We start from the raw sequence: 144,179 nt of genomic DNA, 5'->3' as shown, positions 1-144,179 counted from the left end.
TTTGCTTAACCATTATGCTATCTACCCCTGCCCAAGCAGTTCAATAAAGGGAGGGAGGAAGGAAGGAGTTGGGTGGTTGGTTGTGGCGCAAAGCACAATGACCAACCCGCACAAGGATCCGGGTTTGAGTACCAGCTCCCCACCTGCAGGGGAGTAGTTTCACAAGTGGTGAAGCAGGTCTGCAGGTGTCTTTCTCTTCCCCTCCTCTCTCCATTTCTCTGTCCTATCCAACAACAACGTCAACAACAAGAGTAAAACAACAAGGGGAACAAAAGGGAGTAAATAAGTATTTTTTAAAAAAAGAAAGAAAGCGGGGGAGTCGGGCTGTAGCGCAGCGGGTTAAGCGCAGGTGGCGCAAAGCACAAGGACCGACATAAGGATCCCGGTTCGAGCCCCGACTCCCCACCTGCAGGGGAGTCGTTTCACAGGCGGTGAAGCAGGTCTGCAGGTGTCTATTTTTCTCTCCTCTTCTCTGTCTTCCCCTCTTCTCTCCATTTCTCTCTGTCCTATCCAACAATGACAACAACAATAATAACTACAACAATAAAAAACAACAACAAGGGCAACAAAAGGGAATAAATAAATAAAAATAAATATTAAAAAAAAAAAGAAAGGGCCACTGGGAGCGGTGGATTTGTAGTGCTGTCAGTGAGCCCCACCAATAATGCTGGTGGCAATAAAAAATTATTTAAAGGTTTATTATATTTACGAATGAGAGAGAACCAGAGACTCACTTAGGCACATTTGATGTTGGAAATTGAACTCTGGACCACATATTTGACAGTTTAGTGCTTTACCCACTGTACCACATCCTAGATTGTGGCTTCATTTATTTATTTATTTATTTTTCATTTATTTATTTTTATATTGCCACCAGGATTATCTCTGGGGCTCGGTGCTGCACAACAAATCTGCAGCTCCTGGTGGCTGCTTTTCCCATGTTTCCCCCTCCCCCTTATTTGATAGGACAGAAAGAAATTGAGGGGAGAGAGAGACAAATAGGGAGAGAGAGAAAGACAGATACCTACAGACCTTCTTCACGACTTGTGAAGCATCCCCCATACAGGTTGTAAGAGGGAGGCGCTTGAACCTGGGTCCTTGCACATGGTAATGTATGTGCTTAACCAGTTACATCATCACTCGGCCTCCATGCCTAGACTACTATTTTATTTTATTTATTTGCCTCCAGGGTTATTGCTGGGGTTCTGTGCATCATGAATCACACTGCTCCTGGACGCTATTTTTTTCCCTTTTGTTGCCCTTGTTTTTTTATCATTGTTGTGGTTATTATTATTATTATTAATTTTTATATTTATTTTATTTATTTATTCCCTTTTGTTGCCCTTGTTGTTTTTTTATTGTTTGTAGTTATTATTGTTGTTGTCGTTGTTGGATAGGACAGAGAGAAATGGAGAGAGGAGGGGAAGACAGAGAGGAGGAGAGAAAGATAGACACCTGCAGACCTGCTTCACCGCCTGTGAAGTGACTCCCCTGCAGGTGGGGAGCCGGGGTTCGAACCGGGATCCTTATGCCGGTCCTTGTGCTTTGCGCCACCTGCGCTTAACCCGCTGCGCTACAGCCCGACTCCCTGTTGTGGTTATTATTATTATTGATGCCATTGTTGAATAGAACAGAGAGAAATGGAGAAGGGGTGAGAGAGACACCTGCAGACCTGCTTCACCACTTGTGAAGTGACCCCCCCCCCCCCGCAGGTGGGGAACCGGGGGCTCAGACTGGGATCCTTACAGCAGTCCATTCTCTTCATGCCATGTGTGTTTAACCCACTGCGCTAATGCCCGACCCCCAAGACCACTATTTTAAAGACTCGTTTATTTGTTTTATTACTTTTTAAAACATTTTCTTTCTTATTTAAAAATATATTTAATTACTTACTGTTGGATAATAATAGAGAGGAATTCGGGGGGGATGGGTAGAGGGGGAAAGAGGCAGAGAGACACCTGTATCCCTGCTTTACCACACATGAACCTTTCCCCTGCCGGTGGAGACTACAGGTTTGAACCTGGGCCCTTACATACTGTCATTTGTGTGGTTAACTAGGTGCGCCAGCCACTGCCTGGCTCCAAGCCTTGTTTATATTTTATGAGAGAAAGACAGAGACACCAGAGCACAGCTCAGCTCTGTGTGGTGCTGCTAGGGGTTGAATCTGGTCCTTCAGGCATCCAAGTTCTGTGCTGTCGCACCTTGAGATAGCTCTCTGGCCCTATTATTTAGTCTGTGAGAGAAGGAACCAAAGCATTGTGCCACATGCAGTGGCAGGGATCAAATTTGGGACCTCTTGTATGCAAGTCCTTTCTTCCAGATTGCTCTTTTTAAAGAACAGATTTATATGACATAGAGAAAGCATTTCTTTTTTTTTCCCTTTTTGTTGCCCTTGTTTATCATTGTTGTTATTGCTGTTGTTTTTGGATAGGACAGAGAGAAATGGAGAGAGGAGGGGAAGACGGGGAGAGAAAGATGGACACCTGCAGACCTGCTTCACCGCTTGTGAAGGGACCCCCCTGCAGGTGGGGATCCGGGGGCTGGTGTTTGCACTTCACTTCATGGGTGCGCTTAACCCGCTGCGCTGCTGTCTGGCCTGCAGAGAAAGCATTTCATGTGAGAGATGGAGAGAAACTGAAGTAATGGATTGAATCAGGAGCCAGAGGATGCAAGTCCTTTGCTCTGCCAACTGAACAGTTTCCCCAGGCCACGAGATTTTTCTTTTTTTCTTGCCTTCAGGACCTTGCACCTATGTAATTCTATTTCTTTTTTTTTTTTTTTTTTTAAAGAATTGTAGTACTGATGCTTTTTTTTTTTTTTTTTTGCCTCCAGGGTTTATTGCTGGGGCTCGGTGCCTGCACTATGAATCCACTGCTTCTGGAGGCTATTATTTCCCTCTTTTATTGTCCTTGTTGTTTTATCATGGTTGTGGTTATTAGTATTGTTGTTACTGATGTCGTTGTTGTTGGATAGGACAGAGAGAAATGGAGGGGGGGGGAAGACAGAATGGGAGAGAAAGACAGACACCTGCAGATCTGCTTCACCGCCTGTGAAGCGAACCCCCTCAGGTAGGGAGCCCGGGGTTCGAACCAGGACCCCTACACTGGTCCTTGAGCCTCATGCCATGTGCACTTAACCTGCTGTTACACGCCCGACTCCCCTGAGGCTTCTTTAAAAACTTTTTTTTAAATTATCTTTATGGGGAGTTGGGAGGTAGCACAGCGGGTTAAGCCCAGGTGGCGCAAAGCACAAGGACTGGCTTAAGGATCCCGGTTCGAGCCCCCAGCTCCTGACCTGCAGGGGAGTCGCTTCACAGGCGGTGAAGCAGGTCTGCAGGTGTCTGTCTTTCTCTCCCCCTCTCTGTCTTCCCCATCTCTCTCCATTTTTCTCTGTCCTCTCCAACAATGACGACATCAAGAACAACAATAATAACTACAACAATAAAACAACAAGGGCAACAAGAGGGAATAAATAAGTAAATAAATATCTAAAAAGTTATCTTTATTTATTTATTGGATAGAGACAGCCAGAAATTAAGAGGGGTGGTAGGGAGAGAGACAGAGAGACACCTGCAGCACTGTTTCACCACTCGTGAAGCTTTCCCTTAGTAGGTGGGGACCAGGGGCTTGAACCTGGGTCCTTGTGCACTATAATGTATACGCTTAACCTGGGGCGTCACAGCCCACCCCCTCCAATTTTTTATCAGTTGGGATGAAACATTTTGTGTTTTTAATGTGGAACCCTTGTTGGAGGGACTTGCTAATCTCTGTGTGGTTCCAATTTTTAGTTTATGTGCTGCTGAAGCAAACATAAATGAAACATTTTAATTTGATGGTAGCACAGAGCACTCATAGTTCCAAGAAACTCACCCCAGATTAGAAATTCTCAGAACTAAGCGGATTTGAGATAGCCTGGTGAACATGAGCAGTTATTTTCTTAACCATACAAAGAGATAAGCACACAGACTTAATTTGCTTTGCTGGAACATTCCTCAGGCATCAGGTTGAGCTCTTAATGACCTCTCGGCATGGGAACCACACTTTATTCTTTTGAACGAATTTTGTAAAGGCTGCAGTCTTTACTGTGTGTGGCTGCTGAAGTGTCTGTTTTGTTAGCTGAGTGGTCAGCTGGTGTCTAGAGAGAGTTCTTCAAATGCTTAATGTCCTCCCCCTCCCCCCAGATTGCAGGTGTATTTATTCATGTGTGTGTGTCGGGGCATGCTTTCCCAACCAAGCAATTGGCAAAGCCTGTCTTTGCCTTCGTTTTCTGCTTGCACAGAGCTGAGTTCAGCCAGAAATGAAATCTAGGGCCTTCTCAGTCCTTGCCTGAGTGTGTAACAGCCCTGGGCAGGCTTTTTGCCTTCCACATCTCCAGGAATATGTAAGAACTTTTCAAAACTTTTACTTCTCAGATCACATCATTCGCCAGCCTTTCTTCCCAAGCTTTTTGGCTAGCCTGTTGTCCCCAGTTGTGCTCTATTGTCCTCGCAGAGGCAACTAATACTGTTGGGCTATAGGTGTTTTTGTTTGTTGTTGGTTTTGGTGCCTGGGATCAAATCTAGGGCCTCACTATGCAAAAGCATGTACTCTGCCACTGAGCTCTAGCTGTGTGTGTGCGCGCGTGTGTGTGTTTCATTTATTTTTTTAAAAGTATTTATTTACTCATGAGAAAGATAGGTTAGAGAAAGAACCAGACATCACTCTGGTACATGTGCTGCTGGGGATTGAACTCAGGACCTCACACTTAAGAGCCCAGTGCTTTATCCACTGTGCCACCTCCCAGACCACTTAATTATTTATTTATTTGTTTTTTACAAACATCCCCCAGGTAGCTGCCTCAGCACTGGTAGACTTCCAAAAGCCGGTGAGTTAGTCCTCTGCTATCCACCCATCAGATAAATGATAATGAAGGTGGTTGTTGGAGAATGAGGACTCGCCCCTCTGCTCCCTGCGGTAGTGGGACTTGGACCAGCAATGGAGATTGTTTTCTTTCTTTCTTTTTTTAAATTTTTTTTTTTTTTACTATCTTTATTTATTAGAGACAGCCAGAAATCAAGAGGAAGGGGGAGACAGCCGAGAGAAAGAGACAGAGAGACACTTGCAGCACTGCTTCACCACTTGCAAAGCTCCCTCTGAAGGTGGGGACGGGGGCTTGAACCTGGGTCCTTGAGCATTGTAACATGTGCACTCAACCAGGTGCGCCACCACCCGGCCCCGGAGATTATTTTCTTAAGGTAGAATTGAGCTGTGGAGCAAGGGTTGGGGGTTGAGCAGGATAAGCTGAAATACTACAAAGCTGTTTTCTTTTTAACTTTTTTTTATCATTATTTATTTATTAGGTAGAGACAGCCAGAAATTAAGAGGAAGAGAGACAGAGAGACACCTGCAGCACTGCTTTACCACTCGTGAAGCTTTCCCCCTGCAGGTGGGAACTGGGGACTCGAACCTGGGTCCTTGCGCATTGTAACGTGTGCTCAACCAGGTGCGCCACCACCCGGCCCCCTCAACATTGTTTTCTTAGTGAGATTCAGCTGATTTTTCTTGGAGCATTTTCCTGGTTGATAATATGTTTGATTGGTTTCCAAAGGACTGAGGAAATTGGTTCTAGTAGTTCCCCCCCACCAAGACTAATGCTGGGGCTTGGTACCTGCACAACAAATCTACTAATTCCTGTGGCCATTTTTAGTTTCCTACCCCTCCCCCCTCTTTTCTGGGTAGAGGCAGAGAGAAATTAAGAAGGGGGAAATCAAGAGGAAGAGAGAGACACCTGCAGAACTGCTTTGCCACTAGTGAAGCTTCCCCCCCGCAGGTGGTGACCAGGAGCTTGAACCCAGTCCCTTGCTGTACTAGATACGTCACTGCCCAGCCCCAGTTCCAGTAGCTTTGGACATGTTTATTTCACCTCTTTTCTGTTGGGATCTACTTTTGTTGTTTCTTACTCTGCCTGTGTTTCTTTGATCCCATAGATCCTGACTCTGGGTCTGACTCGGACTCTGACCAGGAGAATGCTGCTTCTGGCAGTAACGCCTCTGGAAGCGAGAGCGATCAAGATGAAAGAGGTGATTCAGGAAAACCAAGTAACAAGGAACTGTTTGGAGATGACAGTGAGGATGAAGGAGTGTCTCATCACAGTGGGAGTGACAATCACTCTGAAAGATCAGACAACAGATCAGAGGTATCTGAGCGTTCTGACCACGAAGACAATGACCCCTCGGACGTAGACCAGCACAGCGGGTCTGAAGCCCATAATGATGACGAAGATGAAGGACACAGGTCAGATGTGGGGAGCCATCACTCAGAAGCAGAAGGTTCTGAAAAAGCACATTCCGATGATGAAAAATGGGACCGGGAAGATAAAAGCGACCAATCAGATGATGAAAAGATGCAAAATTCAGATGATGACGAGAGGGCCGAAGGCTCTGACGACGACGAGAAGATGCAGAACACAGACGACGAGGAGAGGCCTCAGCTCTCAGATGACGAGAGACAGCCACTGTCTGAAGAGGAGAAGGCCAATTCTGATGACGAGCAGCCAGCAGCTTCTGATAATGACGACGAGAAGCAGAATTCCGAGGATGAAGAAGACCGGCCACCGATGTCTGATGAGGAGAAGATGCACAATTCCGATGACGAAAGGCCCCAGGCCTCCGATGAAGAGCCCAGGCATTCAGATGACGAAGAGGAGCAGGACCATAAATTAGGTGATCCATTGAATCCACTGAAGCCAAGTGGGCTAGTGCGGGCAGTGGACAGACACAGCAGTGCCACTTGTGCCCTTTTGTTGTTTTCTTTAAAAATTAGTTTATTTCTGGGGGTTGGGCGATAGTGCACTGGGTTAAGCACAAGGACCAGCGTAAGGATCCCGGGTTTGAGCCCCCCCGTCTCCCCACCTGCAGGGGAGTTGCTTCACAAGTGGTGAAGCAGGTCTGCAGGTATCTGGCTTTCTCTCCCCCTCTCTGTCCTCCCCTCCTCTCTCCATTTCTCTCTGTCCTATCTAACAACGGCAACATCAATAACAACAATAACTTCAACAACAATGAAAAACAATAAGGGCAACAAAAGGGAAAATAAATAAATATAAACAATTTTTTTTTAAAGTTAGAGATCTTTTTTGTATTAAAAAATAATCTTGATCAGTTGGAAGTCTTGAAGTAACTGTATTGCTTCTTTAGGTGATTATCATTACCTACTTATCCTGTTGTCTTAGCTTAAATTTAAGGGGATAGATGTATCTTTTGCCCTGTTAGAAATACGTAGTTCACAGGATTGAATTTAAAACCAGACTCAACATTATTAGAGAGGAAGTCAGAATATTTCCAGAGATATAAGTCTGTATTAACTATGGGGCTGTGGTAAGTATTCAGTAACTAGTTCAGAATGGAGTTGTTTGCACTATTATCACGATCTTCTAAAGTTCATATACAACTTCCAAATACTAGCCAAGTAATTAATATAAGACTAGGGCCATGGTAGGGAACCATACATTGTTCATCCTATTTAAATCTTAGTTAGTTCTATAGTGGCTCTGTTGATTTTCTTGATGTCTTTAGGTAAACACTCATACCATCTGTAGTGATATGATTATTTCTTCCATTTTGGTATTTTTACATCTTCTATAATGAGTCAAATAAATGTGATTTTGTTTCAGTGTACTTTTTTAAGTTTCTGCCTGCAGAAATCAGTGTCCTTTTTTATTAAGTTTATCTTAATTATTATTTTTTAACCACAACTCTGACTTTTGTTGGTACTAGGAATTGAACCTGTAATCTCAATGCCTCAAGCATGGAAGTCTTTTATTCTTTTTGTGTAACCATATTTTATCTCCCTGGCCAAGCTTTGATTTTTTAAAATTCATTTATTTGTATTTATTTATTTAAACCAGAGCACTGTTCATCTCTGGCTTATGGTGGTGCAGGGGGATTGAACCTGGGACTTTTTTTTTTTTCTGCCTCCAGGGTTATTGCTGGGGTTTGGTGCCTGTGCTACAAATCCACTGTTCTGGAGGCTATTTTCTCTATTTTGTTGCCCTTGTTATTGTTGCCATTGCTGTTGTTGTTGGATAGGACAGAGAGAAATCGAGAGAGGAGGGGAAAACAGGGGGAGAGAAAAATAGACACTTGCTGACCTGCTTCACTGCCTGTGAAGTGACCCCCTGCAGGTGGGGAGCCAGGGTCTCGAACCAGGATTCTTACACTGGTCCTTGTGCTTTGCGCCATGTGCACTTAACCTGTTGCGCTACTGCCTGGCCCCTCAACCTGGGACTTTGAAGCCTCAGGCATGAAAGTCTCTTCATAACCATTATGCTATCTACCCTTGCCCCTTTTATGTATTTTTAAATGTCATCATATCTATGCAGTTATCCAGAATCTAGCCTTTCTTATTTTTAGCATATATAAATATATACTAACAATGCATTTGCCATTCATCCAAATTGTTACATATTTCAAGAGTTCATTTCTTGTTTATTGCTGAGTAGCTTTCCTTTGTATGGATGTTTACCTGCTGATTTATCTTCAGCATTACTTTTAAAATACAAAATTCAAAGTTCTGATGTGATGGTGATTGTGCATATTTTATTCAACTCTTATAGAGTCTGTGAGAGGCAGTGACAGTGAAGATGAAGTTCTACGAATGAAACGCAAAAATGCAATTGCATCTGACTCAGAAGCGGATAGTGACACCGAGATGCCCAAAGGTATGCCAGTCACATGCACGTGCAACTTGTGTGCATGCGCGCATTTCTGCCCCTCTTGGTGCATTTAACCAGAGCACTGTCCCACGATAGGAGCTTAATCCAGATTGTAAGACCCACAGGCGAGAGTGTGGATACACTTACTTAACACACACAAGAAGGCTTTCAAGATTCGAGAAGCTTTGCTCCTGTTTGCTTCATTTGAAAAATAAAACTGCTTCCTCTTTTGTCCTTTGAGTGGCTCTATTTAGGGGACTGAGCCTCTGGTTGGGGTGGAGGTGACAATGTCTCTATCATTGTGACAGTTCTAGGGCAGCTTGTTCTTAAGTTAGCAGTTTGACAGCTACCTGATTTTTTAAAGCTCTTTAGGTTAGGTGAAGAGTTCTTAAAAACTTAGCATAAGATAAGGTAGTTTTTTTTTTTTTTTTTGTCAGGAAAAATGATCTATCTGGAAAATTAATTTCTCTGTGTGATTGTTACAACTGAAAAATCACTATGCCTTGTGTATTGCACCGAAGTAAAAGACTCTGGGGTGGGGGAGAGGGGTCGGGTCCTGGAACATGATGGCAGAGGAGGACCTAGTGGGGGTTGAATTGCTATGTGGAAAATGAGAAATGTTCTGCATGTACAGATTACTGTATTTTACTGTTAGTACAGTAAAATGTTAATACAGTAAAATGGTTAATTAATGTTAACCATTAACCCCCCAATAAAGAAATAAAAAAAAACAAGGAAGAAAAATCAGCATGCAGTGAAGATGTGTGAAAGTTAAAGCAAGTGGGAGGTGACTCAGTGGGTAGAGTGCATACCTTTCACGCATGAGGTCCTGGGATTGATTCTTGGTACCACATAAGAACATCCAGGACAGACCAGTAAAATAACACGGATGGTGGGCTGCTGCATTGGTATTTCTCTCAAAGTAGTTAAAGCAGACAAAATCTTGATAGTTTGCTATAGATAGCCATTACTATATTGAGTAGTAATTAGGCACTAAATATTAATTAACATGTAAATCATTGTCGGTAACATTGTGACTAAACATAGAGGGTCAACTGGAGAGAAAAAGATCTGAATGAAATGGCAAACTCTGGGATTTCTTTTTTCTTTCTTTTTTTTTTAATTTTTTTTATTTTTAATTATCTTTTTCTGTTGGATAGAGATAGCCAGAAATTGATTGGGTTGGGGGACATAGGGAGGGAGAGTGAGACAGACACCTGCAGCACTGTTTCACCACTCGTGAAGCTTTCCCCTGGCAAATGGGGACCAGGGCCTTGGACCTGGGTCCTTGTGCAGTGTGACATGTGCTCGACCAGGTGTGCCAACACCTGGCCCCTACCAAACCCTGGGATTTACTTAAAGATCTTTGGATCTGTAACTAGTAGTTATATAAATAGACTTTGGAATGAGATGGTTCCAGTTACAGTCTTTGTGGCTCCACTTCCCAACTATACATTTTTTATCAAATTAGTCACATCTCAATTTTCTGGGTTTTTTAAAAAATATTTATTTCCCTTTTGTTGCCCTTGTTTTATTGTTGTAGTTATTGATGTCATCATTGTTGGATAGGACAGAGAGAAATGGAGAGAGGAGAGGAAGACAGGGGGAGAGAAAGATAGACACCTGCAGACCTGCTTCACTGCTTGTGAAGCGACTCCCCTGCAGGTGGGGAGCCAGGGGCTCGAACCAGGATCTTTACGCCTGTCCTTGCTCTCTGTGCCGTGTGTGCTTAACCCGCTGCGGTACCACCCGACTCCCTATCTCAATTTTCCGACCTGTTAAAGGGAGATGCTGCTGTTTACTGTTCATACTCATAGCTGTGAAAATTCATTATGTTCACTCTTTCATCTTACTTGGAGTTATTTATTGACAATCTGCTATGGCCTTATACTGTTTTGGGAACTGGGGAGGTTGAAATGATCAAACCCCCAGTAAAGATCTCTCCTTTTTGGAATTCACATTCTGATAGAATTAGGCAGGCCAGAGAGACTGATAAACACAACAAGTAAATTAAATATACAGTGTTTCAGATGTGACAGGGACCAAGAAAGTAAATCAAGGACCATGAGAATGTGCCGATCTTGCTTTTGATACTTTTATCACGCAAACTTTACTTTGACCTGCCTTGCTGCTTATTATTATTACTAATACTTTTTTTTTTCTTTTTGAACAATTTAAGAGTTACTGGAAAATTAAAGAGAATGAACAGACTTCCCATGTACCTGCTGTCCTCACAGCTGCTAGCCTCCTCCATTACTAACGCTCGTCAGCAGAAGGGTACAGTGATAAACCCACATTGACACCTCATAATTACCCCATGTCACAGTGTACATTAGGCTTTACTCATCATGGTGTTGTACATTCCGCAGATTTGGACAAATGTATAGTGACACGTCTATCATTATGGTGTCACATATGTAGTTTCACTGCCTTAAAAATCCTCTGTGCTCTGCCTTTTCATACATGTGCCCTCACATCCCAAGCCTTGACAGCTTCTTACTTATTTGTACTTAACATTTTATTTTATTATTATTATTTTTTTACTATCTCCATAGTTTATCTTTTTCCGAAGTACAATGCAGTTGGTATCATACAGGAAGTTTGGCTTGATAGGATGAGCCATGCAGTGTGTAATTTCAAAACTTGGACTGTGTACAGGTTTGCCCTGGGTGGAATAGGAAGACATTTGGGCTCTAGGGGCAATGAAGAAAAGTAGAACAAGGATGCAAAAAAAAGTAGGAGAGGTCCCGGTGGTAGCACACTAGGTTAGTGCACATAGTACAAAGTGCAGGATTGAGGTTTGAGCCCTGGCTCCCCACCTGCAGGGGAGTCGCTTCACAAGTGGTGAAGCAGGTTTTTCCTCCTCTGTCTTCCCCTCCTCTCTCAATATCTCTCTGTCCTACCCAGTAAAAATGGGGGAAAGAAGTGGCTGCCAGAAGCGGTGGCTTGGTAGTGCAGGCACCAAGCCCCAGCGATAACCCTGGAGGCAAATAAATATATGTATAAAAAAAAGAAATGCTGTCACAGATATTAATCTGTACATTTTTCTCTCTCCATTAAAGATAATACTGGAACCATGGATCTATTTGGAGGTGCAGATGACATTTCTTCAGGAAGTGATGGAGAAGATAAACCTCCAACTCCAGGACAGCCTGTTGTGAGTAAACTGAGCAGTGGGAACTAGGGGCTAGAAAAGAGGTTTCAGGCAGGACGGGGGAAATAGCTCAACTTGTTAAGAGCTCAGTACTCGTATGCCTGAGGCTGAAGGTCCCAGTGGAACACATGCCTTGCAATGTGTGGGCATCTAGGTTGGAGCCCTGGCACCACATGGGAGCACCGTCAACAGCGCCAAAGATACTCTATGGAAAATGAGGCAGTGCTATTGTACCTGTCTCCTCTCTCAAGATAACGGCTTGGAAGATGGCACAGCGGACAAAGCATTGGATCCTCGAGCATGAGGTCCCAGTTTGACCTCTGGCATTGCTACTGTTGTGCTGTCTCCCTGGCCTCCCTCCCCACACCCCTCCTTTTCTTTTTTTTTTTTTTTTTTCTTTTCACAGGGGTTTTCACAGGGCCTGGGTACCTGCAATGCAGTCCGCCATTCCTGCCCGCCATTTGTTTACTTGTTTTTCCTAATAGAAACTAGGAACAGAGACACAGAGAGGGAGAGAAAGAGAGACGCCGGCAACACTGCTCCACTGCTTGAACTTAGGGGGACATGTGCTCTCTACTGGCTGTACCACTGGCATTAGTATTGTTACTTATTGCTATTGTTGGTGCAGTATAGAGAAATGAAAGTGTGCTGTGCTACTGGCTCGTTGTCAGTCCAGCCACTCATTCTTTATTTTTTGAGGGAAGAAGAGGGAGAGAGACACTAGAGCACTGTTCTCTTTTCCGTGGAGTTCACTTGGTGCTGTCTGTGTTGCCCCCGTGTGATAGAAGGTCCCTTCATAGCTGCTCTGGCACTGTAAGGTATGTGCTCTGCTGGGTGAGCTGTCTCCTGGCCAGTTGCTCTTGTTCATGCCAAAAAAAGTTTGTATTAACAGTCTCCTCTCATTTTAAGAGGTAAAATGAATTCATATGGAATAGTCATTAATTTCATACTTGTGAATATGCAGAAGTTTTTTTCTCAAAATAGTTTTTTTTGGCCTCCAGGTTTATCACTGGGGTTATTGCAGTGTTAATACTACAAATCCACTGCTCCTGTTATTGAATAGGACAAAGAGAAATTGAGAGAGGAAGGAGAGATAGAGATCGAGAAAGATAGACACCTGCAGACCTACTTCACTGCTTGTGAAGTGTCTCCCTTTGCAGATAGGGAGCCAGGGACTTGAGTTTGGATCCTTGCTTGGGTCCTTGCACTTGGAATTACTTACACTTAAACGGATGTACCACAGCCGACCCCCGAGAGAGATTTTCTTATATTAATATTTCTAAATGGATCCTGTTTCCCTAGGGATGTTTTGGAATATGGGTAGATGGGGATGGATATGGAGGGCTGTTATAATCCTAACATGATGTCTAAGTCACTAGACTATTCTTTTTTTTTTTCCTTTTGTTGCCCTTTTTTTTTTTTTATTGTTGTTATTGATGTGATCATTGTTAGATAGGACAGAGAGAAATGAAGAGAGGAGGGGAAGACAGAGAAAGGGAGAGAAAGATAGACACCTGCAGACCTGCTTCACCGCCGTGAAGCAACTCCCCTGCAGGTGGGGATCCTTCTTGCACTTTGTACCATGTTCGCTTAACCCACTGCACTACCCCCGGACTCCCACTAAACTATTTCTAAAGTCTCACTAAGCTTTAAAATTCTGTGGTGCAGGGGCTAGGCGGTAGTGCAGTGGGTTGAGCACACATGGCGCAAAGTGCAAGGAGCGGCATAAGGATCCCGGTTCGAGCCCCCGGCTCCCCACCTGCAGGGGGGTCGCTTCACAGGCGGTGAAGCAGGTCTGCAGATGTCTTTTTCTCTCTCTGTCTTCCCCTCCTCTCCATTTCTCTCCGTCCTATCCAACAACGACAAAAATAATAGTAACAACAACAACGATAAACAACAAGGGCGACAAAGGGGAAAAAATAGGCTCCAGGAGCAGTGGTTCCTTAGTGCAGACACTGAGCTCCAGCAGTAACCTTGGAGGAAAAAAAAAAAAATCTGTGGTGCTTTTACCAGGATGAAAATGGATTACCTCAGGACCAACAGGAAGAAGAACCAATTCCCGAAACCCGAATAGAAGTGGAAATACCCAAAGTAAACACTGACTTAGGAAACGACTTATATTTTGTTAAACTACCCAACTTTCTCAGTGTAGAGCCCAGGTAAGGAAATTAATTGAAAATCATTATAGATACAAATGATGATACTCTCTGTATGTTACATGAGTTTACATCAGCTAATTAGTCACAGAACAGCAAATTGGTCGTGCACCTCTGACAGTTCAGCATATTCTCTGAAACTTGTAATTGTTTTTAACAGTTTGACCCTTCCTATTATTGTTATTACTATTACTTATTTATTTTAACTCCACCCCGCATTGTCGCTGGGGCTCAGTGCTATGGCTCTGTAGTTCCCGGTAGCCATCCCTTTTTTTTCCTTATATTTGCTAGGACAAAGATAAATTGAGAAGGGAGGGGAGAGGAGATGGAGAATGGAGAAAGATAAGACACCTGCAGACCTGCTTCACAGCTTTGAGGTGTACCCCCTGCCAGGGGTTTCTTTATGTGGTGCTGGAAATTGATTGACCTCAGTAGCTTGTGTATATAAGACATATACGCTCTACAACTGAGCTACGTTCCTGGCCTAACCACTATGACTTAGCTATATTATTACTTTTTAAAAAATATTATTATTATTAGATAGAGATAGAAATTGAGAGGGGGGGTAGTCATGCGGTAGTGCAGCGGGTTAAGCACAGGTGGCGCAAAGACCGGTAGAAGGATCCCGGTTTGAGCCCCCGGCTCCCCACCTGCAGTGGAGTCGCTTCACAAACGGTGAGACAGGTCTGCAGGTGTCTGTCTTTCTCTCCCCCTCTCTGTCTTCCCCTCCTCTCTCCATCTCTCACTGTCCTATTAAACAACAACATCAATAACAACAATATCTACAACAATAAAACAACAAGCAACAAAAATAAATAAATATTAAAAAAAAAGAAATAAATTGATGAGGGAGATAGAGGAAGAGACAGAGAGACACCTGCAGCCCTGCTTCACCACTCGTGAAGCTTTTTCCCTTGTAGGTGGGGACCAAGGTCTTGAACCTGGGTCCTTGAGCACTGTAATGTGTGTACTTAACCAGGTGTGCCATCACCTGGCCCCTGCTATATTATTACTTTGTAGTATAATGGTAGATGTTAATAGAAATGTTATTATATAACAGTATATTGTTTGTAAAAATATGATTAATAGTTAATTTTTACAACTTTGTGTAGACCTTTTGACCCTCAATATTATGAAGATGAATTTGAAGATGAGGAGATGCTGGATGAAGAAGGTAGAACCAGATTAAAATTAAAGGTACCATTCATTGTTTTACTCCTTCCTTTTTGTTTTTTTATGAACTAAAACTTGGGGATGCCAACTTGAGACGTGTTTGTTTCTTGTTTTTTTCCTTAAAGATTTATATATTAATTAATGAAGAGAGAGAGGAGACAGAGAGAACCCAAGCATCACTCTGAAAATGCAATGCCAGAGATCTAGCTTGGGACCTCATGTTCAGAAGCCTAATGCTTTATCCACAGGACCACTTCCTGGGCTGCTAAGATTCTTGTTTTGTCAACAAATTAATTGTTTGCATTTTCAGAATAAAGTAGAAAATGTATAGCTTTCTCTCTGTAAAGGTGTCACTTTTTTATTTCTTCATTGTAAAATTTTTTTTTTTTCATGCTTTCAAAACTAGTAACTACTTCTTCATTCAGAATAAGTAATACTGGCTTGGTATTTACAGTTCCTGAAGAAATCCTGGTTGTCCCCAGCACCATCATAAGCCAGAGTGGAGCTGTGCTCTGGTTTAAAAAAAAAAAAAAAAAGATGATGGCAGAGGGCCTAGTGGGGGTTGTATTGTTATGTGGAAAACTGGGAAATGTTATGCATGTACAGGCTATTGTATTTACTGTCGACTGTAAAACATTAATTCCCCAATAAAATAAAAATAAATAATTAAAAAGAAGAAGAAGGGGGGGAAAAATCCTGGTTGTATTTTATCTTCAGGTGATTTTCTTTTTTTTTTTTTTAAATATTTATTTATTCCCTTTTGTTGCCCTTGTTTTTTTATTGTTGTAGTTATTGATGTTGTCGTTGTTGGATAGGACACAGAGAGAAATGGAGAGAGGAAGACAGAGAGGAAGAGAGAAAGATAGACACCTGCAGACCTGCTTCACCGCTTGTGAAGTGACTCCCCTGCAGGTGGGGAGCCGGGCTTCGAACCAGGATCCTTATGTTGATCCTCACGCTTTGCACCACATGCGCTTAACCCGCTGCGCTACTGCCTGACTCCCTTCAGGTGATTTTCGTTGCTTTTTCTAGTTGATCAAGGAGAGCAAAGGGAGACTGCTGTTACTCCGTAGCCACTGGTCTGGTACTTAGAGCAGCTACCTTAATATGTACAAGGTGGAAGCTCTAGCAGCTTCCTGTAAAGGAGATTCTCTAGACTCTTTGGTCTCTCTGAATAAACCAATCCTACTCAAAAGGAGACTTTACAGGTTGGGCAGTTATGCACTTGGGTGGAGCACAAAGGTTACCCTTCAAAAGGACCCGGATTCAAGTTCCTGCCTCCCTATCTCCCCCTTCCCTGCACAATGAATCTACCAACCCTGGTGTCCATTATTTTCTTTTTCTTTTTCCTTTCTTTTTTATTCGATAAGACAGAAGTTGAGAGGGGAAGAGGAAAAAAGTGAGACACCTGCAGTACTGCTTCACTGTTAATGAAGCTTCCCCTATAGGTGGGAACTGGGCCTTGAACCTATGTCCTTTCACATGGTAGCAGGTGTAACAGCTGGGTACACGTCCACTTGGGACTCCACGTCAGCATATGTAATTCATTTCTTCACCAGCTCTGGGATTAAAACAAGGGAATTTCAGTGTTGGATATTTGTTTTTGTCACTACCTACACATGCTTATTCTTTGAATATGTGTCTTTTGAAGCAAAAAGAAGTGTAGCATCAGTTTAAACTAGTGGTCTAAGGCTCTTCTTTTTGCAAACAGGTAGAAAATACTATCCGATGGCGGATACGCCGGGATGAAGAAGGAAATGAAATTAAAGAAAGCAATGCTCGCATCGTCAAGTGGTCAGATGGCAGGTGAGCACTGAGACAATGTAGCTGGGAGGATGAGGTTTCTGAATCAGGCCTTCTTTGAGGGTAACCTCTTATGGAAGAATTCCTACCACTCCGTCTCCAATATTGCATGGAAAACCTAAAAGAAAGAAATAGGTAGCTGGAGAGAGTGGCGGGTAAAACCTTCCACATAGGCATAAAAAATGTGGTGGGGGTAGATCACAGAAAGGTTATGCAAAGAGACTCTCATGTCTGAGGCTCCAAGATCCCAGGCTCAATCTCCACACCACCATAAACCAGAACTGAGCAGTGCTCTGGTTAATAAAATAAATAAAACGATCAACATGCTTGACTGCAGCGTATTCTGGAAGCAGTAGCTCAGCCTCCCTCCCCATCACCCACTGCACAGTTAATGCTGACATTTTATAAAAGCTCTTTCCTGGGAGTCAGGCTGTAGCGCAGCGGGTTAAGCGCAGGTGGCGTAAAGCACAAGGACCGGCATAAGGATCCCGGTTCGAACCCGGCTCCCCACCTGCAGGGGAGTCGCTTCACAGGCGGTGAAGCAGGTCTGCAGGTGTCTATCTTTCTCTCCTCCTCTCTGTTTTCCCCTCCTCTCTCCATTTCTCTCTGTCCTATCCAACAACGACAACAACAATAATAACTACAACAATAAAACAACAAGGGCAACAAAAGAGAATAAATAAAATAAATATTTAAAAAAAAAAAAAGCTCTTTCCCAGGGAAAGCAGTAGGCTGAATAAATGTCACAGCACCTCTTCTCTGCAGGTTGTTCTTTTTTTTACATCATGCTTTCTTATTTGTCTGTCTATTTATTTATTCTGAAACAGTAAAAGAGAGTGCAGAAGTTGAATCACATTTTCAAGGCAGTAGGATGGTAGAAAGAAAGCTTTATGCCTCTAATATTCACACAGATGTTCCTTCTTTGCAGCATGTCACTGCATTTAGGCAATGAAGTGTTCGATGTGTACAAAGCTCCACTGCAGGGCGATCACAACCATCTTTTTATAAGACAAGGTACTGGTCTGCAGGGACAAGCCGTCTTTAAAACCAAACTCACATTCAGGTAACTTAACCCCTCTCTGCGTCGTTTCTTACAGTAAAAGCAAGTACAGATGTTGTTCAAAATGCCTAAGTCCTGACCAATGTCAAAGACTGAGATCTGCTATTGTGCTCTGAAAAATCAGAGGGCATGATTTTATCCAATGCACTAAAAGTTGCTGTTTCTATGGAGCCAGCTTGTGCAACCCAAACTATACAAGACTGTAAGCATGAACCAAAATGTCTGCTCGTTGAGTCTGGCCATTTCTGCAGCTGCCCAGAGGAGTATATAACATACTTGCAGGCTGGTGAAATAGCTCACTTGGATAGTGCGCTGTTTGCCATGTGTGTGATCCAAGTGTGAGCCTGGTCCCCACCACATTGAAAGAAATTTAAGTGCTGTGGTCTCGGTCTCTCTCTCTCTGCCTCTCTCTCCAAACTGAACAGGCAGACAAAAAGCATCCTTACTGGGGGTCGGGTGGTAGCACAGCGGGTTAAGCACACATGGGGCAGAACGCAAGGACCAGTTTAAGGATCCTGGTTCGAGCCCCCAGCTCCTCACCTGCAGGGGAGTTGCTTCACAAGCGGTGAAGCAGGTCTGCAGGTGTCTGTCTTTCCCCCACTCTGTTTTCCCCTCCTCTCTCCATTTCTATCTGTCCCATCCAACTACAATGACATCAGTAACAACAATAGTAACTACAATAATAAAACAAGGGCAACACAAGGGAAAATAAATATTTAAAAATATATATATTCAGGGGAGCCATGCAGTAGTACGCTAGGTTAAACGCACTTGGAGTCAAGCACAAGGACCAGTGTAAGGGTCCCAGTTTGAGCCCTGGCTCCCCACCTGCAGGGGAGTCACTTCCCAGGTGGTGAAGCAGGTCTGCAGGTGTCTATCTTTCTCTCCCCCTCTCTGTCTTCCCCTCCTCTCTCAATTTCTCTCTGTCCTATCCAACAAGAACAGCAATAATAACAACAACAAAATGGAAAAGAAAAAAATCAGACCTGTGTTTGAATCCCTTTTCTGCTTTATGCAACTTTCTCAATTTCTCATTGGCTCATTTTCCTAATCTATAAACTGACAGTCATTTCAGAGTAGCTGCAACAATAAGTAAAATAACATGTAGAACACAAAGCACCTGCTGACTACTAGTATTCAGTGGAAACCGTTTCAGCCTGTTAAATTGCTCCTAAAGAGTGGTCGTTCTATGAAAGCCTTTTTTTTAAACTTTGGCTTTCTGTTTTCCACCTTAACTCATAAGAAAGTCTCAGTGGTCCACAAATGAAGGAAGTTCAGAATGCCCATGTCTGCCAATTTCATCTAGAGTATAGGAAATGAGCCCTGATTTCTTGTTATGGCGATGCTAATGTGACTGGCTCACAAATGTATTCGCTAAAAAACGGTGAAACATTTTTTTTTTTATTTACTTTCCGGTAGACCTCACTCTACGGACAGTGCCACACATAGAAAAATGACCCTGTCACTTGCGGATAGATGTTCAAAGACACAGAAGATTAGAATCTTGCCGATGGCTGGTCGTGACCCCGAATGCCAGCGTACAGAAATGATTAAGGTATGTTTGCAAAACTTGATCCTGGAGTCTTTGCTAATTAATAATAACACTTCTTGGGGCTAGGAGGTGGCGCACCTGGTTGAGTGCACATGTTACAATGCGCAAAGACCCAGGTTCGAGCCCCCGGTCCCCACCTGCAGCGGGAAAGCTTTGCAAGTGGTGAAGCGGTGTTGCAGGTGTCTCTCTTGTCTCTCCACATCTCTGTCACTCCTTTCCCTCTTGATTTCTGGCAGTATCTATTCAATAAATAAATAAAGATAATACAAAATAATAATAAAAAAGAATAGTACTTCTCCCCAAAATGTTTTTTCCTCATGGTACTGACTCACTTTGGCATAGACAGGGAGCTGCATTCAGTTCCTAAGTATTTGACAGACAGACATAAAGACTCAGGGTCTCCCTACAAGGGCCTCAGAGCTCAGCAACACAATGACAACTAAAAGGATCTGAACCATCTGAGATAACTTCAAAGGTGATTAAAGTGTCTGTGTCTGATTTAGAGTTCCTGTCAGAAAACAGTACAAAGGGTGGGCAGTGCCTTTAGCAGTGGAATGGATGGATGGAGTAACTGCTTCAGGGTGAGACCTGGGTGTGGACCCCAGCACCACATAAGAGCACCAAGAACAGACATGTGACTCCATAAATGGTGGGGTGGGATTTGTCTCTCATCCTCTAGAAGTATAAAATAAAAACTGGCCTGGGGAGGTGGCTCAACAATATTGCACTTGTGCAAAGTCTTGGGTTTGACCCCCAGCACTGCATTAAAAAAAAAAAAATCAGGCCAGGGGCTGCAGCCAGTTAAGCACACATATTACTATGTGCAAGTACCTGGGTTTTAGTCCTTGGACTACACTTGCGGGGCAGAAACGTCACGAGTGGTGTCTCCTTCCCTGCCTCCCTCTTAGTTTCTCTCTGTCCTGTCAAGTGAAAGGGGAAAATGGCCGTTGGAAATCTCCTGCCTCCTTCCACGTAGTGTCGCCTTCACCCCTTAGAACTAAACCAGATGCGAGTGTGGGAACAGGCGAGGAATGGAGAGGGCTGAGCTCAAGGGCACAAGCAACACAGTGGGTTCAGGTGGGCAGTGGGCATGAGACTGGTTCTCTGCTTCTTTACAGAAAGAAGAAGAACGTTTGAGAGCTTCTATCCGTAGGGAGTCTCAGCAGCGCCGAATGAGAGAGAAACAGCACCAGCGAGGGCTGAGTGCCAGCTACCTGGAACCTGATCGATACGATGAAGAAGACGAAGGCGAGGAGTCCATCAGCTTGGCTGCCATTAAAAACCGATACAAAGGGGGCATTCGAGGTGAGTCTGCCCTGGAAATGACACCTCATCCTTTCAGTGATCAGAAATGTATCTTTGCATTAGGTGCAGTCTGAGTGTCCAGACACCGGATGCTTTTGTGTTTTTTTTTTTTTTTTTAAGATCTTATTTATTAATGAGAAAGATAGGAGGGGAGAGAGAGAAAGAACCAGACATCACTCTGGTACATGTACTGCCGGGGATTGAACTCAGGAACTTATGCTTGAGAGTCCAATGCTTTATCCACTGCACCACCTTCTGGACCACGTTTTTGTTTTATTTATTTTTTAAGTAGCATTGTTAAAGAGTGATACACTTTTAAGTTCAAATGACTGCTGAATTCATTCATGTGAGCGTAAGCGTAGAGGCTGCTGTCGCTCCCACTCTCAGCCTCGTCCCTTGAACTTCAGCTTTCTTTTTATTTTATTTTTTAAATTTTATTCATTTTATTTTGGAGAGAGATTAAGAGAGAGACACACAGAGATAAACACTAGAGCACTTCTCAGCTGTGGCTTATGGTAGTGAGGGGGATTGAACCTGGGACTTAGGAGCCTCAGGTATGAGAGTCTGTTTGTATAACCATTATGCTGTCTACCCTGCCTGAACTTCAGCTTTCTGACTAGAATGTTTACCAGTCCAATTTCTCACCTATTCTTTTTTTTGTTGTTGTTCTTTTTTCCTTTTTGCCCTTGTTGTTTTATCATTATTATGGTTATTATTGTTGTTGTTATTGATGTCGTTGTTGTTAGATAAGACAGAGAGAAATGGAGAGAGATGGGGAAGACAGATAGGGGGAGAAAGACAGACACCTGCAGACCTGCTTCACTGCCTGAGAAGCAACGCCCCTGCAGGTGGGGAGCCGGGGGCTTGAACTGGGATCCTTAAGCCGGTCCTTGCGCTTTGCACCATGTGCACTTAACCTGCTGCGCTACCGCCCGACCCCCCTCACCTCTTCTTATTGATAATGTGAAATCAAGAAATCCGACTATTCAGCAAGTACATGGCATTTCTTTTCAATTCCCGCTTTGCATTTTCCCTGTTGTCACAAATAGCAAAAATGTCATTTACACTTACTCAGCACATGCTAAATCCTACATTCATCCTATTTGATCCTCACGGCAATCTCCTGCCACGCACTGTTGTTGTTGTTCTTAATAGTGAGACAAGGGGGCTGGGCAGTAGCACAGCGGGTTAAGGACCAGCACATGGTGTAAAGGACCAGCGTAAGGGTCCCAGCTCCCCACCTGTGGGGTGGGGAGGGTTACTGAAGCAGGTCTGCAGATGTCTATCTTTCTCTCTCCCTCTCTGTCTCTGTCCTATCCAACAATAGCAATGGCAACAACAATAACAAGGTCAACAAAATGGGAAAAATGGCCTGCAGGAGCAGTGGATTTGTAGTGTAGGTACCCAGACCCAGTGATAACCCTGGAAGAAGAAGAAGAAGAAGAGGGGGAAAAAAAGTGAAACTTTGCGATGTTGAGTAACTTGTCCAGAGACAGATAGCTGGTCAGTGATCAGCTCTTGAACCCAGGCCACGTGACTTACTTCTGAGATAGTGATCTCACCCACAGTACCAGAGCTTCCTGGTCCCCACCCAGAGACGGCCCTACAGCCAGCACAAGGTGGCATGCAGCAAAGCAGGCTATCCCTGAAAGTAGAAGCCTTGGGCTGGACTCTCTAGATGCCTCCCATTTTAGTCAGTCTGTCCCACCACTTCTAGCTGGAAGACTTCTGAAAGCTGTGTGCCCTCCCTTCTCTCCTCTAATCAGGGGATGAACGACCTGTTAGCAGTAATACTTACAAGCTGAGGAGTCATTTTGAGAACTGAATGTGAAAATCATATCAAGAACTATGCCCAGTGCCTGGCACATGGCAGTACTAAATAAATGTTATCTAAAACTCTTGTTACAGTTTTTTTTTTTTAATTTATGAAAAGGAAACACTGACAAAACCATAGGATAAGAGGGGTACAACTCCACACAATTCCCACCACTAGAACTCTGTATCCCATCCCCTCCCCTGATAGCTTTCCTATTTTTTTTTAACATTTTTTTAAAAATATTTTTTATATTTATTTATTCCCTTTTGTTGCCCTTATTATTTTATTGTTGTAGTTGTTGTTGTTGTCGTCGTTGTTGGATAGGACAGAGAGAAATGGAGAGAGGAGGAGAGAAAGACACCTGCAGACCTGCTTCGACGCTTCTGACCCGACTCCTCCTCTACAGCTGGGGAGCCGGGGTCTCGAACTGAGATCCTTATGCCGGTTGAGCTTTCCTATTCTTTAACCCTCTGGGAGTATGGACCCAGGGTCATTGTGGGATGCAGAAGGTGGAAGGTCTGGCTTTTGTAATTGATTCTCCGCTGAACATGGGCATTGACAGGTCGATCCATACTCCCAGCCTGTCTCTCTCTTTCCCTAGTGGAGCCGGGTTCTGGGGAATGGAGCTCCAGGACATAGTGGTGGGGTTGTCTGTCCAGGGAAGTGTGGTTGGCATCCTGCTAGCATCTGGAACCTGGTGGCTGAAAAGAGAGTTAACATACAAAGCCAAACAAATTGTTAACTCTGTTATTATTTATTATTGGAAAGAGACAGAGAGTAATTGAGAGAAATGGGGGAGATAGAGAAGGAAAGAGAGAGAGACACCTGCAGCCCTGCTTCACCACTTATGAAGCTTCCCCCCTGCAGGTGGGGACCAAGGACTTGAACCTGGGTCCTTGTGCACCGTAATGTGTGCACTTAATCAGGTGTGCCACCTCCTGGATTTGTTACAGTTTTTACTGCTTATCAGCCTGGGGCAAGTACTGCACCTGAATGTCATGTGCTTTGTCTGTAAAACGAGGCTTTGAAACTAGATTAGCTTTGCTAGAGGTCAGGAATCACTATAGTATACTCTGAACGATTACACATCCTGGTTTTGTCCCTATTAAGTAGCAGATTTCAAGAATACTTTTTTTTTTTTTTTCCTCCACGGTTATTGCTGGGCTCGGTGCCTGCACCATGAATCCACCGCTCCTGGAGGCCATATTTCCCCCTTTTTGTTGCCCTAGTTGTTGCAGCCTCGTTGCGGTTATTATTGCCATTGTTGACGTTGCTTTGTTGTTGGATAGGACAGAGAGAAATGGAGAGAGGAGGGGAAGACAGAGAGAGAGGGGAGAGAAAGATAGACACCTGCAGACCTGCTTCACCGCCCTTGAAGCGACTCCCCTGCAGGTGGGGAGCCGGGGGCTCGAACCGGGATCCTTACGCCGGTCCCTGCGCTTTGCGCCACGTGCGCTTAACCCACTGCACCACCACCCGACTCCCAAGAATACTTTTTTTCTGGCTATCTTATAAGACTCCTTGCCGGTTTATTTTGGGAGTACAGTATGGAGACTTGTGTGTGTGCACGCTAATTTATCATAGAAAAAGTATTTGTTAAAAGGGGGGGGGGCAGGGACCAGGTGGTGGTGCACCTAGTTAAGTGCACACATTTCAGTGCGTGAGGACCCGGGGTTCTAACCCGTGGCCCCCACCTGTAGGGGAGGAAGCTTCATGATTGGTGAAGCAGGGCTGCAGCTGTCTTTCTGTCTCTCTCCCTACCTCTTGATTTCTGACTGTCTCTATCCAATAAAGAGAATCAAAAAAAAATTTATAAAAAAGTAAAAAAGGGGGGAGGCAGGCAATGGCACACCAAGTGAAGCGCACATAGTACGAAGCACAAGGACCAACACAAGGATCCTGATTCAAGCCCCCAGCTCCCCACCTGCAAGAGGGCTGCTTCACATGCAGTGAAGCAGGTCTGCATATGTCTCTTTGTCTCTCTCCATCTCTGTCTTCCCCATCCCTCTCAATTTCTTTTTCCTATCCAATAAAAATAGAAAAAGTGGCCACCAGGAGCAGTAGATTCATGGTTCTGACACCAAGCCCCACTGATAACCCTGGAGACAAAAAAAAAAGTAAACTGCATAAAAGCTAAATAAAACAAAAGTGGAGGCTTTTAGGGAGTTACATGATGTTCAAGGAACTAGAGATTAAAAACCTTAACAAGTCCATTAGCACTGGGCTCAGGCCATTGGTAAGATAGACAAGGAGTCAGTGAAATCCAGAAATAACTAGGGCACTGTCTTTGAAAGTCACTCACAATCCATTTCCTTTCTGCACTTTTAGAGGAACGGGCCAGAATCTATTCTTCAGACAGCGATGAGGGATCAGAAGAAGATAAGGCTCAAAGATTGCTCAAAGCAAAGAAGCTCAACAGCGATGAGGTAAAACTACATTTATTCAATTCTAGATGTTGTTTTAATATATTTATTTTCCTTTTTGTTGCCCTTGTTTTTCATTGTTAATTGTAGTTGTTGTTATTGATGTCGTCATTGTTGGATAGGACAGAGAGAAATGGAGAGAGGAGGGGAAGACAGGGGGAGAGAAAGACATCTGCAGACCTGCTTCACCGCCTGTGAAGTGACTCCCCTGCACGGGGGGAGCTGGGGGCTGGAACCGGGATCCTTTCACCGGTCCTTGAGCTTTGCACCACGTGCACTTAACCTGCTGGTTTTTTTTTTTTTTCTCCTTGTTCCCAAGACCTAACTGCTGGCCTAACAATGGGTTCAGAGCCCTGGGACACAGACAGATGTTTCTACATGTCACTGACGCTCTGAGATAAATGCAGTGACAGAGCTGGTGTGGGCAGTGGCTGCTAGAAGAATGGCCAAATGGAACCATTCTCTGGGTGTTGAGGGATGTCAGCTTGCAGGCACAGAGGCTGGCCAGGTGGGTGTGCCAGGGAGCTGCAAAGGCCTGGGCCATGGGCCCCTAGATACTGGCCAGGGTTCAACTAGAAAACTCAACACAAGTCATTCAGCACAGGTAATTGAGAGGTTATGTTTGTGGTAAATGCCTTCAAGGAGCAAGCCCGCATTAGTGCTGTATTCCTCTCCCTGGGTTCTTCCTTTCTTTTTTAATTTTTGGCCTCTGATTGTACCTTATTGTCTTGCCATCACATTGAACTGTTTGTTTTCCCATGACTGTTTGTTATTTTTAGCAGGGCAATTGTTGAAATGAGTGTGCTACCATATTGCAGAAAATCAATATTGTGTTCCTGTTATCTGTGACTTTAATCTAGTTTGATCAGTTTTGGCCTTCTGTGAACTGTGAGCTCCTGTGATCTCTGTTCTTGAATTATTATTTATTAACTACAACATTTAATATTTACCAGTCAGTCTTGGAGAGGACATGCTATGGAAAATAACTAGAAATTGGTTAGTTATTCTACACTATAGTTTTAAATTAGATAGGAAGCTTCTTAACACTACATTTTCTGTGTGTTGAACTATTGGCAAACAGAAATTCTCATCTAAACAGATGGTATTTTATTTGTTAGCAAGCAGAAAGTGTGAATGAAAATTGCAGTAGAACTTCTGTTCCTCCCAGTATTCTCACACATGAGATTATGAGATCTGTTTTTAGGGCCATTGGAGGTGGCTCAGTGGTAGAAGACATGCCTTGTGTGTTCAGGGCCCTGGGTTGAATACCTGGCATTAACTAGACAAAACAAAGGAAATGTCATAAATGGCAGAATAGTGCTTTGGTCTCTGCTGATTAAGAAAAAGGGGGGCTAAATTTATTTTTGCTACCAGGCCATTCCTAGGACTTCATAAAGCCTGCACGGTTTCCACTGCTCCTTAAAGAGGGTGAGAGACAAGGAGAGAAACAGAAAGAGAAGAGAGAGACCATAACACAGCTTCACCACTCATGAGGCTTCTTCCCCTTTGGAAATCCAGAATGGCTGTTTTACTTTTATTTATTAAATTTTTTTTAGTAGTTCATTGATAAACACACACACACATATATACACATACATGTACATAGATATTTTTTAATCTCTTTATTGGGGGGATTAATGATTTACAGTTGACAGTAAAATGTAATAGTTTGTCCATGCATAACAATTCCCAATTTTCCAATAACAGTTCAACCTCCGTGTCTGTCTTTCTCTTCCCCTCTCTGTCTGCCTCTCCTCCTCTCTCAGTTTCTCTCTGTCATATCCAAGAACATCAATGGCAACAATAACAAGAGCAACTTTCTCTGTACTATCTAACAACGATGACATCAATAACAACAATAATTACAGCAATCAAAAAACAAAGGAGAGTCGGGCGGTAGCAAATTGGGCGCAAAGCGCAAGGACTGGGGGCGGTAGGGGGAAAGCACTCAGAATCCCACTCATGAAAAGTGCCCCAGCACTGCCTCTGCATCCTGGGTACTGCCCGTACTGAAGGGAGGCTGGGACTGTCCTGGTTCCGAGTCCCTGATGGAGCTATCAGCAGCGGAGAAGGCACTAACAGCAGCAGAGATGCTGAGGCAGGGACTGGAGGTTCCAGTACCAGAGCCGGGGAAGGGAAGAGTTTCTAGGGGCAAGTGGGGCACACCACTGGGCACCCCATTGTAAGCGTCAGCATGCTGTACCTTCCTAGGAGAACTGATCAGCCCTGCTACCTTGCCTTTCCACTGTCTTCATGTTTCTTTCTTTCTTTCTTTCTTCCTTTCTTTCTTTCTTTCCTTCCTTCCCTCCTTCCTTCCTTCCTTCCTTCCTTCTCACTTTTATTATGTTTTTTCAGTTGTAGATAAGGTCTACATGGGGAGGGGTGATAATAGCTAAGCTATATTTATTTATTTATTTACTTTCCCTTTTGTTGCCCTTGTTTGTTTGTTTGTTTTTAAAAATAGTCATTCCTTTTGTTGCTCTTGTTGTTTTATCATTGTAGTTATTATTGTTGTTGTTATTGACGTAGTTATTGTTGGATAGGACAGAGAGAAATGGAGAGAGGAGGGGAAGACAGAGAGGGAAGAGAAAGACATCTGCAGACCTGCTTCACCACTTGTGAAGCGACTCCTCTGCAATTGGGGAGCCGGGGGTTCGAACCGGGATCCTCACGCGGGTCCTTGCACTTTGCGTCACCTTCACATAACCCGCTGTGCTACCGCCCAACTCCCAAAATGCAATAATTTTTATCCCCTTTGCCATTTCCAGTACCAGCTTATTGAGGGCATGCTGATTTACAGACTTGTTGTCACAGTATAGGTATCAGCATGTTTTATCTGCAGTTAAACCATCATCTTGTTCCATCACAGGGACTTAAGTCCCCAACCTCCCCTTAATGCTCCTCCCTTCCCCCTTCTGAATCCCCAAATCTGCTGCAATAAACTACAGTCCACTGAGTATTTATCCTGATGTGTCCTTTGCTTTGTTTAAAATGAAATCGTTTTATTTGTTTAGGAAGGTGAACCTTCTGGAAAGAGAAAAGCTGAAGATGACGATAAAGCAAATAAGAAGCACAAGAAATATGTCATCAGTGATGAAGAGGAAGAAGACGATGATTGAGGGGAAATGTGAAGGCTTTTTATATATTTTCATGTACAGCTTGTTTTATAAATATGATGTAAACATGAGTTATTTTGATTGAGATGAATTGATTTCCTTTTGTGTAATTTTAATTGTAATAAACTTTTAAAGAAAATTGACTTTTTCCAGAGCAAAGTTTTGTTAGTGCTTTGAGTCAGGTTTTATTGAATCCATGCTTTTTGTTGTTTTTTTATCAGAGCATTACTCATCTCGGGTTTATGGTGGGGGGGGGGATTGAATTTGGGACCATGGAGCCTCAGGCATGAGAGTCTCTTTGCATAACCATTATGCTATCTACCCGCATCTAATCCTTGCTGTTCTGACAGAGATTAGGGTAAGTGCCTCTCCTTAATGAAAATTTGATGTTCTGTTCTTACATTCTTTGGTGTGCAGTTAAAAAAGAATCCCAACAGTGGGGCTGGGCAGCGGCTCAGCTGGTAGAGCACACGCTACCACGTGCAAGGCTTCCAACCCTGGTCCTCCCTCAGCGGGAGGCGGCAAGCTTCACAAGGGGTAAAGCAGGGCTGCAGGTGTCTCTATTTCTCTCTCCCTCTCTGTCTCTCCACCCTGTCTCATTTTCTCTGTGTGTCTATCCAAAATAAATAAATAAAACAAAACAGTGCCGCAGTACTTCTTTTGATCGTTAAGATATTGGCACTCCCGACAACATTTTAGTCAACAGCATCCCACCACATTCTGCTCACTAAATGTGAGACAGTGTGAACCCATCTTCAATGAGAGGAAAATACAGTTTCTCTTTGGGATGGAGGGAGTGGCAAATAATGTGGAAGTCATGTTTTAAATCTGCCATATGGCACCCAGTTGAGTGCACACACTGTGCAGGAGGACCTGGATTTGAGCCCCCGTTCCCCAATAGCAGGCAGTGAAGCAGTGCTGCAGTTGTTTATTTTTTCCCTTTCATTGCAATTTCTCTTTACCTATCAAACAAAATAGAAAAGAGAAATAAATAAAAAATTGCTGTCAGGAGCAGTGGATCTGTAGTGCTGGCACCAAGCCCCACAGACAACCCTGGTGGCAATTAAACATGGAGGGGGGGGGGGATCAGGCGGTAGCGCAGCGGGTTAAGTGCATGTGGCGCAAAGGGCAAGGACAAAGGATCCTGGTTCCAGCGCCAGGCTCCCCCCCTGCAGGGGAGTCGCTTCACAAGAGGTGAAGCAGGTCTGCAGGTGTCAATCTTTCTCTCCCCCCTCTGTCTTCCCCTCTCTCCATTTCTGTCCTATCCAACAAACAATCTCAACAACAATAATAAAACTACCGTACAGCCAAAATCCATGTCCAGTAGAGAAGCAATTACAGAAGCCAATCTGAATTCTCAGAGAAGAGGGAGAAGAGGGATATTTGGATGTAGGAACAGGGTTACGTGTAACTTGGAAAGGAAAAGAAGATGGGACCTACAAGGATCCTGGTTTGAGCCCCTGGCTCCCCACCTGCAGGGGGGTCGCTTCATAAGTGGTGAGGCAGGTCTTTAGGTGTCTTTTTCCCTCTCTACCCCTCCCCTCAATTTCTCTCTGTCCTACCCAGTAAAAAGGAAAAAGTCCGCCAGGAGCAGTGGATTCATAGTGCAGGCAGCAAGCTCCAGCAGTAACCTTGGAGGCAAAAAAAAAATGGGGGGGAGCAATTATATACAAATATAGACATAGTTGTAGAAATAATAGTTAACTCATATCAACAACCTTAGCAAAACTGCTGTGGCTTACAATAGAGGGTTTGGGGATTCAGAACTCTGGTGATGGGAACGGTATGGGATTACACCCCTGTTGACTTTGTAAATCAGTATTAAGTCCCTAAACAAACACAAAAAACAAGCCAGAACTCTCACCTTTTGCACCATATTAGAGAATTTGGTCCATATTCCTAGATGGGGAGAAGAGTTAGGGGAAGGTGACCAGGGCTCAGAACTCCAATTCCGTCAGGACCGAGAGAGAGAAGGGGAAAAAAGAAAGGACATTCGGAAGTAGTAGCAGACGTAGGTGTGACAGGAAGGGAAGACAGGACCAATGGCAAAATGGGCAAATATATATATGTAGTTATAAAAATAACAGCCAGCCCGTATCTGTGACCTTGGGAAAACTACTGCAGTTTCCAGTGGAGGGAATGGGGACACAGAAGTCTGGTCCTGGGAATAGTGTGGAATTATACCCCTGTTATCTCATAGTTTTGGAAATCAATATTAAATCACTAATCAAAAATAGAAACAGTGAAAAAAACAAAACTACCATACACATGTTTGCCCTTGTATTTTTTTTTCTTTTTTTAATTGGGGAATTAATGTTTTACATTCAACAGTAAGTAAAATAGTTTGTACATGCATAACATTCCTCATGCCCTTGTATTTTTAAAAAACAGTTCTTTACTATTTTTTTTAAATACTTTCCTTTTTGTTGCCCTTGTTTTTGTTTTTTTATATTTATTTTTATTATTTATTTTCCCTTTTGTTGCCCTTGTTTTTCATTGTTGTAGTAGTTGTTGTTATTGATGTCATTGTTGGATAGGACAGAGAAATGGACAGAGGAGGGGAAGACGGGGAGAGAAAGATACCTGCAGACCTGCTTCACTGCCTGTGAAGCGACTCTCCCACAGGTGGGGAGCTGGCTGGGGGCTCGAACCTGGATCCTTACGTGCGCTTAACCCGCTGCGCTACCTCCCGACTCCTGCCCTTGTTTTTTACTGTTGTTACTGATGTTGTCGTTAGGACAGAGAAATGGAGAGAAGGGGAAGACAGAGAGGGGGAGAGAAAGACAGACACCTGCAGACCTGCTTCACTGCCTGTGAAGCGACTCCCCTGCAGGTGGGGAGCTGGGGGCTCGAACCGGGATCCTTCTGCCCGCGGGTCCTTGCGCTTTGCGCCACGTGCGCTTAACCCGCTGCGCTACAGCCCGACTCCTGACCGCGGGGTTGGTTTGTTCGTTTGTTTGTTTGTTTAGCTAGTAGACTCTGTGTATCAGCTATGAAGCTCTGGGGTCTCATTTGCAAACCTACTCTTCCTCACCAAGCTTAGTGAGGCTGATGCCAGTTCTCCACAACTACATTCCTTTTTTGCCCGATGCCCCCTATTAGGGGGCGCTAGAGGAAGAGGAAATCGAGGGGGAGAGGTGAGTTCCTTCCTGTTCGTTTCTGGAACTTTCTGGGGGCTTCCTGCAAGGAGCGCGCCAACATTTCACCCCAGCAGAAGCAGTTCCTTCCCGCAGCACTCAGTCTACTCTGCAGTTTACAGCACGCGAGGCAGCTCCATCAGACGCCCCTGAGGCTGGACGTTTCTCAGGTTTCAGTTTCCACCTCCAGGGGCCCACACTGGGCCTTTTTTACATTTTAATAATTCTATTTCTTCCCTCTGTGTCTGGTTTCTAAGAGTAGGAATTTCGCTCAGTTTGCTTTTTTTTTTTTTTCAATATTTACTTTATTCCCTTTTGTTGCCCTTTTTGTTTTATTGTTGTAGTTATGATTGATGTCGCTGTTGGATAGGACAGAGAGAAATGGAGAGAGGAGAGACAAGGCAGAGAGGAAGCCAGAGAGGGGGAGAGAAAGACAGACACCTGCAGACCTGCTTCACCGCCTGTGAAGCGACTCCCTGCAGGTGGGGAGCCAAGGCTCGAACCGGGATCCTTACGCCGGTCCTTGTGCTTTGCGCCACGTGCGCTTAACCCGCTGCGCTTCTGCCAGACTCCGCCCCCCCCCCGGAGCTATTTTAAAGTTCGTTTAGTGGAGACTTGTTTATGAATCTTGGGGTTATTTGAATTGAGGGGCTCAAGAAAAACACAACTGTGTGAACGTCTTCAACCACAGAAATCAATCCAGTGCTTTTCTCCTCAGTATGGATCTGTTTGGAGATATAGATGACATTTCCTCAGAGAGCGATGGCGACCATCAGCCACCTGTTCCGGAACAGCCTGCTGTAAGTACAATCATTAGTCTCAGCGGGTCTCGTGGTTCCAAACGGAAAGAAGAAAATCTGAGGCTGGGGGTGCGGGGTGGAGGTCTGACTCTCCTGTGGAGAGACGTGGGTAACTGAGCAGCGGTTTAAAACATCTGGTGATTAGATGACCTTCTTTTTAAATATTTATTTTATTTATTCCCTTTTGTTGCCCTTGTTGTTTTATTGTTGTAGTTATTATTGTTGTTGTTGTTGGATAGGACAGAGAGAAATGGAGAGAGGAGGGGAAGACAGAAAGGAGGAGAGAAAGATAGACACCTGCAGACCTGCTTCACCGCCTGTGAAGCGACTCCCCTGCAGGTGGGGAGCCGGGGTTCGAACCGGGATCCTTATGCCGGTCCTTGTGCTTTGCGCCACCTGCGCTTAACCCGCTGTGCTACAGCCTGACTAGATGACCTTCTAATATACACAGGGAATTTCTAGATGTAAGAAGGCATAGAATCTCTGTGGGCCGGCCGGGCGGTAGCGCGCCGGCTTAATCGCACAGAGTGTGATGCGCACGGACCCGCAGAAGGATCCTGGTTCGGTTCCCTCCGCTCTCCACCTGCAGGGTGGGGGTGGGGTGCTCACATCACAAGCGGTGACGCAGGTCTGCAGATGTCTTTCTCTTCCCCTCTCTGTCTTCTCTCAATTTCTCTCTGACCTATGCAATAACAGCAGTAAGAATGGAAAAAAGAGGGCCGCCATTTCCCCCTACTTCATTGCATAGGACAACGAGAAATTGATAGGCGAAGGGGATAGAAGGATTCAGAGGCCCTAGTGGGGGTTGTATTGTTATATGGGAAACTGGGGAATGTTATGCATGTACAAACTACTGTACTTACTGTTGAATGTAAAACATGAATTCCCCCCCCCCAAAAAAAAAAAAAAAAGATAGGCGAAGGGGAGGATAGAGAGGGCGAGAGAAAGACGTGCAGAGCTGCAGACCTGCTCATGAAGCGACCCGCTAAAGGTGGGAAGTGGGTCCTTGCACTTTTTACTATGTGCACTTACCTGAGTGTGCCGTCACCCGGCCCCCGTTTCAAAGCTTTTCTTGTTCCGATTTGCGCTGTGAAGATTGTGCTACCTAGCATTCTTCTCTGATGTTAGAATTTTGGATTGAGGGGTGGGGAGGTAGCGCAGCGGGTTAAGCACACATGGCGGGAAGCACTAGGACCCGTGTAAGGATCCCAGTTCGAGCCCCCAGCTCCCTACCTACAGGGGGCGTCGCTTCACAGGTGGTGAAGCAGGTCTGCAGGTGTCCATCTTTCTCTCCCGCTCTCTGTCATCCCCTCCTCTCTCCATTTCTCTGTCCTATCAGCAACAACAAGGGCAACAAAAAAATTGAAAAATGGATTGAGGGGTTGCATAATTTCATGTTTCTGGAGCTATGCATCTTTTAAATAATCTATGTATTGGATAGAGACAGAGGGAAACAGAGAGAGGGAGAGAGATTTGCAGCATTGCTTCACTGCTTGTGAAAGTTTCCACGTGCAGGTGGAGACTGGGGCTTGAACCCAGTTCCTGTGCATGGGAATGTGTGTGCTCACCCGGGTGTACTATCACCCAACTCTTTCTTTCTTTCTCTCTCTTTCTTTCTGCCTTCTTTCCTTCCTTTCTTCATTTCTCTTTCTTTCTTCCTCTCTCTCTCTTTCATTCATTCTTTCTTTCTTTATATGTGGGACCAGAGATTCAACTTAGGACCTCATGCATGAGAGACATGACCTTTCCTGCTGAGCTATAGTCTTGACTTGGATTCTGCTCTGTTATGCAAAATAGATATAGAAACAAAATATGTATAAACAAAATCATTATGTTTTTTCTTTAAAGTTCTCATTGATTTCATGTGAGATAGAATGAGCATCTCAGAGAGAGGAGCCAGAGCCACTTCCGGAATGCAAGTCCTGTACTCCACCTGTTGAGCTACTCCCCTGGCTGCTATGTATATATTCTTGTTAGTGCAGACTAGTAGACGTTTTTCATGTGTTCGTTTCTTCCTGTTTTGGGGGGAGGAGGGTGAGATTTTAGGAGAAGCCTGGATAAAAAAGTGCTGACTTTTTAAATTCCACTTCTACCTAGTACAGAAGAACTAGAATATTCCTTTTTAAAAATATTTATTTATTTATCTTTTTTCCCCCCTCTTTTACCAGAGCACTGCTCAGATCTGGCTTATGGTGGTGTGAAGGACTGAACCTGGGACTTCAGAGCCTCAGGCATAAGAATCTTTGCACAATCATTATCTATCTACTCCCACCCTTTTTTCTTTTCTTTTTTTAAAATATATTTTATTGATTTATTATTATGGGATAGAGACAGCCAGAAATTGATAGGGGAAGAGTAGACAGAGAGGGAGAGAGACAGAGAGACACTTGTGAAGCCTCCCGCCTGCAGGTGGGGACCAGGGGCTTGAACCCAGGCCTTTGTGCACTGTAATGTGTGTGCTCAACCAGGTGCGTCACCGTCTGCCCCCCTTTTTTCTTTTCTTTTTTTTTTTCCTTTTTTTATTTTCTATGTCTATTTTCTGCCACCAGGATTATTGCTGGGGCACAGGGCCTATATGGCTCCATTGCTCCTGGTGGCCATTTTTTCCCTTTCCTTTTGAGAGACAGACATAGAGAGAGCAAGACAGAGAGACATTGCAGAACTACTCCACTCCTTGTGAAGCTTCCCCTACCCCCTACCCCCCCTAATTGGAGCTCCCATGTGATGAGCCAGGACTCAAACTCGGGTCCTTTAGCATGGTAACATTTGAGCTCTGCTTGGTAACTCAGTGAGCCACCTGCTGGACCAGAGCTAGAGCATGTTTAATATCACTTCAAACTGTCTCTTTCTCATTCTTCTCCTAGGATAAATCTGAAGTGTTTCCGAATCAGCAGAATGAAGAACCGGTTTCTGAAACTAGAATAGAAGTAGAAGTTCCCAACGTCAGCTCTGATTTAGGAAATGAGTTGTACTTTGTTAAACTCCCCAAATTTCTCAGCATAGAACCCAAGTAAGGGCCTTAATGACTGCCCCCCCCCCATACTGACTAAAAATATGTGGGATGTAGTAGATGATTGGTCACAAAGTTGGAAGATTTTTCCTGTGACTGAAAAAGACTAAAGTTAGGATGTGCTATTGTAGCAAATAATGAGCAACTGGTGAGGCAGTTACACTGCTAATAACTCTTCTGACATTCTGGTGCTTTTTTTTTTTTTTCTTCCTTGTCTTTACAGAAACTGGTAAATAGAGAGGGAAAGAGAATGGTAAGAGAGAAAGAAAGATACACACAGCACTGCTCCACCACTCACTTCCCTTGTGCAGGCTGGGGCTAGGGGTTTGAACCCATGTCCTTGAGCATGGTAGCATCTGCACTCTACAAGGTCTGCCACTTTTTAATTTATTTATTTACTTAGTTATTCCCTTTTGTTGCCCTTGTTGTTTTATTGTTGTTGTTGTTACTGATGTCGTTGTTGGATAGGACAGAGAGAAATGGAGAGAGGAGGGGAAGGCAGAGAGGGGGAGAGAAAGATAGACACCTGTGGTCCAGGAGGTGGCGCAGTGGTAAAGCTTTGGACTCTCAAGCATGAGGTCCTGAGTTTGATCCCCAGCAGCACATGTGCCAGAGTGATGTCTGGTTCTTTCTCTCTCCTCCTATCTTTCTCATAAATAAATAAAACCTTTTTTTAAAAAAAAAAAAAAAAGATAGACACCTGCAGACCTGCTTCACTATTTGTGAAGCTTAACCTCCCCCACCCCCTTCACTGCAGATGGGTACCAGAGGCTTGAACCTAGGTCTTTGTACATGGTAATGTGTGCTCAACTGAATGTGCCATTACCAGCCCTGGGACTTTCTTGTAAACAGATAAACATGTCACAGATGAGGAAAGTTTTTTTTTTTTTAACTAGTGTGAAGATGAGAAAAAATCAGAAAATGAGTGATAAGATTTGCTAGAGAAGTCAAATGTATTCATGCAAAAGCCAGTGTGAATCTAAGAAAGACAGTAATTTTGGACAAGAGCGTGTTGACAGGTGTTAGTCCCAAAGCCTGAGTGAAAACTCTTGAGCAAGTAGATACAACAGTCTTCAAAAATACAGAAAAATATATCACATCTCACCTACATGTTGGAAGATATAGTTTATCAAATACATGCTATTGAAGTAAAGATTTTGAATTATTACATTTGGATGTTACTGCAGGCACGACCTTTTAAAATCAAATTTCAAGAAAACAGTAATTTGCATACTCTCTAGAGTTTTTTTTTGGCATTGGTATATATTGTAGAAAACATTTGGTCGTATTAATCATTGTCATAATTAAATATGGCTAATATGACATTAAAAACCATTTTTAGACCTTTTGATCCTCAGTATTATGAAGATGAATTTGAAGGTGAAAAAGTGCTTGATGAGGAAGAAAGGATCAGATTAAAATTAAAGGTACCATTCTATACTTTATTCCTTTTATTGATTTTTTTTCTTTTCTAAAATACAACAGAGGAATAACTTAAGACGAGCTTATGAAATGATCTTTTATGCTAGCTGTTTCGTCATCAAACAGTTGTCTAGGCACTAGCTGTGGTATCTCCTGTCTTTTGCCCTCTATCTTAATAATAATAGTAATCATCATCATCCACCAGGAACCAAGGAATAGTGCAGGCTGAAAGACCAGTGAAAATCCTTCTGGAAAGAAAGGGGAAAACAAAGAAGAAGAGAAAGAACTTTTTAGGAGGGCTGGGATTGGCAGTACTCTGTCATTGTCTACCCAGGACTGCTGATTTCTTTAGCAGAATTGTCTGAGCTTCTGCAAGGGAACGCAATGGTAGCCCACAGCCAAAGGCAAGATTATATATATAACTTTGTGGAAGGGATTAATGGTTTATAGTAGACAGTAAAATATAATAGTTGGTACATGTGTAACATTTCTCAGTTTTCCACATAACACTCTAACCCCCCACCTAGGTCCTCCTCTGCCATCTTGTTCCAGGACCTGAGCACTCTCCCCTTACTCCAGAGTCCTTTACTTTTTTCAGTACACCAGCAATATTAATTTTTATGTCAATTTTTTTGACTTGGAATTTCCTATCACACAGGTAGGATGAGTTTGAATTAAAAACAGGCCCAAGTACAAGTCTCAGGTGTTTTTTTTTTTTTTTTTTGAGTTATTTATTTATTTATTTATTTTAATTAAAGAAAGGATTAATTAACAAAACCATAGGGTAGGAGGGGTACAACTCCACACAATTCCCACCGCCCAATCTCCATATCCCACCCCCTCCCCCGATAGCTTTCCCATTCTCTATCCCTCTGGGAGCATGGACCCAGGGTCATTGTGGGTTGCAGAAGGTAGAAGGTCTGGCTTCTGTAATTGCTTCCTCGCTGAACATGGGCGTTGACTGGTCGGTCCATACTCCCAGTCTGCCTCTCTCTTTCCCTAGTAGGGTGGGTCTCTGGGGAAGCTGAGCTCCAGGACACATTGGTGGTGTCTTCAATCCAGGGAAGTCTGGCCGGCATCCTGATGACACCTGGAACCTGGTGACTGAAAAGAGAGTTAACATACAAAGCCAAACAAATTGTTGAGCAATCATGGACCCAAAGCTTGGAAAAGTGGAGAGGAAGTATTAGGGAGGTACTCACTGCAAACTCTAGTATACTTCTGCTTTCTTACTTTGGTGCCATACTCCAAACTCAGTCAATTTCTGCTTTGCGTTTCTACTTCTTTTTTTTTTTTTTTACATGCATAACATTCCCCAGATTCCCATTTAGCAATACAACCCCCACTATTTAATTCATCATTTTTCATGGACCTGTATTCTCCCCACCCACCCACCCACCCCAGAGTCTTTTACTTTGGTGTAATACTCCAATTCCATTTCAGGTTCGACTTGTGTTTTCTTTTCTAATCTTGTTTTTCAACTTCGGCCTGAGAGTGAGATCATCCCATATTCATCCTTCTGTTTCTGACTTATTTCACTCAACATGATTTTTTCAAGGTCCATCCAAGATCGGCTGAAAACGGTGAAGTCACCATTTTTTACAGCTGAGTAGTATTCCATTGTGTATATATACCACAACTTGCTCAGCCACTCATCTGTTGTTGGACACCTGGGTTGCTTCCAGGTTTTGGCTATTACAAATTGTGCTGCCAAGAACATATGTGTACACAGATCTTTTTGGATGGATGTGTTGGGTTCCTTAGGATATATCCCCAGGAGGGGAATTGCAGGGTCATAGGGTAGGTCCATTTCTAGCCTTCTGAGAGTTCTCCAGACTGTTCTCCACAGAGGTTGGACCAATTGACATTCCCACCAGCAGTGCAGGAGGGTTCCTTTGACCCCACATCCTCTCCAGCATTTGCTGCTGTTACCTTTTCTGATGTGTGACATTCTCACAGGAGTGAAGTGATATCTCATTGTTGTCTTGATTTGCATTTCTCTGACAATCAGAGACTTGGAGCATTTATTCATGTGTTTCTCGGCCTTTTGGATCTCTTCTGTGGTGAATATTCTGTCCAATTCCTCCCCCCATTTTTGGATGGGGTTATTTGTTGTCTTGTTGTTGAGTCTGGTAAGCTCCTTATAAATGTTGGTTATTAAACTCTTATCTGATGTTTGGCATGTAAAGATCTTCTCCCATTCTGTGAGGGGTCTCTTGATTTGGGTAGTGGTTTCTTTTGCTGTGAAGAAGCTTTTTAATTTGATGTAGTCCCATAGGTTTATACTTGCCTTAGTCTTCCTTGTAATTGGATTTGTTTCATTGAAAATGTCTTTAAAATTTATGCGGAAAAAACTTCTTCCAATATTTTCCTCTAAGTATCTGATAGTTTCTGGTCTAACATCCAAGTCCTTGATCCACTTGGAATTTACTTTTGTATTTGGTGAAATACAGTGATTCAGCTTCATTCTTCTGCATGTTTCAATCCATTGTTTCCAACACCATTTGTTGAAGAGACTCTGCTTTCCCCATGTAATAGTCTGGGCCCCTTTGTCAAAGATTAGATGTCCATAGGTGTGGGGCCTCATTTCAGGGCTCTCAATTCTATTCCACTGGTCAGTGTGTCTGTTCATGTTCCAGTACCAAGCAGTTTTGATGACAATGGCCCTATAATACAGTTTGAGATCTGGCAGTGTGATGCCTCCGGTTCTGTTCTTTTTTCTCAAGATTGTTTTGGCAATTCTAGGTCTTTTCTGGTTCCAGATAAACATTTGTAGCATTTGTTCTATTTTCCTAAAAAATGTGCTTGGGATCTTGATGGGGATAGCATTAAATTTGTAGATGGCTCTGGGTAATATATTCATTTTGATGATGTTAATTCTTCCAACCCATGAGCATGGAATATCTTTCCACTTCTTTGTGTCTTTTTCAATTTCTTTGAGTAGTGACTCATAATTTTCAGTATACAAGTCTTTCACTTCTTTGGTTAGGTTTATTCCTAGATATTTTATTGTTTTTGTTGCTATAGAAAAAGGAACTGATTTCTGGATTTCAATTTCTTCTAACTTAGTGTTTGCATAGAGGAATGCCACTGACTTTTGAATGTTAATTTTATAGCCTGACACATTACTGTATTGCCTGATGATTTCCAAAAGCTTCTTGCTAGATTCCTTAGGTTTTTCCATGTATACTATCATGTCATCTGCAAATAAGGAGAGTTTGACTTCTTCTCTTCCAATCTGTATTCCTTTAATTCCTTGCTCCTGCCTGATTGCTATGGCAAGAACTTCCAACACTATGTTGAATAGTAATGGTGATAGTGGGCAGCCCTGTCTAGTACCTGATCTGAGGGGAAATGCTTCCAGTTTTTCACCATTGAGTATGATGTTGGCTGTAGGTTTGCTATATATAGACTCCACTATCTTCAGGAATTTTCCATCTATTCCTATTTTTTGTAGTGTTTTGATCATAAAGGGATGTTGTATTTTGTCAAAGGCTTTCTCTGCATCTATTGATATGACCATGTGGTTTTTGGTCTTGCTTTTGTTGATGTGGTGGATCAAATTGATTGATTTACGTATATTAAACCAACCTTGCATGCCTGGGATAAACCCCACTTGGTCATGATGAACAATCTTTTTGATATACTGTTGTATCCGGTTGGCTAGAATTTTGTTCAATATTTTCGCATCTATGTTCATCAGAGATATTGGTCTGTAGTTTTCTTTTTTGGTTGTGTCCCTGTCTGCTTTTGGTATCAGGGTGATGTTGGCTTCATAGAAGCTGGCAGGGAGTATTCCAGTGTCTTCAATCTTCTGGAAGACTTTTAAAAGTAGAGGTATTAGTTCTTCTTTGAAAGTTTTGTAGAATTCATTTGTAAAACCATCTGGTCCAGAACTTTTATTTTTGGGGAGATTTTGGATAACTGTTTCAATTTCATTAGCTGTGATGGGCCTGTTCATATTATCCACTTCCTCTTTACTTAGTTTTGGAAGTTGGTAGGTATCTAGGAAATCATTCATTTCTTCCAGGTTCTCTAACTTGGTGGCATATAGTTGTTCATAGAAGCCTCGCATGATATGTTGAATTTCTGCAGTGTCTGTTGTGATATCTCCTCTTTCATTTACTATCCGATTTATTTGGGTCTTCTCCCTTTTTTGTTTTGTGAGTCTGGCTAAAGGTTTGTCGATTTTGTTTACTCTTTCGAAGAACCAACATTTACTTTCATTGATCTTTTGTATGGTTTTCCTATTCTCAATGTTATTTATTTCTGCCCTAACTTTAGTAATTTCTGTCCTTCTGGTTGCTTTAGGGTTCCTTTGTTGTTCTTCTTCTAGGTCTTTAAGATGTGCAATCAGGCTGTTTATTTGTGCCTTTTCTTGTTTCCTAATGTGTGCTTGTATAGCTATGAACTTCCCTCTTAGGACTGCTTTAGCTGTGTCCCAAATATTTTGATAGCTTGTGTCTTCATTTTCATTGAACTCTCGAAACATTTTGATTTCTTCCTTGATTTCCTCTTTGACCCAGAAGTTGTTAAGAAGTGTACTGTTGAGCTTCCACATTTTGGCACTGTTACTAATCTTTTGTTGATTGTTAAGTGTTAGTTTAATTCCACTGTGGTCTGAGAAGATGCTTGGGATGATTTCAGTGCTCTTGAATAGGCTGATGCTGTCTTTGTGGCCTAACATATGGTCTATCCTTGAGAATGATCCATGTGGATTTGAGTAAAATGTGTATTCCAGTTTCTTGGGATGAATGACTCTGAAAATGTCCAATAGTTCTAGTTTATCTATCTCTTCATTTAGCTCCCTTATGTCTTTACTGATTTTCTTCCTGGATGATCTGTCAAGTTGAGAGAGTGGGGTGTTGAAGTCCCCTACTATGATTGTGTTACTGTTAATATATTGCTGTAGCTCTTTCAGTAGAAGTTTGATGTATTTAGATGGCTTCTCATTGGGTGCATAGATATTAATAATTGTTAAGTCCTCTTGATTGACTGATCCTCTGAGCATTAAGTAGTGTCCATTCCTATCTTTTTTAATCTTATCTATTTTAAAGTCTATCATGTCAGATATGAGAATAGCTGTTCCTGCCCTTTTTTGTGGGCCATTGGCTTGAATGATAGTTTTCCATCCTTTCACTTTAAGTCTGTGTTTGTCTTGTTGCGTTAGGTGAGTTTCCTGTAGACAACATATTGTTGGGTTGTGTTTTCTGATCCATCTTCCTACTCTGTGTCTTTTAATAGGTGAATTCAGGCCATTCACATTTATTGATATCAAAGATTGAAGATATTTTAACGCCATTCTTGTAGAGTTTTAGAGTGTTTTGATATATGTTCTATTTGTGGTGGTCTGGTTGTTTATAGGAAACCTTTCAGAACTTCTTTCAAGGCAGGCTTGGTGATGGTTGCTTCCTTCAACTGTTGCTTGTCTGAGAAGGTTTTGATGCTTCCATCTAGTCTGAATGACAATCTAGCAGGATATAGTATTCTTGGCTGAAAGCCTTTCTCATTGAGCACTCGATAGATATCTTGCCATTCTCTTCTGGCCTGTAGTGTTTGTATGGAGAAGTCTGCTGCTAATCTTATGGGTTTTCCTTTGTAGGTGACTCTTTGTTTTTCTCTTGCAGCCTTGAGGATCCTTTCTTTATCCTTATTCCTTTCCAATCTAAGTATGACATGTCTTGGTGTCTTTACGTCTGGGTTAATTCTGTTTGGGACCCTCTGGGCTTCTTGAATCTTTATGTCTTTGGTGTTGTCTAGACTAGAGAAATTTTCAGCTATTATGGCCTGGAGAACGCTTTCTTCCTCCCCTTCTCTTTCTTCCTCTGGTAAGCCAATAATTCGTATATTGTTTCTTTTGAAGTCATCCCATAGGACTCTGTTGTTGTTTTCAGCATCTCTTAATCTCTTTTTGAGATCTCTTACTTCTTTTTTAGTTGTCTCTGATTCATCCTCAATCTTGCTAATTCTGTCTTCAGCCTCATTGATTCTATTCTCTCTGCCCTCTACTGCTTTCTGGAGTTCATCTATTTTGTTGCCCTGCTCTGATACTGTTTTAGCTTGTTCAGCTAGTTGCCTTCTTAGCTCAGCAATTTCAGCTTTCAGCTCTCTAATAACCATGAGATTATTAGAATTTTCTTCCATATTCTCATTTGTTGTTCCTGCAGTTCTGGTTACAATTTTTTCAAATTCTTTACTCACTCCTGTTATTATTTCCTTAGCTAATGTTTGGATGTTGAACTCGTTGTTTTGTGCTTCGCCCTCTGGAGGACTTTTAGCTGGACTCTTGTCCTGGTTCGAGTCTCCATTATTTTTTCTTGTTGTTTTAACCATTTTATATAAGTTAACAGTTTTTTCAATCCCTGAGTTGGAGTTCAGTGGTGTAAAAGCCTTTTTTTTTTTTCCCCTGTAGGCTATGGTAGCCTGAGGGCTTTTAAACTATCAATAGGCTTCTTGGCTTAATCACTGACTCCTGACCAAGAGATAAAGCAGGGTGTGGCAGAGATAATCCAGTGGTTATGCAAAGAGACTTTCACAGCCCCTCAGCTATGCCACCGAGGTATAGGTCTTCTCCTGAGTTTCCCAGTTAGATCTCTGTACCCTGGTGTCCCTCCCTGTTGCTGCTCCATTTCTGAGGGTAGTAGCAATGGAGACTCAGAGTTGCACTTGGTGAGTCTCTGGGGAGTCCTTTCCTCCCTTCAGGTGTCCCCTTGTTGGTGGAGCAGACTGGAGGTGGTGTCTCCACTGACAAACTGTCAAACTGTTAGCAGTCACTTAATCTCTCCTTAGGCCCCTCTCTCCTCTCTGTCTCCAGCCACGCGTGTTTGTACTCACGGGTGATTTACTGGGTTTCTGTGGTCATTCTAGTCCTGTCTTGTTTCGGTCCGGGTGGTCTCCTTTGGTATTCCTAGTTGATCCAGGAGAGGAGAGGAGAGGAGAGAAAGCGATCTGCTGCTCGTAGCTCCGCCTCCGGAAGTTATCAGGTGTTTTTTTTTTATATTTATTTATTTCCCCTTGTTGCCCTTGTTGTTTTATTGTTGTAGTTAATGATGTTGTCATTATTGGACAGGACAGAGAGAAATGGAGAGAGGAAGGGAAGACAAAGGGGGGGAGAGAAAGATCTGCAGACCTGCTTCACCACTTGTGAAGTGACTTCCCAGCAGGTGGGGAGCCGGGGCTCAAACTGGGATCCTTATGCTGGTCCTTGGGCTTTGCGCTTAACCTTATGCTGCGCTACTGCCTGACTCCCAAGTCTCAGGTTTCAGCTTGGTGCTAATTACTTGCTCATGCCTTTTTCTTTTCTTTCTCAATTTCAGAACTTCCCTGTCTCACTAGGCAAATATTTTTTCAGTCGTTTTTTGATTAGCTTCATAGATAGAAACCTCATTTTTTTTTTTTTTGCCTCCAAGGTTATTGCTGGGGCTGGGTGCCTGCACAATGAATTCACTGCTTCTGGAGGCCATTTCCCCCTAATTTGTTGCCCTTGTTGTTATTGTTTTGTGTTATTGTTGTTGGGTAGGACAGAGAGATATTGAGTTGAGGGAGACAGAGAGGGGAAAGAAAGACACCTTCGACCTGCTTCACTGCTTATGACGCGACCCCTGCTGCAAGTGAGGAGCTGGGGGGAGGGTCACACCGGGATCCTTACGCCTGTCCTTGTGCTTCACACCATGTGTGCTTAACTCACTGCACTGCCACCTGCCCCTCCAGTATTTTCTTTTTTTATATATTTATTTCCTTTTGTTGTCCTTGTTGTTTTATTGTTGTAGTCGTTGTTGGACAGGACAGAGGGAAATGGAGGGGGGGGGGAAACAGGGAGGGGGAGAGAAAGATAGACACCTGCAGACCTGCTTCACCGCCTGTGAAGTGACCCCCCCCCGCAGGTGGGGAGCCAGGGGCTTGAATAGGGATCCTTGTGCCAGTCCCTGTGCTTTACACTATGTACACTTAACCCAGTGTGCCAACGCATGGCCTCCCACAAATTATTTTTTTAATTACTTACTTACTCAATTGATTTTTTCAGATAGAGATAGAGATAGAGGAGAGAGGAAGAGAGAGAGAGACCACAGCACCACAGATTTTTCCAGTGCAGCAGGCAGCAGGCAGCAAGCAGCAGGAGCTAGACTCAAACCTGGGTCTTGCACATTATCCAAGTGAACTATTTCCCCAGCTCACAGAATCTTTAAGAAAAATGTTGTATGTGGTGCAGGAGATGAAGCCATGCTTTCACACATGCACTACTACGGAGACACCTTCCAGCCCACTGTTTAAAAAAATCTAAAATAGAAGAGAGAGAGACTATAAAAATCTGACACACAGAGGGAGAAACACCAAATCACTGATCCACCACCTGTAGATTGCCCTTGGTGCCTCCATGATGTTTCCTAGTGGTGTTGGGTCTTGAACCCTGGGCCTGACACATGGTAAGCATGTGCTTTACCTGTTGATTCTCCTGGGTCCATACTTATGAACTCTTTTATTTTTTAATCTTTATTTATTTATTGGATAGAGACAGTCAGAAAGCAAGAGGGAAAGGGAAGATAGAGAGGGAGAGAGACAGGGAGACACTTGCAATACTGCTTCACCACTCGAAAAGCGTTCCTCCTGCAGGTGGGGACCAGGTTGGCTCTAACCCGGGTCCTTGTGCAATTGTAGCATGTGTATTTAACCAGGTGTGCCGCCACCTGGCTCCATTTCTATGAACTCTTAATAATAAGATTCTAAGCCACTTGAAGGAGGAAAAGATTAAGTAGTATTCAGCTTTTCTAATCTTTTTTTTTTTTTTTTTTGACCAGAGCACTGCTCATCTCTGGTTTATGGCAGTGTAGGGGATTGAACCTGGACTTTAGAGCCTCAGGCATGAGAGTCTCTTTGCCTAACCATTATGCTATACCCGCACTCTTCTAATATCTATGTGTTGAACCAGATAGAAAATACTATACGATGGAGGATACGCCAGGATGAAGAAGGAAATAAAATTAAAGAAAGCAACACTCGGATAGTCAGGTGGTCAGATGGCAGGTGAGTGAGTATAAAGTATCTGAGGAAGGGCTGGGTGGTGGCATAGCCAGCCAAGCGCACAGGCTACCGTGCGCCAGGACCAGCTTAAGCCCCTGCTTCCCACCCCAGGGGAGAAGCTTCACTTGGGGCAGAAGCAGGTCTGTGAGTGGTTCTCTTTCTCTCTCTTCCTTCCCTCTCTTTTTCTCTCTGTCCTATCAAATAAAATAGAAAAAAAAAAAAAAAAAGGAGAGGGTGGGAGGAACTGGCCACAGTGAGCAGTGGGTTCATAGTGTTGGCACTGAGCCCCAGCGGTAACCCTGGTGGCAAGAAAAAAAAAGTAATAAATAAACAGAAAATAAAGTGGGTGGGGGTACATAGCATAGCGGTTATGCAAAGAGACTCATGCCTGAGGCTCCAAAGTCTCAGGTTCAGTCCCCTGCACCACCATAAGTCAGAGCTGAGCTGTTCTATGGTAAAAAAAAAATAAATAAGTAAATTTAATTAATTAATTAAAATAAAAGATAAAGTATCCAGTGAGCTCTGAAATCCCAGAGTGAAGAACTGAGGGTAATATAATAGGCCGAGGTCATGGTGCTGTGACATTAGGCCAGGGAGATAGTTTAGTGGTTGTATATATATATTAGCAAATTGTAAACATTTAAAAAAATATTTATTTTATTTATTTATTCCCTTTTTGTTGCCCTTGTTGTTTTATTGTTGTAGTTATTATTGTTGTTGTCGTTGTTGGATAGGACAGAGAGAAATGGAGAGAGGAGGGGAAGACAGAGAGGGGGAGAGAAAGATAGACACCTGCAGACCTGCTTCACCGCCTGTGAAGCGACTCCCCTGCAGGTGGGGAGCCGGGGTTCGAACCGGGATCCTTATGCCGGTCCTTGTGCTTTGCGCCACCTGCGCTTAACCCGCTGCGCTACAGCCAGACTCCCAACATTTTTATTTACCACAGCTGTTCAGTTCTTTTTATATTGATGTCAGAGATAGAGCCTAGGATCTACAATTCGCAGATTTATTATTCTTATAAAAAGTTTAAAGAGGGAGTCGGGCTGTAGTACAGCGGGCTAAGAGCAGGTGGTGCAAAGCACAAAGACCGGCATAAGGATCCCGGTTCGAACCCCGGCTCCCCACCTGCAGGGGAGTCGCTTCACAGGTGGTGAAGCAGGTCTGCAGGTGTCTATCTTTCTCTCCTCCTCTCTGTCTTCCCCTCCTCTCTCCATTTCTCTCTGTCCTATCCAACAACAACAACAATAATAACTACAACAATAAAACGACAAGGGCAACAAAAGGGAAAAAATAAATAAAATAAATATATATAAAAAAAAAGTTTTGTGGTCCGGGAGGTGGCGCAGTGGATAAAGCACTGGACTCTCAAGCATGAGGTCCTGAGTTCAATCCCCGGCAGCACATGTACCAGAGTGATGTCTGGTTCTTTCTCTCTCTCCTCCTATCTTTCTCATTAATAAATAAAATCTTTAAAAAAAAAAAGTTTAAAGAAAGTATGAGAGGCGAAAGGGACACTGATTTTCGTAAAAGATCGTATGTATTGTCATATCTTGGTATTTATCACAACATAGACATTACACTTTGCAGCAAAATCTGGTCATTCTTAGCTTTATATCATCATCATTATTTCTTCTTTACTGGGTGTTATAGTGGTTGTATATTTTATAAAATCTTTCATACCTGAGGTCACATGTTCAATCCCTGGTACGATTATAAGCCAGAGCTGAGCTGTGCTCTGCTGAGGAGTGCGGAGATGGGGGAAAGAAAGAGAAAGAAAGGGAGGCGGCGAGTGTGGTCCAAGCTGTGGTATCTGTCTTAAGTAGAAACAGAAAGGTCAGGGGCCAGGTGGTGGTATACCAGGTTGAACACACATGTTCAGCAGACCTGGGTTCAAGCCCCTTGTCCCCACATGCAGAGGGGAAGCTCCATTAGTGGTAAAGCTGTGCTGTGGGTGTCTTACTCCCTTTCTCGCTTTCTCCCCTTCCTTCTCAATTTTTCTCTGTCCCTACCCCTAATAAATTAAAGAAAATAATAATCTATTTAAAAAAAATAACAAAAAAGGACCAGTAAGGCCAGCTACCACATGTGTAGTATTAGACATTATAAATGAATACTTGTGAACACATGCTCTTGTCTTCCTAATGAATATCAGAGATTAGGAAAGTACAAAAACTATTATGTTTGTTTTTTTTCCCTTCCCACATATCATCATCATCATCTCTGGGGCTTCACTGATTGAGGCTGATGTTTGCAGATAGAAAGAACAAGAGAGAGAGGTGGCAGGGAACAAGTGGGGAGAGAAACCACAACACCAGTGGGGCAAGGCTTGAACCTGGGCTGAACACTGCAAAGCAACACACTACCCATGTGAGTTATTTTGCTGGATGGAATTAATAATATTTTAAGTTGAAAGGTGAATGCTCAGGGGCCGGTGGTAGTACACCAGGTTAAGCACACATAGTAGCGAGTGCAAGGACTGATGCAAGGATTCCAGTTCAAGCCCCTGACTCCCCACCTGCAGGAGGGTTGCTTTACAAGTGGTGAAGCAGGTCTGCAGTTGTCTCTCTGTCTTTCTTCCTCTCTACCCCCACTTCCTCTTGCAATTTCTCTCTGTCTTATCCAGTAACAATAACAGCAACAACAACAATGGAAAAATGACCTCCAGGAGCAGTGGATACGTAGTGCATTCCCCAGGCCCCAGCTAGAAACCTGGAGGCAAAAAAAGAAAAAAAAAAAAAGACATGAGGATGCTCCTGGCCCGGGAAGCGGCACAGGGGCTAGAGAGCAGCACTTACATAAGTGTGAGGTCCTGAGTTCAACCCTGGGCATCGTATATGCCAGTTTTGCTTTCTTTATCTCTCTCATAGATAGATTTAAAAAAAAAAGAAAAAAGAAAGAGAAAATAGAGGAGGGGTCAGGTGGTGGTTCACCTGGCTGAGTGCACACATTACCATGGTGGCTCACCTGGCTGAGTGCACACATTACCATGGTGGCTCACCTGGCTGAGTGCACACATTACCATGGTGGCTCACCTGGCTGAGTGCACACATTACCATGGTGGCTCACCTGGCTGAGTGCACACATTACCATGGTGGCTCACCTGGCTGAGTGCACACATTACCATGCACAGAACCTAGGTTGAAGTTCTAGTCTCCACCTGCAGGGAGGAAGCTTCAGCGGCAGTGGGACAGTGCTGTAGGTGTCTCTTTCTCTCCCTCTTCTTTACCTTCTCTCTCTTCCTCTCCCTCTCCCTCTTGACTTCTGTCTCTTACCCTTTATCAAAAGGAAAGAAGAAGGAAATAAAATGACAACCAGGAATGGCTGAATCTCAGCCATAACCCTGCTGGCAATAGGAAAAAACCCACTGGTGGAAATAAATAAAAATAAAATTGGAATGCTGGGAGTCGGGCGGTAGCACAGCGGGTTAAGCGCACGTGGGGCAAAAAGCTCAAGGACCAGCGTAAGGATCCTGGTTCAAGCCCCAGGCTCCCCACCTGCAGGGGGCGTCATTTCACAAGCGGTGAAGCAGGTCTGCAGGTGTCTTTCTCTCCCCCCTCTCTGTCTTTCCCTCCTTTCTCCATTTCTCTGTCTTATTCGGCAACAACAACATCAATAACAACAGCAATAATAACCATAATAATGATAAAAACAAGGGCAACAAAAAAGGGAAAATAAATAAAATATTAAAAAATATATTAAAATTGGAATGCTAACCCTCCCTTTGAAGGGAGATAGGTCAACTTCTTTCCTTCTTTTCATTTCTTTCCTTCTTTCCATTTATTTTTTTCTTTCCTTTATCTCCTTCTCTTCTTATGAATTCAGTATGAGAACACAGACACAGTCCCGTAGTTACACAGCATTGTTAGTATTTAACAGGGTAAGTGGATGTTGTAGGGTTCTTTACACTCGGACATCTGATCTGTTTCTCCTTCCCAGCCTTTCCCTGCACTTAGGCAGCGAGGTGTTCGATGTGTACAAAGCCCCGATTCAGGGGAATCACATCCACCTGTTTACGAGAGAAGACACCGGTCTCCAGGGACAAGCCATCTTTAAGTCCAAGCTCACCTTTAGGTAACTATGCCTATTGACATTTATTCCTTGCAGCGAGAGAATGACGAGATGCAAAGACTGTGTAAAAGAACCTGACCCAGGCAATGGGAGATGGTCCAGCAGACACAGTACATGGCTTACCTCGCCTGAGGCCATGGTTAGAGCCCTGGTACCATGTGGAAGCAGCAGGGGAGGTAGCAAGGCAACTCCAAGGATGATAAAGCAGTGCTTTAGTGGCTGTACCCTCCCAACCTCCTTAAGAAAACATAGAAGGGGAGTTGGGCGGTAGCTCAGCAGGTTAAGCACACATGGCACAAAGTGCAAGGACCCGCGGAAGGATCCCGGTTCGAGCCCCCGGCTCTCCACCTGCAGGGGAGTCGCCTCACAGGCGGTGAAGCAGGTCTGCAGGTGTCTGTCTTTCTCTCCCCCTCTCTCTCTGTCTTCCCCTCCTCTCTCTGTTTCTGTCTGTCCTATCCAACAACAACAATATCAATAACTACAACAACAATGGAAAACGAGGGTAACAAAAGGGAAAATAAATAAATATTAAAAAAAAAAAGAAAACATAGAAGAAAAAAAAAGCCAGGGAGAGATTCACCAGTGGTATCACACATGCACCAAGCCCTGGGTTCAATCCTTAGCACTGAATGACATCAAATAACCAAGTCTGATCTAGCCCTGATCAATAGAATTTCAAGATATTATTCTCCAAGGAGCATGGCCTTGTTCCACATTTACTACAAGTTGCCCTTTCCTTCTCTCTTTTTTTCTATTTTATTGCATAGGATAGTGAGAAATTGATAGGGGAGAAGGAGGTAGAGAGGGAGAGAGAGAGAGAGAGACACCTGCAGCACTGCTTCACTGTTTGTGAAGCATCCTCTCTGCAGGTGAGGGGTAGGGGCTCGAACCTAGTTTCTTATGCATGGTAATGTGTGCACTGAACTGGGTGAGCCACTGCCCGGCCTCCAAGTAGCCATTTCTAAAGGAATTAGTTCATGTTATCAAAACCAACATAGGGCCAGGTGGTGGAGCACCTGGTTGAGTGCACGTATTACAGTGCACGAGGACCAGGGTTCAAGTCTGTGGTCCCACCTGCAGGGGGAATGCTTCATGAGTGATGAAGCAGGTCTGCAGGTGTCTCTCTGTCTCTCCCCCTCTCTGTCTACCCCTTCCCCTTTGATTTCTCTCTGTCTCTCTTTTTTTAAAAAATATTTATTTTATTTATTTATTCCCTTTTGTTGCCCTTGTCGTTTTATTGTTGTAGTTATTATTGTTGTTGTCGTTGTTGGATAGGACAGAGAGAAACGGAGAGAGGAGGGGAAGACAAAGAGGAGGAGAGAAAGATAGACACCTGCAGACCTGCTTCACCGCCTGTGAAGCGACTCCCCTGCAGGTGGGGAGCCGGGGTTCTAACCGGGATCCTTATGCCGGTCCTTGTGCTTTGCGCCACCTGCGCTTAACCCGCTGCGCTACAGCCCGACTCCTCTGTCTCTTATAAATAAAATAAATAATTAAAAATCAAAGCCAACATGAGCTCACTATATAGAAACAGTGTATCTGTTCACGTCAATTACTTTCAGAGAGCTTGACAGCGTGTTTATGCAGTTGTGCCAGCCATCATGTCCTTTCTCTTTAATGACATTTGTAAGTGACCAGGAGGATATGGCAGCTGAGAGGGAAGATCTGGGGGATGTGGCAGACTGCAGTGAGACCCTGAGTGCCAGGAGCTCAGTCCAGGCATGGATCCCTTCCCAGGACACCACTGTGGTCCTGTGTTCAGCTTTCCTGGAGAAGCAGAGCATGTACAAGAGTGACTGGGGGGCAGGGTTGACAGCATAGTAGTTCTGCAAAAGACTTTCATACCTGAAGATCTGAGGTCCCAGGTTCAGTCCCCAGCAGCACTGGTAAGTCAGAGCTGAGCAGTACTCTGGTCTTTTCAGTGTATTTTTCTCTCTGTATCTCTCATTAAAATACATAAATAAAGGGGGTTGGGCTGTAGCACATCGGGTTAGGCGCACATGGAACAAAGTGCAAGGGCGGACGTAAGGATCCCAGTTTGAGCTGCTGGCTCCCCACCTGCAGGGTGGTTGCTTCACAAGTGGTGAAGCAGGTATGCAGGTGTACATCTTTTTCTCCTCCTGTCTTCCCTTCCTCTCTCAATTTCTCTCTGTCCTATCCAACAACAATGACAGCAATAACAACAATAATAGCCACAACAATAATAAAAAAAAATTTAAAAAAACAAGGGCAACAAAAAGGGAAAAAGTAGCCTCCAGGAGCACTGAGCCCCAGCAATAACCCTGAAGGCCTAAATAAATAAATAAATGACAGCACTCTTGAGCTTTCATAGGAGTGTCACAGAAATGTGCTAATGTCAAATTATGGTAATAACATAATCTAATAGACACAAGTAATTGCATAATAAATTATTGAATTTAAAAATTTTTTTTAATATTTATTTATTTTACCTTTTATTGCCCTTGTTGTTTAACATTGTTGTGGTAATTGATGTCATTGTTGTTGGATAGGACAGAGAGAAATGGAGAGAGGAGAGGAAGACAGAGGGGGAGAGAAAGATAGACACCTGCAGATCTGCTTCACCGCCTGTGAAGCAACTCCCCTGCAGGTGGGGAGCCGGGGGCTCGAACTGGGATCCTTACGTCGGTCCTTGCGCTTTGCGCGACATGCGCTTAATCCGCTGGGCCACCGCCTGACTCCCAATGATTGAATTTTTATGCTTTCTAAATTATACTCAAATATGTTGCTGTGTAAGATTACCAACCTCAGTTGAATTTTTTCATTTTCAATAGATATTTATTTTTCTTTTTTTAACTATTCCCTTTTGATGACCTTGTTGTTTTATTGTTGTAGTTATTATTGTTGTCATCTTTGTTGGATAGGACAGAGAGAAATGGAGAGAGGAGGGGAAGATAGAGAGGGGAGAGAGAAAGATAGACACCTGCAGACCTGCTTCATCACCTGTGAAGCGACTCCCCTGCAGGTGGGGAGCTGGGGGCTCGAACCGGGATCCTTACGTAGGTCCTTGCGCTTTGTACCACGTGTGCTTAACCCGCTGCGCTAGCGCCCGACTCCCTCAGATATTTATTTTTCATAGAGACATAGAGAAATTGAGAGGGAAGGGGGAGACAGAGAGGGAGAGAGATTGCAGCACTGCTCTATCACTTGTAAAGTTTTCCCCCTGCAAGTGGGGACTGGGAGTTTGAACCTGGGTCCTTGCAAAATCTAATGTGTTCAACCAGGTGTGCCACTACCTGGCCCCATTTTTTAAAAAAGGATTTATTTATTTATGAGCAAGATAGGAGGAGAGAAAGAACCAGACATCACTCTGGTACATGTGCTGCCGGGGATTGAACTCAGGACCTCATGCTTGAGAGTCCAATGCTTTATCCACTGCACCACCTCCTGGACCACATCCATTATTATTATTATTATTTTTTAAAAGAGATGGTAGCATCTTCCTCACAGAGATGTTTTACCAATCAAGTCAAGTGATACATAAAACTTGTAGAGATTGGACACAATAAACGCTGTTCAAGTCAACCTTTTCTGGTGGATACTGGGCCTCGCACATGTGCAGTTTCACTTCTCTGGGCCACTTTTTCATTCAGAGAGAGAGGCCACAGCACCAGAACGTCCTCTGTTGCCATAGCACCTCCCATATGATGCCTGGGGTCGAACCTGGGCCATGAGCCTTGCAATTCAGGCACCTGAACCTGGGGCTATCTCTCTGGCTCCCAAGTCAATCATTCATTGCTTACATTGCCCGCATTCTATAGTCAAGCTTTCCCTCAGGCCTCTCCTAAGCATCTTCCTTTCCTCTCCCTGAGGAACCCAAGAGGCCACCTCCCCTTGTCAGGTATGCATTGCTCTCTGCAGCCGTTGTCACTCACCTGGGCTTCACAAGCACCCATTGCTGGGACCTGTCTCCCCCTACGCCCCAACCCCTGGCTCTGCTGAAGGGAAGTGGTCATGGTCTGCAGAGGCTGCTGTTGCTGTCACTGCTCCCAGTGCTTTTAATAAACTGAGATGCTTTGGGGTCCATTTCCTGGCAGACCTCACTCTACAGACTGTGCCACACATAAGAAGATGACAGTGCCACTGGCTAACAAGGCCTCCAGGACACAGAAGATTAGGATCATACCCATGGCCAGATGTAACCCTGAGTGCCAGCACCCAGAAATGACTAAGGTACATTTGCTAAGCTTTACCTCAGGATATGTGTTTTCCAGAATATTAACATTTCTCATTACTAATGGAGTGTGAATTTTATTAATCTCAAGATTATCAATAATAATTATGTTAATTGAGCATTACTACTCTCATTGATATTATAAATCTTATTGTCACTTTGTAGTTCTTTAAGAATATTTTTTAGGGGGAGTCAGGCAGTGGCACAGCGGGTTATATGAAGGTGGCGCAATGCGCAAGGACCAGCATAAGGATCCGGGTTCGAACCCCGGCTCCCCTCCTGCAGGGGAGTCGCTTCACAAGCGGTGAAGCAGGTCTGCAGGTGTCTTTCTCTCCTCCTCTCTTGTCTTCCCCTCCTCTCCATTTCTCTCTGTCAACGACATCAGTAACAACAATAATAACTACAACAATAAAACAAGGGCAACAAAAGGGAATAAATAAACAAATATTTAAAAAAAAACTTTAAAAATATATTTTAGGGGTGCTGGGTGGTAGTGCAGCGGATTAAGCACACATAGCAAGGATCCAGGTTCAAGCCCCGGCTCCTCACCTGCAGGGGGGTCACTTCACAAGTTGTGAAGCAGGTTTGCAGGTTTCTGTCTTTCTCTGTCTTCCCCTTCTCTCTTCATTTCTCTCTGTCCTATTCAACAACAATGATAGCAATAACAACAATAACAACGATAAACAACAAGGGCAACAAAAAGGGGGAAGAAATGGCCTCCAGGAGCAGTGGATTCATAGTGCAGGCACCGAGCCCCAGTGATAACCCTGGAAGCAAATATATATATTTTAATTTTTATATTTTGGATAGAGACAGAGAAGTTGAGAGGAAAGGGAGATAGAGAGAGAGACACCCATAGCTCCGCTTTACTGTTACTCAAGCTTCCCTCCCGCAGGTAGGGACCAAGGACTCAAACCCAGGGCTTGTGTAGTGTAACAAGTGCGCTCAGCCAGGTGCAGCACCACCCTCAATTTATTTATTAGTAAGAAAAGAGGACAACAGAACCAGAGCATCAGCGGCACATGCGGTGCTGGAGGTTGAACTCAGGATCTCATGACTATGAATCCAACGCTTTATCCACTGCACCACTTGCCTGGCTGCAACCAGCCTAACTTCTTATTTTTTTGCCTCCAGGGTTATTGCTGGGGGCTCGATGCATTGTCATTGCTGTTGTTGGATAGGACAGAGAGAAATTGAGAGAGGAGGGGAGAAAGAGGGGGAGAGAAAGACAGACACCTGCAGACAGGTTACCTGTGAATCGACCCTCCCTGCAGTTGGGGAGCCGAGGGTTCGAACCAGGACCCTTATGCCGGTCCTTGTGCTTGGTGCCATGTGCGCTTAACCCAACACTGCACTACCACCGGCATCCCCCAGCCTAACTTCTAAGCATGGCTGAATAATGTTAATGGAGCCAACCAGGCCTCAGATTCTCTTTCTAATCTGTAAGATTTAACTGCTTTCTAAAAAAAAATGTAACCTTTCACAGACCCATAAGACTATGTTAGCCAGGTAGGAGGCAGGTCTGACTCATCCAACACCATTTTGCCCAGTGAACCCTAAGGAACAGAATGTCTGGTAGGGGAAGGAAATAAAGACTCTATGGGGGCTCAGGTCTCCTCCCCTACAGAGACCTCCCATCCCGTTGTCAAGAGCTGTGGAAGATGGAAATATCTGGGCGCCCTGCTAGTTTGGTGGAGCCTGGGCCTGCCTGCCACCTACAGCTCGGGGATGGACAGTCGCAGCCTCCATCACGTATCTGCTGGGCCTGGGTGAGGGTCCCCAGGCTGCCTGCTGCTCCCAGGGATCCACCTGGCAGCACGGGAGACCCTACCTGCACTTCTGCGGAGGGATGGTGTGTGCACCAGGGAGTCTCCTGCCTCTTCCCGGCCGCGTCACCTTCGCCCCTTAGAACTAAACGTGTGTGGGAGCAGGCGAGGAAGGGCACAGAAAATGGCGCTTCTGTGGGCAAGGCACTGATATGCGCTTTAGAGTACAGTAGGTTCAAGTGGGCACGAAGTTGGTTCATTCTTAAAACTAGTTGCTTTTTTTTTTTTTTTTTACAGAAAGAAGGGCTGAAGGCTTCTACTCATCAAGTGTCTCACCAGCAAGGACTGAGTACTGCCTGCCAGGCCTCCAGCAGTGATGATGATGAGGAGGAAGGTGAGGAAGTCATAGGCAGTCATTACCAATGGGAACACCGGATGAGCTGATCGGCCAGTAGTAACACTCCATCATCCTATAGGGCCTACTTCTGTTCTCGTTAGCTCTTACTCCCTTGCCCTGCTGTTATTTACTTAGGACAACAGTACAAAGGCCTTTCCTTCCTTTCTTTTTTTATATTCTATTTATTAATGAGAGGGACAGGAAGAATGCGAGAGAAAATGAACTAGACATCACTCTGGTACATGTGTTGCGGGGGATTGCACTCAGGACCTCATGCTTGAGAGAGTTCAGTGCTTTATCCACTGTGCCACCTCCCGGACCACAAGGCTTTTTTTTTTTTTTTTGTAGTTGCTAGGATTACTTTTCCTCAAAAAACCCAGGAAAAATAAGGCACCCCAAAGTAAAACTAATGTCCTTATGGAGGAAAATGGGTATATAGGCAGGTCACCTGCTCACATAATTACAGAGCCAATATTTAAATCTTGTTCTCTTTTAAAAATGTGCAAGTCACTTGGTTCTTTTTGCTTTTTTAAAAGTATCTATTTATGTAAAAGGTTTATGGAGATGGGGATGAGGGAGAAGTGGGGAGGGAAAGGGAGGGAGATAGAGGAGGGAAGAGGGAGAACCAGAGTATTACTCTGACATATAACGCCAGTGATTGAACTCAGGACCTCATGCTTGAGAGTCCAATGCTTTCTCTACTTTGCCACCTCCCCAGCTGCACAAAATGTTTACTTTATTAATGAAAGTAGGGGAGCTAAAGAGGGACAGAGACAGAGAATCAAAGTATCACTCTGGCACATATGATTGAACTTGGGCCCTTATACTTGAAATTATCTACTGTGCAACCTCCTAGGCCTACTTTATCTCTGGGAAAGAGAAAGAAGGGCGTGGTGGTGGTGGGTGGGAAACACATACCAGAGCATCGCCCAGCACATTCAGGACCAGTGATAGAACTTAGAACCCCATAGTTGCAAGTCCTCTTTGCTGCGCTACCCGCCAGGCTGCTTGCTCTTTTGGTTATTTCATTTATTTAAAAAAAAAAATTGGGGGGAGTTGGGTGGTAGTGCAGCAGATTAAGCACATGTGGCACAAAGTGTAAGAACCGCGTAAGGATCCCAGTTCGAGCCCCCGGCTCCCCACCTGCAGGGGAGTCGCTTCACAGGTGGTGAAGCAGGTCTGCAGTTATCTTTTGCTCCCCCCTCTCTATCTTCCCCTCCTCTCTCCATTTCTCTCTGTCCTATCTAACAATGACGACAATAATAACTACAACAACAATAAAAAATAAGGGCAACAAAAAAAGGGAAAATAAATATATATTTTTTTTAAAAAGATTCACTTATTAACATGAAAGAAAGAGGAGAGAGAAAACCAGAGCACTACTCTGTAGTATGTAACAGCAGGGACTGAATGTGGGACCTCATGCACTTCAGTCAAACACTCTACCCACTGTGCCACCTCCTGGGTAGCTCTCTTGATTACTTTTGCTCTTTCTGGAACAAAACCTCTCAAACCAAACCCATTTCGGCATGACCAAATGTCACATCAAGCGATAACCCTGATGGCAACTAAAAACAAAAAAGCTTTACACGCAGTCTCCATCTTGGAAGGTGAATTTCATGTCTCAAATCTTTGGCTTTCAGAACAGGCCAGAAGTTATTCTTCAGACAGTGTTGAAGGCTTAGAAGATGAGGCTCAGCGATTACTTAAAACAAAGAAACTCAGAAGCGTTAAGGTACAATCAAATTTAATTGGGGCTAGGTTTATTCTTATTTTTCTGTACCTGAGACCCACCTCCTGAAATGAAGAGCCAATAGCCTTGGAGCACTGATGTGTCTACATGTCCCTGAAACTCAGTGACATAAATGTCATGACGGGCTGGAAAACAGCTCGGCTAGTAGGGTGGAGAGAGGGATCTGTAGAGGACTAGGCCCAGTGAATCTATGGGGGAATTCAAGGATTCCCTGACTAAAGCCCCAGGTGATGGGGTGGCCTGGCAGTGATCATCATTAAGTGAGCCAGTCTGCAAAGAAGTTTTAAGTCACAATTGTACATGTGAATTGTTGTCATGTTGTAGGTCAATATGCCACATTAATTCAGTCATGCTCTAAAGACATTTTTTTTTTTTCTGCCACTGAGGCTCGGTGTCAGCACTTATCTCCAGGCAGCCTGTTGTTGGATAGGATAGAGAGAAATTGAGAGGGAAGGGGGAGGTAGAGAGGGAAAGAGAAGCATCTCCTCTGCAGGTGGGGAGCAGGGGCTTGAGCTAGGATCCTTGCACGTGGTAGTGTGTGTACTTAACCTGGTACACCACTGCCTGGTCCCCTCAGTCGAGCTTTTCTAAAATGTTAACATAATTCACTTTGGTTCTTGAGATATAAAGAAGTGTAAATAAACATGGCAATAACAGAATAGGCCAGTTAAACACTATAGTCACTTGTGTGAAGAGGGGTTAATTTTCATATGCAAATATGTGGAAATTTTTAGGGCTGAGGAGATATGCTTCGGTGGCTACCTCACACATTACCTGCTCCCCACCCCCCTTTTTTGAGACAGAGAGAAATTGAGAGGAAATAAAGAGACAAGCTTATAGCACCGCTTCCCCCTGCCTTGTAGGGTGGGTCCTCAGAGGCTTAAACCTGGGTCCTTAAGCATAATGTGTGTACTCTACCGAGTGTGCTAGCTACCACCCTGAAGAAGCACACACAAAAAGCAGCAATCTTTGTTTAAAATTGATCGGGTTTAAAATTCTGACTTGCAGACTAGAGTGAGAGTGCTGAGGAAGCTATTCCAAGGAACATGGGGAGTCAGAGTCCCTTCAGCCTGGCTTCCTACTGCCTGACCTGATGTGTCACCACTGCGGGGGTGGCCAGGCCAGCTCTTTGGCTGGCTCCCTGCTGTCAGCTTGGAACCAATTTAGGGAAAATTACCAGGGACATACACTATTGAATTTTTACCTCTTCTCACTTCTAATTGTTCAGGTGAACCTTCCAGAAAGAGAGCAGAGAGTGAAGAGGAAGAAGAGCGAAGTCTAAAAATGCGTGCCTGGCATATGTATTGCATTCAATTTTGCTTTGAAACGATGAAATGGCTTGTTTGGGTTGCGATGATGAATTCACTTGCTTTTGTAACTGATCCCAGTTATGAATAAAAGCTGCTCCAGTAAAGCTTGTGACTTTAGCTGCATACTGTGCCTTAGATTTTGGTGCTTTCTATACCTGTGCTGCCCCAGTCTTGGCCCAGCACAGAACAGCTCGAGGAGCATCCTCTCTGAGCTGCCCTGCTGAGCCTGGCTGGGGCCTCACTGTGCTCTGTGCCCCTGCTGGCATGGCGCTTACCTTCACTGACCACATCGGCCTGAGACCTGGGAAGAACAGGTGCAGCTCAGAAGGGATTACTGGCTATCGGGGGTTTTGCCAAATTCTGTAGGAGCCTTAGTCATTGGAGTCCTCAACTAACTCAAAGGGCAGGTGCTGTTAATCCCTTTTACAGCTCTGGAAACTCAGGTTTAAAGAGCTTAAGACTGATGTCCAAAGCTCTTTCTCAAAACCTTAAAAAATGTGTGGGGCCCTGGGTTTGATAGTTTGGCAAGGCCTGCACTCTTGGTGGCACTGGTCGGCTATCTGCCAGTGCCGTGGTTAGAGGCAACTGAGAGGAAATGTCGGCTTTACTCCTAAGCATGATCAGGACTGCCTCCCCCACACACTGCATCACTAGATCTTGCCTCTTCGCATCTGTCAACTGAACTTTATGAACAGGTCAGAGTTGATCGGTCCATATCTAATTCATATATTTTTCTACTTATTTTCCTTTTTGTTGCGCTTTTTATTGTTGTTATTGATGTCGTCGTTGTTGGATAGGACAGAGAGAAATGGAGAGAGGAGGGGAAGACAGAGAGGGGGAGAGAAAGACAGACACCTGCAGCCCTGCTTTACCACCTATGAAGTGACTCCCCTGCAGGTGGGGAGCCGGGGGCTCGAACCGGGATCCTTACGCCGGTTCTTGCATTTTGCACCACAACGTCAAGCAATGTAACAGAAGAGATCCCAGAAGCAGAACTAGAAGCACACCAACATTAGAGGAACTGGTGAAATAGCTCATTTGAGAATGGGCTGCTTTGCCATGTACATGATGTTACTTTGAGCCTTGTCCCTACCACACTGAAGAAACTGTACTGTGGTCTCTCCCACTGTCTCTCAGCCTTTGTCTCTGGTAAAAACAACAACAAAAACATATTTAGGGTCATTTAATTTTACTTGTTTATTTTGTTTTATTTTTTTTACCTCCAGGGTTATTGCCGGCTTGGTGCCTGCACCATGAATCCACTGCTCCTGGAGGCCATTTTTTCCCTTTTGTTACCCTGGCTGTTTTATCATTGTTGTGGTTATTATTATCATTGCTATTAATGTTGTTGTTGGGTAGGACAGAGAGAAATGGAGAGAGGAGGGGAAGACAGAGAAAACCTGGATCCTTCTGCTGGTCCTGGAACTTTGCACCACGTGCGCTTAACCCACTGCGCTACTGCCCGACCCCCTACTTGTTTATTTTTAACTATAGTACCATTCATCTCTAACTTATGGTAGTGATGGGGAATGAACTTGGGACCTCAGCACAGGCACTGAAATGTTTTGTATAAGTATTAAGCTATATTCTCCTCCCTTTAAACATACTCAAAACAAAATAAAATTCATCCAAAAGACTAAACAGAAAACCAACACTTAAAACTGCAAAGGTTTTGTTATCTGTATACTATATATTTTTAAATAATTCTTAAGCTGAAGATTTGAAATAAATGAACCCAAAACTCTCTTTTTGATTGGAGATGGAATTTAAATTAAAAACTGTTATACACACCTACTAAGAAGCATCTAGAAGTATTCTTAAGCCATACTCTCTGAATGTATAAATATGGACTAGAGTATCTGACAGAAAAAGCTCAGGCTAGTTAATTGCTCTGCAGTAGTTAATTTCTGCAGGAAATGGAGCAAAATCTCTCCTCGTCGCACGGGTTTGTAACCATCTAGCACGAGCCTTCATCTACTGAGAGATGACAGTGGTTCCTGGCTTTAAAAGGAAAATATGGATACAGAGTCAAAAACATAAGATTTTCTCAATCCCACTGAATCTTCCATCTTATTTTAATGGCAGCAAGGGTTAAATATAATGTACAATAGAACATGATCTTTTGTTTAAAATTTTTATTATACCATGAAATTCCCCTTTAAACTGAGAACATACCAGATACTGTCAATGGGAAAACAACTTACAAAGTTCTATTTACATGTAACTTTTCCAGAGTGTATCTATTGCACACAGCAAGCATGTGGGCCATTCATTCAGACAGCAAGAAGCTGCAGCTTAACAACCAAAGCAATTCTCTTTAAATCTTTAACAATTTGATAATTCATTTAATACACAATGTTTATTTGGTCTTTTAAATGACAGGCACTCTTAAATATATTTCATCAATGCTTTCAACTCCTACTAGACTTTAGCTATAAGTATATGGCACCAAAATTCACTGGAGTAATGTCAACAGTTAGCTAACAATATTTGTTTTCAAATTAGAGAATTTCATGCAGACTTACTGTAAAAAATCAGAACTTCAAATATCAATATCAAATTTTATAAAATAGATAATTAAAAAGTTTTTTCTTAAAAATCCAGTAATTTAAAAATGGGGTATTCTTTGTTTAAATAACCAGATAAATTTAAATTGAATGGACTATAAAACTTAATGTCTTAGAAAATCTTTGGTTTCCAAATCAAGACTATTTCAAAACCCAAGTTTATTCTATTTTCAAAATTTAGAGAAAATCCAAAAACAGTGAAAATTACCCAAAGGCTGAGTGCCAGATTTTTAAAGATCCAAGTAAACACCAGTTACTTCCCTTGTGAGCATAATCTTTTTTTTTTTTTTTTTTAACAAAGTAATTGTTTTATTTAAAGTTATTTATTTTAACCAAAGCACTGCTCAGCTCTGGCTTATAGCGGCGATGATGGGGGTGTGGGGGGCAGAACTGAACCTGGGGCTTTGGAGGCTCAAGCATGAAAGTCCTTTTTCATAACTGTTATGCTGTTTTCCCTGCCCTGCAATTATAATTCCAAAAAGATTTTTTTGTGGTCAATCAGATAACTCCGCACTTTTATGGTTATGAAATCTTGTTTAATTAACTACTGTAGCTGAAAACTAGAATAGTGCTAGCAAAACACTCAGATTCTTTACACTGATATCCAGTGAAAATGTTATTAGCAATATGTGACAATTCATGGTAGGATGCATCTACTTGATTTGACGAAAGGGAGAAAATTGTGGGACTAGCAATAAAATATCAAATTAAAAAAAATTTTTTTTTAGATTCATCTTTATGAGAAAAAAAAAAAAAGAAACAAGAGCATTACTTAGAAATGGCATATGGTGGTACCAGGCATTCAACCTGGGACCTTTTGGGTCTCAGGCATGTTAAGCCTGGCCCCTACTTGACCAATTTATTGATTGACAGGACAGTGAAGCAAGGAATTCTTGATTAAACTGGAGTGGAGCCCTCTGTCCCTGCTCCATGCTGCTCCCCACTACAATTACAAAGTTGTATATGGGGATACATCTACCAATCCCAAGAGAAAACTCAGTGGCCTGTAACTGGACAGACATAAATAGTGCAAAGTTAGCTTTTAAAACCTTTACAACCTTGGATACTGAACCAGAAAACAAACACATTCTTGTTCTTTGAAAGAAATTTAAAATTATCTATTTATTGGATAGAGACAGTCAGAAATCAAGAGGAAGGGAGAGCCAGAGAGGGAGAGAGACAGACACCTGCAGCCCTGCTTCACCACTCGCAAAGCTTTCCTCCTGCGGGTGGGGACCAGGGGCTCGAACCTGGATCCTTGCGCATTGCAACATGTGCGCTCAACCAGGTGCGCCACCACCCGGCCCCACATTCTTGTTCTTAAGAGGGAAAATTTCATCTCTTAAAAGGATTTACACAAGAAACGGCCAGGTTCATCTAGCACCAGAGAGGACATTTTGGGATTCAAATTCCAAAATGTCAAAAGTGCTGAACAAGCCTTTCCCCACTCTGAAACAAGTTACCCTTTTAGAGAAGCCCTCCTGTGAAAGAGACAGGCAGGCCTGATTTTTGAGATCAGGAACACTCAGCTCAGTCCCTACCCCCTAATCTTTTGTTCCTGCTCTCTTTGGCAATGTCAGGTGTTGGTCATCCTACTACTGAGCATCAAGAGCTCACTTTAAATACTTTGAGCACTGGGAAGACAGCTTTTGTTATGAAAAATTTCTTTTACACAAGGATAAAGAATGAACAAGGGGGCGCTGGGCAGTAGTGCACCAGGTTAAGCACACATAGCATGAAGCACAAGGACCTGCACAAGAATCCTGGTTCAAGCCCTTGGCTCCCTACGTGCGTGTGCACGCGGCATGTGTATAACTTCACAAGCAGTGAAGCAGGTCTGCCGGTGTCTTTCTCTCCCCATCTCTATTTTCCCCTTCACTCTCAATTTCTCTGTCCTATGCTATTAAAAAAAAAAAAAAAAAAGAAGGCCTCCAGGAGCAGTGGATTTATAATGCAGGCACCAAGTCCCAGTGATAACCGGAGGCAAAAAAAAAAAAAAAAAAAAAAAAAAGAAAGCAAAGCATGATGAACAGTAGTTTTCCTTACTGGCTGGACAATTTTAGTGGTGATTGAATACTATTTTATGCAATTCTGATTTGCATTCGAGGTACTTCTGTACTGTGCATGTTTACCGTTTTCACACACTTCTCAGAGCTCAACAACTCATATTTAAAATCTTTGATTTCATGTACTTAAAAACAACTTACATGTTCTTTCACTCAAAACCAAGAATTGTCCATATACTTTTTACAGGAAAGAAAATAGCTTTCCTACTTAGATACTTTCTAATACAAATGTCAAATAATGCCCACATTATTCAAGTGAAAAACTGTCATGAATTTAAATGTTTTTTTTAAAACAAAGCATGTAACGTGGCAATACTGATGGCTTTGTTAAAAGAAAAGAGGAAGAAAAAAATAGAAAGCTAGATATTGCTGAGATACACTAGAAATAGTGACTTGGATGCACAGAGATCCTTTCTCCCCTAGAGATCTCTTTCTCTTAAACCCAGGACTAGATTTGGAGCCATCTGTTTTAAACTTGACCTTTTTTTTTTTTTTAAACCAGAGTACTGCTCAGCTCTGGCTTATGATGGTGCAGGGGACTGACCCTGGGACCACAAGAGCCTCAGGCCTGAGAGTCTCTTGTATAACTATTATACCATCTCCCCTACCTCATTCTGCTTTCTTGATGAAAGGAGCAAGCCCCTGGGCAAATTCATGTATGCTAAAAAAAAAAAAAACCAACCAACCAACCAACAAAAAAACACCTCCATGTCAGGAAAGCTTTGAAGTGCTTTATACCTATGAGGAACAACAGCAAGTCAGCCATCATCAGTGTCCCTTTTTTGATTTAAAAAAAAAGATTGGTTTGAAAAATGTTCACTTATGCTATATAAATGATTTTAGAAAAAAATTTTGCCACTGTGTTTTTTAAACCAAGACTCATACATCATAAAATTACGGTAAAATGAAAGTGATTGTAGTAGAAAACAGAAATAATGTTTTAAAATATAAAACACCAACTACAATAATTTTATAATTTGAAATTGGTGAGAACTCAAACTAGGTAAAAAAAAAAAATCCATATAGTTAAAAATAAAAAGATTTCCAGTCTTTTCCCTTCTACCCAGGAAAATTTTACATTTGATGCCACCAATACGAGTTCTTGGTGACCTTTCAAAATCTTCCAAAGATTTCACCTTGGCAGACTACTGGTGGTCTCCTTCAACTCGCTTCTTGCGAACTGTGATACAAAAGAAAAGAAGTCAGTGTTAAGTATATACAATTTTAACTCCCTTGTAACAGACACATTTCTGAATGATCCAGTTGCACCTTTACTAAAACAAAAAAATTCCTTCCAATTAAAAAAAAAAAATCACATTCTTCATCAGCACTGTTTACCTGGTAAGAGCTGAGAGGCTTCAAAATGAGAACTGTGTGTCCAAACCTCACCTGTGTTTGGAAATCTAAAACAGAATGGTCAGCAGTCATCTGTAAATCATTGCATCTGCATTCTTCTCCTTTGTTTGGTGCCAGGGATTAAACTCTGGATCTTATACATGTGAGGCATGCATTCTACCACTATGCTACAGCCCCGATCTCTCATTTTTTAAATTCATATTTCCATTCTAAAATGATTAATAAATTACTATGTTAAGTTTTGAAGTGACAGGCAGTTGGGGTTAGAAACTATTCAAAGTAATTGCATGCTCTTTTGAGTAGAAGCTACAGTGTATTTCCTTAGTCTGTGAAAGAACACACCAAAACACAGTTCATTTTAATGGTAAGTGACTTCTAGGTATGGCTCTCCAAACTTTCCTTCCCTGAAGGGACTCAGAGCTCTGACAAAACAATGAATAAAGAGTAATGGAAAGGGGAGCCGGGCGGTAGCGGGTTAAGTACTCGTGGCGCAAAACACAAGCACCGACTTAAGGATCCGGGTTCCAGCCCCCGGCTCCCCATCTGCAGGGGAGTTGCTCCACAGGCGGTGAAGCAGGTCTGCAGGTGTCTATCTTTCTCTCCCCCTCTGTCTTCCCCTGCTCTCTCCGTTTCTCTCTGTCCTATCCAACAACAAAAACAGCTATGACAACATGGGCAACAAAATGGGAAAAATAGCCTCCAGGAGCAGTGGATTTGGCACCGAGCTCCAGCAATAACCCTGGAGGCAAAAAAAAAAAAAAAAAAAAAGTAATGAAAACCCTGAGCCCCCTTTGGATTGTGAGATCCCATTTGGCTATCACAAACTGGCTCCAAAGAGGCCAGACAACTAGTTTAGCTGATGAAATAAAGAAGGTGCATATGTCCAAGTGCTCTGTCACTAAGCTGTCTCCTGGCTCTATCAACCATCTTTTCGTTTAGCCTGGGGAAAGGCATTTAACTTAAAAAAATTATTTTTGCCCCCAGGGTTATTAGCCAGGGCTTGGTGCCTGCACCACGAATCCACTGCTCCTGGAGACCAGTTCTTCCCCTTTTGTTGCCCTTGTTGTTCCATCATTGCTGTGGTTTATTATTATTGTTGTTGGATAGAACAGAGAGAAATGGAGAGAGGAGGAGAAGACAGAGGGGGAGAGAAAGACAGACACCTGCAGACCTGCTTCACTGCTTGTGACTCCCCTTACAGGTGGGGAGCCGGAGGCTTGAACCGAGATCCTTACGTCAGTCCTTGCGCTTTGCACCACGTGCGCTTAACCCGCTGCGCTATCGCCCGACTCACTAATTTTTTTTTAAACTTATTTACTGAACAGAGAAATCCATAAGTCAAGAGGGAGGGGGAGATAGGGAGTGAGAAAGACAGAGAGTAACCTGCAGCCCTGCTTCACCACTTGCAAAACTCTCCCCCTGCAGGCGGGGGCTGGAAGCTCAAACACTTGCACATTGTAATGTGCGTTCAACCAGGTGTGCCACCACCTGGCCCTGGCATTTAGCTTTTATAGTTAATCTGCATTTATGTATTATTGGTTTTGATAGTATTACTGTTAAATTCCTCTGTTTCTGTTGGACTGTTGATCTATTTATACTCTTCTGTCTATGAAAGCAAGTAGGAGGGCAACTGCCTTTTTGTTCTAAAAGGAGAAACCAGCAGGTTTCAACTGGCCTCCTGTCCAGGCTCCAGGTGTTCTTATATTATCCTGACAGCTGGCGTATGTCTGCTGGCCTTCATAGATGTAATCAGACACTCAGGTGACACAGGTGAAAGTTTATCCAGTTTTTGTTGGGTGGCAACTAGAAGATAAAATCCACTAGGACTAAGGCATTAAGCTCCCAAGAACATTTTCACAAGTCTAACTGGGACTGACTCTCATTTTATTCCATGCTAACAGAGAATGAGTTTCATGTGTTTACTGAAACATTAAAGGGGGGGGGGAATCAAGTGGAGACTGGCATCCTCAAATAACTCACAGATACAGATCTCTGGAAAACATAGAGACATCTGAAAGGTAAACCAGATAATTTCTTGGGACAGAACATTTCCAAGAAGCTTTTCTAATTGCAGCAGGGTCTGGATATTATTGGCAAACCACTTCAGATGTCAAAATGCATGTTATTTTTTTTTAAAGTTATAAACAAGAGGACAGCAAACAAACGGGCAGAGAAATTTGATTAGTTAGCTAGTATAGTGGTGGGTGATATGAGACTCAAAAGCCAATCCACTATTCAAGTATACCATAAAACCTCTTTGCTGTTACAGTTGTCACATTCCTCAGTTGGCAAGTAGGTAGGATTATTTCACTGAATAGCTGAGATGAAGGAAACAGAGAGGGAAAGAAGTTATCACCACCAGAAGACCAAAGAACTTTGAAGGCAAAGGAAATGTATATGCCCAAGATATTTTATACAATATCCAGGTCTTATTTTCTGATATCTTTTAAGGTCTGGGACTTAATTAGACTGTATGTGAAACAAACACGGTTGTGAGGGAGAGTCCCAAGTGTAGGGCTAAAGTCAAGCTGAAGGCCTTAATGCCCACGTCATTCTTTATCTGCCTCTCCTCCTTCCTTTTCCCCACCAGATGAACCTGCTCAGATCTGGCTTATGGTGATGCTGGGGATTGAATTTGGGACCTTTGGTGACTCAGGCATGAAAGGCTTTTTGCATAACCATTATGTTACCTCTCTAGCCCTCTGCTCCTTTTAAAAAATATTTTGTTTCATTTTAATGAGAGACAGAGATAGACAGACAGACATGCCAGAGCACTGCTCAGCTCTGGTTTATAGTGGTGCAGGGGACTGAACCCAGGACCTCAGAGCCTTAGGCATGAAAGTGTTTTCGCATAACTATTATGCTATATCCCCCATCTTAGAGCCTCCTTCCTTCCTTGCCTGCTTTTTGTGGCACTACGACATTACATATACATGATTCCAGGGTGTTATCCATGGACCTTTTCCAGTGCCACCCATGGTGTTCCCATGCGGTGCTTGAACCCAGGGCTTCTTGCACGGTAAAGCTCACACCCTACTGGGTAGTTCTTCCCCAGTTCCCTGGTTCCCATGTGCTTCCTGCCAGCAAGTCCTTGTTTCATCTGTAGATGAGAGGCCTAATAGTCTGGCTCTATTAACATCTTGTTGGATCTGATGCAATTTCTTTGCAAAACTTGACTCTGCTGACTTAACTGCATCTCGACCCCTGGAGGAGTAATAAAAGCAGTATTTTTTTTTTTTAAGTTTCATTTCTATCATATAGTCAGTGATATTACAGAATGGCTCTCAAGTGCTTCTGCATAAAATCCAAAGAACTCTACTGTCTTTAAGAAAAAAAATTTTCATTTTCTTTTGATAGGGGGTGACAAAGAAAAAGAAGAAGGGCCGGGCGGTGGCCTACCAGGTTAGGCACAAGGACCAGCACAAGGACACCAGTTCGAGCCCAATTCCCCACCTGCAGGGGGGCCGTTTCACAAGCAGTGAAGCATGTCTGCATGTATCTTTCTCCCCTCTCAATTTCTCTCTGTCCTATCCAATTACAAAAAAAAGAGAATAAGAAGGAAAAGGAGAAGGAGAAAGAGGAGGAGGAGGCGGAGGAGGAGGAGGAGAAGAAGAAGAAGGAGAAGAAGAAAGAAAAATGGCCTCTAGGAGCAGTGGATTTGTGATGTCAGCACCGAGCCCCAGCAATAACCTTGAAAAAAAAAAAGATAGAGGACAAGACCTAGAAAAGGAAAGACATGTCTTCCAGAAGACTGAAGACACTGGAACACTCCCTGCCGGCTTCTATGAAGCCCACATCACCCCGATACCAAAAGCAGACAGGGACACAACCAGAAAAGAAAACTACAGGCCAATATCTCTGATGAACACAGATGCGAAAATACTGAACAAAATTCTAGCCAACCAGATACAGCAGTATATCAAAAAGATTGTTCATCATGACCAAGAGGGGTTTATCCCAGGGATTCAAGGTTGGTTTAATATACATAAATCAATCAACGTGATCCACCACATCAATAAAAGCAAGACCAAAAACCACATGGTCAATAGATGCAGAGAAAGCCTGACAAAAATCCAACATCCCTTTATGATCAAAACACTACAAAAAAGGGACTAGATGGAAAATTCCTCAAGATACTGGAGTCTATATATAGCAAACCTACAGCCAACATCACACTCAGTGGTGAAGCATATCCCCTCAGATCAGGTACTAGACAGGGCTGCCCACTATCACCATTCCTATTCAACATAGTGTTGGAAGTTCTTGCCATAGCAATCAGGCAGGAGCAAGGAATTAAAGGGATACAGATAGGAAGAGAAGAAGTCCAACACCAGCCCCCACCTGTAGAGAGAAAGCTTCACAAGCAGTGAAACAGTGCTGCGGGTGTTTTCTCCCTCTCCTCTATCTCCCCCTTCACTATCCAAAAGTAAATAAATAGTAAAAACAAAACAAAAATCAGCATAATGAAGCAATTCAGAAATTCAATTTGATACTGTGTCTTACCTAAGTCATTGTTTTTCGTCACAGCATTAGCTGCTCTGGTCCGGGGTCCCTGCTGTGTAAACTGATATCCAAGTTTAAGGATATTTGTATTTTCCTCTAGCATCTTGGCTATTTCCAGTTCTACAGCTGTCCCCAACTGTTGCCTCTGGAATAATTAGAAATAAAACAGTTTTATTAAACTAGATCAAAACATTTTTATTTTATTTTTTGCCAGAGTACTGCTCAGTTCTGGCTTGTGGTAGTACGGGGAATTGAACCTGGGACTTTGGAGCCTCAGGCATAACCATTATGCTATCTACCCCCTCCCTGATCAAGATACTTTTCAAGACAAGTAAAGACTAAGACATTCAGATACACGCTGGTTCTGTTGGTCATTTACTATTTTCCCAATTCTTGCAACACATATGAGAAATCAAGTTCAGTATCTGATCAGAGAGATTTGAAAAGGTATGGGTTACTCTGAGACATACTTCATAACTATGGAGCCGCCAAGTAAAGAAAGGCTGGGAGACTCATGACTCAGTCGTAAAGTATAGGACACACATGCCTGAGGTCCCAGGTCTGAGCTCTCACAGCATGTATGACAGCCTGTTTCTCAAAACAGATTTTAAAATATGTTATTTTTTCTTCATTGGGGGGGGATTAATGGTTTAGTCGACAGTAAGATACAGTAGTTGGTACATGTGTAAAAAAAATATTCAGCATGTTGTCCCATTACTTATAGTAGCCAAGATACACTCACAATCTAGGTATCCATTAACAGAGAAAAGGATACAGAAGACACAGTGCATATGCAACAACACAGATTGACCTTGAGGGTATACTGCTAACTGAAATGTGTCAGAGGACAGATGCCATATGATTTTTGCTCATATATGAAATATAAAGAAACCAAGCAAACAAATGAAACAGATACAAATACAGATTTAGACATGGAGAAAGATCTCTGGTCTTCAGAGAAGGAACATGAGGATAAATGAAATAGGCAAAGGGGAGTCAATAGAATGGTGACCGGTGGAAACTGGACTTTTGGGATGGATATATATATGTGTGTATATGTATATATATGCATACATACATACATACACACATATGCAGGTGTCCAACGACAATGCTGTATACATGAACCTTACAAATGTTATAAAACAGCTAACAATTTAAATGTTTTCATGATGACAAGAGTTGCTCTGTACATATTTCTGTATTTAAACAATATTCTAGATACTCTGTGTCTGCTCATCCTTGTCAAATTCTCTACCTTTCATCTCCTTTCTTCTTTAAAGATTTTAAAAACTGTATTTATTTATTTAGGATACAGAGAGAAACAGAAATTGAAAGGGAAGGGGGAGACAGAGAGGGAAAGGGGAAAGAAAGATACCTGTGGCATTATTTCACTGCTTCTAAAGCTTCCCCACTGCAGGTAGGAACTGGGGGCTTGAACCTGGGTCCTTGCACAGCATAATGTACTAAACCAGGTACACCACCACCCAGGCCCGTATCTAGACTTTTCTAAAGGGATCCCTGAAAACCATCCTCCCACTGGCATCCACAGTCCCCAAGCCCCACACAGGGTGTGAGCTGTCACCTCCCCAAAGGTACTATGAGAGAACACCAACCTGATTGTCAATCTTGAGCTCTGACAGGGCTTCATTATCTCTCAAAGCATCAATTAGTGCCAGAACCCCAACTCCTGTAATAAAATTGGACTCTACATTTAGGCTTTTCAAATGTCTGTTGACTCTCAGCATATCTGCAAAAGCCTAGAAGTTAAAGAAATGTTTCGAGATTAAGATTTGATGACACACACCACACACTACATGTCAAAAATACGTCAGTCAACATCAGGTTTCCTCTCAGTTTCTGTGTTTCATCAATTCCTTCCTTTTTTTTTTTAACCAGAACACTACTCAACTCTGGTTTCTGGTGGTATGTGGGGGAACTGAACCTGGTACTTCAAAGCTACAGGCTTTTTAACCAGAACACTACTCAGTTCTGGCTTCTGGTGCTATGTAGTGGAATTGAACCTGGGACTTGAAAGCTGCAGGCATGAGTCTTTTTGTATAACCATTATGGTCTCTCTCTCTCAAGATTTTATTTATTTATTTATTTATAAGAAAGATAGAAGAGAGAGAAAGAACCAGACATCACTCTGGTACATGTGCTGCCAGGGATCGAACTCAGGACCTCATACTTGAGAGTCCAACGCTTTATCCACTGCACCACCTCCTGGACCACCATTATGCTATCTCTCCTGCTTGACTTCATCAATTTCTCTTCTGGGTATCTTACTCAGATTATTTACAGCTAGGTTACTATAGTGCCCAAATGAGGGTAAATTATGGACTAATTTTTAAGGCAGAGACTAAACAGAATGTTTAGTTTGAAGTCCAGTAGAAGTTCACAGATAACTAGAACTATATGAGCTCAAAGACCATAGAGAAGGAGCTAACTAATCTTAAGTCCCTTGAGGAAGGGTATGTAGCCAACCCACTTTTAATTACACTTTTCATAGGAAAGGGTAGTGCTAGGCCTTCAAGTCAGTGTTTACCAAGCATCATACCAATTATCAAAAAGCTACAAGTGAGGAGATGGGGAAGAAGCAAGAGAAAGAGAAAAGAGCATAGTGTGAGTTTATATGAAACAGCCTCTGAGGAGTCAGCATGGGTCCAAATGCTAGAAAGACATGGATGAGGTCAAACAGCGAGTTAAAGAACAGACAATGTGGGGTTGGAAAGACAGCTTATTGGGTAGGGAGTGTGCTTGTCATATACGTGGTTCAAGCCTGGTATCATATGGAAAGTGCCCTGGCATATTAACAGAATATAAGACAAAAAACATATGGTTATCTCCATAGACCTATTCTTCTTCTAGCGTTTGCCCATAGACCTATAAAAGCATATGACAGAAATGCAACACTAGTGATCTGCAAGGAACCATCTGCAGATATTAAGAACTATATGTGTTGGGGGTGGGGTTGTAGCTCAGTGGTACAGTGCATGCCTTGCATGTATGAGGCCTTAGGCTCAATCCCTGGCACCCAAACCAAAATGAAACAATCTTCACGCAATGGGAGTCGGGCGGTAGCGCAGCGGGTTAAGCGCAGGTGGCGCAAAGCACAAGGACCGGCATAAGGATCCCGGTTCGAACCCCGGCTCCCCACCTGCAGGGGAGTCACTTCACAGGCCTGTGAAGCAGGTCTGCAGGTGTCTATCTTTCTCTCCTCCTCTCTGTCTTCCCCTCCTCTCTCCATTTCTCTCTGTCCTATCCAACAACGACAACAACAATAATAACTACAACAATAAAACAATAAGGGCAACAAAAGGGAATAAATTAAAAAAAAATCTTCATGCAATACTATTGGGCAGAAAAATTAAGTGGAAGACTAGCACATATTACACAACTCCATGTATTTTTTAAAAATACTTATTTATTCTTTCTTGTTGCCCTTGCTGTTTTATTATTGTTATTATTGATGTTGTTGTTGTTGGATAGGACAGAGAGAAATGGAGAGAGGAAGGGAAGACAGAGAGGGCAAGAGAAAGACACCTGCAGACTTGCTTCACCGCTTGTGAAGCGACTCCCCTGCAGGTGGGGAGCCGGGGGCTCGAACTGGGATCCTTACGCCGGTCCTTGTGCTTTGCGCCATGTGCACCTAATCCACTGAGCTACTGCCCCGACTCCCCATGTATGTTTTTTTTTAGAAAAAAAAAATGTCAGGAAAGAAATACAGGAAAAAACAAAAACATGAAAGGGTAGTAAACAATGCCTTGCCTGATAGCAAGTTAGATACAGTAAGTAAAAAAATGGGAGTAGGGGGTCAGGCGATGGCGCACCTGGTTGAGCACAAATGCTACAGTGCACAAGGACCCAGGTCTAAGCCCCCAATATCCACCTGCAGGGGGAAAGCTTCACAAGTGGCGAAGTAGGGCTGCAGGTGTCTCTCTCCCCATCTATTAGTCTATCACCCTCTTCCCTCTCCAATTCTGGCTGTCTCTATCTAATAGAGATTTAAAAAAAAAATTACAAAAAAAAAAAAAGGAGTAAAATAGTTGGTAAATCAGGGGCCAGGCGGTGGCGCACATATTACAGTTGGTAAATCAGTTTAACCAATATTGTAACACACGCTGACAGTGGGCATGATTTCAGTATTATCAGTATTAGCTTACTCACCATGGCAACGGGGTCATTGCTCCGGGTGGCTGCAAGACTGAAACATTTCACATGTGTGTTGGTTTCCAATGCCTTTGCAAAATCTTTCAGGGTTGGGATTGGGATATTCTTGAAAGATAATAATGAAGAATAGTAGTACATTTTAGTTGTCAGGACACTGAGCACATCCGTTATATTTATAACCTGAATGCCCTTGCACTAACAGGAACTCAGAATTCTATTAAAATGCAACAGTGTACAAATGAAAACCACTCAGCTTCCTTCACATCAACCTGATTTCTCTATTACATTACATTTGCACACATGGGCAGACCTAAAAATACAAACAAACAAACAAAAAACAGTGCAACTACCACCATTTCTATAGTATTACAGTGAAGAAAAACAAATCTACCTTTTCTTTTTTTTTTTTTCGTTTTTATTTATTTATTCATGAGAGATGATAGGGGAGAGAGAAAGAACCAGATCTCACTTTGGTACATGTGTTACTGGGGATTGAACCCAAGACCTCATGCTTGAGACTCCAATGTTTTATCCACTGTGCCACCTCCTGGACCATTTACTTTTAACTTTAATTCTTTGTATTATAAGAAGTCAACTCCAGGGTGATCAAAGTGATTCTACTTTTTTTTTTTAAACATTGCTTCTAGGCTTTCTGGCTAAGGTCAAGTAAGCAGTGAATCTATTTTTCTACAAAGAGCTATGAGAGCCTAATCCTAGTGAGGATGCTTCCTGAGGCAGAATGCTACTACAACATACCACCTGTTTCCAGTCACTCAGTTGAAGCTGCCAGAAATTAAGTGAGATTACTTCCACTACTTCAAATGTGGAAAGATACAGAGACAGCATTAATTCCTCCCGTTTAGTGCCAAGACTTCAATTCCCTGCAGCCTGGTTATTTTCACATCATCACCACTGATTTAGAGACAGAGATACATGACAAGTGAACTTTTTAAAAACTTAAGAAAACTAATTATCCAACTATGGATATAAATTCCTCCAAGGCTTTTTCTTGCCTCCACTCATGAGAAGGAGCACCTAACAGGACAACAGAGTTCTTATTCCCCAAGTTCTTATCATTTCCAGATGTTCCTTCCACCCTACTCCAGATGCATCAAGATTTAAAGTGAGATATCTGTAATGAAACTATTATAAAATGGCCAAAACCCAAAAGACAATCTGAGTTTGCTCTTTTAGTAAGTTATTTGTTGTATGCTCTAACTCATATTATCTTTCTTGACCCCAAGCACTGAATTTCTAAAAACTAGATGAGATGCCAGAAAGCTGACTTGTGTTTATTTAAAAGAAGCAAAACAAAAACAAAAACCAAAAAACCACTAAACACTAGTATAGCCACACGCCCTTTGGAATATAACTAAAATATGCCTACTAGCTATCTACAAAATGGAAAACCCCCCCTCCCCAACTCTTCATCTGCACTATTCCAGCCTTTACGTCCATGATTGGTCAACAATTTGTTTGGCTTTGTACGTTAACTCTCTTTTCAACCACCAGGTTCCAGATGCTAGCAGGATGCCGACCAGACTTCCCTGGACAGACAACCCCGCCAATATGTCCTGGAGCTCTGCTTCCCCAGAGCCCCACCCCACTAGGGAAAGAGAGAGGCAGGCTGGGAGTATGGACTGACCTGTCAACGCCCATGTTCAGCGGGGAAGCAATTACAGAAGCCAGACCTTCCACCTTCTGCATCCCATAATGACCTTGGGTCCATACTCCCAGAGGGTTAAAGAATAGGAAAGCTATCAGGGGAGGGGATGGGATACAGAGTTCTGGTGGTGGGAACTGTGTGAAGCTATACCCCTCTTATCCTACGGTTTAGTCAATGTTTCCTTTTTATAAAAAAATAAAAAATAAAAAAAAAAGAAGTGAAAACACATCTGCACAGAGATCTGTTCATGAGTGTGTGCTGTGGCCTTTGTAATAATCATCCCTAATTGTTAGGGTCCCCATTAACTTGTGAATGGATAAACAAATCAGGGCGTGGCTGTACTATACTATAAAACTACTCAACATTACCTTTTTTTTTTGCCTCCAGGGTTATTGCTGGGGCTTGGTGCCTGCACTACGAATCCACTGCTCCTGGAGGCTGTTTTCCCATTTTTTGCCCTTGTTTGTTGTGCTTGTTGTCATAGCTGTTGTTGGGTAGGACAGAGAGAAATGGAGAGAGGAGGGGAAGACAGAGAGGAGGAGAGAAAGATAGACACCTGCAGACCTGCTTCACCGCTTGCGAAGCGACTCCCCTGTAGGTGGGGAGCCAGGGGCTCGAACTGGGATCCCTATGCTGGTCCTTGCACTTTGCGCCAATAAACAAACCTTTTTAAAAGAGTGGCCGATCCCTTGGAGATCAGAGAGATTTACTCTGACAATGTGCAGGGTTTATTATATGCTTTAGAAAGCATGTCAGAAAAATAATGTTACACTTTGATTTCTAAAGTCTGAAGAGATAGGTATTAGTGTACTGTTAGGAGCAAAAACTTTACCTTTTTTTTTTTTTTAATTAATTTTTTTTTATTTAAGAAAGGATTAATTAACAAAACCATAGGGTAGGAGGGGTACAACTCCACACAATTCCCACCGCCCAATCTCCATATCCCACCCCCTCCCCCGATAGCTTTCTCATTCTCCATCCCTCTGGGAGCATGGACCCAGGGTCATTGAGGGTTGCAGAAGGTAGAAGGTCTGGCTTCTGTAATTGCTTCCCCGCTGAACATGGGCGTTGACTGGTCGGTCCATACTCCCAGCCTGCCTCTCTCTTTCCCTAGTAGGGTGGGTCTCAAACTTTACCTTTAAACAGAAAGAATTAGGCTGTGTCAAAGCTACCCTTTCTGGGTTTGGGCAGTAGTGTACCCCATAGAGCACAGGATGCCATATGAGAGGATTCAGGTTCAAATCCTCAGTCTCCAACTGCTGGGGGTGGGGTGTTCATGAGCAGTGGAGCAGTGCTGCAGGTGTCTCTCCTCCATTTCTCTCCCTCTCTCAGAAAAGAAAGAAGAGGCCCAGGTGATGGTACAGTAGATAAAGCCTTGGACCACTAAGTACAAGATCCCAAGTTCTATTCCGCATATTACGCGTGCCAGAATGATACTCTGGTTCTCTCTCTTGTGCACATGCTCTCCCCCCCCCCCAATTAATAAATAAATAAAACATTAAAAAAGAAAAAAGGTCACTGTGAATGGTGGACTAGTGCAGGCCAGTGGCAAACAAATAAACAACCAGTCCACCCTGCTGTCATCTTGGATGGGTTGACTCAAAGCAATTCAAAACGATGCTGCTATTTGCTCAGGACACCTACCTTTATATTATTCAAATTAACTTCAACAAGATGAACATCATTTTCCTTAATTCTCTTTAAACTCTCTTCAACATTGGTTGGATTTGGTGGCTCATCAAATACCGGGAGAATCTTTTCACCTTTTACCACGTCTGTTAACATAGGAAAAGAGCAGGAGTCTCATTGGTTGGTCCTTGTACATAGATGTATGTATCGATTCGGCAACTCACACAAACAGGCAACGAACAGAACTCATCTGCTGTGCATTTACTGAAGTTGATGCATGAAGAAGACAAAATACATGTATCAAAGGACTGGAATTCCCAAGGAGTTTTAGGCACTCACTTGAAAAGTGTTCCTGGTCGACACCATTACTGCTTCCTACTATATTACAGAATTCTGTGTTCGTTATCAAATTGTGCATCCCAAGAATGGCTGTCAATGAGAAAAAAAAAGTTATTCTCTATTTCCTTCAGTTTCAAAGCATAAGTAACTAATTTACAACCCGAAACTTCTATCGATCAAGAATTTTAAGTTCTCTGGATATCACACATAGATTTTATACCCAAAAACAAACAAAAACAAACAAAAAAGAGACAGCACAGAATGATTTGAAAGTCACCTATCATCTTCTCACTATGCTTATACATTCCCCTTGTTATTTTCTAAATTTAGATTTCCTCAAATCCCTTAATTCTGACGTAGTGGGAGCCAGCTTCACCTTAAATGTAAACCTGTCTAGCTCCATCTAGTGGCAAACAGAGAAAATTGAAATGCTCTCATTTTTGCTACTTTCCCTCATAGTTTCTAGGAGTAGGAGATAAAAGGCAGGTTTCCTACTTAATGTTCAGACACCAAAATTTCACTTCTTAGAGAATTAAAAAAAAAAAAAAAAAGAAATCCTTTTGTGAAAGTTATAGTGTTAAAAAAACAGGGTCAGGGCTGGGAAGATGGCGTAATGGTTATGCAAAATACATTCATACCTGAGACTCTGAGGTCCCCGGTTCAATCCCCAGCACAAGCGTAAGCCCAAGCTAAGCAGTGCTTTAGTCTTTCTCTGTCTCTCATTAAAATAAATAAAACATTTACTTTTTTTGTTTTTAAATAAAGGACCCAGTATATGGTTCTTTGGTCACTGCCATCTCGGCAAAGGAAGTATGTACTTCACTAATGAATTTGTTTTGGGACATACCTGCAAGGTCACACAATTCTGTATCTGAAGCACTAGTCAAAGCTTCTTCTAATTCTGGATCAAGAGACACTTTTTCTTCTGCAAAAGTCTGGATAGGTTTCTGTTTAGGGATGAATATTTTGCCTGTAAAATGAAGCAATCTGTTAACTCTACCACTTGCTAACCCCACTGAGGTGCCAGTGGCTGCGGGACAGACACCCACAGTGCTCATTCCAATACTGAACTAAATGAAACACTGACTTAATCTCCTAAGCATCTCACTTTGCTGTACTTAGTACAGTCTGCACATCTGTCTTTTTTTTTTTGTACTTTTCAAATTATTCCCTTTTGATAAATTCCTAAAAGTCTTTATCTTGAGCCTTTCTCCCTTCTCTTTCTCCTCTCCCTGCCCCCGCTCTTCCTTCCTTTCACTGCCATCAGGGTTATTGCTGGAGTTCGGTGCTACAAATCTATCACTCTAGGTGGTCTTTTTTTAAATATATGTATATATATATATATTTATTTATTTTCTCTTTTGTTGCCCGTGTTGTTTTTATTGTAGTAGTTATTATTGTTGTTACTGATGTCATCGTTGTTAGATAGGACAGAGAGAAATGGAGAGAGGAGGGAAGACAGAGAGGGGGAGAGAAAAGATAAGACACCTGCAGACTTGCTTTACTACTTGTAAAGCGACTCCCCTGTAGGTGGGGACCATGGGCTTGAACCTGGGTCCTTGTGCACTGTAATGTGTGTGCTTAACCAGGTATGCCACTACCTGGCGCCTACACAAATAGTTTTTAAAAATATTTTATTCCCTTTTGTTGCCCTTGTTGTTTTATTGTAGTTATTATTGTTGTTGTTGTCATTGTTGTTGGGTAGGACAGAGAGAAATGGAGAGAGGAGGGGAAGACAGAGGAGGAGAGAAAGACAGACACCTGCAGACCTGCTTCACCGTCTGTGAAGCAACTCCCTTTCAGGTGGGACCTTCCACCTTCTGCACCCCATTATGATCCTGGGCCCACACTCCCAGAGGGATAAAGAATAGAAAAGCTCTCAGGGGAGGGGATGGGATATGGAGTTCTGGTGGTGGCAACTGTACCCCTCTTAACCTATGGTGGTGTCAAAATTTCCATTAAAAAAAAAGCGGTACCCAATGTAGTGGCATCCTTAAGTCATTTTAGGATAGTCCTATTTTTTCCTTTATGAATTTTGAGAGACAGAGAACACAAACCTGAGAACCACCCAGCCGCTTGTGAAGCTTCCTCCTTGCAGGTGTACATCTCGATCCTCTAACGCTGTGATGTGTGCACGCTACTGGCTGAGCCACCGCCTGGGTAGCTCCTAAGTAGGGATATTTCTAAAGCTTCCTAGATGACTCTGATTTTTACCTACTCATGTTGATTATCAGACGAGCATTAATCTGTATAATCATATATATTTTTGAAGATTGAGATATCCTGGATGGATTTTGAACTGTAAATACAGGAGGCACTGGGCTTGATCCCCAGCACCACAAAGATCATCAAGGGAACCATATACGTACGGTAGCAGTGGTGCACTGGTGTCTCCTCTCTCTCTGTTTCCCTATCTGCCCTCTAAGGACAGATAAAAGTTGAGCAAAGTAGTCACCCTGGGTTCATTTCCTGGCACATTACAAAAAAAAAAAAAAAAAAGACTGAAAAAGAAATGTTATGTCCCTTACCCCCAAATGAAACAAACAGAAACAGAGCTATGACTCTTGGTTGCTAAGACTATTAAAATAGTTCAGTAATGTTTCTGCAGCTAAAGAAATAAAAGGAACCAAGATAAGAATTCATATAATAGTAGCTTAATATTCAGCATTTATCTAAGCCCATGTTTGTGCCAAAAAGAAGGGTGAAAAAAGAGAATATCTTGCCAATATCCTTCTTATTGCTATAAAACCAGGAAGATACTTCAAACCATGTTAATTATATTGCCAGATCTAGACTTTGTCAATTTTGTTTTGGTACTAAATTATAGCTACCAAAAATTTTTAAGAATTAGCCAAGCAATAAGCTCCCAACCCTGCTGAATATATAAAAAGATTAACAAGAAACAGATATGGCACTTGGTTATTTCATTCTCACGAGGTGAAAAGTCCTAGCTAACTTTATTGTTTGCTCACAAGCTATCTTGTTCCAGAAAAGATTTTAGACACAATTGCGCTGCGCTATGTCCCAGGTATTTGGAGATACACCTTTTATAGGGAGCACACAAACCTCTAAAGAATGAGGGGGCAGGCCCTGGAAAAGTATTTTTTGTCTTTTTATTTGTCTCCAGAGTTATTGCTGGGGCTTGGTGCCTGCACCACGAATCCACTGCTCCTGGAGGCTATTTTTTCCCCCTTTGCTGCCCTTGTTGTTTTACTGTTGTTGTGCTTATTATTATTGCTGTTGTTATTATTGTTGGCTAGGATAGAAAGAAATGGAGAGAGGAGGGGAAGACAGAGAGGGGGAGAGAAAGACAGACACCTTCAGACCTCCTTCACTGCTCGTGAAGTGACCCCCCTGCAGGTGGGGAGCCAGGGGCTCGAATCGGGATCCTTATGCCAGTCCCTGCGCTTCACGCCATGTGCACTTAACCCTCTGTGCTACCGCCCAACCTCCAGTATTTTTATCTTGACTAAACATCACACAGATGCCTGCTCAACACTTCAACATAATTACCAGTATATGTGTATGCTAGGTAATAAAGTAGAAAGACACCATGAGGAAGCTTTAACTCTGGGGAGCTAACATTCTCAATGAGATGACTAGAGTGTATAATTCTTAACACTTATGCTCCTACAGGAAGCAGAAAAAGGATCTATCCATGTGCTTGAAACAACCCTCAAACCAACATGATAAGTGAAAGAACTTATTACTATTATTATTATTGCCTCCAGGGTTATCACTGGGGCTTGGTGCCTGCACTCCAAATCCACTGCCTCTGGAGGCCATCCACTGCCTCTGGAGGCCATCCACCCCCATTTTTTGTTGCCCTTGTTGCTGCTATTATTGTTATTGCTGTTGTTGGACAGGACAGAGAGAAATGGAGAAAGGAGGGGAAGACAGAGGGGGAGAGAAAGACACCTGCAGACCTGCTTCACTGCTTGTGAAGCGAACCTCCTACAGGTGAGGAGACTCACAAAGCACCCTGCATTCCTTAAAACATTAAGCCAGCTCCCCCTGCTCCACCCTGCATTCCTGATACTATAGCCGATCTACATAACCACTGTTTTGTCTGAAAGATCCCCACCCATTCCATTCCTTTGATCTATCTTCTTTCTACCCTCAAGACCCTCCCTGCCTGCAGGGTAACATTAATCCTACCAGTTAAAACCCTCGCAATAGTTGCTAAGGAAGTTCCTACCTTCCCAGCCCCTTTTGCCTTTCTCCGCCCCTTTCCTAGCCATTTCCATTTCCGACTTGCCACTTCCAGGTCTGCCCTTTAAAAGCCTTGGCTCTCTGATCAATAAAGGAACTGCACTGCCTCGCCACAAGCTTGGTTCATGAGTCATCTCCCTTGTGTCACTGAGAGAGTAGCAGCCCAGGCTGGCTCCAGTCACATTCTCTCAAACCCAGAGAGTACGTGCCCGGGAAGAGGCACCCCCATGCTAGCCCAGCAGAGCAGGAAAATTCAGCCCACAAAGAGGTGTAAAAAAAAAGTTCATTTATCAAAACTGACTTAACAATGATAGATGATGGTAGGTAAGAATATTCAAGCAGTTATAGTTACATTCTGTATGTTCAAACATTAAGTGGAGATGAGGGCTATATGAAAAAAAAAAAAGAAGGAAAAAAGGGGATACACAGCTGATGGTACATTGATGACAATAACAGATAAATTTAAAAAACTTTAAATATATATATTTTAATTATAAAAGAAATAAATACAGAGAGAAAGGGACAGAGAGAGACTAGAGCACTGCTTAGCTGTGGCTTATGGTGGTGCTGGGGATTAAACCTGGGACTCTGGAACTTCAGGCATGAAAGTGCTTTTGCATAACCATTGTGCTGTCTCCCCAACCCAATAAAGAAAAAATTTAAATGATGGAAAACAATAATCAGCTATGATGTCTACACTGTGCACTGACACTATTCTCAGAAAGGAGAACAGGCTGAACATTGAATATACCCTCTCGATCCCTGCTGTTGATATATGTAATATATCAAGATACATATATTACATATATTGTAATATATTAATATCATATATAATATATATTACATATATTGTAAAATGTCAAAGAGAAAGAGAATAAACTTCCCAAGATTTAAAAATTATATTTTAAAGTAAAAGGAGTATACACTGAAATTACATTTCCTCAAAATTACATTTCCTCTGATCCATGGAAAGACATTTCCTTTAACTTTTACCAGATTATTGATAGCAGGATACTATTCCTGCCATCAGCTTATTAGATTTAGAAGATTTGACAGACACAGATTGCAGTCTATTGTAAATAACACATCTGAAAACAATCAATATAGTTTCTGACAGCTGTGTCTTACTAGCTGCCTACTTTTTGCTGTTAATTTAAGTACACTATTAAAAGTAGGACATTTACTAGTATAGGTCAAAATTTTTCCCCAAAAAGGACCAAAGATGTAAAGCCTTGAATTTCATTTAATTAGGACTCAAGTCTTTCTCAGATATTGACACACTTTCAATATTGTAAACTATACAATGATAAATAATTGCTGCACAAGTTACAAACAAAAATTACTTATTTGTTTATACATAACAGCTCTCAATTGTCATTCTTGGCTGGTCAGATCTTTAAAAAAAACATTTTGAAAGGGAATAGTGGTGGCATACCTGGCTGAATGCATGTTACAATGCACAAGGACCCTGGTTCAAGTTCCTGGTCCCTATCTGATGGGGAAAGTCTCACAAGTGGTGAAGCAGTGCTTTCTCCCTCTCTCTTCTCTCCCCTCTCAATTATTCTGTCTCTATCCAAAATAAATAAATGAAATTCAATAAGAGATTATGAAAAAATATTTTGAGATAATCTAGCAAGATAAATTCGGCATGGGATAATTTTTTTGTTCATGGTCAAAAGGAAAAATCCCCAAATTTCTAATTTTCAATCTTGTGGACATTCCCTTCTGTCATATTAGATCTGTGTAACTTTAGCTAAAGAAAGTGAGTGTGCCTTTAAGAACAACAAGTATGATTAGCCACCACTTAATTGCCTCAGAATATGAGAATGTAATTTTAAGGATTAGATAACTAATCCTTTAAGTGGCTCCTGATTTGCTGCTTTAGAACAGTGCATTGTTATCTGATTGATGTACTAAAAGTAATTTATGAGAAATCTGTGATTTGGCATATAATTTGGAAGGGGTTCAAGAGACCAAGTGACATCACTGTAATATTATGTAACACAGAAAGCTGACATTACCATGGGTTACTGGACTGAGCCCAGTCATTTCACTTAAAAAAAAAAAAAAGGAAGATTTAGTTTGGAGACCAGTGACACATTTTATGGATATGAATTAGTCCAAGCACACCAAAAAAGTGGCATGTCTTTGTTTCTTAACAAAGGCAGGTTTGTAAACTGTTTTATGAAGGATGAAGAGAGCCTGGGCTCTCTCTTCATCTCTTCCTACTAGCTAGGAAGGCACCCTCAATCTGAAAGTCTACCTCCTGTGAAATAAGTTATTCAGCGGCACTGGATGGTGGTGCATCTGCTTGAGCAAGGACCTGAGTTCAAGTCCCTGGTCCCTACCTACAGGGGAAAACTTTGCAAGGTAATACAAAAAAGGTAGTTTACTAAAAAAATAAGTTATTCAGTAAGAAAGTACACGCTCAATCAAGGAGGATGTGGTAGAGTTAAGGAAGAGAAATCTTGAAAAAACAAGCTCTGGGACCAGGGAAGTGACTCATAGGTAGAGGGCATGCCTTGCATATATGAAGTCCTGGGTTCAGTCCTTAGTACTGCATGAAAACAAGACAGACAAATAGAACGTTATAAATAATGAAGCAATGCTTTGGTCTCTTATAGGAAGGGGGGAAGGAGAGAGGACAAGAGAAGAAAGAAAGAAAGAACAAAAGAAAGAAAGGAAGGAAGGAAGGAAGGAAGGAAGGAAGGAAGGGAAAGGAACAGCGAGGGAGGAAGGGAGGGAAAGGGAAAGGAGGAAAAGAAAAGGAGACAGGCGAAGGGAAGGGAGCAGGAGGGGAGGCAAGGGGGAGGCAAGAGCACAGCACAGCAAGCCCTGGGTTTTCAAGGACGGGGAGAGAACAGCCAATAAGATGCAGATGAATGATCCTGAGGAGCTTTTGGAATGTGATTAAGAGACTGGCAATCGAACCCAAAGAAAAGAAGGTTCATGTGTGACTATGGATAAACACGGCTAGTTACTTTAAGGATGAAGAGTCTAGGCTGGATTTGAAAAAATTGCAGTTGGCTTTTAGCTGTATTGCAAAGTAGAGCTCTACACCCAAAGATGATCGTTGCTGCATGTGAGTGTACACTTCTTCAGGTACATGGCACTCTGACGTGGGTGGGAGTGCTTGCTTCTGTCAGATGGATTGCTAAAATTATAAAACACTGGGAGTCGAGCGGTAGCACAGTGGGTTAAGCGCATATGGAGCAAAGTGCAAGGACCGGCATAAGTATCCCAGTTCGAGCCCCCGGCTCCCCACCTGAAAGGAAGTCGCTTCACAGGCGGTGAAGCAGGTCTGCAGGTGTCTATCTTTCTCTCCCCCCTGTCTTCCCCTCCTCTCTCCATTTCTCTCTGTCCTATCCAACAATGATGACATCAACGACAACAATAACTACAACAAGGGCAACAAAAGGGAAAATAAATAATAATAAATTAAAAGAATTATAAAACACTGAAACTCAAAACCTCATTTCTGTGGTTCTGTACTCCTCAGAAACTGAGAACGGGAATCCCTTGTTTGGGAATGACACACATATGATCTTTGTACACGGCAATATAAGTGTGCTTCCTTTACTAACGTGGGGGGTGGAGAGGAGAGAGAGATCCCAATTTGAGCCCTCAGCTCCCCACCTGCAGGGGAGTCGCTTCACAATCAATGAAGCAGGTCTGCAGGAATCTTTCTCTCCCCCTCTCTGTCTTCCCCTTCTATCTTGATTTCTCTCTGTCCTATCCAGCAACAATAAGAACAAGGGCAACAAAATGGAAAAAACAGCCTCCAGGAGTGCAGGCACCAAGCCCCAGCAATAACCCTGGAGGCAAGGGGGGGGGAGGAGAAAAAGATAGACATCTGCAGACCTGCTTTCACCGCCTGTAAAGTGACCCCCTTGCAGGGGGGGAGCCAGGGGTTTGAACAGGAATCCTTGCTCACATGCTTGAGCTTGGTCCTATATGTGCTTAACCCAGTGTGCCACTACCCGGTGCACTGTCCCAGCAATAACCTAGGTGGAAAAAAAGAAAAGGAACACATAGCCAAATCCATGAAAAATGTAATGGAAGTCCCCAAATTACCTAAGAAAAAAAACTAGTATCTTTATTTATTTATTGCATAGAGACAGAAATGGAGAGGGAAGAGAGAAATAGGAAGAGAGACAGACACCCACAACACTGCTTCACCACTCGCAAAGCTCTTCCCCTGCAGGTGGAGCCCAGGGGCTCAACCCTGAGTCCTCACGCACTGTAACATATGCGCTCAACCAGGTGCACCACCACCTGGCCCCCGCTAAGAAAATTTTAAGCCAACGCTACCCTGTCTTTAAGGTTATGGTTGATGCACTTCTCAAAATACTTTCTCCAGGTCTCTGTATAAAAGGAAAAGTCAGACACTGACTTCAGATTTCGCTTACCTTTTTTTTCCCCAGTGTAGGGAACATAGTCTTCCCGGTCCTTGTGCTCCAGCGCTTCCTTCTCCAGATACGAGAGGAGATGCTCCCTATCAAAGGGCCCTGTGGCAGACTTTGACGTCTGGTTCTTCTGCCGGAACCCTGCAGGCAACAGAGCATTCTGCCAAAGAGAATCAATCAGTCGCTGTGACCACCAGAAATGCCAACACTACTATATGCTTCCATAAATCACTCAGGCAAGAGTTAGAGACTAGAATGTGAAGCGGGCATTAGGCACTTCATTATAGGGTTTTAAGGCAGCAACAAAAAGGTGTCCCAATCTACTATTTTTTATGTGGTGCCTAGGAATGAACCCAGGTCTTCATGTTTGAGCAATACTGCTGAGTTGCCTCCCTGGCCCAATTTTCATCCTATACTTTTGAGGTGGTGAGAGGAAGAGAGGGGGAGGGGAGAATAACACTAAGCATTGTTCCACCGTCCATGGAGTTCCCTTGGTGGTCCTGTAAGAACTAGGGATTGAAGTCAGAGGGACTAAGACTGGAACTATATGCACTGAACTATCTCCCAGCCCCCACAGATTTTTTAAATATATATTTATTGCCATTATCACTGGGGCTCCCTGCTTGCATGCAAATCCAGTGCTCCTGGAAGCCATTCTTTTCTTTTCTTTTGATAAAACAGTGAGAAATTGAGAGGGGTGGGGGAGATAGAGAGGGAGGGAGACAGAGACACTGCAATACTGCTTCACCACTTATGAGTTTCCCCCCTCTAGGTGGAGAGTGGGGGCCCAAACCCAGGCCTGTGCTAATGGTAATGTGTGCTCAACTGGGTGCACTACCACTCGGCCCCATTTTGCCTATTCTTGTAGCCTTAAATGTAGCACAATACCTATAATCTAAAACTCTAATAAGGGGGAAGGGCTGAGCAGGGGTGTACCAGGTTAAGCGCACTTATTAGTAAGTGTTGGGATCTGGGTTCTCGCCGTGGGCCCCCACCTGCAGAGGGGAAGCTTCAAGAGCAGTGAAGCAAATACTGCAGGCATCACCCCTCTTTCCTTCCCTCCCTTCTAAATTTCTCTTTCTATCAAATAAGAAAAAGGAAAAAAAAAAAAAGGCCACTGAGCAGTGGATTTGTTGTGCAGGCACCTAGCAATAACCCTGGTAACAATAAAAATAAATAAATTAAAACAAAAACTAATATCTGAGGGTCAGGTGGTAGTGCAGTGGGTTAAGCTCACATGGTACAAAGTGTAAGGACTGGTGTAAGGATCCCAGTTCAAGCCCCCGGCTCCCCACCTGCAGGGGAGTTGCTTCACAGGCAGTGAAGTAGGTCTGCAGTTGTCTATCTTTCTCTCCCCATCTTCACCTCCTCTCTCCATTTCTCTCTGTCCTATCCAACAACGACATATCAATAACAACAATAATAACTACAACAATATAAAACAACAAGGGCAACAAAAGGGAAAATAAATAAATATTAAAAAAAAAAAACACCTAAAATCTAACTATTGGCCTTTCTGAAGGATGCTGGCCAAGCAGAATAAATGTATAAATGTGTTAGTTTGCAAAGTGACTGTTAAAAAGGGGACAGGGGTAAGGAGGGATGCTTGCTTCTTGAGTCTGTATTGGGTGGGGGAAATAATGAGAGGAGAACCCAGTGGCATTTGACTTACGCATTTTCTCAAAACATCTGTCTCCAAAAAACAAAGCAGTAGGCCCAAGCTGTTCCTTCATATCCAAGGTTTAGAATATATCGTCAAACAAAATGCTACTGCAAGGGAGCAGCATTTACTTTTTAATTAAAATTTTTGTCTGTTAAATATTATGATTTCTTTCTCATTGCTTGATTCAAGTATACTACTGGACACTTTGGGCCTGTGAGTTTATAGTCTCTCAAACCACTTAACTGTCATTTATTTGCGGTCAATGACTATATTGAAGGAGTCAGGATTCCAGTTAATGTATCATTAAGCCAATATTTTATAATACATATATATTTAAATTAATTTATTGAATAGAGACAGTGAGAAATCAAGAGGGACTGGCAAAGGAGAAAGGGAGGTAGGGAGGTAGGTAGGTTGACTTGGGGAGCAACCCTTCGATCTGAAGAGGCACTGAGGCAGCCTTCCATCAAACAGCTAGGCATCTGCCTCAACAGTACCAAATACATTCTTTCTGGGGTCGGCGGGTAGTGCAGTGGGTTAAGCGCAGATGGTGCAAAGCGCAAGGACCAAGTAAGGATCCTGGTTCGAGGCCCCGGCTCCCCACCTGCAGGGGGTCGCTTCACAGGCGGTGAAACAGACTGCAGGTGTCTATCTTTCTCTCCCCCTCCTCTCTTGATTTCTCTCTGTCCTATTCAACAACAATGACATCAGTAACAATAATAATAAGCATAACAACAATAAAACAACAAGAGCAACAAAAGGGAAAAAAATAGCCTCCAGGAGCAGTGGATTCATGGTGCAGGCACTGAGCCCCAGCAATAACCCTGGAGGAGGAAAAAAAAAATTCCTGCCCAGAAAGAAAAGATTCCTGGAAAGAAATTTTCATAGGTCTGAAAGTAAGAATGTTAGAGACCACTGGTTTACAATGGTCATGTTGGTGGAGGTATGAAGGTAGAAATGGAGGGAAAGGAAGCAAAAAGTTCAGTTGGATATGGGGGTGGGGGGTTGTCAGGTAAATTATGAGAAAGCTAATTGCTCCCAGGAGCGAGCCACTTAAGATCAACGGGCCTAAAGTGTCCCATGAAATTCCCTCTATTAGTCTGCACCTACCTCTGGGTCAAGATCATCCAGAACTGTTTCCAGTTGTTTTAGTTCTACTTCTGACAGATTCCCGAGGAGCTCGTCTTCATCAAGGTCCTTGTACTTCTCTAAGTCCTTCCGGAATGGTAATGCCATGATTTGTTGTTAGGGAGTTGCTTGATTATTGTTATTTAGTTCAGTCAGAGGAGGGACCTATTTTTTCTTTAAAACTATGGAAAACAAACAAACAAACAAACAAACAAAAAAAAATATATATATATATAAAAAAAATTCAGGGGTGGGGGAAATAGCATAATGGTTATGCAAACCGACTGTCATGCCTGAGGCTCCCAGGTCTGAGGTCCAGGTTCAATCCCCCACACCACCATAAGCTAGAGCTGAGCAGTATTCTGGCAAGAAAAAAAAAAAAGGGGGGGTGGGTAGGTGGCGCATGTGGTTGAGCACATGTTATAGTGCTCAACCAGCCCCTGGTCCCCACCTGTAGAGGGAAAGCTTTGCAAGTGGTGAAGCAGTGCTGCAGGTCTCTCTCTCTCTCTCTCTCTCTCCCCCTCCCTCCCTCTCACCTACCCTCTCAATTTCTGGCTGTCTGTATCCAGTAAATAAAGATAAAAAAGGGAGATGGGCAGTAGCTCAGTGGGTTAAGCAAGTGGTGCAAAGCTCAAGGACCGACATAAGGATGCCGGTTCGAGCCTCCGGTTCTCCACCTGCAGGGGAGTTTCTTCACAAACGGTGAAGCAGGTCTGCAGGTGTCTTTCTCTCCCTCTCTCTTGTCTTCCCCATCTCTCTCCATTTCTCTCTGTCCTATCCAACAACAACATCAATAATAATAATGACGACAACAATAAAACAATAAGGACAACAAAAGGGAATAAAGAAATATATTTAAAAAATAAAGATAAAAAATTCAGCACCCCCACCTACCTGGATCTATTATTATGTTGAAAATGTGATTGCTATGTGTCAAACACTCTTATAATTATTACTTTATTTATTTATTACCAGAGTACTACTGAGCTCTGGCTTATGGTGGTGCTGGGTCTGGGCATGGGCCTTCCAGAGCCTTAGGCATGGAAGGAAGTCTTTTGAGTAACCACTATGTTGCCTCCCTATCCAGCACACACTCTTGAGCAGAGATTATACACTATCCTTGTGTATGGATAACTCAACATCTTCAACTTCAGTTGGAAAAAAAAAAACTCAGAAAAAAAGACATGTACGTTCATATATTTCCTACAGGATGAGTGGCCACAGCAAACAACTGTTTTGGGTGGGGGAGACAGTTTGCATAATGGCTGGTTATGCAAAAAAGATTCTCAAGCCAGAGGCTCCAAGGTCTCGGGTTCAAACCCCAGCATGACCATAAATCAGAGCTGAGCAATGCTCTGGATAAGATAATGATAACAACAACAACAACAACAACAACAATAATGTTTTAGAAGTACATTTTTTTTTTTTCTTTTTTAAGCCACCTAACATTTCCCTACTCTGGCTTATTTCACTTAGCCTGATCCTCCTACCCGTCCAGTTCCATCCATTTTGCAGTAAAAGACAAACTCTCATTTTCTCTTAGAACTAAGCAATCTTCTTGTGTTATAAACCACATCTTCCTTATCTTCCTTATCCATTCAATCAACAAGCAGTATCGTTCCAGATACAACGTGACTAATCTATAAATAGGAAAGCAAACTTAAACACAAACCTCACAAAAGGTCTGAAGAAAGTGCTTCCATAAATTCTAGCCATACTGAGGGTCAGTTGTCTCATAAAATGTTCCCATGTGCATAAAACATAATCCACAGACTTAGTGACTTGGCTAAATGTTTCCTGGTTGCTGAAGTGTGTGTGTATTTCCTTTACTACTCTCTTCCTCTGAGTTTTCTCAACTTAATATTCAACTAATGTCTTCTCCTTCCTAAGCCAGTAATACTTTAGAGAGCCTCTGATGTGTTTCCATCTTCATACGCCACAGGGATTTGTTGGCTAATGATATGACCTGCAGCCACCTGGGTCCAACAACAAGCAACTTGCCAGGGTCTGTGTTTATGCAGATGTTAAGTTGCAGGCATCCTGCATGAGTGTCTGAGACAGGTCTGGTTAATACCTATTCTGCTGGCACTTCATCTGCTGTAGCAACTACCCTACATGTCTTCATGCTTTAAACAAATTATTATCACTGCAACTATCATAAAGTTATTTTTGTTCCTTTTTTGTTCTTTAAATATGTCATTTTAGTAAAAGAGATACAGAGAGAAAGACCAGAGCACTGCTCAGCTCTGGCTTTTGGTGTTACTGGGGATTAAACCTGGGACCTTCCAGTCTCAATTATGAAGTCTTTTTGCACAACCATTATGCTGTTTCTCCAGCATTCTTTTTCATTAACTTATTTATGTAAAATCTCACAGAGGTACAATTTCACCTCCCTTGCCATTTTTTCATTCAGACCAAGACAGACAAATAGGAACTACCACAGCCCCAGAGCTTCCTCCAATTCCATGACGCCACCCATATGGTATCAGGGTTTGAACTGGGCCGTACAAATGACAAAGCATGCAGTCCACCCAGTGAGATACCTCCCTGGCATTATTATTACTAAGTTTGATAAATCTCCACTTTGTACTCTTTTTTTTTTGCCTCCAGGGTTACTGCTGGGGCTCAGTGCCTACACCATGAATCCACTGCTCCTGGCGGCCATTTCCCCCCTTTTGTTGCCCTCGTTGTAGCCTTGTTATGGTTATCATTGTCATTGTTAATGTCATTCGTTGTTGGATAGGACAGAGAGAAATGGAGAGAGGAGGGGAAGACAGAGAGGGGGAGAGCAAGACAGACACCTGCAGACCTGCTTCACCACCTGTGAAGCGACTCCCCTACAGGTGAGGAGGAACCAGGATCCTTAAGCCGGTCCTTGTGCTTTGTGCCATGTGTGCTTAAACCTGCTGCGCTACCGCCCGACCTCCCACTTTGTACTTTCAACTTTGAGACAGCAAGTTTATCAAGTATTCCAAGGTCACTTGTTCTCTCTCTTTAACTTGTTATGGTCTTTTTATTTTAATTTTATTAATCTGACAGGACAAAGAAAATTGACAAGGGAAGGGGGTAGAGAGGAGAAGAGAGAGACACCTAGAGCATGGCTTCACTGCTTGTGAAGATTCCCCCTGCCAATGGGGTCCAGGTGCTTGAACACAAGTCCTTGCGCACTGAAACATGTATACTCGACTAGGTATGCCACCATCCAGCCCCTCAAGTATATTTTCTTTTCTTTTGAAAAATTATTTAGTCAATAATGAGAGAGGGGGAGGGAGAGAGAAAGCCAGAGCATCACTCTGGCACATGTGGTGCTGAGATGGAATTAAGACCTCATGCCTGAGAGTTCAATGTCTTATTTATTCACTGTGCCACTGGCTGGGTCACCTGACTACATTTTCTCAGCTACAAGTAATGTAATCTGGGAGCTGAGAGGTAGCTCACCTAGTAGAACACACACATTACCAAGCATGACAGCCCAGGTTCAAGCCCCTGGTTACCACATGGGAGGGCGGGCCTTCAGGAGGGAAGCATCAAGAGCAGTACAGCAGTGCTGCAGTGTTTCTCTTCTCTATCTCCCTTCTTCAGTATCTCTCTTTCACCCTCTACAAAACAAACAAAAAACCCTACACACACACACACACACACACACACACACACACACACCCCAGTCCTGAAAGAAGATTTTATGGATGGGGGTTGGGTGGCGGGCACCAGGTTAAGTGCACAAAGTGCAAGGACGGTGCAAGGGTCCTGGCTTGAGCCCTTGGCTTCTCACCTGCTTCACAGGTGGTGAAGCAGGTCTGCAGATGTCTGTCTTTCTCTCCCTCTCTGTCTTCCCCTCCTCTCTCAATTTCTCTGTTCTATCCAATAAAAATGAAAAATGGCCTCCAGGAACAGTGGATTTGTAGTACTGGCACCAAGCCCCAGCAGTAACCTTGAAGGAAAAAAAATTTTCAGTGGATGTTATCAGCACTTTCTGATATATAATATTAGCCATAAAATGTAATTTAAAAGAAGGTGGCAAGGATCTTTAAGGTGAAAATTTTAAAAATACTCTCCTCATAAAAATAGTGGGATATTTTAGATAGAGAAAATCATTTTTTAAAAAAGGACTATGTACCAGGAGTAGTTATTTAGCTTATGCTATGTTTAAAAATATTAATTAACTTATTTTACAGTGACTATATATGGGGGGGAGAAGAGAGAAGAGAGATACCTGTAGTACTGCCTCACTATTGAGAAGCTTTTCCCCCTGCAGGAGAGGACTGGGGCTAGTTTATTTTTAATGTAGTTTAATATACTTTTTGAAGTGTAGTCTGTAATAAAATCAATTTCTTAGTCAATCAGTATTTTGAAATTACACATTATTTTGAGAACTTTCTATTTATTCTCCAAAAAGTACCCCAGTGTGGACCATAAACTCAGTGGTCACCCTCTAATAAGGTATTATAATGGACAAGATAGGAAAAAGTTACTAGGGACAAATGCAATGCTAAATACTCATATGATAAGTATCATCTGGTGGCTTGCTGCTTTTACTTAAAAATAAATTAATACTTAAAGCTGTACTTTTAGCTTCATTTCTATATAATACAACAGTTGAGTTACTTAAAATTTCACCCCTCCCCATTTTCTGCTATCAACAATCTTGTAACTGATTTATCTACTCATATACATGGGAAAGCATTTCTCCAAATTGTTCAGCCCTAGGGATGAAGTAACTGAAAAAGGTATGTTCATATTCAATATACTAAGTAATGTACTATAAAGATCTTATTTATTTATTAATGAGAAAGAGCTGGACATCACTCTGGTACATGTGCTGCCGGGGCTGAACTCAGGATCTCATGCTTGAGAGTCCAGTGCTTTATCCACTGTGCCACCTCCTGAACCACATAAAGAACTTTTGAAAAAACAAGCTAAAAAGGGAACTTTCTTAAAGTATTTAATGGAAGATATTTTAAGAAACAATAATTAAATACTTTAAGAAAGTTCCCTTTTTAGCTTGTTTTTTCAAATCCCAATTAGGACATTCTGTTAAGAACTTCTGGTTTGGGAGTCAAGCAGTGGCTCAGCAGGTTAAGCGCACGTGGCGCAAAGCGCAAGGACCAGCTTAAGGATCCTGGTTCAAGCCCCCTGGCTCCCCACCTGCAGGGGGTTTGCTTCACAGGTGGTGAAGCAGGTCTGCAGGTGTCTGTCTTTCTCTCCTCCTCCCTGTCTTCCCCTCCTCTCTCCATTTCTCTGTCCTTCCAACACCGACATCAACAACAATAGCTACAACAATAAAAACAAGGGCAACAAAAGGAAATAAATAAATAAATATATTTTTTTTAAAAACTTCTGGGTGATATATCAGTCTCCTAGTTTCAACTCTATTTTGATAAAAATCAAAACTATGGGTAATCATGAAACTTCTATTGCTCAGACCATACCAGCAGTCTGCCTCCTTCCTTCTTTCTTTCTTCCTTCCTTTTCTCCCCTTCCTTCACCTCCTCCCTTTCTCTCTTTCACACCTAGTATAGCTCAGGTCTGGCTGATGGCCCTAGGGCCTGAACCTGGGAGTTTAGAGCCTCAGGCTTAAAAGTATTTTGCATAAACATTATGCTATCTTCCCAACATACCCAATAGTATTCTTTCACTATGGGTTCACATTCTCAGATTCAAAACTTGATTATATTTTCCCTTTCAGTTTATATCCAGTACTGAGGAATGTCTGTATGCTGACAAAGTTCTGTTCGCAAGGGAAACTCAGAAACTCCTTATGAAGGGAAGCTCTGGGAGTAGTGCTTGCTTTTGTTTTTCTGTTCCAGGGACAACAGTCTCTTGTTTACTCTTTGCCATCTATTAGATGAGGAACAAATTCTGAAGGGTACAGAGGTGAAGTCAGTGTGCTACAAAAGCATAAAAGTCCATACTGTGGCAATTGGGGAGGTGGCTCAGTGGGTAGAACACAGACCTTGTATGCTTGAGGCACTGGGTTCAATCCTTGGCACTATATATGCCGGAGCCATGTTCTGGTCTCTCTGTTACATACATATATGCAACTTGAAATAAATGTATATGCTGTTCACAGGGACCTATTTTTAACATTAACCCTGACAGAAAATATATAAAAAAGAAAGATAATTATTTTAAATTTATTTCCTTTTTGTTGTCCTTTTTTATTGTTGTTGTTATTGATGTCATTATTGTTAGATAGGACAGAGAGAAATGGAGAGAGGAAGGGAAGACAGAGAGGGGGAGAGAAAGATACACCTGCAGACCTGCTTCACCGCCTATGAAGCGACTCCCCCGAGGTGGGGAGCCAGAGGCTTGAACCGGGATCTTTAAGATGGTCCTTGCGCTTTGCGCCACATGCTCTTAACCCACTGCGCTACTGCCCGACTCCCTAGAAAGATAATTTACATAGCATGGAGATATTGAAAAAAAAAAAAAAGCACAATACTGTCAGTCATTAAAAACAAACAAAAACTAGGGTTGGGAAGATAGCATAATGGTTATGCAAGACTTCCGTGCCTGAGGCACTAAAGGTCCCAGGTTCAACCCCCAGCATCATAGGTCAGAGATGAGTTATGCTCTGGTAAAAATAAATAAAAATTTAAAAAGTAAAGGCTAATTTTATCAGATAAATTAGGCACACCTTAAGGGAGAAGTAAAAAAAAAAAAAAAAGAAAAGAAAAACTAAGTTTGAAATTCTGCTATGTTCAGACTGTTCAATTCTTCATCCATAAGTCACTTTCTAAAAAAAATTTCTTTGAGGATTCATGGTTTACAGTCAACAGTAAAATACAATAGTTTTTACACGCATAACATTTCCACATAACAATACACCCCCACTTAGTCCTCCTCTGACATCATGTTCCAGGACCTGAACCCTTCCACCCACCCGAGTCTTTTACTTTGGTGCAATACACCTACTCCAGTCCAAGTTCTACTTAGGTCACTTTAAAAAAAAATTATTTATTTGCCCTTTTGTTGCCCTTGTTTTTTTAATTGTTGTTGTAGGTATTATTATTGTTGTTGTTGATGTCATCATTATTGGATAGGACAGAGAGAAATGGGGAGAGAAGAGGAAGACAGAGGGGGAGAGAAAGACACCTGCAGACTTGCTTCACCGCCTGTGAAGCGTCTCCCCTGCCAGGTGGGGAGCTGGGGGCTCCAACCGGGATCCTTAGCCGGTCCCTGCGTTTTGCGCCACCTGCGCTTAACCCGCTGCGCCACTGCCCAACTCCCCAAATTTTTATTTATTCATTTTCCCCTTTTTGTTGCCCTTGTTTTTTTATTGTTGTAATTATTATTGTTGTTATTGATGTCTTCGTTGTTGGGTAGGACAGAGAGAAATGGAAGGGGGGAGGCAGGGGGAGAGAAAGATAAGACACCTGCAGACCTGCTTCACCGCTTGTGAAGCGACGCCCCTGTAGGTGGGCAACCGGGGGCTTGAACCGGATCCTTACGCTCTGCACCACCTGCGCTTAACCGCTGCACTACCGCCGGACTCCCATTAGGTCACTTTTTGAACACTGGATTTAAGTACCACTCCTCACACACCAGAATTGAGCAGCTCTGGGAGCTGGGAATCTGCATTCCCGAGAAGCTCTCAGGCTGTGCTGACACAGCCTGGCAGCTCTAAGTTCATGTCATAAACCCTGACAAGCATGTCTCCTGTGGTTGCCTATTTTGCCCTCTTCATAGGGTGCAGAACTTTGCAATCCCCGAAGTCGACAGTGGTTGCTGCCTTACAATTTCCTTTTCACTCAACCACTAATTCATAAGATCTAAATCTTAGGTTATCTTAGGTTAGCTGAGGATCTACTCAGGGACACGGATATTCTAGGCTCAAAGTTTTGGTTTCATTAACCAGCTCCCTCTGTATGCTTTACCAGGCTCCAGAATGTCCCCTCTCTTTTTCATATTCAATTTCCGGGACCCTGCTAATTTCTGATGGCTTGTCAGCCATCACATTTCACTGAGACAGTAAACATTTTAGCTTGCTTTCTTTCTCTTTTAATTTCTTTATTGGGGGATTAATGGTTTACAGTTGACAGCAAAATACAGTAGCTTGCACATGCATAACATTTCTCAGTTTTCCGCATAACACTCTACCCCCAACACACATACCTAGGTCCTCCTCCACCATCATGTTCTAGGACCTGAGTACCCCCCAGTCCGGAGCCTTTTACTTTGTTTGGTGCAGTACACCAACCCCAGTCTAAGTTCTTAGCGTTTTCCCTTTTGTTCTTGTTTTTCAACTTCTGCCTTTGAGTGAGATCATCCCATATTCACCTTTCTCTTTCTGACTGATCTCACTTAACATGATTCCTTCAAGCTCCATCCAAGATGAGGTGAAGGTGAATTCAGTATTTTAATTTAATTAATTTTTTACTGTTTAAAAAATTATTAAATGATTTTATTTAGTGAGGCAGAGAGAAACTGAGAGGGGGAAAGGAGATAGAGATGGAGAGAAAGAGAGATTATCTATGGGGGCCAGGCAGTGGTGTACCCAGTTAAGCATACATAGTACTATGCCCAAAGACTGGGGTTCAAGCCTCTGGCTCCCCACCTGCAGGAAAAACACTTCACAGCAGCGAAGCAAGTCTTCAGGTGTCTATCTTTCTCTCTCCCTCTCCATCTCCCCCTCCTCTCTCAATTTCCTCTATTCTATCCAATAAAATGGGAGGAAAATGGCCGCCAGGAGCAGTGGATTTGCAGAGCAGGCACCAAGCCCCAGCAATAATTCTTGAGGCAGAGAGACAGAGACAGAGGGAGAGAGATCTACAGTGTGGCTTCACCACTCAAAGGTTTCCCCCTGTAGGTGTGGCTGGGGATTTGAAATTCACCATTTTAACAGCTGAGTAGTATTCCATTTTGTATATATACAACTTACTCAGCCACTCATCTGCTGTTGGACACCTGGGTTGCTCCCAGCTTTTGGCTACTATAGATTGTGCTGCGATGAACACAGGCGTACACAAATCTTTGTGGATGGGTGTGCTGGGTTCCATAGGATATATCCCCAGGAGAGGAATTGCAGGATCATAGGATAGGTCCATTTCTAGCCTTCTGAGAGTTCTCCAGACTGCTCTCCACAGGGACCAATTTATATTTCCATCAGCAGTGCAGGAGGGTTCCTTTGTTCCCACAACCTCTCCAGCATTTGCTGCTGCTACTTTTTCTGATGTATGATATTCTCACATTGTTGACTTTAACATTTTAGCTTTCTGTTTGAATATTTTTTTTAATTTAGTTTCCCTTTTGTTGCCCTTGTTTTTTATTTTTTATTGTTGTTGCAGTTATTGTTGTTACTGATGGCATTGTTGTTAGATAGGACAGAGAGAAATGGAGAGAGGAGGGGAAGACAGAGGGGGGGAGAGAAAGATAGACACCTGCAGACATGCTTCACCGTCTGTGAAGGGACTCACCTGCAGGTGGGGAGCTGGGGGCTCGAACCAGAATCCTCAAGCTGGTCCGTGCGCTTTGCGCCACTTATGCTTAGCCCGCTGTGCTACTGCCCGATTCCCTCTGTTTGAATAATTTTTAAAAAATCAGGGCTGGAAAAATAGTTCACTTGGATAGTGCACTGCTTTGTTACGGGCACTACCCAGGTTTAAGCCCAGCCGCCACTGCACGGAGGGAAGAAGCAAGTACTGTGGTGTCTCCCCTTCTCTCTATCTGAAAATGTCAGCCTGGAATGGTGGGGCCCTGGCAGGCAACCACAACGATTCAGTAACTCCATTCTGTCTCTTTCCAATCACTTAAACAAAGCCCTATAGTGGGGTTCCCAATGCCATGTTTACATTTATATTTCTCAGTGCACCCGTACTAGGTTTTAATTGTTCCGAATGAATATAGTCTACAAAATGGAGATAGAACACTGAAACCAAAATTCTTTGAGACTCAAGCAGAGAAACAGTGAGAGAGGTAAATTTCTACCTGTTAGATGCCAGAACAGGCACACTAAGCTCAAGGAGAGCCTGCACTGAAGCAGTCAACATCATATTCCTATCAACAGCAATTAAGTTTTGTGGAAATCATATGTCAACACAAAGATTCATAATGCCTTTTCCTTTGGGTTTTTTTTTTATAAATCACATAAGTTTGAGAAAATACTACTTTATTTAACCCATGTTCACTTCTTTGGGTCACTGGGGATCGGTGCCTGCACTATGAATCCACTGCTCCTGGCGGCCATCTTTTTCCCGCTGTTGTTGTTGCTGTTGTCATATAGGACGGAGAGAAATTGAGAGAGGAGGGAGAGGGAAAGATAGACACCTGCAGACCTGCTTGACCATTTGTGAAGTGACCCTCTTGCAGGAGGGGAGCCGGAAGCTCAAACTAGGATCCTTATGCTGGTCCTTGCACTTTGCAACGTGTGTGCTTATTTAACCCGCTGCCCAGCCCCCCTTCATTTATTTTTTACAGAGAATAAGATGTTGACACTAAGTATACTTAAAAAAAAAACTATAATTACATGATTCAGAGATATGTTGCCCATTTATAAGCTTCTGTTAAACCTTATTCAACAGTGGAGGCTCAGAGTCATCTGACTCTTACTGTCCTCTCTTTAATGCACACGGCTCATTTTGTCTGGTTCAAAAACCTCCCATAGATGTTTACTACCTGCAGTTTAGGCCAACTATGGTGTCAGTGGGCCAAATTCTGCCTGCTGCCTATTCTTGTAAATGTTTTATCAGAACAGTCACGTTCATTCACTGATACACTTAATGCCCAGGGCTGCTGTTTGTGGTAAAATTACAAAGTTAAACAAACGCAACAGAGATCAGGTGGCCTGCAGAGCCTAAAGTATTTACTATTTTGGCCCTTTACAGAAAAAGTTTGCCAACCTCTGACCTATATAAGATAAAGTCCACATTCCTTTGCACGAGAGAACTAGTGTCGACTAACTTTCCAGTATGATCTCCAGCTGTTCCCCACCGCACAGCCCACACTCCAAATGGGCCCAACATCTCTGGGTCTCTGTGCCTTGCTTACTCTGTCCCTCCCTCTAAAAGTAAAGCCTTCTTCCTCAGCCCTGGGCTGAACTCCTTACACATTCTTTAAGGCCTAGCTAAAGTGTCATGCTTCCCTGAGCATCTCCTGGTCTCTTCCATTCTCACCACTAGAAAAGAATAGTTTCCTTATCTAGAGTGCTATTATCCACCCCTATAAATGCTCCTACTAAAACCACAGCCTATACATTCATGTTATCTCAAAATTTGAAGAGTTTAACTGAAAATACAACATATGATGGTAAGACAGTCTTTTCCAAAGGAGCAAGAGGATAATGGTAAAATAATTAAAGACAGACGTTACGTAAGCATGGAAGTAAGAAAATAGGTTTCACCAAAAGACACAGGCTGGTTTCCATGGCAATTATACTCCTGGTATGTGGAAGCATCAAGTGACAAAAGTCTGGTGTCACTCAATATTTACAGCCCCCCAGTCACATCCCCTTATTCTCCTCCAAGCCCACCAAATAATTTTCTAACTAAGATTTGACAATTCACATAGCTTTCTAAGTTGAAAATTTGGTCTAGGTACTGGTTTTTATGTGTTTATCTTTTTAAAAAATATTTACTTATTTTCCCTTTTGTTGTCCTTTTTTAAAATGGTTGTTGTAGTTATTATTATTGTTATTGATGTTGTCGTTGGACAGGACAGAGAGAAATGGAGAGAGGAGGGGAAGACGGGGAGAGAAAGACAGACACCTGCAGACCTGCTTCACCGCCTATGAAGCCACTCCCCTGCAGGTGGGGAGCCGGGGGCTCGAACTGAGATCCTTCCACCGGTGCTTGGGCTTCTGACCCGCTGCACCACGGCCTGACTCCCATGTGTTTCTCTTAATGACTATGGTTTGTTTGTGTTTTGCCTCCATGGTTATTGCTGGGGCTCAGTGCCTGCACCAAGAATCCACTGCTCCTGGAGGCTCCCCCCCCTTTTGTTGCCCTTGTTGTTTATCGTTGTTGTGGTTATTATTATCATTGTTACTGATGTCATTGTTGTTGGATAGGACAGAGAGAAATGGAGAGAGGAGGGGAAGACAGAGAGGGGGAGAGAAAGACAGACACCTGCAGACCTACTTCACCACTTGTAAAGTGATCCCCCCCTGCAGGTGGGGAGCTGGGAGCTCAAACCAGGATCCTTGCGCCAGTCTTTGCACTTTGCAAAGGCTGTGCTACGGCCCAACCCCCAAGACTTTTTTTTTTTTTTAGTGAGACTGGGCACCTATTGGTGGGTTGTAATCAGGTCTCAACAGAGGCAAAGCTGATGACCAAGACTATGCAGGTGGCAGGGAAGAAGCACAGTGAGTAGAGCACAGGACTTGCAACCTGGAGTCCTAGAGCTCAATCCCAGGTACCACACGTGCCAAAGAACTTTACCATGAGCATGACCCAGGTTCAAGCCTTGCCCTCACCACAACAGGCAGAAGCTTTGATACTGTCTCTGTATCTGAAAAGGTCAGCCTGGAGAGGTAAAGACAGACTGACAATAAATACATACAAAATTATACAAACAACAAAAACCGATATATTCTTGCTTTCTGAAAGTATTTGTCAGGCCTCGGGGCAGGCTTGGAGGGTTATGGGGGGATGGTTCCAGAGGGTCAAGGAAGGTCCTTAGTATGAAAACCATCAACAGTGGAGCAGACAAAAGCCAGAGCAAGAGAGATGCCACGGGACAGCGGGCTCCCGCTTGCTATTTCCCCTTCGTTTTTCCAAACAGACTTTAAGCTGTTGGCTGACACCAGGTGCATCACATTATTTACATCAGGTGTAAAAGATGCCATGTGCAAAACATGGGCTTCGAAGCAAAGCTAAACACAGCTTTTGGGTCAGGGAGTAGCCCTGTCCTGAAAAAAAAAAAAAAATATATATATATATATATATATTTAATGTTAAAAATTGAAGACCCCACAAATGTAAAAAAAACATTGATTTTTCCTCTGTATCATAAAAAAATCATTGATTTGCCTTTGCTAAGTCTGTCCATCACCTACAGTCCTTCAGCTCTGGAGGTGGGCCCAACGGGAACTGGCTCCTTCCAGGAACTCCTGTGAATGCCAGCCAACAGCCAATCAGCAGACTGACTCACCCATCCATCACCTCGCTTCTGCTCATGATGTCACTGCAGCCTCACAGAGTTTGCCAGCCCCTGAATTCCACCACTCCCCTCAGCCCCACAAGTATTTGCCTCCTCTGCTCAGGGCAGCGCAGCTGTCCCTTAGTGCAGTTACGTGGTAAATCCAGGTTTATCAGGCCTGTCTCAGAAACACGTGGGTAGTCTCATTATCCTTTCATGTGGGGGAAAGCCTGTGGTCATTACACGTTTATTTTATTTATTCATATATTTATTTATTTTACCAGAGAACAGATGAGATCTGCCTTATGGTGGTGCGGGGTACTGAACGTGGGACTTTAGAGCCTCAGACATGAGAGTCTCTTTGTATAATCATGCTATCTACCCCCGCCCCACATTTATTTTAAAACTAAAATACTTCTATGTTGTTATATATTAGGTAATAGTATTTAAAAATCAAATTATTCCTCCCTAGATAAATATCCATGTAATCTTCTGAACCCGTCATGGTTCGCCATCCCATAATTTCCTAAGTATCTGTTTCAATTTGCTTTGGTTAAAAGAAATTCAAATCATCTTTTTTTTGGACTTGGCATTAGAGTTCATCTAGAACCAATTTAAAAGTAGGTATCTCTGCCTGCAGATTTTAAGCACTTAAAGTATCTAAAGGCTTTCCTTTAATGTTAGACTTGAGTTTCACCTCTGCTAGCTTGAGGAATAACATCTGCGTTGATAGAGAAGGTTGAAATACAGAAAGTTATTTATTGGGGCCAGTTGGTGGTGGTGCACCCCATGGAGTGCACAGCTTACCATAACAAGGATAAGGTTAAGCCCCCCCCCCCCACAGCAGGGGGAGGAGCTTCACAAGTGGGGAGGCAGTGCTGCAGGCGTCTCTTTCCCCCTATCTCCGCCTTCCCCTCTCAATTTCTCTTTCCTATCAAAAAAAAAAAGAGAGAAAAAAGGGGGTGGGGTGGGACTTGGCTGCTGTGAGTGGTGTGTTACAAACTCCTTGAGAGGCTGCTTCTGTCACGTATTTCTCCTCTTACAGAGAAATTCCTATCACCCGCCCAGGCTGGTTTCCGCCCAGGAAGATCTACCTGCGAACAAGCCCTGGCCCTCTCAACTTACATTGAAAATGGATTCCAGAAGAATTTAAAGACGGGTGCTGTCTTTGTTGATCTCACAGCAGCCTATGACACGGTCTGGCACCTTGGTCTCCTAGTCAAGATCTCAAGATGCCTGCCTCCATGGGTGGCCAACACTATATCGTTTCTTCTCCAAAACAGAAGATTCCGGGTGCATCTGGGTGACAAGTCTAGCAGATGGAGACTTGTCTCAAGTGGCCTCCCCCAGGGCTCTGTTCTGGCTCCTACGCTATTTAATATTTACATCAATGACCTCCCAGAAACTTCTTCAAGGAAGTTCATCTACGCTGATGACATCTGCTGTGTAACTCAGGCATCCAAGTTCGACATCCTCGAGGAAACACTCACGAAAGACATGTCTCTGATATCTGATTACTGTAAAAAATGGCGACTAATCCCTAGCACTGCAAAAACGGTATCATCTGTTTTCCATCTACACCATGCCTCAGCCTCGCGTGAGCTTAATGTGCAGCTTGGTGGTACAAGAATCCGGCATGAAGCCCAGCCAGTCTATCTTGGCGTTACTCTCGATCGCACCCTGTCATTTCACGAACATCTCATAAAAACTGCAGCAAAGGTGAGCGCGAGGAATAACATCATTGCAAGACTGGCCAGCTCCTCATGAGGTGCGAGCGCTTCCACACTACGATCATCATCTCTGGCATTATGCTATTCCACTGCAGAATACTGTGCCCCAGTACGGTTCCGTAGCCCCCATGTCCACTTGGTCGATTCCAAATTATATTCCTCCATGAGGATAATTTCTGGAACCATCCGTTCCACGGCTGCCAGTTCTTAGCAACATCGCCCTGCCAGATATTCGTCGGGATGCGGCATCATCTAAGTTCATCTCCCACGTCTACGCTCGACCGGACCTGCCAATATACGCGGATATCTTCGCCCACCCTGTCCAACGCTTGACGTCTCGTCATCCAATCTGGTCCCCTACGCCTACACTGAACTTCTCTGTTGCAGACTCTTGGAAACAGAGTTGGCAGTCAGCTGAGGTAAAGAACAAACAGCTCATCACAGACCCCTGCAAGCGTCAACCCGGCTTTGACCTAGCACGTTATGACTGGGCCCTCCTCAATCGCTATGGAACAGGCCATGGCCGGTGCGCCGCTATGTTCCATCGCTGGGGAGCCAGAGACGACCCGAACTGCCCCTGCGGCTACAGACAGACTATGACCCACATAGTCAATGACTGCCACCTCTCCAGATTCAAAGGAGGTCTCGAAACTTTACATCAGGCTCAACCTGACGCTGTTGACTGGCTACGGAAGAAGGGCAAACGCTAGAAGAAGTGGTGGCACCTATTGTGCAGGCACTGAGGCTCAGCAATAGCCCCAGTGGCAATAATGAAAAAGAAAAAAGAAAGTCAAGGGGGCCAGGCAGTGTCACAGCAGGTTAAGTGCACAGAGTACAAAACACAAGGACCCGCACAAGGATCTCAGTTTGAGCCCCTGGCTCCTCACCTGCAGGGGGGTCGCTTCATAAACAATGAAGCAGGTCTGCAGGTGTTTATCTTTCTCTCCCCCTCCTCTCAATTTATCTCTGTCCTACCCTATAAAATAATAGAAAAAAATGGCCTCCAGGAGTAGTGGATTTATAGCATTGGCACCGAGCTCCAGCAATAACCTGGAAGCAAAAAAAAAAAAAAAAAAAAAAAAGTCACTTATTTAATTCTAACATCATTAACGACGAGGCTTACTACAGCTATCTGTCAAGGATGGGCTGTAGCAGAGTCCTCAATTACCAGGGAGTTTTCTTGAGTTTCTGTGAGTCAATGGTCCTAGATCACACTAATTAAAACCAAATACTGTGCTTTGTACCCTAAGGTCCAAAGTACTATAAACACAGCATCACCATCTAGAAATGTAAAACCATTTTATTTTAGCTTTATGTATGTAACATGAATGACTTAAAGAGTAGAGAAATATTTTTAAAGGAAATAAATCAGATGAATTTATCCTTCAGTTCAGTGATGAATGTACAATGAAGCCTAAGGCAGTACATTATTGATTTTTGTGGAATTCTTGGATGCTATGTTGATCCAGATGTGGCACATGTGAGCTAGGCAGCTGGCTTCACACAGAGAAGTCTGAGAAAATAGTGACTATGTATGTATGCTGTGTCCTCCAACCCAAGTATGAGATTAGATAACAGCCCGTTGGTGCTGCCACTGCTGTCGGTGACAGCTGGACTTTCAAAAAAAAATGAGACCTGTAGCTCTCAAGAGTCTAGAGAAGAAAGTGAAGTCGCAAGTGTCAGGGTGGCCCAGGAAAACTTGTTAAGGTCTTTATAACAACCGAAGAGATTTAACTGGAAACAGGTTACCAAGGGCAAGGCTCAACTAGAAAGCGACCAGAAAGCAATAGTTTCTGTGACTGTTACAAGAAAAATACTTGGTAGGTTACTCATACCACTTCAAAAACAATCTTTCAGCAAGACTTCACTGAGAAGCTTTGTGGCTCCCAAGTGAGTAGCTCGATTCCTTTTCTAGCTCGAGGCAGCCAAACCAACTCCAGTCCTTTCCCACATATCCTCTCTCTCTCTCTCTCTCTCCCTCCCACCCCCCCCTTTTTTCTTCCTTGTGGGAGGTGTAGCAGCTGAGACAGCAGGCCAGGTCAGGGAGGATCCCACTCTGTATCCCCCCAAAAGAGAGCCCCCAGCCAGCCAGCCAGCCACACCCTCACCACACCCAGTTCTCAGTACCACCAGCTCGACCTTCATCGCCTCTCCTGTCTAACAGACTGAACAGATTAGAAATACTGAAGCTTTTCTAAAAGTTGTAAACTTGCAAGATCTTAAAATAGAAATGACATCATAAGAACAAGTCCGGCGGGGGAGAGGAGTAATAAGGTTACTAAGCTCTTTATCTCTGCTAGCTAAACTAAAAGGGTCTTTTCACTAGTCACACTGGTGAATACGATAGCTGGTGGCTAGCAGAGAAAGCTTATCGGTGCTCGGCCATCAATCAAAGTGTTGAGTTCATGCCGAGCATACGATGGAAAGACTAATCTGAAGGTTTTCTTTCTTGCTCTCCCAAAGGGAAGTATCGCTATGAGTCACTCTTCCTCTTGCAAGAATTTTCTTAATCCACCAAGTTAGTAAGCACTAAACTATACACACAATCCCAAAATAACCTAGGTGGGGTCTATAAGAAACCATGTTAGAACAAGTTGAATTTTATGACAACTTTCCTTAGTTTCATTCCTTCTGAATTTCTTAGGCTTCAGATCAGACTCCCCCCACTCCCATCTAGAAATTCTTTTTCAACTTTACCAATCCCCCATCTATAGATCAATAGGGAACTGTATACTTTAAGTGTCCATCACAGTTAATGGGCAGTATGTGTGTGGGGGGTGGGGTGGGGAGAGGGTAGGGTTACTAGAGAGGTAGAACATAGGGGAGACAAAAAGGATCACAGAAGCAAGAGAAATAAATAAATAGATCAGAAAATTACATAGAAGAGGCTCTGGTTTCCTTCTCTCTACTTCATAAATGTTCCTCAAAATGGAATCGTTAAGTTCACAAAACTTGATCCTTTAGGGAGGCTGTATGTCTACAGCTGTGCCACTTGGAGGTGAAGAAGTCATTATTACTCCGCTTACGTAGAAAATTAAGCCTCCAAGTGAGGAAACGATCCTATAGGTTTCACTCGCACATCTGGATGAAAATATGCATGACTGACACTAGTAATTTATGCAGACTCACTAATGAAAGAGTTTGATATGAAAGCTGTCCCAGTATTATGTAGCGTATTAATGGAAAAGTTTTGTAAAAACACGAGAAGAGCTGTAGTGAACTACCAGGACCACTCTAAGTCAACAAATAGATCCACAACACAGGGAAAATGTCAGCAAGGGCATTTTTTTCTATGAACATTTTTTAAATCAATGAACATGTAATACCAACATATATAACAAATTACTATGTGTGTTCTATATTGCATTTATAATTATGCTGTCTACATTTTATTTGTAATTACAATACAATACATGGCTTTTATGAAGATGGCAAACAGTATATTAAGTAGAAGTCTAAATTAAGAGGGCTGGGTGGTGGCACACCTGATCGAGCACACCTTATCGTGCATAGAATCTGGGTTCGAACCTCTATACCCCACCTGCAGGGAAGGGGAAAACTTCAGAAGTGAAGCAAATCTGCAGGTGCCTTTCTCTGTCTCCTCCTTCCCATCTCAATTTCTCTCTGTCCTATCAAATAAAATAGAAAGGAAAAGGGGAAAAAAATAGCCACCAGGAGCAGTGGATTTGTAGTGATAACCTTGGTGGCAATTAAAAAAAAATAGGGGGCTGGGTGGCAGCACAGTGGGGTAAGTAAGCACACGTGACAAGAAGTGCAAGGACCAGCTAAAGATCCCTGTTGGAGCCCCCGGCTCCCCACCTGCAGGGGAGTCACTTCACAGGCGGTGAAGCAGGTCTGTAGGTGTCTATCTTTCTCTCCCCCTCTCTGTCTTCCCCTCCTCTCTCAATTTCTCTCTGTCCCATCCAACAACAAGGGCAACAAAATAGAAAAAATGGCTCCAGGAGCAGTGGGTTCATAGTGCAGGCACCAAGCCCCAGCGATAACCCTGGAGGCAAAAATAAAAATAAAAAGTTCTTAAAGTATGTCTATCTTTTCTACTATTTTTTTTAACCATTCCAGATCAGACTATTTAGAACCAATTATCTTTTTCTAATAAAATTAATTCTTTCTAATAAAAGTTCTTTTCTACTTTTTGTGGGAAAGTGGGCTTGGTTGGATTGTAATAAAGAGAAAAGCACGTTTAAGATTTTAATGGGAAAACTCCAGTCTTAAAAATAAAAAGAATGTTCTCAAGTTTAGTTAGATCAAATAACTCAAGTCATTTTTTCTTTGCTAAAATAAGAGAACCTCTCTACTGACCTGGAAAATACTTCTGAGACTTTTCCTAAGTTACAACACAAAGTGACAAACTTGAGTACTAGATAGAAATCAATTACCACTCAAAGAGAAAAGCAACACCCCAGAATTTGGGGGGAGAAAACTCCTGGCACTGAACTGGGTGGGAGTCAATACAGCCATGTCTCAAGGGCCATGTAACTTTTAGAGCAAGTCACTTCATTTCCCAGTTTCCAGGGCAGGCCAAAGAAGACGACCTGACTCCCAAGTCTTTCCAAGTCCATTACAGACAATGCAAATCAACTGTCTCTGCAGTGAAGGCACATCCTGCCTCAGCCCCCAGGCAGCCAGTGCCAACAGGCCAAGCGGCAAAGGGAAGAAGCCTGCTCCTTCAACTCTGGGCTCAATGAGCTTAGCTTTCTTCCAGCTCTCCTAGTCTAGGGCCTTAAGGAAATGCTATTTAGTCCAAGCTTGGGACAAAATAGGAACCTGCTCTCGTTGCTGCCAAGATGAACAATGTGTAGAAAGGAAAAATGTCAAAGCTGAATCATGCTAGATAAGCACAAACACAATAATGTGAAACAGTTCAGGAAAGTGACTTGAAAAACCAGAACAGATTGATTAAACAATGAAGAAAAAAAAGTAAATAATGAAGTCAAACATGGGCCAGTGTTGTTAAATACTAGGAAAAACATAAGGTTAAAGTGAAATGGCTATAAAACACCACCAAGTAAAGCAAACGTATTGATCTTTCCTATTTTCACATAATCAGATTAGAAATGTCTGTGAAAACATGAATTCCCTATCATCGGAAGTCACAGGGATGGGGAGAAAAAGGGTTTAACTGCAAAACTAAGTACAGTAAAATTTATTATTAATACAGTAAAATGCTAAAATAATACACTGATGCATTGACTTTTATTTTAATTTCTCTTTTAAAAATAAAATTAAGTATCTATTAACACCTCCTCTTTAACTAAATTTTGTAACCAAGACACGCAAGAGGAGGATAGTACTAGAAGATATATGGAAAGGGACTTCAATAAGGAAAACAGATTTGCAGCTTAGGAAAAAGACTTTTGGGAAACGGGGCTCATAGAACTTTAGTTTTATTCTCAGGAATTCAGAGGGTCACCCAACTCCATTATCCAATCATATGCATTCCTCAGACCTGGCCCACTTTTCTTTATTAGCACAAAAAAACTCATAGTTAATTGACTCTAAAGGTCCTCCCAAATTGAAACATCTTAAGATCACAGAACTTTCAAAAATAAGTGTCTTGAGAATAACTCTGGAAGGATCCCCAAGAACCAGAGACACTGATGAAACAGGAAGAGTCTTTACTATGTAGTCGGTAATCCCTTCTGAATTTTTTATCATGTGTATTTATTTCACTTTATTATTATTTGTGCAGAGTTGGGGCTTTGGGCATACATGATCTCTCCACTCCAAGCAACTTTTCCAGAGACGTCACAGCTTGAATCTGGGAGAGCAGATACCCTGGCAGAGCAGATACCCTGCCTGATGACCTATTTCCCCAGTCCTTTATTTTTCAATTAAAAACAATTAAGCTCTTAATTTAAAATAAAGGGCTGGGGAAATAGCTCATCAGGCAGGTATCTGCTTTGCTGGGTGTTGCATTTTGACTCTATACCTGAGAAAACCGTAACAATTACCATCTCTAACTTTTGAATTGTGAATGCCAAGTAGTGGTAAAAATGTTCTGGTGCATCACAAGGAGATAAAAGACACTGTACTCATGTGACAACTGTCTTGTAAATCATTATTTCCCTAATAAAATGATTTGAAAAATTTTTGGTGAAAAAAAAGCAAAACAAAAAGCATTAGTCACTAAATACTTAGAGAATTTCAGGACATTCACTTTTAAAAAATATTTTATTTATTCCCCTTATTGTTTCATTGTTGTAGTTATTATTGTTGCTGTTATTGACGTCGTCGTCGTTGGATAGGACAGAGAGAAAATGGAGAGAGGAGGGGAAAGACAGAGAGGGGGAGAGAAAAATAGACACCTGCAGACCTGTTTCACCACTTGTGATGCAACTCCCCCTACAGATGGAGAGCCAGAGGCTCGAACCAGGATTCTTAAACTGGTCCTCGCGCTTTGCGCCACCTGCGCTTAATCTGCTGCGCTGCCACCCGACTCCCCAGGACATTTTTTTTTTAAACAACAATCTAGGAGATCAATAGCAAAAATCATGGAAAGGGTAACACAATTACATATTTTCCTAATTTGGGGCTATTAATGGTTCTATAGAATTGAAATTCTTGACACTGGGTTTGAAGTTACTTTTTTTCCTTTTGTTTGTTTTTTCTTTTTCTTCTTCCTGTTTAAAAGGACTCTTTAAGAGAGGTAATTTTAACTTTTCTGAAGTTCTATCCAGGCCTTCAAAGTCTTGTGACTCTGGACCCTGCCCCTTCCCAGGAAAGGTGCCAGTCTCTAGGGAACTTCAGGAACTTTATAAAGAGAGGAAGTAACGACACTGTGCTGCCAAGTCCTCATTCCAGGCAAGGGCAACCTCCTTGTCTGACTCTTGTTTTCCTGCTGTAAGGGTTGTTGTTCGTGGCTCAGTCACCTGATGCTTCCAGAAAAAGTGCTTTTCATCCCTGTGCTTAGACAAGCCTGTTTGTATTCTGACAGCTTCTCAGTTGATTCTGACACCCTCATTCCTACTTGAGCTAAGATCCATCAGAAATCCTCTGCGCTAATACAGCCGGCTTCCTCAGCTTCTCACCAACACCCTCACGTTACCTTCTCCCACGCTTGTCTCATTTCTTTCCCACACTGCTGAGCTGTGCACATCTTTTCAACAGCCCTCCCTGCCCTGTGACCAGATTTTAATTCAAACATTCCAAATTCTACACACCCTTCAGAAGGGCTCAAGTTGCATACTCCAGAGTTCTTTCTGGCTCCTCCAGCCTTAGCAGCCTCTATCTCCTCTGAAGATCAGCCAGGGGCAGGTGAATCCCACTGCCAAACAGCCACTGGTTCATGTGGTTACCTGCTGGTAAGAACACTTGCTCCTCATGCCACATGGTGAAGGAACACTTATAACTAAGGAATACTGCTGGAAGGACTCTGAAGCACTCTCAATTTCAGGGGCCTGAGGGCATAGCAAGTTTTGCTACAGCAATTAAAATTTCAGAATAACAGGGAAAAAGCAGATAAAATGTTTAAAGAGGTTCACACCTATAATTTACATAATCATAATGTGTCTGATGTTTCAAGGGGGAGGTCAGGAATGTAGAACTCATCAAAGTTTGGAAGGCCCTGGAGTTAGGTATAATTCTCACTGTGCAGAGAATAAATACCTAAAGAAGGAGAATGGATTCCCTCAGTCAACAGAATGGCACAGATTGGCAAAAGCAATTCTTCCAAACAGTGAAGTTGCCCCGTTGCCTCAATGCTATGTTGTTAGTGAGAAAGAGAATGAGAAGCAGAACATCACTGTGGAGCACATAAAGCCAGGGATCAAACTTGGGACCTCATGTTTGAGAGTTCACACTTTATCCACTGTGCCACTTCCTGGACTGCCAGACTGTTAAGAAGGTACCAAGACATCTTGAGTAGTGGAAGCGAGACTCCACACACGGGAAATTTGCCAGTTAACAGACAGAAACCAGGAGCCAAAAGTCACACCACCCCACCACTAGTGAACAGAAAGGATGGTGAGATTCACTACCCTGGCTGGCAGGCCAAGACTGCAGAGTACAACTTTAAAACGGAAAAGTTTTTTGACAGTATTGAATTATGACATTCTGTGGTATGTAAATTATGTCTCAATCAAATCACTAAAAAAAATAATTTGGTAACCTTTGTTGGACTACTTCCAGTAAGGGGGAAGGTATCACAGGTTTTTATTGGCTGTTCAAGAGAAAGGCACAAACCTCTGGCATAAAACCTGAAACCTGTCATTAGATTCAGATAGGAGAATTCACTACAAATGATAATGAAAACCACCGAAATATAGTTAGAAAAATAAACATGAAAACCCAAACTATTAGTACATAAAACTCCTGACATAATGAAAACCACATGGCTAGGGGAAGAGTCTCTGAGAAAGAAGAAATGGGGGAAGGAAGGAAAGAAAATACTTAACACTGGGGAGAGCTGACAAAAGCAGAACTGGTGAAAGTCTTAGAAATCATTGAGATTGGCCAAGAAGCTTGGCTTACTGCCCCCAAGCCATGGCAAATGCTCTGCTAAAAGCAGTTAAAAGACATTTTCCTTTAATAGCAAACAAAGGAAACCTAGAGAGCTACACAAAAGGAGAAAACATCTTCATTTAGGGTTGAGGGGGTAGGGGAGTTGCTGAGAGGGTGGTTAAGAGGACCCCAAAGAGGAGTTCAAGTAGTATTTCGAAACTCCACATGACATCAACTCTAAACTATTACTTTTGAATAACAGGCTAAAATTGTCTCTACCTTTTAAGAGATATATATTTAAAATATTTGATTGATTTGTTTATTAGATAAAGACAGAAATTTAGAAAGGAGGAGGAGACAGGGAAAGGAACAGAGACACCTGCAGCCTCACTTCACCATTTGTGAAGCTTTCCCCCTGCAGGTGGGGACCAAGGGCTTGAACCCGGGTCCTTGTGCTCTGTAATGTGAGTGCTTAACCAGGTGTTTCACTGTCTAGCCCCAGAAACATTTTTTCCTCCTCCAGGGTTATTGCTGGGCTGGGTGCCTGCACCATGAATCCACCGCTCCTGGAGGCCATTTTTTTTCCCCCTTTTGTTGCCCTTGATGTAGCCTCGTTGTAGTTATTATTACTGCCCTTGTTGACGCAATTCGTTGTTGGATAGGACAGGAGAGAAATGGAGAGAGGAGGGGAAGACAGAGAAGGGGAGAGAAAGACAGACACCTGCAGACCTGCTTCACCGCCTGTGAAGCGACTCCCCTGCAGGTGGGGAGCCGGGGGCTCGAACCGGGATCCTCACGCCGGTCCCTGCGCTTTGCGCCACATGCGCTTAACCCGCTGCGCCACCGCCCGACCCCCCCAGAAACATTTCTTTCACTTGCCCAACTATCTTCCATTAACAGTAGATAATAAAGAGAAAAGAAAGAGGGAACATTTACTTGCATATCTGTTTATGCCAAACACATTACCACATATATCTGTAATAACTGCAAAATACTAGTCGCTCCATTTCACAGATGAAGAAACTGAGGCTTCAAGAAGAGGGAAAGTCATGCTCAGGAATATAATTTCTCAATAGCAGATGTGAGATTTGAACCTGACCCTAAGGTTCAAACCTGCCTGAGTATAAGAAGGGAGCCAGAGACGACCCGAACTGCCCCTGCGGCCACAGACAGACTATGACCCACATAGTCAACGACTGCCACCTCTCCAGATTCAAAGGAGGTCTCGAAACTTTACATCAGGCTCAACCTGATGCTGTTGACTGGCTACGGAAGAAGGGCAAACGCTAAAAGAAGGAGGAGGAGGAGGGGGAGGGGGAGGGGAAGGGAGGGGGAGGGGAAGGGAGGGGGAGGGGGAGGGGGAGGAAGAGGGGGAGAAGAAGAAGAAGAAGTAACTGCCTCTTTGACAGTTACCTACCATCTTCTTGCTTCATTATTACCTGTATAGTAATATACATGTAATCACACTGTAGTCACGTTGACAAAAGCAACTTACTGAAGTGACTGACAGTAAGTGACAAGGAGCCTCAGCTGAAGGCAAAGGAGAAGGAACACTAAACGGCAGGGAGATAGAAAGCGGTTGGTCACCAATTCTCACCTAGGCACTGTGCGGTCTCAGCAGACCACTCAGTAGCACAAAACAAGCCCACATTCACACAGTGTATCCTGAGTCCTACAGTCTCCAGGTCACCTCGGTGGAACTGAGTTGGGAGGACCTTACTTAAGGAGACTGGGAAAACCTTTCTAATGTTTTACCAAAAATGACACAGAAGATCTCATTCACCATGACATCCATGAAGGTGTGGGGACACTCTGTGCTGCTACCCCTGGAGAGACTGAAGAGCCAGGTTGACCCAGAGGCCCAGGCTCACTGTGGCTAGAGGGAGGAGCCTCTCCAGGTTCATACACTGAGACCCTTCTGTGTACAAGGGTCTGGAGGTGACTGTATTAGAGTCCAGGCCAGAGAAGGGGGACCTCAGGCGGGAGGGGGGGTGACAGTATAATGATTATCAAAGAGACTCTCATGCTTGAGGCTTCAAAGTCCCAGGTTCAATCCCCTACACCAATATAATCCAGAGTTGAGCAGTGTACACACACACACACACACACACACACACACCTCTCTCTTGGGTGCTGAAGTGTCATGACCAGAGAAAAAGGAAAAGAAACAGGGATTTTCACTCCCCCCACCTTTTGTTGCCCTTGTTGTTTTTCATTGTTGTAGTTATTATTGTTATAATTGATGTCGTCGTTGTTAGAACAGAGAAAAATGGAGAGGAGGGGAAGACAGACGGGATGAGAAAGACAGACACCTGCAGACCTGCTTCACTGCCTGTGAAGCGATTCCCCTGCAGGTGGGGAGCTGGGGGCTCAAACCAGGATTCTTAGATCGGGTCCTTGTGCTTTGCACCAGGTGCGCTTAACTCACTGTGCTACCACCTGACTCCCGGGATTTTCACTTTGAGTCTGTTTTCTCATCTGTAAAGTGAGGATAATAACCGTGCCTATATCATGAGGTTGATATAGTACTTTATTACCTGAATACATATTAAATCATAAAGTCCTTGACACAGGGCAAGTGTTTAGTGAATACTGACTCATAAAGTCATTATTGCCTCAAAGTTCCTTATCTTCTCTTTTTTTTTTGTGCCTCCAGGGTTACTGCTGAAGCTCAGTGCCTACTCTATGAATTCACTGCTCCTGTAGGCCATTTTTTCCCTTTTGTTGCCCTTGTTGTTTATCGTTGTTTGTGGTTATTATTATTGTTGTTGTTGTTGTTGCCATTGTTGGATAGGACAGACAGAAATGGAGAGAGGAGGGGAAGACAGAGAGGGGGAGAGAAAGACACCTGCAGACCTGCTTCACCGCCTGTGAAGCGGCCCCCCTGCAGATGGGGAGCCGGGGGCTCGAACCGGGATCCTTTAACCTCAAAGTTCCTTATCTTAAGTTAAACTTTGTTGGTGTGTGAGTTACTACCACATTGTGACCATATTATACAGACATGCCTGGAGAGACTGAGTGAAAGAGGTAAAGACTGAGAAAGAATCTGAAAGACTGAGAAACAATTATACAGCAATTAAAACAGCAAAGACAGCGTTAAGTCACCACTTTATACATATGTCTCTAAACATTTAGTTCATGTATGATCAGTTGGGGTAAATACCTATCTTCTCCACAGACTGTGAGCAATTTTGAGGGCAGGTAGATACTAAATAAATGTATACTAAACAAGGAGGACTCAGCAGGTTAAAAAAAAAAAAGATCATTTGTTTAATAATGAGAGAGAACCAGACATTACTTTTACAAATTCAATCCTGGGGATCAAACTCATGACCTCCTGCTCTCAAGTCCAATGTTCTAGTCACTGTCACCTCCCAGTCCACTCACTAAGCTTTTGGGATGAAAAAATAGGAGTGCCTGATTTTCCTATTTTGAGTTGGCAAAGATCCATTATTCTTCTGTTACCCCATCCCTTCTGATCTAGGAAATACATTTCAATATGCTTAAAAACAATCAATTCCCTTTAAAATTCAACAATCTCCAAGTGACAATTAATGAAAAAAAAACAAAAAACTGTGATGCGGAGGGTTGAACCCAAAATCTCACAGGGGGTGGGGGTGGGGGTGGGGTACTCTACCACTAAGGTGCATCCCCAGCCCGTGACTTATTTTCAATAATTGAAATGCTGCTCTGACTAGCCTGTAATGCCCCAAAGGTAATCCTAAAGGTCAGAGAATTATAATCATGCACAGATACTAAGCAAGAGACACACCTACTTTTTTTTTTTTTGGCCTCCAGAGTTATCATTAGGACTCATTGCCTGCACACAAACCCACTGCTCCTAAAGGCTATTTTCCCCCTTTTGCTGACCTTGTTGTTTATCATTGTTATTGTTGTTATTGCTGTCATTGTTGGATAGGACAGAGAGAAATGGAGAGAGGAGGTGAAGACAGAGGGGGAAAGATAGACACCTGTAGACCTGCTTCACCGCCTGTGAAGTGACACCCCCCCCCCAAGGTGGGGAGCTGGGGCTCGAACTCGGATCCTTACACCAGTCCTTGTGCTTTGCACCATGTGCTCTTAACCCACTGTGCCACCACCCAGCCCCCACACCTACTTTTGTAGCTGATCATCTGCTAGTTGCAGCAAGACATAAAGTAAATAAAGAAAGAAATAAGGCTGTTACTTGCTTCTGATTTCTGGTGCCAAAGTGAGCAAATCTGAGGACAACACTGCCCCTCCCTTCCCCTTAGTCCAGGCCCTGGGAAGCACACAGCAGAAGCAACCACATGGCAGTGCCCCTCCCACCCCATCACAACAGATCAAACCCAATTCTCCGGGGATCTGCAAAGCTGAGAAACAAAATCTCAATTCAATAATCAAGACAGATAGTAGCTTAATACACCCTACTTTTCAAAAATCCAGAACAAAGCAAAGGCAAGAAAGAATTTGAAGATGTAAAAGATGTAAGCTGCAGCAGAGGAGGGAAGGAAGAGGAGGGAGAACAGGGGCTTTCCGGGTGCCTGATCTGGGTTCCATCTCAAGGAACTCAGTCGCTTTACAAGAGTCACTACAACTGCCAGCCCTGCCAGCACACCTCCCAGCAGGCTAATGTCACTGGGTGGTGTTCCTTGAGACCGAAAAGCCTTGAGTCTATTTGGGAAAATGAGACACTGGGCATTCTTTTTTTAAATCAAGGCAATATATAATTAACATGCAATTAGTGCTAAGAAGTTCAGAGATCACTGTGAGTGGCAGGGAAGGATAGATCTAGCTAGATGGAGGAGGAAGGAATATACAGAACAGAGATCAAGGCACATGTGGGGAAAAAGGGTGAGGAGAGGTAAGAGATACTAAATGATCCAGAACAGGGAGAAGTCAGGAGAGCAGCTTCACAGTCTTCTGTTGCTCTTTCTTTTCACACTCAAGCTGCACCCTGGGCCTTGCCTGAGTGAAATGCATGAACTTGTTGCGATCCATGTCTGTGCACAATTCTGTGATTCCCCCCCCAAGAAACTGTAGATCTTAAGGACAAAGGCAGAAAAAGAAAGGACTCCAGACTTAACATGTAAACACTTGAAAAGTCTCTTCTTTATACTGGCATTCAGATCAAGGAACTATGCTTTAAGAACGCCTCATTAAGACGATAATGCCAGGGGTAGGCGGTGGAACGGGGTTAAATGCCCAGGGTTAAGTGCCCATAGTTCGAAGTGCTCCCCCCCACATCTAAGCAGGTCTGCAGGTGTCTTATCTTTATCTCTCCCTTTCTAACTTCCCCTCCTCTCTCAATTTCTCTCTGTCCTATCCAACAATAACAACAAAATGGAAAAATGGCTGCCAGGAGCAGTGGATTCGTGGGGTAGGCGCCGAGCCCCAGTGATAACCTTGGAGACAAAAAAAAAAAAGATGCCACACCCACGAAACCAAAATATTTTGTTGGCTATAATTTTCCATATGGGAATCCCCTACTTTATCATTATGCCAAGTAACAACTTGTTTGAGAGGACTGACATACAATACACTGAGAAACTGACAATCTCAGTTATGGGTCTATATACATATTAAATAATACTTACATTTCAGATAACTGCTACTGGCTAAGATAAAACTGAGGAACTCCAGGAAGTGTTTCAAGCACTGGGAGAGCACTCAGCTTCCCCTCCTGCTCTTACTCACTCTGGCCCAGTCAGCACACACTCTCCCAGCATATCACAGTTTCACATACAGCTCACGCGCACATACCTGGAGTGGTATTAATGCTGAGATATGCTCAGATTGGAGATTGTTTATTTGGAAAAGGTTACCTCTGTGTATCAGCTCACTTAGTTCGTCAAGTTTGTCTTAAGTGTGTTTGTGTTCCTTCCTTCCCGTGTATGTAGGTGTCTGAGCATATATAACCGAGGGAGTGTCTATCTTTACAGGGTAGAAAGTAAGCTGATGTGTAGAGGAGTTTTGCCTATGTTTTAGTAAATCTCAGACTGAACTGCAAAGAGTGCAAGGACAAAAAAAAAGAAGAAAAGAAAAAAAAGAAACCAGTCTCAAAGGACTCCACAATGTAGGATTCCTTTTATATGAGATGTCCACACTAGGCAAATACATAGCCAGAAAGCAGATGAAAGGCTGCCTGGACCTTGCAGTTTGGCAGAGGGAGTGGCGGGTAAAGGGGTTCTTGGTGTGATGAAAAAAAGATTGTGGTGGGGGCCAGATGGTGGAGCACAGGGCTAAGTGTACATAGTACAAAGCGCAAGGACCGCACAAGGATACTGGTTTGAGCCCCCTGCTTCCCACCTGCGGGGGTCACATCATAAACGATGATGCAGGTCTGCAGGTGTGTCTCTCTGTCTCTCTCCCTGTCTATCTCCTCCTCCCCTCTTGATTTATCTCTGTCCTATCCAATAAAAGTGCAAAATGGCTGCCAGGAGCAGTGGATTCGTAGTGCTGGGACCGAGCCCCAGTGATAACCCTGGAGGAAAAAAAAAAAAAAAAGAATGTTGTGATGGTTCACACAACTCTGAATATACCACCCAGTGATCTCACACTTGAAGTGGACAGATTGTAGGTAAGTGAATGAAGCTGTTATATTTTAAATAGAGAGATCAAGGGCATCTAAGATGCCCAGCATTGCCACAGGAGAAACCTCTCACTAAAAACGGTAACTCTTTTTTGCTACTGTTTTAATTAAGCTTTGAAATTCCTTTTTTTTTTTTTTTTTTGCCTCCAAGGTTATCGCTGGGGTTTGGTGCCTGCACTATGAATCCACTGCTTGTGGTGGCCATTTTCTTCCATTGTTGTTGTTGTTGGATAGGACAGAGAGAAATCGAGAGAGGAGGGGAAGACAGAGGGGGAAAGATAGACACCTGTAGACCCGCTTCACTGCTTGTGAAATGACCCCCTGCAAGTGGTGAGCTGGGGACTTGAACTGGGATCCTTGTGTGTGTCCTATGTGCTCTTAACAAGGTTCGCTACCGCCCAGCCCCCCACTTGTCTTTTAACAAGCATGACGTACATATGGGAGACAGCATTTACTCATTCCCACTCGGTGTATATGTTCTTTCCTACTCAGACACCAAGTGAAATGAATGAACACTGCTTCTCATATGTATGGGGTTGGGGAGTCAGCCTAAGGGCTATACAAAACACATGCCTGAGGCTCCAAGTTTCCAGGTTCAATCCCCAGCACCACCGTATGCCAGAGCTGAGCAATGCTCTGGTTAGAAACAAATCAATAAATATTTTAAAAAATATGAATATGCACAGAATATATACATATTTATTTTTAACCAAGTAATAAACTGTACATGTAAAAATAAAAACAAGTATGTTAAAAGAAAAAGTCAAAGCCAGAGCCTGTTAAGTGACAATGTAGGCACAACTAAACACGAACCACAATTCAGCTGATCTTCAATCACATCAGCCGAACAGAGAAAGAAAAGTTATTTTGTTTTGTTTTGTTTTGTTTTGTTTTGTCTTAACCTATACTGGTTGGGCAACTAGACATCTAGATGGAGGGAAAATGAGATCAAACCTCTACCTCCCATCATAATACAAGTTAACTGGAGATGGACCACAGGCCTAAATGTAAATCTTAGAATAAGAAAGCAGTATCTTTACAATCCTGGGGACAGGGATCATATTTCTTGGGCAGGACATAATGAATGCTAACCATAAAATAATAAAATGTTAAAATGATAACAACAACAATAAAAAGAATGGGGGGGGGGCAGGAGGTGGAGCCACCCAGTAGAGCACATGTTACCATGCACAAGGACCTGAGTTCAAGCCTCCTGCCCCCACCTGCAGGAGGGAACCTTCTCTTCCTTCTTGATTTATGTCTCTACCCATAGATAAAACATTAAAATAACAGCAAAATAAAAACCTGCTAAAATGAACTTCATAAAAAAAAAAGTTAACTTCTGCACAGGATAACATTAAGAAAATAAATAAGGGACTGGCAAGATAGCTCCATGGCCATGGGCATGACTCACGTTTAAGTCCAGCCCCCACTGCACTGAGGGAAACTTTGGTGCTATGCTGTCTTCCTCTCCGTCTGTCTTTCCTTCCATCTGAAAAAGTTAGTCTGGAGCAGTGAAACCCAAGTGATGACAAGAAAAGGAAGAGAAGGAGGGAGGGGAAAAGAGGGGGTAGGAATGAAAGAAATAAATAAGGCTGGGATGTGCCTCCACCAGCCGAGCACACCGACACTTTGTGTGTGAGGGCCTGGCTTAAGCCACATGAAGACACCATGGATGGCCCTGGGGAGCTCCATGAAGGGAAGAGCGGTGATGTGGTCTTTCTCCTCCCTGTCTGTTTCCTGCTCTTTCTTTCTAGATAAGAAAGAAGGGAAAATTGGGCATGGGAGGCTACTTACTTAGTAGCATCATGCAGACACGAAAGCCCAGAGTTTATTCCCTAGAGCTGCGTTTTACAGAAGAGTAAAAAAGACAGACAAGCTATAAATTAGGTAAAAACACTGCCAATGCACATACCTGACAGAAGACTTGTACTCTGAATACATAAAGGACTCCTACAAGTAATAATAAAAAGATGAAGCGCCCGATTAAAAAAAGACAAGCAAAAGACGTGAACATATACTTCATAAAATGAAACATACCCAACCACATGATTAAAAATTCAACACCCTTAATCATCAGGAAAACACAAATTAAAATCACAGTGAGAAGGGGACTGGGAGACAGCTCACCAGGGAGAGTGGACAAGGACCTGGGTCTGAGCTCCTGGCCGCCACGAGAGCACCATGCAGAGGAAGCTCTGTAAGTGGTGGAGCAGTGAAACAGTGCGACAGGGTCTCTCTTCCTGTCTCTCTCTCTACATCTGAGAGAAAGGGTGGTGCAGAAGGGGGTGCACAATGGAACAGCACAGGCCCCCGTGAAGGTCTGGCATCCAAAAGAAAATTAAAGGTGCTGGGGAGATAGAGTAAAGGTTATACAAAAGGCTTTCATCCCTGAGATTCTCAAAAGTCCCAAGTTCAATCCTCATCACCACCATCAACCAGAGCTGAACAGTGCCCTGGAAAAAAAAAATTAATTAAATTAAAAGAATAAATCATAATGGGGGCCAGGGATGCTGTTCTGAGGTAGAGAACATGCCTTGCATGTATGAAGCACTGGGTAAGACAGCCCAGCAACCCCCCCCAAAAAAACATAATGAGGTACCATTTTATATCCTCTAGTGTGACTAAAATGAAAAAGACTGACAGTACTTGAAGACATTAAAAATAGAAAACAACTGAAAACTCATATATAACTACATAGGGCAACTATTTGGCAGTTTTTTTTTTAATAAACATAAGTTCACCATGACTTAGTAATTTCACTTAAGAGAAATGAAAATACCTATCATCCACAAGAGATCTGTAAAACAATGTTCACAATAGGGCTGGGGAGAAAGCATAACAGTTATGCAAAAGACTCTCATGCTTGAGGCTCCAAAGTCCCAGGTTCAATCCCCACTGCTACCACAGGTCAGAGGTGAGCAGTCCTCTGGTCTTTTTCTTCATTTCTTTCTCTATCTTTCTCTTTCTGTGTCACTGAAATACAATAAAAATATTAAAAAATTCTTTTCATAATAATTTTACTCATAATAGTCCCAGACCTGGAAATAACCCAGATGTCCATAAAGAAAAAAAAAAAAAAAAACACAAGTTGGTGTTTAGTCAAGTGCTATTCAGTAATAATAATAGCTACAAATATATACAACACCAGAGATGAAGCTTAGCAATATTGCTAACACAAAAGAAGCAATACTGCTAACACAAAAATCACATACTACCTCGGGACTACATTATTCATTCAAGCAAGACAAGGTGTCACAAACCTATGGTGTCAGAAATAGAGTCAGGTGGTCCTGGAGGTGGTGCAGTGATAAAGCTTTGGACTCTCAAGCATGAGGTCCCGAGTTCGATCCCCGGCAGCTCATGTGCCAGAGTGATGTCTGGTTCTTTCTCTCTCCTCCTGTCTTTCTCATAAATAATAACAGTAGTAAAAAAAAATAAGAGTCAGTGCTGGGGAGTGGGCCCTCAGGGTAGAGAACAGGACTTGCGTGTGTGGAGCCTGGATCTGCAGCTTGGCAGATGCCAGAAGTCCTGGAACTGGGTACTTAATATGTACAAGTTGTAAGATAGAGTGGGAGTAGAATGGTTATGCAAAGAAGCTCCAAAAGTCCCAGGTTCAATCCCCTGCACCACCATAGCCCAGAGCTGAGCAGTGCTCTGGTAAACAAAGAAAAAAATATATATATATATATGAAATATATATGAAATACTGACTATACCTCTATAAAATAAAAAATATGAAATATCACTGACTTTGAGATTCAGGTTAATGATGTTTTAAGAAACTATTGCAGCCCGGGAGGTGATGCAGTGGATGAAGCATTGAATTCTCAAGCATGAGGTCTGAAGTTCAATCCCCAGTATTTCTCTCTCTAGTCTTCTCTTATATATACATGTGCATTTTTCTTTTCTTTTTTTCTTTTTTTGCCTCCAGGGTTATTGCTGGAGCTTGGTGCCTGCACCAAGAATCCACTGCTCCTGGAGGCTTTTTTATTTTCCCTTTTTGTTGTCCTTTTTTATCGTTGTTATGGTTATTATTATTGTTGTTATTGATGTCATTGTTGTTGGGTAGGGAGAAATGGAGATGGGGAAGACAGAGAGGGGGAGAGAAAGACAGACACCTGCAGACCTGCTTCACCACTTGTGAAGCGACCCCCCTGCAGGTGGGGATCCGGGGGGAACCACGATCCTGCTTCGCTGGTCCTTGCACTAAGCACCATGTGCGCTTAACCCGCTGTGCTATCACCCGACCCCTGTGCATTTCCAGTTATTTACCACTCTGGATAAATAACTCAACAGACAACAAGCATATGATGGTTCAACACATAAGCAATGAAGGGAGAAAGAGAAAAGAGAGAGAAAAAACTGAGAGGACACAACAAAGAAAAAGATGGGAAGGAGAAAGAAAAAAAATAAGAAACTTGTGAAGGTAATTGTTAAGAGAACAGGTGTTTTTTTTCAAACATCTTAAAATATCTCCTAACCCAAAGTGCAGGCCTCCAACAGTAACTACTCTCAGGAATGCAGATTCCAGGGTCTCATTTCAGATCTCTAAGACACTGAGTGATTTATGGCATATTAAAGTTCAAGAAGCACCACCCTAAACCATTCAAGCCCTTACTGTCATACTATTAAATTGTGTTTTGTTTAAGTGGGCCAGTACTTAGGACTTAAAATTCTTAAATAAATATAAATATTTTTTCTTACCAGAGCACTGGCTCAGCTCTGGCTTATGGTGGTGCTGGGGACTGAACCTGGGAGCTTAGAGCCTCAGGCTTAAATGTTGTTTGTATAACCATTACGCTGTCTCCCCAGCCCTAAAATTCTTTGACTATAATGAAACTGATCACTGTATGGGATTTGACCTTCACGTAGTCAACTTTAGGTGAAATAATTAATTACAGAACAATCTGGTCTGTAATCTGATGGATACCAGCTAAAACTCTGAAATTAGTCATAAAAATACACGATTAAAGGAAACTGAGTGGTAAGCCAGTGATATCCTGGAGAATTCTGATCCTTCACACCTGGCACAGAGTTTAGCACAGAGCTGGGCATGACATGTGGCCAGTATTCCCTGGGTGAATAAATGATATTTTTAAAGTGAGGCCTATTTATAGAACTAAATGATCCTGAGTTCATTTGATTCCACGTCCTCATTTTAAAGATAAGCAAACAAGAAATGCGTTCAAAAATAAACAATTAGTACGTATATATTAGTATATATATATTAGTACATATATATATTCTAAATTAGTACGCTCATATTCTAAATTTCCTTCTTGGTCCTTTCATGGGGGATGTCTTAGAAAGGAGAGTCTAACAAAGTGAGTGCTTGAAATAGATACTGGAATAAGAGGTACCTAACAGCAGGTAGGGGACTAGCAAAGGTACAAGAAGGTGGAAACATCATCTATTTTTCAAGCCTAATATATCTTTGCCGGGCTAATGAATTTAGTCTGTCCTAAAACCAATAGAAGCACGAGCTGCAGTAAAATGTCACAAACCCAGGAGGTGGGGGGTGGTGGAGCGGGGCACGACACTCAACTAAGTTAAAGTCTCCACAGAGCTTATTTCCTGTCCGACCTCCTGGGATCAGTTTTACTGCAGTGCTCATTACCAGATGACTTTTGCTTTTAAAGAGAAGCCAAGGACAACTTGGACCGGCGATTCTGACCGTGTGTGTGTGTGTGTGTGTGTGTGTGTGTGTGTGTGTGTGTGTGTGTGTGTGTGTGTGTGTGTGTGTGTGTGTGTGTGTGTGTGTGTGTGTGTGTGTGTGTGTGTGTGTGTGTGTGTGTGTGTGTGTGTGTGTGTGTGTGTGTGTGTGTGTGTGTGTGTGTGTGTGTGTGTGTGTGTGTGTGTGTGTGTAGGGGGGTGGGGGTGGGGAAGCCTTGCGGCTGTTTCTCATTGGTTTATAATCACAAAGCAGGCATGCAAAGAAAACGCAGCAAAAAACCAAACAACAACAACCCACAACGACCCAGTCACATCCTCAAAACAAACCGACCCACTAACTTTTCACAGCCGGATGCAGCTGTGCTGCACAGGAGCCAGAAATGTATTCTATAAAGACGGAGCAAGCCAAGAGATCGAAATGGCAAAGAGGCAAGATAAGCCAGATTTCTTTCTTTTCTTTTTTTTTTTTTTTAAGGGTGTGTCCAAAGTTGGGTTCAAACCCCCATCCCCACCCCGCACTTTCATGGAGGAGGCGGTCGTCTAGGTGCGAGAAGCCCCTCCCGGGAGGCTGCGGCCCCGCGCTACGCCCCGCGGCGGTGCAAAGGGCGGGCGGGCACCGGGCTGCAGCGGCCGGCGGGAGGGGAAGGGGCCGGGCCCCGCTGATTCATCAGCTGCTCGGGGTTCTCGCGCCTCGGCCGCGGGCGACGCCCAGAGCGCCCCGACCCACCCCTTCCCTCCCTCCCTCCCTCCCTCCCAGCTCTCTCCCCAAAGCAGCCTCCGGCGCGCCCCTCACCCCCTGAGAAGGGCTGGTGGGGAAGAAACCCGAGCGGCCGGGAGACAGCAGCCTCCCTCTCAGTCAGCCACCATGGCCGGAGAGTTCCTGCCCGCGCCCGCAGACGGACTTCCTGGAAAGCACCGGGACCGACTTACCTGCCTGGCGTCAGCCCGGGCCGCGGACCTGCTTTCACCGTCCCCTGCAGCTCGCTTCCCAGCACCCGTCGTCCGCCGGCGTCTGCCTCCCAGGGAGTTGCCCGCTCTGCCCGTCTGCAGCTCCCCCAAGTCGACGGAGCTGTCCTGTCCGCGCGGCTGGTGCCACCCCCCCCTTCTCCGCCGCTGACGCGCGTGCGCACGCCCGGGCCGCGAGGCAGCCTGGGAATTGTAGTTCGAAAGAGGAGGAGGGAGAGGCTCCGCGCAAATCTAGATAGATGTTCACAATACCTGGACGTTTGGACTAGAGGCTGAGAAAAACAATCCTTATTTCAGGCTGAGACAACTCTATGCATGGAAATGGGGACCCTGGGTCTTCTGGGGGCTATCTACCGCGGCAAAAGGTTTCCTCTTTGAGTTTTAGTCAAGATGCACACAAGGCACGGTTTGTAACAACCCTTAGTTGTTAATGCAAAGATTTGACAGCGAGCCCTTTGTTAATGTGAGGACGCGGCATGCAGCCCTCTAAAGGATGCTGCCGACTGCCAAGGCAGTGCAGTAATAAAGGCTAGGGCGCAAGTGGGTTGTCAGTTAGGTAGATAGATGTCTCCTCATGGGCAAAGTAACCCTTGAGATTTCTAGTGATTTGTCTATGAATGCATGCAATTAGAAATGATGTCACAGGGCTTGCCCCAGCAGTTTCGGCCCAATTCGGTTTCCCATTCCAGCTCCGAGTTCGAAAACAGGAGGTGGAGCTGAGTTCATGAGAGGAGAGAAAAAAAGAAGCGGGGCTCCAAGTGGGGGGTGAGGGTGGGTGGGCAGTTGGGTAGTTTGGAGAGGAAAACGCAGACAGTGGAGCTATTCCAGAAGACAGTGCTTGGGTGAAACGTGAAATGACTGTCTTGCCAGGGCTCGGAGAAGAAACAAAGATGACATCCCACTCATCCTTGTGGCCACACTCTGGTAATTTTCCTGGCCTGGTAATTTTCCTACTTCCTAGGAGTAGCTCTTAGTGTTGATGCAGCTTTTGATGTAGCCAGGGACTTACTTACCTTGATGAAAGGCCTGATTTGCGATACCTACGACCCAGGTTTGATCCCTGCCCTCACTGCATTGCAGGACGTTTCAGGACTATGCTGCTTTTTCCTCTCTGCTTTTCTCTCTCTCTGTCTCTCTCTCTCTCTGTCTCTCTGCCTCTGTCTCTGTCTCTCTCTCTATATATATATATTTCCCCGTTTGTTGCCCTTGTTGTTTTTTTATTGTTGTAGTTATTATTGTTGTTGTTGTTGGATAAGACAGAGAGAAATGGAGAGAGGAGGGGAAGACAGAGAGGAGGAGAGAAAGATAGACACCTGCAGACCTGCTTCACCGCCTGTGAAGCGACTCCCCTGCAGGTGGGGAGCCGGGGTTCGAACCGGGGTCCTTAAGCCGGTCCTTGCCCTTGGCCTCCATGTGCGCTTAACCCGCTGCGCTGCCGCCCGACTTCCTTCTGTTTCTCTTTCTAACTGAAAAAGTCAACCCAGAGTGGTGAAACCGGGGGAAGCAAGTTTCAAATAAATAATGAATGCAGCCAGGAAGTGGGCTGAAGTGCCTGTTTGAGATACATTCCAAAGCCATCCAGTGTGCTAGCCAAGTAATGGTTAAGCCTCTCCAGAGAACGACTTTTTCCCTCAGAGCAGAAGCAGCCTAGTTTAAAGTAAACACCTGGGATTTCAGATAGCTGGAACTCACTAATTCTGGAAATTAAGATGACTGTTTTTAAAAAAGAGAAAAAACATCTGAATTGCAAATACTCTAAGAGAGTCAACATTAGGTCTTGTGGCCACTGTGTTGTCTTCTTCTTCTTCTCCTTCTCCTTCTTCTTCTTTTTGGATAGGACGGAAATTGAGAGGGGAGGGGGAAGATAGATAGAGAGGGAGAGGGAAAGATGATACCTGCAGACCTGCTTCACCGCCTGTGAAGCCACAACCCTGAAAGTGGGGAGCCAGGTGCTCAAACCAGGATCCTTCAACTTCCTACTAAGTGTGCTTAATCTAGCTTTCTACCACCAGGTCCCCTGTATCTTATTTTCTAGAGTATTTCCATAGACATCAATTTCTCAAATATTCTTTGAGATAATAGCTGACAGCAACTTCCTACAGAATTGGGGTTCCACTTATTGCGATTCTAACCTACATCAAGAACTATACCAGCAGTGCATTTATAACAGCGCCTACAATCTGCTAAATAACCTTACAAAGAAGATACCAGTCACCTCAATTGCTACTAATGAGAAAAGTAAGACTCAGAAAAGTTGGGGTGGGGGTAGATAGCATAATGGTTATGTAAACAGACTCTCATGCCTGAAGCTCCAAAGTCCCAGGTTCAGTCCCCCGCACCACCATAAGCCAGACCTGAACAGTGCTCTAGTTAAAGAATTAAATTAAATTAAATTAAAAAAAATTCATTAAACTGTATACTTTTTGGGGCCAGGTGGTGGCGCACCTGGTTGGGTGCACATGTTACAGTGTGCAAGAACCCAGGTTTGAGCCCCTGGTCCCCACCTGCAGGGGGAAAGCTTCACAAGTGGTGAAGCAGGGCTGTAGGTGTCTCTCTCCTCTATCTCCCCCTTCCATCTCAATTTCTGGCAGTCTCTATCCAATAAATGAATATAATTTTAAAAATTTTAAAAGAAAAGTTAAGTGAACTGCACATGATCATAGAGTCAGTAATTGAAGATCCAGAAATGAAACACAGGTATTCTGACTCAAATTCCAACATGCTAGAATTTCCATGGTCAATCAGTCCAATGGGTCTCCTAAATTTCATTAAAGTCTTTAAAATAAGGTAAACTCTGGCCATGTCCAAAGTACATTAAAAAAAAAAAATCCCTCCAGACTGGGCAAATGGTGCATCCAGTTGAGGGCACATGTTACCCTGCACAAGGACCCAGGTTTAAACCCCCAGTTCCCACCTGCAGGGGCGATGTTTCAGAAACAGTAAAACCGTTCTGCAAGGCTCCCCCCCCCCCATCTCCTTCCCCTTCTCTCAATTTCTCTCTGTTCTATCAAATAAAATGGAAAAAAAAAAAAAAAAGAAAAAGATTTCTCTAACACAGCCTAGAGAGATGGTACACTAACTGGATGAGATGACTAGCTAGATTTATTTGATAGAGTTTTGTATATTAATAAGAGATAATATATAGGCTTTCTGGTTAACCAGCAAATGTCTTGTGACTTCCCGATATATTTCTAGGATATCATTCTTGGGGAAACAGACAAATTGAAGTTCCTGAAAAGAAAAAAGAGAGAGAGAGAGAGGCAGTGAAATATGGCCACCCTGATATGGTTTCCTTTGTAGTATGTCCTCTCTTGCCTTCCTTGTTAACAGAGAGGGATTTTTACTCAGTCACAGCCATCTAATCTACAACACATTTCCTCCTTGAATTAATTTGGGGGGTTAGGCATGTATTAAATGCTTTTCTCTTCTAGTAATTCATTTTTAAAAATCTCCAATAAATGTTCTTTTGTTCTTTCTTTTTTCTTTCTTTTTTCTCCCTCTCTCCTTCTCTCTCTCCTTTTCCTTCTCTCTCTCTTTTTTCATTTTTTTAAGATGAAAGTAATGTTTTATTTAAATGACAGAAACTAAATATATTAAACAAATTAAATTTGATATGATTGCTGCATAATATTTATTTTCATTATCATTTTAACTTGGTCTGCAATGAACTTTAATAAATCCTGTCTTCATAATAAGAAAGATAAAAAGAACCAGACATCACTCTGGTGCATATGCTGCTGGGGACTGGATTCAGAATCTCATACTTAAGAGTCCGGTGCTTTATCTACTGTGCCATCTCCTGGACCACCCTTTGTTTTCTTTTAATTTGATAGGACAGAGAAAAATTGAGAGGAAAGGTAGAGAGGGAGAGAAAGAATATGCAGACATGCTCCACTGCTCTTTAAACTTTCCCCCTGCAGGTAGTGGGCAGGGGCTTGAACCCAGGACCTTACTCTTAGTAACATGTGAACTTGATCAGGTACACCACTGCCCAGTCCTTTAGCTTCTTTCCTTCCTTCCTTCCTCCCTTTCCTTTCTTTTCTTTCTTTTTCTTTTTTTTTTTTTTTTGTTTCCAGGGTCAGTGCCTGCACTACGAATCCACTGCTCCTGGAGGATAATTTTTCCCCCTTTTGTTGCCCTTGTTATTTATCGTTATTATTATTGTTGTTGTTACTGCTATCATTGTTGTTAGATAGGACAGAGAGAAATGGAGAGAGGAGGGGAAGACAGAGAGGAGGAGAGAAAGATAGACACCTGCAGACATGCTTCACCTCTTGTGAAGCGACTCCCCTGTAGGTGGGGAGCCGGGGGCTCGAACTGGGATCCTTACGCCGGTCCTTGTGCTTTGCGCCATGTGCGCTTAACCCGCTGCGATACCGCCCGACTCCCAATTTTTTTTTTTTTAAGTATTTCAGTAATGGCATTTTCCCCCTTTCTTTAGAAAACTGTTATTATACTGTAATCACAAGGCTTTTAACTTTGAGTTTCTAAAACTTATGTGCATTTAATACCACACACAAGAACTTAAGTGTTAAGAACGGAGCCGGGTGGTGCGTGGTGCACGTGGTGGGGTGAACTTGTTATAATACACAAGAAAAGCCTGTGTTCAAGCCTCCATCATTCACCTGCAGGGAGGAAGCTTCTCAAGTGGTGAAGCAGTGCTTTAAGTGTTTTATTATCTGACTCTCAATCTCCCCCTTCCATCTTAATTGCCCTGTGTTATTGCCCTATCCAATAAATAAAATAAACTTAGAAAAAAGAATAACAACTGAGTATTGAGTAAAACTGCAAAACCTATAGACTTTCTCACTGCTGTCTCTTTCTTGCTATTCTCTACAGCTGCCTCTACAGGCAGGGAAAATTACCTTTTTTTATATTTACTTATTTATTTTCCCTTTTGTTGCCCTTGTTTTTATTGTTGTAGTTATTATTATTGCTGCTATTGATGTCGTTGTTGTTAGATAGGACAGAGAGAAATGGAGAGAGGAGGGGAAGACAGAGAGGGAGAGAGAAAGAGAGACACCTGCAGACCTGCTTCACCACCTGTGAAGCGACTCCCCTGCAGGTGGGGAGACGGGGGCTTGAACTGGGATCCTTATGCTGGTCCTTGCGCTTTCCGCCACATGTGATTAACCCACTGCCCTACCGCCTGACTCCCAGGAGAAATTATCTTTTAAAAAAAGTTCAGTGGGTGCCAGGTGGTGATGCACCAGGTTAAGTGCACATAGTAAAAAGTGCAGGGACCAGTACAAGGATCCTAGTTCGAGCTCCTGGATCCCTACCTGCGCGGGGTGCAGTGGGTGGGGGGGTGGGGATGGGTGGTGGTGGTGTGTGTGTCACTTCACAAGTGGTGGGCAGGTCTTCAGGTGTCTTTCTCTCTCCCTCTCTACCTCCCCCTCCTCTCTCAATTTCTTTCTGTCCTATCCAACAACAAAAATGGAAAAAAGGGCTTCCAGGAGCAGTGGATTCATAGTGCAGGCACTGAGCCCCAGCAATAACCCTGGAGGCAAATAAATAAACCCAGTCCAGATTATGTCACCCCCCCAACCCAAATCACTCATGATTCCCATGACCTTTAAGATAAAAATCCAAAGGTACCAGGCCAAGTGGTGGCACACTTGGTTAAGGACACACATCACAGCGCACAAAGACCCAGGTTCAGACCCCCGGTCCCCACCTGCAGGGGGAAATCTTCACAAGAGGTGAAGCAGGGCTGCAGGTGTCTCTCTGTCATTCTCCCTCTCTCCCCTTCTCAATCTAATAATAAGTAAATAAATATTTGAAAAAAATCCAAAGTTACTAGCCCACACAAGGCTATTTGATTTCTTCTCTCTTTTTCTCTCTCCCCACGTCAGTGTGCTGGCCTCCCCGAGCTTACTCAGTTCTGCTGGTTAGATCCCTACTTCAAGGCCTTTGCTCTACATGGGAGAAGGCTTTTCCTCAGACGCTCAGAGCTCATGTCCCATTTTAATGAAAGTTCTACTCAAATGTCACTTCTGATCACCTTACCTGTCCCTTGCTCCCCTTACCTTACTTGGCTTTCACAGCTCTTGCCACTGCCTGCCTCAGCTTGCTTATTTGTAGAGTAAGTAAGCACATGGAAGAGTCAGCATCTTGTGTCTTCTACCCCCAGCATCTGCAGAAGCATCTTCCTACAGTACATTATATATATAAAACAGAAAATGTAAATTAAGAACAAAAGAATAAATCACATGGGTTAAGGCCTTAGCCAAATCCAGGTGCTAACATAGAATGTGAGTTAGAAAAAAACGGAGATTCAGGTTTGTTTCTTCCTCCTTTTTAATTTTTATTTTATTTATTTATTGCCTCCTAGGTTCTCACTGGGGCTCGGTGCTAGCACTACGAATCCAGTGCTCCTGATGACCATTTTTTTCCATTTTATAAGATAGGACAGACAGAAATTGAGGGGTGTAGGGGTGACAGAAGCAAAGAGAAAGATAGACACCTGCAGACCTGCTTCACCACTTGTGAAGTGCCCTCACTGCAGGTGGGGAGCTGGAGGCTCAAACCTGGATCCTTGCATGAATCCTTGAGTTTAGTGTTTCTTTCTTCTCACTCCTGAAGTGTCATAATACCTCTCCCCCACCCCCTACATTTAATACCACTTCAAGTGATGCAAATGTTCAAATTCAACATGCTAAAGAGACTCAGATTAGATGAGGTATTTGAGTAAGGGACAAAGTATAGTTCCTGTGAATTCTCAGGGTTTGGCTGGAGTGAAAGGGATTGATAAAATGATACTGAAACTCTGGCGGATGTGTTACAAGCACTAATCAGCACTGCCTTCACATTTACACCTTAACAACTTCTGCAGGGAAGGCCAGCAGTGATTTTGTTGTCAGAGTGTTCCTCAAGAAATAGCCAATAGTATGTCGATATACCAAGGTTCTTTTAGAAGATATTTATTCACTTGATAGGACAGAAAGAAGTTGAGAGGGGAGGGGGAGATAGAGAGAGACACCTGTAGCACTCCTTCACAGCTAGTCAAGCTCCCTCTGCAGGTGGGGACTGGGTCCTTATGTATTGTAACATATATACTCTACCAGGTGTGCCACACTCACTTTTTTTTTTTAATCATGTATTGATATTTTATAGGTGAATCCAGAGGACTTACGCTGGAGACCTAAAGTTGAAACTGAAAAGTGAGGGTGTCATTCTGGGAGGGGAGTTGACGAAATCAGTGGAATTGAGGAACCCATTTGGGGTGGGCAAGTGTGCAGGGAGGACTCAAGCACTGCTCAGCTCTGACTTTTTTTTGTGTGTGTGTGGGGGGCTGTGAAGTGGGGGAAGTATTAGTCTGAAACTTCCCAGTCTCAGGCCTGAGTCTTTTGCATAACCACTATGCTTTCTCTGCCCTGCCCTCCTATGTCTGCCTCTCAGAAGCTCCCTCATGTTTTGAGTCGACCTCACACACCTGTTTTCTCACCCAGGCTTCCCCATGCCATCAGCTGGAATTAGTTCTGCCATTGTTCATATTCTCATACCTTGTGTGCCTCCACCAGAGACGCACCGAATGCACATTCCAGCCAAACACTAAATGATGATAGCATGTTAAAATTTTCAGCGGAAGGAACCAAACACACCCATCCGTGTATACCATGTATAAAGGTCTGTGTATACCCATGTTCATAGCAGCACAATTTGTAATAGCCAAAACCTGGAAGCAACCTAGGTGTCCAACAACAGATGAGTGGATGAGAAATTTGTGGTCTATATACACAATGAAATATTACTCAGCTATTAAAAATGGTAAATTTATCTTCTCCACCTCACCTTGGTTGACCTTGAAGGAATCTTGTTAAGTGAGATAAGTCAGAATATGGGATGATCTCACTCATAGACAGAAGTTTAAAAATAAGATCAGAAAAGGAAACACAAAGCAGAACTTGGACTGTATTTCATGTACTGCACCAAAGTAAAAGACTCTGGGGTGGGGGGTAGTGTTCAGGTCTTGGAGCATGATGGCAGAGAACAACCTAGGTGGGGGGCTAGAGTATTTTGTGGAAAACTGAGAAATGTTACACATGTACCAACTACTGTATTTTACTGTCGACTGTAAACCATTAGGCCCTGAATAAAGAAAAATAAATAAATAAATAAACGTTCAGGGCAAGGATAGATAGTATAATGGTTATGCAAAGAGACTCTCATGCTTGAGGTTCCAAAGTCCCTGGTTCAGTCCCCTGCACCACCATAAACCAGAGCTGATCAGTGCTCTGGTAAAATAATACTAATACTAATAATAAAATAAATTAAAATCAAACAAAAAAACTTTTCAGCTGAAGCTGACAAATATCTATATCTAGCCATATCTATCTATATTTTATTTATTTTATGAGATGCATGAGAAAGAGTGTGTCTGTGTGTGTGTGTGTGATGAGAGCAGCCTTCTGGCACATGTGCTGCCTGGAATTGAACCTGGAGCCTCACACGTGCAAGTCTTAGCTCTGTCTGCTTTCTCACCTCCCAGGCTGCCAAAGAATAAACTTGGAAAATTAAAAAAAAAAAAAAAAGACCTAGAACTTTACTCTTTTTCATTGTTCCTTTAATATTATTTTGAAATATTGGTGGTAAAAGTTTAATGCAGAGATCAGGTTCAAGCCACTGTCCCCACCTGCAGGGGAGCAGCTTCATGAGCAGCGAAGCAGTATTGCAGGTGTCTCTCTTCTTTTCCTCTTTATCTCCCCCTTCCATCTCAATTTCTCTGTCCTATACTTTTTTTTTTTTTTTTTTTGTCTGCAGGGTTGTTGCTGGGGCTCGGTGCCTGCACTATGAATCCACTGCTTCTGGATTTTTTCCATTTTGTTGCCCTTGTTATTATTATTTTGTCATCATTGTTGTTGGATAGGACAGAGAGAAATCGAGAAAGAAGGGGAGACAGAGGGGGAGAGAAAGACAGACACCTGTAGACCTGTTTCATCACCTGTGAAGTAACCCCCCTGCAGGTGGGGAGCTGGGGGCTCAAACTGGGATCCTATTGTCGGTCCTTGCACTTCACGCCATGTGTGCTTAACCCTCTGCGCTACGGCCCGACACCCACTTTTTTCTTTAAAGGGTAATGCTGAGCACTGTAGTACAGGAGCACAAATATCCTTGTATTGCCAGCTATTCAACTCTTCGAAAGTTACCAGAGAGTCAAATTTCATCTGATGTCAATGGATGAACAAGGCTCATATACTAAATGGGAATAAGTAAGAATTAACTTGGGGGCTGGGTGATGGCACATCTGGTTGCGTGCACACATTAAAGTGTACAAGGACCCAGGTTCAAGACCATGTTCAGATGCCCGCTCATAGGGGGAACATTGCATGAGCAAGTGAAACAGTGCTGAAGGTGTCTCTCTCCCTCTCTCTCTCCCCTTCTCAAATTCTCTAGTCTCTATCCAAAATAAATAAATATTTTATTTTATTTATGAGAGAGATAGGAGGAAAGAGAGAGAAAGAACCTGACATCACCCTGGCACATGTCCTGCTGGGGATAGAACTCAGGATCTCATGTTTGAGAATCCAATGAATTATCCACTGTGCTACCTCCCAGACCACAATATATACAGGAAACATTGACTAAACCATAGGATAAGAGGGGTACAACTCCACACTGTTCCCACCACCAGAACTCCGTATCCCATCCTCTCTCTTGATAACTTTTGCATTCTTTAACCCTCTGGGAGTATGGAACCAAGGTCATTATGGGATGCAGAAAGTAGAAGGTCTGGCTTCTGTAATTGCTTCCCCGCTGAACATGGGCAATAAAAGGTCATTCCATACTCCCAGCTTGCCTCTCTCTTTCCTTAGTGGGGCAGGGTTCTGGGGAATCAGATCTCCAGGACGCACTGGTGAGGTTGTCTGTCCAGGGAAGTCTGGTTGGCACCATGCTAGCATCTGGAACGTGGTGGCTGAAAGAGAGTTAGCATATAAAGCCAAACAAGTTGTTGACTAATCATGAACCTTAAGGCTGGAATAGTGCAGATGAAGAGTTGGGGGCGTCTCCGTTTTGTAGATTCCTACTCATGACCACAGAATGTGAGCTCAGATCTACAGGGATGCAGAGGTCACATAAGTTCCTAAGCTGAATATGGTCCCCGGATCACATCAAATCGATGAGGTTTACAGTCAACAATATTTATACACCTTTCCCATATTTGGGAGCTACTCTCTTCCCTGATCCAGCTTTCTGGTCCTTTTTCCAGCCATGACACCATCTCCCCAGACAATAACTTAGATCCACCTGCATATCAGATTTCAGGATCAGGGGAAACAAACAAACAACAACAAAAAAAACCTAGTATAGCCACAGGCCCTTTGGAATGTAACTAATATATATATATATATATATATATATATATATATATATATATATTTAAATAATTAACTTTGGGGGGTGGAAAGGTGGGTGGAAAGGTGGCTCAGGGTAAAATAAATGTCTTGTACTGCATAAATGTAAGGACATAAACAAAAGATAGAACATTACGGATAGTAGAACTGTTTACTGACCTCTCTCCCTCTCACATACACACACAATTTACAAAAAATTAAATTCTGGTTTTAAATTACAAGTGCTAGGTATACCAAACATCTCTACAATGAGCAAAATTATGACATGAATAATATATACTTATCCTTCCTCATAATATTAATTTAAAAATTAGAAAAAATTTATTTATTCCCTTTTGTTGCCCTTTTTTATTGTTGTAGTTATTATTGTTGTTGTTATTGATGTTGTCCTTGGGTAGGACAGAGAGAAATGGAGAGAGGAGGGGAAGACTGAGAGGGGGAGAGAAAGACAAACACCTGCAGACCTGCTTCATCACCTGTGAAGCGACTCCCTTGCAGGTGGGGAGCTGGGGGCTTGAACTGGGATCTGCAGGTCCTTGTGCTTTGCGCCACGTACGCTTAGCCCGCTGTGTTATCGCCCCACTCCCCATGATATTAATTTTAATAAGGTTTTAATTTAAAAAGAAAAGATTTATTTTTATATTAGCATGAGAGAACCAGAACATCACTCTGGCATATGTGGTGCTGGGAACTGAACTCCTGGCTTCATACTTACAGGTCCAATGTTCTACTTGCTACTCTTCCTCCCAGATCACTAATCTGTTTAATTTATAAATTAATTGGCTGGATACACTATATACCCTACATTATTTAATGAATGCATTCTTTTTATAGTTATAGTAATTATCACTGTTTGTCTACTTGAAAGTCCTTAGTAATTTAAAAATTATTTTGAATTGATTTTTTTATCTTGAATTGGCTTTGAACATAAAATAAACCGTTCTGAATCAGCAAGTAATGCAGCATCTGCTTATTCAGTGCTCAGCAGACATTTAAACCTAGAATTTCAACAAATAAATAAAAACAAATTCACTTGGATTATGTCTAGAATACTTGCCTGTATCTGTAAAAGAAGAAGACTCACAACAATATACAACAATAACATATCTGGGCTGTGGAGATAACACAGTGGTTCTGCAAAAGACTTTCATGCCTGAAGCTCTGAGGTCCCAGGTTTAATCCCCCCAGCATCACCATAAGCCAGAACTGAGCAGTGCTCTGGTCTCTCTCTCTCCCTCTCTCTAAATAAATCTCATTAAAATAAATAAAACTTAAAAACAAAGACATTCTTAAAATTATAGCATGGCTAAGTGACATACTTCTTTTTTTTTTTTTTTTTTTAACCAGTGACACTTCTGACTAATTTGACATAAGAACAGCATTTATAAATATAAGCACCGACCATGTCAAAGTTCAAGGATGATGGAAATATCATTTCCAAAGATGGAATGAAGTAAACATTCCAAAAGTTGAGGCTCAAAGTCCAGGTCAAATAGCAGATTTTTGGTCAAATACCAAGACTCTTTGCCCAATGTCACTTAAGAAAGAGCTTCTAGGCAAGTACATTCCATTTCTTACTGACAGGGAGGCTTTTAGTCAATACCAACAGTCTGAGCCACACTGATTTCAGTCAAGTCCTGGTTTTTCCTTCTATTTTAGCTTGGATTTTGGATTACAAATAAGCAAATTCCTATTCATCAGTATTTAGTTTAAACTTCAAAAAATTTATGCCAGTCATACATTCTTTTTTAAAAAATATATATTTTTTAGTATTTATTTATTTTTTTATTCCCTTTTGTTGACCTAGTTTTATTGTTGTAGCGATTATTGATGTCGTTGTTGGATAGGACAGAGAGAAATGGAGAGAGGAGGGGAAGACAGAGGGGGGAGAGAAAGATAGACACCTGCAGACCTGCTTCACCGCTTGTGAAGCGACTCTCCTGCAGATGGGAAGCCGGGGGCTGGAACCGGGATCCTTATGCTGGTCCTTGTGCTTTGTGCCACTTGTGCTGAAACCACTGTGCTACCGCCCGACTCCTACAACTTCTTTTTTTAACATTGTATTTATTTATCTATTTAGGATAGAGACAGAAACTAAGAGGGACACCTGGAACACTGCTTCACCACTCACGAAGTTTCCCTTTTGCAGGTAGGGGTCAGGGGCTTGAACCTGGGTCCCTGCACACTATAATGTGGGAGGTGGCACATTACATACCACTTCGAAGTCGCACTGTGAAGTGGTCACATTTCTCCAGGATACTGTGAGACTGTCAAGTCTTGCTGAAATTCAGATGCAGTGTTTTTTTTTTTAAATATTGTACTCTCTTGATTTCCAATCATTTCTTCTAAGTGAATCTGTGCATGTTGCTAGTGTCCCCTGCTTCACGTACGTCTAAGTACTTGAAAAGCACTAAAGTAGTCATTACACTTTTCTAAAATTTTGCACAGAAGTGATAAATTCAGCCCTGACCCCATTCTCCACACTTTTTTTTTCTTTTAAGGATTTTTTTAAAACTTTATTTAATTTGACGGGAAAGAGAGAAATTGAGAGGGAAGGGGAATAGAGAAGAAGAGAGAGAGAGAGAGAGAAAGGCACACACACAACATTGCTCCTTCATTTGTAAAGCTTTTCCCCTGCAGGTGGAAACCAGAGGCTGGGTCCTTGCACATGATCATATGTGTGTTTAATGAAGTGCATCACCGCCCAGCCCCTCTCCACACCTTTTAAGTCATGTACCTATTCTTTTTATTTTATTTTTATTTATTTATTTATTTATTTATTTATTTTGTTGCCCTTGTTGTTTTATTGTTGTAGTTATTATTGATGTCATTGTTGTTGGATAGGACAGAGAGAAATGGAGAGAGGAGGGGAAGACAGAGAGGGGGAGAGAAAGACAGACACCTGCAGACCTGCTTCACCGCCTGTGAAGTGACTCCCCTGCAGGTGGGGAGCCGGGGGCTCGAACCGGGATCCTTCCGTTGGTCCTTGTGCTTAGCACCACCTGCACTTAACCGGCTGCGCTACCGCCCGACTCCCCTATTCTTTTTTTGTCTGTTTGTTTGTTTTTGTTTTTAATAGCATATCCTTTCTTAGGAGGATTGGACTCAAAGTATACTCCAATGCCACTCAAGTACATATATATATATTTAGTGCTTCTTGAGGTCCTTGACATGGGGAATACTTGCTGGAGGCCCCTAATCCTGTCACCTGAATGTGGGGGACTAGGGGATGGACCAGCAGCGGAGCACAAGGGCCTGTGTGGACCATCACCACTTCTTAGAGCCCTAGAGAAAGGCTGAACAAGCTGAGAAAGGCTGGTTCATAAGAGGCAAAGTCTAATACTCAACAGACCCCAGCATCCAGAAGTCACTCCTGAAGTCAGGCTGCTAAATAAGAACTAGGGAACTGAGAAAGTGGGGCAAGTATATGCAGGTTGGAACAGCAGAGAAGTCGGGAGGAGCTGAGCAAAATGAGAGGGTGCGTCTGCAGTTATTCCTGAGTCAGCTCTCTCGTTTAGAGGTTTTTTTTTTTTTTTTGCCTCCAGGGTTATTGCTGGGGCTCGGTGTCTGCATGAATCCACTCCTCCTGGTGTATATGTATATTGTTGTTACTGTTATTGCTGCTGTTGTTGTTGGATAGGACAGGGAGAAATTGAGAGGAGGGGAAGATAGAAAGGGGGAGAAAGATAGACACCTGCAGACCTGCTTCACCACTTGTAAAGTGACCCCCCCAAAGGTGAGGAGCTGGGGGCTCAAACTGGGATCCTTACGCCAATCCTTAAGCACACTGTGTGTGTTCAACCTCGTGGGCTACCGCCTGACCCCTAGAGTTAATTTTTGGAGTGACGGGGGAGGGCCTGCTTGCTAGAGTAGAATGACAGTGGAGACACAAACACAAATAAGATCCTCCTATTATCTGAATAACATGGAGACCCTTGTTGGCATGAATACATATATAGTTGTTGGCATGAGTTTTTATGTCAGTTAGAATTTAGGACTAATTCCTAAATGCCTTCTATATGCCAGGCAGTGCTCCAAGTGTTTCATACATTAGTTCTCATGACAATTCTACTGCTAAAAGTGTTGATTATTATTTCTGTTCCAGAGACAAAGAAGCCAGGCCTAGATAACTGGTAGAAAGTCACACAACTGGGGGTCGGGCGGTGGCGCAGTGGGTTAAGCGCATGTGGCGCAAAGCACAGGGACTGGCATAGGGATACCGGTTCGAACCCTCGGCTCCCCACCTGCAGGGGAGTAGCTTCACAGGCAATGAAGCAGGTCTGCGGGTGTCTGTCTTTCTCTTCCCCTCTCTGTCTTCCCCTCCTCTCTCCATTTCTCTCTGTCCTATCGAACAACGAACAGCATCAACAATGGCAATAATAATGGCTACAACAAGGGCAACAAAAAGGGGGAAAAAATGGCCTCCAGGAGCGGTGGATTCGTGGTACAGGCACTGAGCCCAGCAATAACCCTGGAGGGGAAAAAAAAAATTCACACAACTAATGGAAGTGAGGTTGGAAATCTCACTCCAAGTTGTACAATTTTTGCTTTGATTCAGAACAGTCCTGTAGACAGGAACCAATCATGTTTCTAAAATAACTTTTGAATTTATTTATTTATTTATTTAATAGGACAGAGAGAAATTGAGAGAGGAGGGAGAGGGAGACAGAGACAAGAGAGACACCTGCAGCAGCACTGCTTCACCACTAGTGAAGCTCCCCCCCCCCCCGCGGGTGGAGACCCCGGTTTGAACCTAGGTTCTTGCTCATGTTAACACAGGCACTTAACCTGGTGTGCCACCTAGTTTCCAGGAAACAGAATACTTTATAAACACAACTAACAAAGTAATCACTGAATAATAACCGGAAGGTGTGGAACAGCAACCATGGGAAATCAGACGTAGGTCTTCCACGCTTCCCGGTTGTACTTGTCATCAGTCTAAGTGACAGAGTTAGGGCAGAGTTCAGCCATAGGGCAGGGAGAGTAGGCTTTCTTATCTCTCCCCTCCCTGTCAAACCTACAATGTGAGTTTATTATTTTAAGTCTTCTCAAGTTATGCATCCCAGTATAGCCTTAAAAGCTTCAAAATTAATCTAAAAAATTCAAGCTAGCACAACGAACCCATTTGGTATCTGTATCACTGTTACTTTGCGTGCTAACAGATATGAACTGTGCAGAGAAATGTGTGCATTTTATTTTAATAATGTGTTCTCCTTTCTCTCTGCTATTTCCAGTTATCTATTTATTATCTTCATAATAATGGCACTTTATTGTCTTTTCTGTATGGGTACTCTCTATTAAGAGAACAAGATGTCAACCAGTTTTTTGATTTTTTTTTTTTTTGAGACATTGTGTCTGAAGAATTGCCAGAGAGGGTTGGGAGATAGTTTAGTAGTAGAATGCCTGGGTTTTATCCCAACACTGCATTCAATAAATAAACAAGTAAGTATCCTTTCAAAAAATTAGCCAGATTAAACCAATTTTCACTTTAATATAGTTTAATTAATTGTGTGCATCACAGGGGAATGAACTAAGTGTCTTGAGTACAAAGCAGCCAACCTAGTCTAATATATTTTTTAACTTAATTAAAAAATTTTTTTTAGATTTTATTTATTTGATAGAACAGAAAAAAAAAAAACTGAGAAGGGGAGGGGAGACAGAGAGAGAAAGAAAAAAGACACCTGTGGCACTGCTTCATCACTAGGGAAGTTTAGCCCCAGTGAGGAGTGGGGGCTTCAACCTGGGCCCTTAAGCATTATGTATTCACTCAAACAGGTGCTCCACCACCTAGTCCCTGTTTATTTTATTTATTTATTTTGGATAGAGACATACATTGAGAGAGAAGGATGAGACAGAAAGGGAGAGAGATGCCTATAGGACTGTTGGACCATTAATGAAGCTTCCTCCCTGTACGTGGGGATCTGACATTTGAATTGGGGTCCTTGTGCACTGTAGTATGTGTACTCAACCAGATGTAGCACTACTAACCCCCTAATTTTTCTTTTTATTTCAAGAGAAAGAAAGGGAGAGATACCACAGTCCCACCATCCATGGAGTTTCCCTGATGTTGTCCACTGTTGTCCACGGTGCTGCCATGTCGTGCTGGGAATCTAACTTGGGGCTTCACACTGCAGGGTGTGCTATCCACCTGCTGAAGTCTCCCCTCAGTACTTTACTTCATGTTAAGAGTAAAGTTTATTAATTCCTAATGCTCTGTAAATTTTAGTAAAGACATTCAATTCCAGATACACATGAACATACCTTTGGAAGCAGAAAGCTCTTAGTGCATGAAAGCTGTAAACATTAACTTCAGTGTGTGCCTTAAATCTGGCTAATTCCAAAAGGTGACACATTTGCAAGTATTTGTGTTGAGAGGGATCCTTATTAATTATCAGGGTAAATGGATTTCATTCTTCATACATTTTTGTGTTATCACACATTTATTTTCCATACAGTGTTCAGTTTCACATTTAAAAGGCAAATGTTTACCTTTAATTGGAAAGTTTCAAAATGGAAAATGAAGCAAAGATTTTCAGTAGCTGGACAGGCAAATAAATGTTGTCAACTTACATTTAAATAGCTTACAAAGCATGATTTCCTTTGTTGTCTTCAAAACAGTACAAATTCACAGAAGGTCACATCACAGGCATTCACATAGGTAAGATATTACAGCTTGTTGGCATGCAAATATTTTTTTTACATTTTAAAATACAATGGGAAATTCTACTTGCTTGTTTTCCTTGAATATAAGAAACAGAATTAAGATGAAGCTTTAATTAATATATAACTATTATTCCATGAACAGAGTGGGATTTTTTTATTTCTGTGAAAAACTGAAGTGGTATAAATAAGAATTTTAGGTCAGAATAATTTCTAACTAAAGATTGTCTCTGGCAATGTTTGCTATTAAAATAAAATTGTTTAAAAAGCACTTTTTCTTTCCATCTCAACACACTGTCAATTCCTTTTTGTATGCATTTAGGTAATTTATAGAAAGGTTTAAACCACAGGCAAACTTCTCTCAATTGCAGAGTGCATGTCAGCTTGGCTTCTCTCTGTTCTCTAGTCACCATGTACTCAGAAAAAACATATTCAGGGACACACACACGCACATGCACACACACATGCACACACACACACACACACACACACACACACACACACACTCACTGCCAACTTTAAAATAAAAACCTGTAAAAAAAACTGTGCTGTTTGTGCCCACTTTTCCTCTTTTTCTCTCCCTTTTCACCATTTTACCAATTTTTGAGGAGAAAACATTAAAAATTTCTAAATGGTTCATCTAGAACTAGTCTGAGACAGTAAAAACTACTGAGGAAGAACAGATGACTATGTTCAGTCCTCTGAATAAAACTTCTGAGGAGAATGGAACTGAACAATAGCATCTTCGCCTTATTCAGAGGGAATGGAAACAACTAGATCACAGGACTGTCAAGTTTTGAAACTAGGAGGGATTTGAGAGAGCATCTCATTTTCCACATGTTACAGATGAAAAGTTTGCCCAGGGAGTCGGGCTGTAGCACAGCGGCTTAAGCGCAGGTGGCGCAAAGCACAAGGACTGGCATAAGGATCCCGGTTCGAACCCCGGCTCCCCACCTGCAGGGGAGTCGCTTCACAGGTGGTGAAGCAGGTCTGCAGGTGTCTATCTTTCTCTCCTCCTCTCTGTCTTCCCCTCCTCTCTCCATTTCTCTCTGTCCTATCCAACAACGACAACAACAATAATAACTACAACAATAAAACAACAAGGGCAACAAAAGGGAATAAAATAAAATAAAAGTTTGCCCAAAGCCACACAAAGATTATATCCAAATCAGCTTTCAAAAATCTCATATGGTGGTAAATGGAGCATAATTCTTGTAGGGGCAATTCAAGGAACATTTATTAAGCACCTACTATGTGTAAGGCACTGCATGAGATGCTACTGAAGATAGAAAAATTAATTAGCAGTCCCTGTGTCCAAGTGCTTATAAAAGTCCTGTGAGACCATGCTTCAATACCTTTCTTAGCAGAAAAATAATACTGAAAGGGCTAAGTTTGCTGGTGATAACAAGGCAGTTGCTATTAGGGAGAGAAGACTTCAAAAGTCTGCCCTTCACTAGCAAAGCTGGAGCCCTACTACACAGTTGTTGGACCCTTAGGGACAGTCTTGTCTCCTAGGCTACACGTCATAGGTTACCTCCTCCACCCCTATGGTGACATTTTGACAGAAGGGCAACACTGCTTCTTGTGTCCAGCGTTAGGCTCTCTGCAAGGATCCTGACCATGTCCCAAGGCACTTGTCAAAGACGCACTCAGTCACTGCTATAAGACTCCCACCAACCTCTCCTTTCCCTACGTCTGTGCTAAAATTAAAAGAATTATAGTCCTCTATGTCATACTCATGCTTCAATATTTTATACTCGAAAAGATGTGAAAGATGTAATCATGGTCAGAAGAAAATAAAACAATTTAAGAGGCAGTGGAAAACAGTGAATTGATAATAAAAACAGTCTCCCACTTCTA

General features: G+C 42.9%; 2 protein-coding genes and 1 pseudogene across 8 annotated transcripts in view; 2 read left to right on the top strand and 1 right to left on the bottom strand.

Annotated features, from left to right (window-relative positions):
- The window catches only part of LEO1 (LEO1 homolog, Paf1/RNA polymerase II complex component), a 33,256-nt gene extending 4,867 nt beyond the window's left edge, over positions 1 to 28,389 (top strand). Inside the window, exons 2-12 of the mRNA XM_007531887.2 lie at positions 5,966 to 6,700; positions 8,590 to 8,694; positions 11,751 to 11,845; positions 13,856 to 14,001; positions 15,111 to 15,195; positions 16,883 to 16,977; positions 17,903 to 18,037; positions 19,454 to 19,589; positions 20,705 to 20,891; positions 25,036 to 25,133; positions 28,145 to 28,389. Coding sequence (XP_007531949.1) covers positions 5,966 to 6,700; positions 8,590 to 8,694; positions 11,751 to 11,845; positions 13,856 to 14,001; positions 15,111 to 15,195; positions 16,883 to 16,977; positions 17,903 to 18,037; positions 19,454 to 19,589; positions 20,705 to 20,891; positions 25,036 to 25,133; positions 28,145 to 28,249 — 1,922 coding nt within the window. The 3' untranslated portion in view covers positions 28,250 to 28,389. The remainder of the gene's footprint in view (positions 1 to 5,965; positions 6,701 to 8,589; positions 8,695 to 11,750; positions 11,846 to 13,855; positions 14,002 to 15,110; positions 15,196 to 16,882; positions 16,978 to 17,902; positions 18,038 to 19,453; positions 19,590 to 20,704; positions 20,892 to 25,035; positions 25,134 to 28,144) is intronic.
- A 3,713-nt stretch (positions 28,390 to 32,102) lies between these two features.
- Positions 32,103 to 54,079, top strand: LOC132533530 (RNA polymerase-associated protein LEO1-like; annotated as a pseudogene).
- Positions 54,080 to 61,239: 7,160 nt separating this feature from the next.
- TMOD3 (tropomodulin 3) lies at positions 61,240 to 125,433 on the bottom strand. 7 transcript variants are annotated; one of them, XM_060174676.1, is made up of 13 exons: positions 125,265 to 125,433; positions 121,568 to 121,630; positions 120,793 to 121,012; positions 120,574 to 120,615; positions 88,810 to 89,001; positions 86,040 to 86,196; positions 78,266 to 78,388; positions 77,419 to 77,508; positions 77,095 to 77,225; positions 73,782 to 73,889; positions 71,228 to 71,371; positions 69,612 to 69,756; positions 61,240 to 64,932 (listed from the first exon to the last, which is right to left on the bottom strand). In XM_060174676.1, the coding sequence occupies exons 5-13, from the start codon at positions 88,933 to 88,935 to the stop codon at positions 64,898 to 64,900; spliced, it is 1,059 nt and encodes a 352-aa protein (XP_060030659.1). In that variant the 5' UTR covers positions 88,936 to 89,001; positions 120,574 to 120,615; positions 120,793 to 121,012; positions 121,568 to 121,630; positions 125,265 to 125,433; the 3' UTR covers positions 61,240 to 64,897. The 7 variants fall into 7 exon arrangements, with proteins under 7 accessions (XP_060030659.1, XP_060030660.1, XP_060030658.1 ...); XM_060174677.1 differs by lacking the exon at positions 120,793 to 121,012; XM_060174675.1 differs by lacking the exon at positions 121,568 to 121,630 and having other exon boundaries at positions 125,269 to 125,433.
- Positions 125,434 to 144,179: the final 18,746 nt, after the last annotated feature.

This window comes from Erinaceus europaeus, chromosome 16, assembly GCF_950295315.1.
Source record: "Erinaceus europaeus chromosome 16, mEriEur2.1, whole genome shotgun sequence".
Classification (NCBI taxonomy): Eukaryota; Metazoa; Chordata; class Mammalia; order Eulipotyphla; family Erinaceidae; genus Erinaceus; species Erinaceus europaeus.
This window is presented reverse-complemented; position numbering and strand designations above follow the sequence as displayed.

What these genes read in the sequence shown, in the direction of transcription:
- TMOD3 (XM_060174676.1), bottom strand. Translation starts at nt 88,935, where the DNA reads ATGGCATTACCATTCCGGAAGGACTTAGAGAAGTACAAGGACCTTGAT. An exon ending in TGGATGATCTTGACCCAGAG is followed by an intron (nt 86,197 to 88,809) that starts GTAGGTGCAGAC and finishes TCTCTTTGGCAG; the next exon opens with AATGCTCTGTTGCCTGCAGG. An exon ending in CGACCAGGAACACTTTTCAA is followed by an intron (nt 77,226 to 77,418) that starts GTGAGTGCCTAA and finishes CTATGTTAACAG; the next exon opens with ACGTGGTAAAAGGTGAAAAG.